Below are 143,240 nucleotides of genomic sequence, written 5' to 3'. Positions count from 1 at the left end.
ATTTGTAGTTCTAAACATATTTAGGGTGTTTTTTTAACTCACATTTTGCTTCTCCCATGACGTTATTCCTCTCTCCTACAGCGTCCATTACAATTACATGCAAATTGCAAATTAGGTAACGACCTCATCTAGAGACTTCTGGCGACTTTTAGGACAGCCAATAGGGACTTTCCTTACTGGGGAGTTGGCAACACTGCTCCCGACGACAGCGCACTACTTGGTCTCGTGCACAGAAAATTTAGATTTAAAAAGCCAGCGGATGGCAGCGTGGATAAAACCAAAGCTGTATGCACATTGTGCAGCAAAGAATTTGCATGCCATCGCAGCACATGGAGCCTGCTGTATCATCTGAATGCTAAGCATGTCGCAGCAGCGGCCAACATGCAAGCCTCACATACAGCTAGAGTGGAAGAGGACGTCACTCCGACTACTTCAAGGACCCTCGCCCAGTCCAACAAAAGTTGCACTAATCAATGTGTATTGGTTTATTTGTCCTGGTTAAATTCCTCCTTCCTTGCTGAAAAAATGAACAGTGTTTTGTTGCTTAATCTTATGTATCAATCAATCAATCAATCAATTTATTTTTGTATAGCCCAGTATCACAACAACAGTTGCCTCAGAGGGCTTCAAGATGTTACATTTGTCGGTAAAAGTAAAAACAGTGAATAAGCATAATGGTAATATGTCAATATTTACAGTAACGAGACAGAACGAAGCAACCACCGCCTTCGACCCTCACATCCGGCAAGAAAAAACTCCAAAAACCCAGTGGGAAAAGAAGAAATCTTGGGGAGAACCACAGTATGGAGGGATCCCTCTCCCAGGGACGGACAGCTTTGGCAACAGCTAGCATGAGACAATAAGAAGTAAAGCCTAGGACAATGTTGAGGACAGTTCGTTGGACGGTCCAGCACAAGAACCACGGATCCCAGCAGTAGAACCGAAGCCAGTCCACGGGCAGGACCGACAGGGGTGTCCTCCCGGTCCGGACGGAGCTTGTTCATAGGCCTTCGTAATAGTGGAGTCAGCAACTGAAACTGGAGAAGACTCCCCCTCGAAGGGGGGGACAGCAGGTGAAAAGCAATGAACGGACTAAAGGGAATAACATTCAGACATTAGAGGACAGGGCTCAGTGCACCGTACTTCCCACAGCATTCTAGCTCCTGGGGCAGCTTTGTGGACACTTAACTGTTTAAACTAGTATTTAGTTAGTATAGTTTAGTTTAGTTTAATTTAGTTTGGTTTAGTTTAATTTTGTTTAGTGTAATTTGGTTTGATTTAGTTTAATTTAGTTTAGTTTAGTTTAGTTTAGTTTAGTTTGGTTTGGTTTAGTTTGGTTTAGTTTGGTTTACTGTAGTTTGGTTTACTGTAGTTTGGTTTGGTTTACTTTAGTTTGGTTTGTTTTAGTTTAGTTTAGTTTAGTTTAGTTTGGTTTACTGTAGTTTGGTTTGGTTTGTTTTAGTTTAGTTTAGTTTAGTTTAGTTTAGTTTAGTTTGGTTTGGTTTGTTTTAGTTTAGTTTAGTTTAGTTTAGTTTAGTTTAGTTTAGTTTAGAATCCCTAGCTGACCTGATCATAGGCTGCATCGAAGAGAAACGTCTTGAGCCTAACCTTAAATGTGGAGACTGTGTCTGCCTCTTTGACACCACTTGGAAGCTGGTTCCATAAAAATGGTGCCTGATAGCTAAAGGCTCTTCCACCTAGTGTCCATTTAGAGACTCTAGGAGTCACCAGTAACCCTGCATTTTGAGAGCGAAGTGCTCTGATTGGTTGATAAGGCGTTAAAGCATCTTGGAGATAGGTTGGAGCCATCCCATTTAGGATTTTGTAAGTGAGGAGAAGGATTTTAAATCTAACTCTAAACTCGACTGGAAGCCAGTGAAGAGATTTTAGAACGGGAGTAATGTGTTCACGTCTTCTAGTTCCAGTTAATAATCTGGCGGCTGCATTTTGAACCAACTGAAAGTTTTTTAATACACTTTTTGGGCAGGCTGCGAGAAGGGAGTTGCAGTAGTCCAATCTCGCAGAAACAAATGCATGGATGAGTTTTTCTGCATCGCTTCTAGGTAGAATGTTTCTTATTTTAGCTATGTTGCGCAAGTGGAAATATGCTGTTTTACAAGCCAGGTTGATGTGTGCTTTAAATGAGATATCCTGATCAAATAAGACCCCGAGGTTCCTCACAGTAGAGGAGGAGGATACACTGACGTTATCTAAGGTAATAATCTGTTTGGATAGACACTCTCTCAGTTTATGGGGGCCTAGTATAATGACCTCTGTTTTGCCAGGATTCAGACGGAGATAGTTCGTAGTCATCCAGGTTTTAATTTCTCTGATACAGTCACTGAGTCTGTCTATTTGATTAGTTTGATCAGGTTTCATAGATAAATACAGTTGTGTGTCATCTGCATAGCAATGAAAATTGATATCGTGACATCTAATTATGTTCCCTAAAGGAAGCATATATAACAGAAATAAAATTGGCCCGAGCACTGACCCTTGAGGAACCCCATAACTGACCTGGGAGCACGGTGAGGACTGTTGGTTAACGTGAACAAATTGGTACCTATTAGATAAATAGGATTTGAACCAGCAGAGGGCTTTTCCTCTGATGCCAACCTCACATTCTAACCTCTGCAGGAGAATATTGTGGTCGATTGTATCAAAAGCTGCACTGAGGTCTAGGAGAACCAGGATTGAGACTAGACCTGCGTCAGCCGCCAATAGCAAGTCATTAGTGACTTTAACTAACGCAGTCTCAGTGCTGTGATAAGCTCTATATCCTGACTGAAATTTCTCAAATAAACTATTGTCCTGTAGGTGGCGGTAAAGCTGTTTAACCACAACTTTTTCCAGGACTTTTGAAATAAAAGGCAGATTTGATATCGGTCTGTAGTTAGCTAGAATATCAGGATCGAGATTAGGTTTTTTCAGCAGTGGTTTGATTACTGCGAATTTAAATGACTGTGGCACATAGCCATTTTCTAGAGAGGTATTTATTATAGTTATGATCGTATTTAATATAACTGGAAGGATATCTTTGAAAAGCTTAGTTGGAATTGGATCTAGGAGACAGGTTGAGGTTTTAGAAGACATCACAATTGAAGTAATCTCAGCCCCATTTACTAATGAGAAACTATCTAGTATTTCAGGTATTTCAGGTGGAGGCAGTGGCTGGATTCCCTGAGCTTGATCTGAGGAAAGCGCTTCACTGATTTTACCTCTAATGGTTATGATTTTATCATTAAAGAATTTAAGAAAGTCATGGCAGTTTAAAGATTCTGGGATTACTGGTTCCACTATATTGATTCACTATACCAAAATCCATTAGAAAAAGAAAGGTTCTCACTGATCTCGGGTCAAATATCGATATGCGATTAATTGAGATTAATTAATTACAAAGGCCCTAATTAATTAGATTAATTTTTTTAATCGAGTCCCACCCCTAATTATTTTATATTGATTCTCATGAGTCAATCTACAACCCGCGACCCGACCCGCAAGCTATTTTTCCCACCCAGATCCGAACCAGAGAAAAAAAAAAGCTTTTAAAAACCACCCGCAAATCAGCTGTTTTTGCGGGTACCCGACCCAGTGCAGGACTCTGCTGTATGTCCACAAGCATTGATGCTTTGTGGAAAAACTACCAGTTATAACTGGACAACTCCAGTTATAGACGCTATGCACATGCAAAAGACACTTCAAAAAAGAGGCTTCAAAACTTTTGTCACTTCAATCGAAAAAAAAGGTGTTTGAATGTCAAAACAAATTCGAAACACTCCAAATTTTTTATTTTTTTTTGCTTTGATTGAAGTTATCTTTCATTGAGTAATAAAGAAACAAATGTCCTACCCATAATATCTCTCAAATCCAAAAATGGGACTTCAATCAAAAAATGTATTTTCAACCAAAAAAAAAAAAAAAAAAAATCTATCAAAGAAAAACATGTTTATATGCAATTGTTGGGGCTATCAAATTTTTGGGGGGGTTTGAACAAGTTTTTCTCTTTGATTCAAAGCGGTTTTTTTTTTTTTTTTTTGAAGTTTTTTCTGATTGAAAACATGTTTTGCGATTGGAGCAACTTTTTTTCGAAAAATAAAGAAACAAATTTACCTCAACTTCAACTGATATGATTTTTTGTTTTTTGTTTTTTTTTTAATTGATGAAATAGCCCCAAAACATAGAACTGGGAAACTTACAGCAATTGTTTTATTGGAGTTCTGTCCGTCGTGCGTCTGGATTTGCGTTTGTTTTACTTTTCTCCGTCATTTTGAATAATTGTGACTCCCCGTATGTGTGTGTGAACGTGTGTCTCGTGCTGTTTTGCTGAGATGGGCTCCTTCTCACATTGATTCTTCATTTATTTACATATTCAATACCGATCAATCATGACAACGAGTAATTTTAGTGCAGGGGCCATTTCTGAGTTGATTATTCTGATAAATCATGGAAAAAAAGTAGTATGAAACTAACTTACGTACACGTTACTAAAGCAGATTTATCTTGCTTCTTAATAGGATAATACAATTTAATCAGATCTCAAAGTCAGCCATTTTTTGGTTTAAGTCATTGACACTTATTCTCTTAATACATTACTTTATTGATATATATATTGTACATTTTTCGTTGCAATTTCAGTTTATTCCATATGCTGCAGTATTAACTGTAAGTGTGCATAGTGTAATGATTTACAGAAGATGGATGAATTAATTTCATCTTTCAATCCACAGACTCTCCACACAGCTTTGAGAACAACCTTATGTTTGAAGAAGTCTCCAAAAAAAACAAGTCTGTTCTAACACTGCCTGTGAAAGTAATGGACAAAAAGGAATCATGAAAACATTCCACCCGGGCCCAATTGGACTCTCTGCACAGTGTCAACCCCAGCTTCAACAAACCAAGTCAAAGTAAATCCACCACTCCCTGAAGTGCCATCTGCTCTCACGCCATTTTTTAAATACATGAATAAAACCACAAAGTGTCATTCTCCAAAGCCCTTAAAATGTGTAAACAATCCTATTCAGGGTGTGCCTGAGTTTCGTTTTGGTGCTGGTGGCTTGAGTCCAACTTCAGATTGGCTGTTTGATGAAGTCTTACCAGAGATAACATTCCTTGATGATTCAAGTGACTTGGGTTCACCCTGCAACAGATCCCTGTGTGCGACCAGCAACGCCTCTCATTCTGTGATTGTCACTGCAGTCAAAACCCCTTCAGAAAAGAGTCCCGAAGCCCCTCCTGAATTATCCAAACGTGAGGAGAGACTGTCCTGGCTAGATGCTAAGAACTTTCCAGAAATTACCCTCCTTGATGATACACATGGAAATCAGTCACCACCAGCAGCACAAATGCTTCCCAACAATTGTAACCAGGATGTTAAAGTAAATGACTCTATGTCAAAGATCCAACAAACAGATCCACAACCTGGTCAGTCAGCCGTCAGTCAGAGTGAGAAGTCGTCACGTTTGAGTGTCCATACCTGTTTGGTAGAACTTACCTGTTTGGTAGAACTTTCAGTGTTTCCGTTGACAATGTGATGTCTGATCCTGTGGAGCTTCAGTGGGGAGTGCCACAGGGATCTGTTCTTGGACCTATTTTGTTCTTGCTGTATATCCTCCCTCTTGGCAAGCTGATTCAGCAGTTCAGTGACATGTCCTACCACCTGTACGCCGATGACCTGCAGCTGTACTGCTCCTTTAAGTCATCTGAGCCAGAAAAACTTAAGTCGCTGATGAGATGTCTGGCCAAAATTAAAGAGTGGCTCAGTGAAAACAGTCTGCAGCTGAATTCAGACAAAACGGAGACTCTGATTGTTGCCCCAGACAGCGCCATGTCTGCCATAAAACACCATCTTGGTGACCTGAACTGTTCAGTTAAAGGCAGCCTAAGAAATCTGGGTGTTATTTTTGACGAAGGAATGTCCTTGGAACACCACACCAATCAGCTTGTGAAAAACTGCTTTTTCCAAATTCGGAATATAGCTAAACTTCGCAAAATGGTGTCCTTCAAAGAGTTGGAGTTGATTATACATGCATTTGTCTCATCTCGCCTCGACTATTGTAACAGCCTGTTCACCTGTCTCAACAAAAAGAACTGGCGCGCCTTCAAGTTGTCCAGAATTCCGCTGCACGGCTCCTGACCCGCACTCGTAGGAGAGCCCATATAAGTCCTATTCTCAAGGACCTGCACTGGCTCCCTGTTTCATTCAGGATAAATTTTAAAATCTTGGTTTTGACGTTTCGGGCTCTACACGGGCAGGCACCGGACTACATCAGGGGCCTGATCCAGCCCTATGTTTCCACTCGCTGCTTGAGGTCCTCCAACCAAAACTTGTTAATGGTTCCCCGCACATGTTTCAAAACTCGAGGGGATAGATCATTTAAGGCAGTGGCACCGCGTCTTTGGAATGAGCTTCCCTGCTCGCTCAGGTCTCTGGACAATGTTGATTCTTTTAAAAAGCAGCTAAAGACCTTTTTCTTTGAACAAGCCTTTTAGCCTGTATGGTACTGTTTTTTATCTTGTATATCTATTTGTTTTCTGGCCTGCATGGTACTGTTTTACCTTGCATATTTGTTATTTTAGTGATTGTTTTTTGTATTTTCTATTATGTACATATTATTTTTATGTGAAGCACTTTGTGACCCTGGTCTGGGAAAAGTGCTATACAAATAAAGCTTACTTACTTACTTACAGTCAGATGGGTATGTGAAGGACAACACAACGAAAACATCCTTGGTCCACAATCCAGATGTTACCATGGGCAGTGTTTTGGAAAACAGCAAATCTCCACTGGAGCAAAGACGGAAAATTTTTGACAAAATTCAGACTTCATCATTGGAAAATACATCATGTTTCCAACCAGCAAACAGAACGTACAATTTAAGCTGTGGAAACATGTCTGCTCTGGATGCACAGTTGTCTACCTCAGATATGAAGTGTAACCCAAACACCACCAAGACGCCACCGAGCCCGAGGACAGATAAATCCTGAAATGAAGAGCGATGCTGCGGATCAGACAAGTTCAGTCTCCACTGAAACGTCCCTCATTAAGAATCTCATGTGCTCTGCTGTTAGGGAAAGTGTTTCAAGTGATGTGCCACACAGCTCTACAGTTTGCCGATCTCAGAAATCCAGTGGAAATCCTGCTGTGGAGGAACCTGTTGAGCTCCAAAACACTGTTAAGTGTGGGAAACTATCTACACAGAACGTCTCAGTAAGTCTGTCGGACTCAAGCTCAACTGACCGCCATCAAGAGACGATGGACAAGCACTCTCCTCAAGTCTGTAATGTAACCACGAGCCTTAAAGAAGGCCCTTCTGAAGTACAGCCTCCAGAGGAGTCTGGGAGTAATGGGACAGGATCTGCCACAAATCCTACTGATGATGTCGACAAGCGTGAAGTTGATCCGGTTTTAGACACGTCGCCAGCAGCTGCTCGACGTGAAAGTGAAGATCACTCCAAATCTGGACTAGCTATAATTGATTACTCCGCCACCCCATTCAAACATCAAAGCTTAATTACAGAGACCAACAAAGCTCACATGTTCAATCTTGATGAGACTTTAGACTTAAAGGGGAAGTCTCTGGTCACTTCAACAGCAAAAGTAAACTGTAAAGTGTTGAGCGGAATTCCCCAGCATGAGGAGGGCAGGAACCCAGCAGCACAGAAAAAGCTGCTTGGGGAAGATCCCGTCAAACTCGCTGCTCAGGCGGCGCCTCAAGCTCTGCCAAACCTCACCGGTGACCATAAAGCATTGTTGAAGCAGCAAACCAACGTTGCAAAATCACGGCTCCCTCCTCCAAAGCTTGCATCAGAGTTGTTGAAGAAGAGAGCAGCCTCCGCTCTCCCAGGACGTTTCCAGCTGGTGACCTCTGGCCCGCCCATAACAAGGCAAAGACTCCAAGCAGAGACTTCCAGAAATGCAGCTGCTTCCGACGCACCAAAGAGGGTATTGCCTGAATTTACTCTGTTTCTATATGTGTTTCTGTGGCTTTTATGAAATCTCATTACTTTTTTGTTGAATTGGTTGATTAGATCACATCCATCTTGCCTTGAATTTGGTGTTTTGTATGTGAAACCCAAAAAAGCACACATAAATAACATTTTGTTACTGTGTTTTTAAAGACCATGGGAACGTCAGGCTCCTACAATTTACGCGTCACAACAACAGGTATGCCTTTTTATGTTTTTGTTTACATTGCATGGATGCGCTCTGAATGCTAAATGTCAACATGAGATCAGTGGGTCCATACTGTTCCCCCCCCCCCCCCCCCCCCCCCCCCCCCCCGATGTTCTTGTCAGGATTAAAACTCCCAGGCTCGGGTTTGCCGAGGCCAAAACAGGCACAACCTTCAGGCATGGAGAGAATGACCTCAAATCTTAAAAAGCCTTCAGCCAGGGGCAGTGCACAAGCTCCTGAGAAACTTGAACCTGCAGGTAAATCATGCTATTACCAGACTGTATGACTCCACTGTCTGCTGTGCTATCAGCTACAGTTAGTGTTATTTACAGTGTTATTTGTATTTTTTTTTTAATTTCCTTTTCCAAAGCATTCCAAATATACAGCCTGTTTGACTCATAATGTGCTTTAGGTGTACTAACATTCATTCTGGTCTTTGTAGTGATGCCATCGACTGCTGCTGGATCATCAGCTGCTTCTGATGCTGCCAGCAGAGCCAGGGCCCTGAAAGCGGCTATAAAAAGTCAAAAAGCCGTGACTACCAAATCCCAGGCTCAAGGTAAGTTGGCTTCGAGCCAAGATGCCATTATTGAGCTTCATGAGGCAGGTTCATCTGCAACCCCATCACGTAAGACGTCTGTGATGAAAAGTGGATTTCCTCCCATTCAATACCAGGAGACATACACCTTTTGTGGTGTTTGCATTGTTGAGTAGTTTTGTAACTTATACTGCCACAATATAAATCAGCATATCCCACAATCCAACCAGGTTTTATGTAACGGTTTCTGTCCATGTGTGCTTTCAGCTGCATCTCCTATGCCAAAGGCTTTACAATCAAAGAAGCGTCCATTGCCGAGAAATGAAGCCGTGTCATCATCAAAGAAGTCAAAAATTGCTAAATATTGAGTTGTTGATGAAAAAGATAATGCCAACTCCCAAGGGTTTAAATTGGTCAAGTTTACAAAGAGAATCATTTTGAGACTTAATGCTAATGCTAGTTATGTGAATGTTTAACTAGGGTTGGGAAATTAGAGTTTTCTTTAACACACACTCTCAATGTAATATCTCTCTTTTTCTCCTCAGATGCTGTTGTTTCATCACGCAATCCTGAGTCCTCGGCAGCTCGTCAGACCGGCGGTTGCAATGACCAAACATGCGGTGTGTTCCTACTCTTATCACAGAAGTTTTAAATAAATTGTCTTGTTGTGAACCTCAGTCTGTCCTGCCAACTTATTTTTCCACATGATTTCAGATGCAGCAGTGCCAGCAGGTGCTGCTGGGCCGTCATCTGGTTGTGATGCTGCCACCACTGCCCTGAAACCGCCGGCAAAGATTGAAAAAGCCCTGCCGACTAAATCCCTGGCTCACGGTGTCAACATCAGGATGAGCTGTTTGGTCTCATGAGACAATCTGACATTAGGGCTGGGACGACGCGTCGACGTAATCGATGACGTCGACGCAAACAATACGTCGACGCAAAAACTGCACGTCGATGCGTCGTCTCAGATTCAAAAAAATGGCGGCGGTATCGAGTAGCAGCAAGTTGGGGGAGAAGAAAAGATCCCGTAATAGATGTGGATAATGTTGGAGCTCCTCTCCCCAGCAGAGAAGCACTTTGAGTCAGCCTCGGCTGTCACGGCGCCTGGGTGCCTGACTTCCAGGGGCCGAGTTGGGGCCGATTGGGTAAACGGCCCGGAGCTGCTCCGCGGCGGCGACGGGAGATCTCCAGCAGCCGTGGCCTGCTTCACGCGCCTCCGTGCTTATGCGGTGGGTCCCCGCGCGCTCCGCGGCCGGCACGGAGCGCGTTTCCGCCCGGGAGCGGAGATCCGGAGCTGCCGCGCCGCGGCTTGCTCCACCGAGGCGCGTGAAGCAGGCCGCGGCTTCCACGGTCCGAGTGGAGCTGCCCCACGGAGGCTGACGGGAGAGCTCCGGATCTCCGCTCCAGGGCGGAGACGCGCTCCGTGCCGGCCGCGGAGCGCGCGGGGACCCGCCGCATAAACACGGAGGCGGAGAGGAGCTCCGCGACGGATTTAAAATCGTTCGATTAATCGATGCATCGAAGAACTATTTCCTGGATTAATCGATTACAAAAATAATCGTTTAACCCAGCCCTAATCAAGTCATCTCCATGCCATGTTTATGCTCTGACCGTGTATCACACCAGGTGAATCTAATCAACCCTGCTCCTCAGCTTGTCTGTGGTACATGGTGAGGGCAAAAACATAGCATGGAGATGACTTGATCAGGCTCCAATCTCCCACCTCTGTTAATTACTCAATCAAAGATATAACTTCAATCAAAAAAAAAAAAAATTCAATCAAAGCACAAAAAGAAAAATGTTCGGAGTGTTTCGACTTCATTTTGACATTCAAACATTTTTTTTCCAATCTTAGTGAGAAAAGTTTTGAAGCCTTTTTTTTTTCAAGCGTGTTTTTTTAAGCCTGTTTATTGATTGAATCATTTTGACACAAACGTCCCGCTGTGAGCGGATGCTTCTCCATTGGTCAAACATGTTTGAGTGAAAGGTGTCCACACCAATGACGAATCTCTCCAGAAGAAGCTGGAAGCTTGCTACTTGTGTGTGCGGGGAAGTCAGTTTCTATTTCGGGGTCTAGTGGAGCTCCGACGCCGCATTGCTGCCTCCGACTTCGGTGCTGGATACCACAAACTACTTGGCTTATGGTGTCAGCGCCTATGGCAAACCGTTTTAACATTTAATGCCCAGACTGGTATGGCAAGGCGTTTTAACATTTAATGCCCAGACTGGATATTCGCGAAAGATATCTGTAATTCAGTTCTTCCTAGTCGAAAAGAACGATAGAGATATCAACAACTCTATTTCTCCTATCCGTAATTATCATTTCAGATATCCACAAATACATTCTTCCTAGGAGAAATGATGTCACTTTTGCCATTCATGTGTATGGGTTACGTCATTTCACCTATCCATAATTCAATTGTAGATATCTGCAATATGAGTTACGGATATCTGCAATTGAATTACGGATAGGCGAAATTCCAGTTGCAGATATCTACAACTGAATTACGGATAGTCAAAATTTCAATTCCAGATATCTCCAACCCCTCCTCAGTTACAGATATCTACATGTTTCTTTGTGGATATCCATAACTCAGTTTTGACTAGGCGGAATTCGTTGTAGATATCTTAAATTAAAGTAACGCCTAGTCAAAATAATGTTGTCGATATCTCAAATGGGAATTACGGATAGGCAAAACTTGATTTTAGATATCTAAAATTATGTTAGAGATATCTTTAATTAATTTTGATAGAGATATCTAAAACATGGAGATATCTGTAACTACAATTCAGCCTAGGCGAAATGTTATTAAAGATATCTTGAATGACAGTTTTGACTAGACAAAATGACATTGCAGATAGCCATAATGTCGTGCAGTTACTCCTCCCACTTTCAGGGTTGAAAGTGGTGAAATGCTGATTTGAACCGAATGTGTAGCGTGGCACGAGGCGAAGTTGCACTCCACTACACATTTAATTTGAATTTCTTTTGTTTTGGTTCTGCAAAGAGCAAAAATATGTATTTCAACACCACAGTTGATACATTCAGGGCTTCCGTGTGTGTTCCCGTTTTTGGAGTGTAATCACGTGAGACTATCCCTGTACCCGAACACACCGTGTAGCGAACGTGCCATCTACCGGTCAGAAATAGACACTGTTTTATATAACAACAGTTCTTAATCCACTAATGGCTCTAAATGTCACAAATGCGCCCCACAGAGAAACCTCGGTTTCCCACGGCCGGTACATTTCTGTAAATGAGCATTCGTAGCTCATCCAAGGAGGCTATAAGCGCATTTTTTGTGTCCGGCGACAGCAAATGTTCAATTCGTTCTGCATTACTTTGACAGCTTTGGACAGCACGATGCTCTCGCTCCCCGCAAATGCCCTGACTGAGGGCTCGTTCTACTCCGTGGCATTTTTGTACAACATTGTTTAATACTGCCGCCATGGAAAAGCTTCATTTGCCATAAGCTTCCTGTTTTTTCTGGCGGGGTTGGAAAGTTACGCATTTCTGGATATCCAAAATAGAGCAACGTCATTCCGACACGTCATAGTGACGTTTAAGATATCTTTAACTTACATTTCGCCTAGTGGAAACTCAATTATGGATATCTGTAATTGTCATTTAGGATATGTGATGCGTTTCATGACGTTTGTGACGTCATTGGAGATATCTAAATCTCAGTTTCGACTAGGCGACACTGAAATTTAGATATCTCTATCAGTCCTTTCGGATAGTCAAAACTACATTATAGATATCTTTAATGAAAATTCCGGATATCCAAAATTCATTACGCCTAGTCAGAATGGAGTTGTGGATATCCGCAGTCTTCGTTCCGGATAGTGCAATCTAGGCATTAAATGTTAAAACGGCTTGCCCGTGTGAGCAGTTCCGAAATTATAAATCTCTGGAAGCTCACAGACACTTCACGAATGGCTGGGTGCAGGATCTGTCCGTGTAGTCTGCTCCATGTGAGCTGCGTTGGTCTGCACCATGCACCGGTGCACGGGGACTCTGGATCTGCAGTCATTGTTTCTCCCTCTAATGTTGTTTTACTTATGTCAGACACATTTACCACAACACATCATGTGACAATGACGTGCTTCATTGATGTTAGCTGCCATGCATATCGTTCTGACTGTTGTTTTTTCATACATCATTGTGTTGCTGCTGCTGAGTGTGTGAAAAACAATAAATTCCAGTAAAAAGAAAATGTCTCACTTGTCATTTCAGTACTTTCTCCCATATTGACCATTTCAAGAAGTAATTTGTAATGAGGAGCGCAGTTAATTATCAAAACCAACAGTAGTTACTTACGTGCTAACAAAAAGCAATAACTCAACAAGACAAGATTCTATATTCCTGACAGGTATTTCCAGTGACCCTTTCAACACGAATCCTCAAATGTGCCATTTTCCTGGTTTCCTCCACATCTCTGGCTGCTAACTGACAGCAGCCTTTTGTAAATGCTGGGAGTTTGACCTCCGCACACATCACAACAACAACAACAACTCACAGAGGTCACATTCAGTCTGTGTGGCATCCTGACTGGTGGTGTGTGTGTGTGTCATCTTCTGTGACCGGCTGACTGTTGTCTTCCTCAGCATCAGGTGTCACGGCCTCACTCTGGTGACTTTGTCCAGGCTCCGAGGTCCCCTCCTCGGTCTGCAGCTCTCCAATCTCTGCATTCCGGTGGAGTCCCGTCTCTGGTGCTTGCGGTGACACTTTCTGTAGCTGCTCCCACCTACGTCACCTTGCAAACCGTGCTGCATTGGTCGGTGTGACTGATGTGTGTCCAGATGTAGGGAAGGTGTCCAGTCTGGATCAGTCTCCATCATTTCATAGGTTGCTTGACCTGCAAACACATGTTAGGTTTAATTGAGAAAGCTAGTAAATACTGGATTCTTGCATGACATTGCACATAGTTACAAGGACTGTAAATACAGACGGATGCAGATGGATTTGTTGTTGTGCTGATTGTTTCTCAGGCTGTAACATCATCTGACATATTTTGCTGCTGAAGCTGCTGACTGTGTTCTCCTCTAGGATGTGTTATAAATTTAGTTTGATCACTTATAGCAAACAAATCAATGACTGTATGTTTGTTTTCAAAAGGAGATCAGATCTGATGTGTTGTGTGTTGCAGTGTGTGTGTATCTGTCTGTGAGGACAGAACTGACAAGACGTGTCCTCTTTTGGACAGCAGGTCTGGCTGGATCTTTAAGGTCACTCCCTCCGTAACGTTTAAATTTAAGATGAAGAAATAAAATAAACCGTTTTAGCATGAAGTGATCATCCCATCTCGACTGCCCTCCTCCTCTGACCGGAGTTTATAAGTGAAGTTGGCTCGCAGCTGCTGAGGCTCGCCGGCAGCTGCAAACTAGCTTCACCGCTAACGTAACTTCGTTCACAGAGAAACCGCATTTTCAGTAGCATCGCTGAAAAACTAATAAACTCACTTACTTGCCTTTATGAAAATGGCGAGAGCAAACAGGCATGTTGTCAGATATGGAGTTGAAAGTGATGCTCTTCTTTCATGTCACTGCTGCGACCCGCCATCCGACGCCTCCTCCTCAGTCTGCTCTCCATAATTTCTTTTCCACTTGGGAAACTGGAAAAAAAACGTAGATTGGGACAAGGTACCTTTTGTTAGTTTGATTTCCTGTTAAATTGACATCATCAGTTTCCAATAAACAGGTCATTTTTTCGTTTTTTCGTTTTTGGGCAAAAACGAAAAAAGGAGAATTCAACTCGTTTTCTCGTTTTTCCGTTCTGACTGACAAAACGGATTTTCCACTGTTTTCATTTTTGACAGGTAGGCGGGGCTTAACACTTCTCGCTCCTGATTGGCTCATGTTTGCACCGTGCTCTTCAGAGTAAAGGTCTGTCTTAAAACGCTGTATGACTGTCTGACTGACGCTCCAGCCTCCTGTCAGTACTGCAGATATCATAGTAGTTGCATTAGTGTTAAACACACAAGCTCACTCTGTGCTGTGCTGCTCTTTTGTCCTGATTGTTAGACGCTAAACTGCATTTTTTTTACACCCGACTTCAGGAAAGTAGTTAAAAAAATGACCAGCAGGAGTCGCCCTACGTGGATCTCCTCATCACTCCGTGTTCCGTGCTCAATATCTTAATCAATAGAAATGTGGATAGATACACTAAAAATAAAAAAAGATTGTTGTTATATTTTTATTTTCATGTTTCACCACATAAATATCATTAAACCAGTACAAAATCTGTCTCAATACATATTTCAAACAGAACTTCTAGTAGAATTCTTCATTTCCACAGATATGAACACGAAACTGGAGCCATCAGAATCACAATATTCGTTTTTGTGGTTGTACAGTGTACAATGAGATTGGAGAATTTCTTCTTACCAGTGCAGGTGTAACTTTCACTACTTTGCGCTGCTTGATGCGTAGGAAGCAAATCCAAGGGACAGGCAGGATGGAGCTCCAAGACAGTTTATTCTGTAATACATGGGATACAGACCAACAGCTGAGCAGGCTGATCTCTGTTCGCTCCAGTTCAGACACCGGAAAAACTGCACAGATAAGCTGCGCAGCGTTACAGTCACACAGTTCCGGTGAGACTTTCAAAATAAAATACAATAAGAACACGGTGAGACTTTCAAAATAAAATACAATAAGAGCAAAGTGTCTGTATCCCAAATTTAACATGAATTTAAACATATTTACACTGTTACATACACCCCCCCTAAATTCTGTTAAACTTTGGGCGAATACTGAGCAGTAACAAACAACAAAGACAAAAAGAGTCCATCAAAAGGGAAACCAGAGCACTGACGTACAGCAAAGTCAATCATAAAATTCTCCCACAGGAGTGCAAAAGGACAGGGTGGTACCAGACCCCACACTTAATACAGACTTAAAGAAGATGCCATTTACACCTCCTCAACATCCAAATCTGCTCCATATACAAATCCAAAGTGCATCAAAACACAGAATAACACATAAAATACCAAAATAGCTCAGTCAAGTTCAACCCAGAATAAGGAAAGGTGACAAAAGGAAAAAGAAAAAGAAAAAGAAAAAAAAAAAAAAACATTCAGGCCATCTACACCCCAAAAATGTTCTTAAGGAATGTAGCAACTGAACCCGAATCAGGTAAGGCATCCCCAACTGTTTGTGTAGACATCTCAGCAATTAACCTAACAGGTGGTCTGACAAGTCTACCAAATCTAGTAGTGACTGCATCAGTATGTCCTGTATGCAAAGCCTGAGGTTGTGTGCAAACCACAGCATCATCATCCACATGCCTACTGTCTACTGTGGGAGGCAACTGAGATGCACTAGCTGAGACAGGTAAATGAGGTGCAAGAACAGGGTCCAAAGAAGAGGTAGGGACTGTGCCGACTGCTGCTAGGTCATGGGCTAGAGCTAACTTTGCTGGGTCTGAGTCAAGGGCAGGCACTGACACATTTGTTTCTGGATCAGGAACTTGGGCCGATATAACTGGTTCAGAGTTAGAGGCAGGCTCTGTGCTTTCTGGGACAGGGACAGCAACGACTGGGTCCGGTATTGATCCAGAATCTTCCTGTCTGGGAGCACTTACAATATCATCATCAGGAAAAGAACCAACTCCCGCATCAACAGAGGAATCCTCATTCACATCACTCATGCCAACAGGGATTGTTATTTCAGGAGTGTGCATGAGCCAGTCCCTGGTCCAAACATTGCGATCATCATCCTCCACCAAAACTGCGTCCCGATGACTCCCACATGCCGTGTCACTCAGGTCCGATCCATGTAGAGAGACTTCATCCATATCAAGGGTAAGGAAATCAACAGGGAGAAGGAGGTTCCTGTGCACAACTCTCTCTCTGCCGGTTTGAACATCCTTAATCCGGTACACATTTATCTCAGGCCGCACTGACACAACATCATAGGGGGCTGAATCCCATTTGTCAGCGAGCTTTCTCTTGCCTCTCTCACCACGATTGGCCAGCAGCACCCGATCGCCCACAGTCAATGGAGAGCCCTTGACTTTCCGGTTGTAGAGTCTGGCATGACGAGCCTGTTCCTGGAGGCTGTGCTTTCTAGCGAGTTGCGAGGCTTCACACAGGTCTTGCTTCAGGCGAGTGACAAACTCATGGTGACTGACAACTTTATCATCTTGGAGTACATGCTGGAACATGATGTCAACGGGAAGACGCGGAACCCGTCCAAACATGAGGAAAAATGGGGCAAACCCAGTGGTCTCGTGCACTGTACAGTTGTAGCTGAAGGTCAATGTCTGTAGCATCTGCGGCCACCTGGCTTTTGCTGTTGGTGGAAGTACTCTCAACATGTTTCCAAGGGTCCTGTTGAAGCGTTCCGCAACACCATTACCCATTGGGTGATACGGGGTGGTGTGCGACTTCTCCACCCCAGCCATGTCCAGAAGGTCTCTCATCAGTCTACTTTCAAAGTTGGCGCCTTGGTCTGAATGGATCCTCTTTGGAAAGCCATACACACAGAAGAAATCGTCCCACAACCGACGAGCAACATGTTTTGCAGACTGACTTCGACAGGGGAAAGCATGTGCCATTTTTGAAAAATGGTCCGTAACGACCAAGACATCAACTGTTTTGTTGGCACCTAGTTCAGCAGTCCAGAAATCTATGCAAACCAGTTCCATTGGTTCAGAAGTCTGAATATTTTCAAGGGGTGCACGGGCTTCAGGTTCGGGTGTTTTGCCAACAATACATCTCTCACAACGACGAACGTGGTTCACAATGTCTCTTTCCATTCCAACCCAGAAGAATCTTTCTCTGGCAAGAGAGAGTGTCCGTGCATGACCTTGATGGCCAGCGTTGTCATGGAGGCCCAGCAGGATTTGGTGTCTGAGGTTATCGGGCACAATAAACTGGAGCACCTTCTTGTTGAGCCTGTTGACTCTAGCCACCCTGTACAGAATTCCATTTTGCACCCTCAACTTTCCCAAATGTCTGAGGAGTTTCTTGACGCAGTCTGGCTCAGATGTTGCTTCCTGTCTGGTAGGTCTCTTATGCCGTCACACAAAGAACAAGGCTCTGCTTATGGTCGGGTCTTGCTCCTGAAGACTCAAAAGCCGGCTTTGAGGAATAACAGTAGAGGGATCTTCCGCAGGCAACTGTGGCAACGGTGGACCAGCAAGTGGAAGACTGGCTGGTACACCATCACCATGGGCACTCAGCACAGCTGACACCTCCTCAGGGCTGATGGAGCCTATAGCATGATGAGGACTCACCCCAACAGCAGGGTTCTCTGCCTCTTGAACAGTCATACAGTTGTTTGTGAGCCGAAAAGCATCCTGCACTGTACCTCTGACAATACCATTGACTTCATCCAACAGTGCGGTGTAAGGCTCTTTCATCAGACGATGACTCACACATGACTTCACAAAGGGTTCACGGCTCAAAGTATCAGCTACTGTGTTCTTTACTCCCGGGACATACTTGAGATCAAAGTTGTATGCTGCAAGCTTGGCCACCCACCGTTGTTCACAGGCATCCAGACGAGGCTTAGTGAGGATGTAGGACAGGGGGTTGTTATCTGTCCATGCGGTGAAATTTCTCCCTTTCAACCAATGGCTGAATTTGTCACAGATAGCCCATTTAAGCGCTAGGAATTCCAACCTGTGTGCAGGGTAATTCAATTGAGATCGGGACAGCGTCTTGCTGGCAAAGGCAACGGGGCGCGCCACAGTCTCACCTGGTGGTATTTGGGATAAGACGGCCCCAATGCCATCAAAGGAAGCATCGACTGCCAGAATGAAGGGCTCGTTGAAGTCGGGATGGGCCAGAATGACACCACTAGCCAGGTCACTCTTCAGGGTTTGAAAGGAGGCTTGACATGCAGCTGTCCAGTCTGATGGTGCAAGAACTGGGGTAGCTGAAGACTTTTTCTTGGGCTTCCTGCCCCTCACAGCCTTACATTGTACTTGCCGACCTGAGAGGAGCCTGAACAGGGGTTTTGCTTTGGCGGAGCAGTCAGCGATGAAATGTTGATAATAGAATACCATTCCCAGAAAAGATTTGATCTTCCTCCAGGAAGGTGTGATACCATCACTCTCCATCAGATCAGTCTCACTGACATCCATAATGGCCCGCACTTTGTCAGGGTCTTTCCTCACTCCGTCCTCGGAGATGACGTGGCCCAGAAACTTAACTGTTCTCCTCAACAGATGGCATTTTTTGGGGGCAAGCTTGAGCTTATGTTTCTGCAGGCGAGAGAACACCATCTCCAGACGCTGAAGGGCCAGTTGCTCACTGGGAGCAAAAACCATCAGGTCGTCCAAATAACAGAGCAAGCTGCTAAAGTTCTCATCCCCAAAGATCGACAACATCATCCTCATGAATGTAGCAGGACTGTTTGACAAGCCCTGAGGCATTCTGTTGTATTCGTGGAGCCCGAAAGGCGAGGAAAAGGCTGTGTACTTCTTGTGCTCCTCGAAGAGTGGCACATTATAAAAGCCGGAGGTCAAGTCCATGGTTGAAAAGAAGACATTGCCTCCAAGCGCAGCGAGGGCGTCCGCCTGGTGAGGGAGTGGATGGGCGTCTTTCACGGTCTTTGCATTGAGCCACCTAAAGTCAGTACAGATGCGCAAACTGCCATCTTTCTTCCACACCAAGACCAGAGGTGATGCATACTCACTGTACGACTTCCTTATAATGCCTTTTTCCTCCATCTCGTTGAGAGCAGTTCTTAGTTTCTCATACTGACTTGGGGGTACTCGGCGGTAGGGCAGGCGAAATGGTTTCTCATCCAGCAGGTGTATTTTATGGACAAAGCCCTCAGCCTCTCCACAGTCCATCCTGTCCCTTGAGAAAACAGCTTCATACTTCTCAACAAGTTGCAGAAGTCTGTCCTTCCACTGGTTGGAGACTTCGCAGGCACCAAGATCCAAGTCTTGCAACCCAAGCCGTTTCAGAGCACCTTCCATCTGCTCAGGGGACCTCGCAGCAGCAGAGTCATGCGGGACACTTTGTGTGTTCACCTGGACCTCATCAGGTGGAGACAACTCCTCTACTGTAACACATGGGAAGACGTCCGCAATCTTGCAGTTCCTCTTCAGAGTCACCGCCACATTGCTTGGGTTAATCAGTTTCAGGGGCACCCATCTGTCTCCCCACAGAGGTGAGACAACACGCCCGACCAGCACGTTTCTGGGTCTTGATCTTGACTGTGTTGGCTCAACAATAACAGTGCTGCCAGCCGATGCAGGTGCAGAGGCAGGGAGTTTGCCCCAGATGAGGTGTTCACACAAAGGTTCAAGTATCACACTCTGTCTCAGCTTGACTGTGCCGATCCTGTCAGGCACCGTTCCACCCTTCCATTTCACAGTGTTTGAGAGCATGGACAGGAACTGGAAGGTGTCATCATCATCAACATCAACTGGCGCGGCCAAAAGTTTCCAGTAGCTCTCAGAGCTTTTCATTAAATGCAACAGTTTCTTGATTGCGTTGCTACCAACAATCATGTCCTCCTTCTGCCCCGGAATGATGAGCGTTGGAATGAGCAGCCTGAAACCATAGATAGTTACCTCCAGGTCATAGACTGCAGTAGGTGTGACTTGGTGGCCACCAGCACCGACCACAATGATGTCAATAGCTGGGCTAGTCCTAATGTTTGGGTTGTGCTTTAGAACTCGCTCAGCAGCAGCCACACTCAAGGAACATGCCATGGAGCCACTGTCAATCATAGCTTCCAGCTCAACATCATCGGCAGCAAAAACATCAGTATAAAACAAACTGTCAACCTTCTCAATTTTGTGCATTGACTGAAAAACAACAGTTTTTTCTGAGGGGGCAAGAGAACAGAGAGAGCCATACAAAGACTCAAGGTCATCAGTATCAAGGCTGGGAGGTGCACTTCCGGAATCCACACTGCCCTCCCCAAAGAGTGGATCCATTAGTTTTCCGGCTGCTGGCGAGGTCCAGACCTCGAGCGGTTGGGACAGGCACGTCTCGAATGACTTGGTGAATGACACTGGAAGCATAGCTTTTGGTCACGACAGTGAGTGAAAGCGGAGTGAGTAGCATCATGACAGACTGAGCAGGGCATTTCATGCAGACCACTTATCTTGGGGAGTCGTGGGCCAGACTGTCTGTTAGGACCAGACGCTATCGGCCTCTCGAGAAGCACTTTCTCCAACATGCTGATGAGACGCTCTAGGGTCGCTGAGTCTGGGTTCTGTGGCTGTCGTGAGCCAGGTTCTGCAGGAGTTGCAGCAGGTGGAACAGCAACATGGGAAACATTCACCGACACCTTCTCTTTGAGGGAATTGTTCACAACAGAAGACCTGCCAGAATGGTACTCACTCAAAATGTCTTGAACCTCACAAGCAGTCCACTTATCGATTGTCTTAGAGCGAAAAGTCACTGCAAGCTCAGCAGAGGGGCAGTTTCTAATGAACATGCGCGTGACCTCAGTACTGGGACAGTCCAGCGTTTTACCCTGCTCTTTCAGGCGCTCAGTGGCAAGATCCACAGCACGATTCAGTCTGAGCCAGTAGTCAAACGCATCCTCACCTTTGTCAGGCAGAGTGGTGTGAAAATCTGCAAGTGGAAGCGGTGAACATGTGGCAGAGTCAAAGTGCTTCCTTAGGAGGCCGTATACAGCTTCAGGGTTGCGAGAGATATCAATTTCACTGTTTCTGGTCCCAAACCTAACGACGTCCCTGGCCTTGCCTCTGAGATGAACAATGATTTCCTCCGCCTGTTCCTCGGGTCTCAAGCACCCTTTCTTAATAAAGTTCCTCATGAGGTCTTCCCACTCACGCACCGAGACAGGGTCAGAGCCGTCACCTCTAAAGCAAGGAGGATCCTTAAGCTTTCTGTGAGGCACACACTGGGCATGGGAGGCATTAACGGCATGACAAGTGGACAAGTCATCATTAGCTGGCGAAGAAGTAGGGGCAGTCACAGGAGTACTAGCAGATGGGCTAAGGTGAGTAATGATGCTCTGTGCTACCTGCTGACCCACTTGTTGTATCACATCACCTAACTGACTAGCAATGTCTGCAGTAATGGGAGCAGGGCTAGTAGTAAGGGGGCTGGCGTCCTGAGAAACACCCACAGAGCTGCTTAAAGGACGGGCTACAGCCTCATTAACCACGGGAAAGCCTAATGAGGGCGAGGAACTCCCCACTGTATTACCACGCCCCCGAACAGGACTATCAAACCGTAAGGTCAAAGGTGTCTGTAGAACCCCTCTCCCCCTACCAACCCCAAATGGAGTTTCAGATCCCATTCGAGAATAACTCATTCTGAATATTCAGTGAAAACTGTACAATACCAAAAAAAATCAGCTGAAAATACCACAAAAGCAGGTGCAAATACCACAAAAATACACTGCAACACAGAAAATCAGTAAAACAGTCCAAAAAAAAAAAAGGTCTTCCCTAAGCAAAAAGGCAGTTGGTTCTGAGCAATATAATAAACAGAGACCGGAAATCACACTCTCAGTACTCCAGTGGTAACATCAGTCCAACACATCTACCTGCACCCATGCAGCGAAATGGAACAGCAGCAGCAAAGCAGTCCCGGATCGGCTGAAGAACCTCAGGCTTGAGGAGTCGACGGGTCACGGCACCAATGTAACTTTCACTACTTTGCGCTGCTTGATGCGTAGGAAGCAAATCCAAGGGACAGGCAGGATGGAGCTCCAAGACAGTTTATTCTGGAATACATGGGATACAGACCAACAGCTGAGCAGGCTGATCTCTGTTCGCTCCAGTTCAGACACCGGAAAAACTGCACAGATAAGCTGCGCAGCGTTACAGTCACACAGTTCCGGTGAGACTTTCAAAATAAAATACAATAAGAACACGGTGAGACTTTCAAAATAAAATACAATAAGAGCAAAGTGTCTGTATCCCAAATTTAACATGAATTTAAACATATTTACACTGTTACACAGGCACAACAAATATAACAGTACTACATTTCCCTTGTTCCGGACCATAATAATATCTGGGATGAGTCAGTATTAGTCCTCTTAATGTGCTTGAAAATGGTCAGTATCCATTCTGATGGTCGTCTCATGTCAGCAGTGTGAACCCATGCTCTCAGATTGTTGTCATACTGGTGGTGTGGGTTGGTGGTATGGATTTATGTAGATGGAGTCTTTCTAAAGTGAAAGACTCAATCCCAAACTCTCCCCCTACCAATTTGCATGTGTTTATTTATCTTTTGCATATTTCTAATCACATGAACGTTCAATAAATTAATAAATTCTATCTTTTATCCAGAGGTGGGGCAAGGGTCCTTGGGGGCTCTAAGCAAGACATTCATCGGGCCCCAACCCCATCCATGCACACCGAAAAAAAAGATTTTTTGCACACAATTTGCACCTAGCGGGGCCCCCTAAAAGCCGGGGCCCCAGGCAAATGCCTGGTTTGCCTGTTGGCACGCCCCGCCTCTGCTTTTATCTCACTCCTTTGGAGTGTCAGTTGCCTGCAAAAAGAGTTTAAGCTCTAACAGGAGTTATGGAGTTTGTCTAAATGTAGAAATTGCCATGTGCAAAGTCTGAAACTTTGATATATAACTAATCAGGATATTTCCAGTAGTGACAACAAAGACAGGAAGCTGCAGTGGTTGTTTGACACTGAGGAGCACGACCAGTCTAAAGTTTGGACACACTTTCTCGTTCAATGTTTTTTTCTTTTCTTAATTTTCATGACATGATAGGAGTTCAGTGTAGGTATCAAAGCTATGAATGAATACACATGGAGTGTGAAATAAGACAAAGCATGTTTTATATTTTCCTTTTCTCAAAGTTTGCACCATTTGCTTTGTTGACAGCACTGCAAACAACCGGCCTTTTCTTAGTTTCAACTTGGTTAAAAGAGACAATTTGACCTGGTGAGGATTTGAGGAGCTGCTCATCCAGGTTGGGTTCATGGTTGGTTTTGGTCTTTGGCCACATGGGGTCTCTGATTTATTAATTTCTAAGCAAAAATACTGGTAATCTGGGTTAACATGATTGTATATTCTAAAACCTCTATGGCATATATCAGTAAAACTGGACTGCTGGCTGTCCCCTCCCCTCCCTCATATCGACTGTACCTGGTGCCTCAGCAGAACTCAGGACTTCATCAAGGACAGATTACATTCAGTTCTCAGCTTGTTGATCTCTTGCCCTTTGAGAGGCTTTACAGATGCATTAAAGTGAAGACAGACTGCAAAACTGCTTCTTTCCAAGAGCCATCGCCATCCTAAACTCTCCCATGAAACAACTGCTCAACAATATAATGCAGCTCTGTCTCTGCTGCTGTTCACTAAGTCATATCCACTCATTTCCTGCAATACAGTCACACTAAAGTGTGCAATTCACCTTTTTACATTGTTATTCAAAATTCTTTCACACCTAAAAAAAGAATTAATCCTTTGTGACATTTATGTTGTATATTTTTTGTAATATTTGCTGTGCCTGCAAGGAGAAATTCTCCAATCTCATTGTACACTGAAAGACCATTCTTACTGTAATGGCTCCAGTTTCAGAGTTCATGTCATATGTGGAAATGAATTATGATGCTTCTCTGTCAGAAGTACTGTTTGAAATATGTATGGAAGCGAGCTGTTGTCCTGGTTTTATGATATTTACATGGTAAAAACATGAAATATGACAATAAACTGTGTTACTCCACTGATCACAAATGAAGGCTACAGTCCAGTGAGGCTGGATTAATTAGAAATAACCACAGGAGATGTTTTTATTTTTCAGCATATCAGCATATCTATTGATTATTAAGATATCAAGTTTATACATTCGGTGTGATGAGGAGATCAATACAGGGCGACCCCTGCTGGTCATTTTTTTTAACTAATTTCATGAAGTCGTGAATCGAAAAAAATTCAGTTTTTTTGTCCGACAATTAGAACCAAAGAGCAGTGAAGCACAGAGTAATCATGTGTGCGTAGTAGTATTATTACTGCTATAAGATATTTACAGTCCTGACTAGGAGTGTAACGGTATTTGTATTCGTCCCGTACCGTCACGGTACGGGGGTCACGGTTCGGCACACACAATCACAGGACGAATACACTAGTGAGTAAAAAAAAAATAAAAAAATTCCAACCTTAGATGGCGGTAATGAGCCTAAAAGCTGCCGGCAACCACCATTATCACAGAAGAAGAAGCAGTAGAACAAGCAGGTCCAAACATGAACAAACAAAGAAGAAAGTACAAGCAGAATGAGAGCTGCAGCGTGTGGCGGAGCGGATTAAACGGGAGAGTATTTGTTCCGCGTGCGTTCCCTCATACGGAGTGACGTGTGACGTGCCAGTAAACGGGAAGCAGCACAGTCAAAAAACCAGCAGAGAACGCCACGGTGGTGGAAAAACACTTTTTTAATACAAACCCCCGACATAAAAAACATTGGAGAGGCGAGATGGAACCAAATCGCGCAACAGCCAGTTGTATAAAGAGCTCTATAGCAGAATACGAGCGATCGCCGGCTGGTGTTATGGATTAACTGGTTCCCGTGTTAACGAATGACAGCGGAGGTCTGTGTAAACACATGCTGATGACAGCAGTTGTTAAAGTAAGACTCACAAAAGACTTTAAACGTATACACTCACTGTAACTGTCGATAACCGACGTTCGCCAGAACGACTAGATATTTCAGTCATTATTGGTCACAAGTTAACACGGGCACCAGTTAATTCGAAACATCGGCATGCGGCGCAGAGCTCACACCGAGACGTGCTGCTCCGCACGGCGGTGCTGCGGTCAGGGGAGCAGCCGCTCCTTCAGCAGCATATCATGGAGATTTTGGGACATTATTTGAGCAGATATCAGCAGATAAAAACTCTGTGCTTGGCGCTGAGGACTGCTGCTGCAGAGAGGAAGACCTGCAAGTTCCTCGTGAGACTTTGTGCGCATGGATGCTTTGTATGCTGTACATGAATACACTCGCGTTTAATACTATTGTTTACAATCGGATTGAAAAAACACCATGCAAACTGGGCCAATAATGTGTCGCATGGGAAAGCTTGGGAAAAATGTTCTGGTACATTTGTGAGCTTTTTTTACTTTTTCCCCACTGTACCGAAAAACGTACCGAACCGTGACCCTTACACCGAGGTACGTACCGTACCGTGGCTTTTGTGTACTGTTACACCCCTAGTACCTTGTCCAGATTGTCGTCTGTCCTGCTCCCATTCCATCGACGTGACCGATTGTGGCCGCCTTTCACGCAACAGGATCTTCCCGTTTTGAAGAAATAATGCCGCACTCAGAAACGTGAATCACAGAAAGTAGCTGCAAGCGAGACCTGCACAATCCCACAATGCAACAGCGTGACGACAGCTGCAAAGGACCGCAATAGAAACTACTTCTTCTTCTTTGTTGTTTAACGGCGGATGGCACCATTTTAACAGGCGCGAAACAGAAACTGACTTCCCCGCACACACAAGCAGCTAGCTTCCAGCTTCTTCTGGAAGAGATTCGTCATTGGTGTGGACACCTGTCACTCAAACATGCCCGACCAATGGAGAAGCATCCGCCCACTGCGGGACGTTTGTGTCAATTAAGATTCAATCAAAAAACAGGCTTAAAAAAAAGAGGCTCCAAAAAAGAGGCTCCAAAAGTTTTGTCACTTCAATCGAAAAAATGGTGTTTGAATGTCAAAACAAAGTCGAAACACTCCAAACATTTTTTTTTGTGCTTTGAATTTTTTTTTTTTTGATTGAAGTTATATCTTTCATTGAGTAATAAAGAAACAAATGTGCTACCCATAATATGGCTCAAATCCAAAAATCAATCAAATTCTTGGGGGGTTTGAACAAGTTTTTTTCTCTGATTGAAAGCATTTTTTTTTTTTTAATTGAGTTGAAGTTTTTTCTGATTGAAAACATGCTTTGCGATTGGAGCAACTTTTTTTCGATTGAAAAATAAACAAATTTACCTCAACCCCAACTGATCTGACAAGCTTTGTTTTTTGTTTGTTTTTTGTTTTTTTATTGATGAAATAGCCCCAAAACATAGAACTGAAAAACTTACAGCAATTGTTTTATTGTCGTGCGTCTGGATTTGCGTTTGTTTTACTTTTCTCCGTCATTTTGAATAATTGTGACTCCCCGTATGTGTGTGTGAATGTGTGTCTCGTGCTGTTTGGCTGAGATGGGCTCCTTCTCACATTGATTCTTCATTTATTTACATATTCAATACTAATCTATCACGACAACGAATAATTTTAGTGCAGGGGGCATTTCTGAGTTGATTATTCTGATAAATCCTGGAAAAAAAGTAGTATGAAACTAACTTACGTACACGTTACTAAAGCAGATTTATCTTGCTTCTTAATAGAATAATACAATTTAATCAGATCTCAAAGTCAGCCATTTTTTGCTTTAAGTCATTGACACTTATTCTGTTAATACATTACTTTATTGATATATACATTGTACATTTTCCTTTGCAATTTCAGTTTATTCCATATGCTGCAGTATTAACTGTAAGTGTGCATAGTATAATGATTTACAGAAGATGGATGAATTAATTTCATCTTTCAATCCACAGGCTCTCCACACAGCTTTGAGAACAACCTTATGTTTGAAGAAGTCTCCAAAAAAAAAAAAAAAAAGCCTGTTCTAACACTGCCTGTGAAAGTAATGGACAAAAAGGAATTTCTAACCAATCATGGCCAACCAAACTGTGGAAACCTCATGTGCTGAGGAAGATGACCATCATGAAAACATTCCACCCGGGCCCAATTGGACTCTCTGCAGTGTCAACCCCAGCTTCAACAAACCAAGTCAAAGTAAATCCACCACTCCCTGAAGTGCCATCTGCTCTCACGCCATTTTTTAAATACATGAATAAAACCACAAAGTGTCATTCTCCAAAGCCCTTAAAATGTGTAAACAATCCTATTCAGCGTGTGCCTGAGTTTCGTTTTGGTGCTGGTGGCTTGAGTCCAACTTCAGATTGGCTGTTTGATGAAGTCTTACCAGAGATAACATTCCTTGATGATTCAAGTGACTTGGGTTCACCCTGCAACAGATCCCTGTGTGCGACCAGCAACGCCTCTCATTCTGTGATTGTCACTGCAGTCAAAACCCCTTCAGAAAAGAGTCCCGAAGCCCCTCCTGAATTATCCAAACGTGAAGAGAGACTGTCCTGGCTAGATGCTAAGAACTTTCCAGAAATTACCCTCCTTGATGATACACATGGAAATCAGTCACCACCAGCAGCACAAATGCTTCCCAACAATTGTAACCAGGATGTTAAAGTAAATGACTCTATGTCAAAGATCCAACAAACAGACCCACAACCTGGTCAGTCAGCCGTCAGTCAGAGTGAGAAGTCGTCACGTTTGAGTGTCCAGTCAGATGGGTATGTGGAGGACAACACAACGAAAACACCCTTGGTCCACAATCCAGATGTTACCATGGGCAGTGTTTTGGAAAACAGCAAATCTCCACTGGAGCAAAGACGGAAAATTTTTGACAAAATTCAGACTTCATCATTGGAAAACACATCATGTTTCCAACCAGCAAACAGAACGTACAATTTAAGCTGTGGAAACATGTCTGCTCTGGATGCACAGTTGTCTACCTCAGATATGAAGTGTAACCCAAACACCACCAAGACGCCACCGAGCCCGAGGACAGATAAATCCTGAAATGAAGAGCGATGCTGCGGATCAGACAAGTTCAGTCCCCACTGAAACGTCCCTCATTAAGAATCTCATGTGCTCTGCTGTTAGGGAAAGTGTTTCAAGTGATGTGCCACACAGCTCTACAGTTTGCCGATCTCCTCAGAAATCCAGTGGAAATCCTGCTGTGGAGGAACCTGTTGAGCTCCAAAACACTGTTAAGTGTGGGAAACTATCTACACAGAACGTCTCAGTAAGTCTGTCGGACTCAAGCTCAACTGACCGCCATCAAGAGACGATGGACAAGCACTATCCTCAAGTCTGTAATGTAACCACGAGCCTTAAAGAAGGCCCTTCTGAAGTACAGCCTCCAGAGGAGTCTGGGAGTAATGGGACAGGATCTGCCACAAATCCTACTGATGATGTCGACAAGCGTGAAGTTGATCTAAATTTTAGACACGTCGCCAGCAGCTGCTCGACGTGAAAGTGAAGATCACTCCAAATCTGGACTAGCTATAATTGATTACTCCGCCACCCCATTCAAACATCAAAGCTTAATTACAGAGACCAACAAAGCTCACATGTTCAATCTTGATGAGACTTTAGACTTAAAGGGGAAGTCTCTGGTCACTTCAACAGCAAAAGTAAACTGTAAAGTGTTGAGCGGAATTCCCCAGCATGAGGAGGGCAGGAACCCAGCAGCACAGAAAAAGCTGCTTGGGGAAGATCCCGTCAAACCCGCTGCTCAGGCGGCGCCTCAAGCTCTGCCAAACCTCACCGGTGACCATAAAGCATTGTTGAAGCAGCAAACCAACGTTGCAAAATCACGGCTCCCTCCTCCAAAGCTTGCATCAGAGTTGTTGAAGAAGAGAGCAGCCTCCGCTCTCCCAGGACGTTTCCAGCTGGTGACCTCTGGCCCGCCCATAACAAGGCAAAGACTTAAAACTCCCAGGCTGGGGTTTGCCGAGGCCACAACAGGCACAACCTTCAGGCATGGAGAGAATGACCTCAAATCTTAAAAAGCCTTCAGCCAGGGGCAGTGCACAAGCTCCTGAGAAACTTGAACCTGCAGGTAAATCGTGCTTTGATTTGATTTGATTTGATTTATTTGGATCCCCATTAGCATGGCAATGCCAAAGCTATTCTTCCTGGGGTCCATACAACATCTTCACAATGTGTCAAAGCAGCCACATTATCTACAAAACAATCCATATACAAATTCCAAAAACACAAACAAATACATAACACAACAACAAACAAACAATACAAGACCGCTCCTTGGTCAGTAGAGATACACAACATTCACATATCATATCTATGTAGATCCACACATATTATGCACATTGGTCACACAAAAACTCAAATCTCTTTTGCCCTTCCATCTTACACCTAACCACCCTTGAAGCAAAAACCCTGATGTAACAATTAAAATTCAAATCAGATTTGACAGTCACCCATTCATTGACTGTTTATGCCAGGAACCATTTCTGTTGCAAAGGTGCAATTTTAAGTAATATTTGTAATTCCAGTTGACCCATATTAAGTCTCTATTATACACAGATGTTTTTTGACCAACTTCTTGAAAATTATTTTGCTGTTTTCTTGTGCAATATTTTCTGGTAGTTTATTCCATTCTTGCATAGCTCTATACATAACCATTCGTTTAACTGTATTTGTTTTTGATTTAGGTAATGTAAAATTTCCTCTGGTAGCATGTCTGGTTGCATAGCTATGTCTAGCTGAACTAAAATATACATTTTTATCCAAGATTGATGGTTTTTTTGTGATTAAAATGTTTCTAAAGAAAACCAGTAACGAATACAATAATCTTTCCTTTACCAGTAACCAGTCCAAACACTTGTGCATAGCTATGATATTTGTTCTGTAACCACAATGCAAAGCTATTCTTGCTGCTCTATTTTGTACAATTTGCAACTTTTTTATATTTTCTTGTGACGTACTAGACCAAATTACTGGACAGTAGTCCAGAACTGATAATACTAGAGATTGCAAGACTAGTTTAATTACACTTAGTGACATGAAAGCTGCACACCTTTTCACAACAGAAACAGCACTTCCCATCCTGGATACCATCTTATCAATATGTCTCGTCCATGATAATCTATTATCTAACACAACACCAAATAATTTTGTTTCTTGTACTTGTTTTACAGGCACATTATTTATAAAAAGATTCAATTCAGGCTGTTCTTGTAAAGTATATGTTGTACCAAATATAATACTGTTTGTCTTCAATACATTAAGTACCAGCTTATTTTTCCTTATCCATTCCACCACAGATAGCACTTCCTGCTGTAGGGACGTATTTAGCTCTGAGCATTTAGGTGCCGACAACCAAATTGTAGAGTCATCTGCATACATTGATACAGTAGCCTTATCTAGTACTAGTGGTAAATCATTTGTATAGATTGTATATAATAACGGCCCCAAACAGCTCCCTTGAGGCACTCCACAGCTGACCTCCCTCTCATCAGAGTAACTGCCATTGAAAAAAACCTGTTGTTTTCTATTTGTTAAATAACTTTCCAACCATAATTGTACAGTTACATTGAGATATTTGTTCCCAAGTCCCAGGTGAATTGTGTGCAGATACTGCCCCCTGGTGACCGGACTTGATTTAGGTTTTCGTTTTTGTTGGGGGTTTTTTCTACATGAAGCACAGTCACAACACAGCATCATGGAAAGACAATTTCATCGGCGGTTTAGCCTGAAAGGATCTTTGTCCGTAAGTTATTGCATGTGATGCTGTTGTTATAATGTTTCACTAAGTGATGTTAAGTTTTATTTGTCATTAGTTAAAGAGATGTTTGGATAAGTGGAGAGTTAGCATGTATGTTAGCTACTAGCATGTGTGACTGTCCGGTACATTATAGCAGATATATTTTCCACTGGCTGTAAACACAGAAATGCTGTTCTGTAAGGTCAAACCAATGTGATGCTTGAGATGTGTGCAATTTGAGCTGATTCATGTTGTTTGAATCATTTATTATGTGTACGTTGATGTATTTTTTCTTGTGTTTATTTTTTCCAGTTTTACATAAAAGATGAGAGCACCTCAACCGCTTGCAGTCTTTTTGTTAGCTATCTGTCTAACACAGTCAAGCACGACTGTGTGAGGACAGAATAATAATATTGATGACTGTGAAAACCCATAACATTCTAACTTTTTAATCAATATTTCATGGTCAATAATATCAAAAGCAGCTGTAAAGTCCAGCATAACTGCTCCTACTAATTTCTTTTGTTCTATATCCATTAACCAATCATCTGCCATCTGAGCTAGGGCAGTCGCTGTGGAGTGGCCTTTCCTGTATGCATGTTGGTAATCCGTGGTTAAATTATTTAAGGAAAAATAAGTTCTAATTTGCTCACAGACCACAGTCTCCATTATTTTACTTAACACAGGCAGTAGACTTATAGGACGACTATTAGGTCCAGAAAATGACTGTTTTGCATTCTTTGGCAGTGGTGTTATTTTTGCCTTTTTCCATTCTTGAGGACACAACATTTCTATCAAACTTTGGTTAATAATATGACAGATGGACCGGGGCAATCAAATCAGCCACCATTTTTAGAAGTCTACCGTCCAATCCATCAATACCTGGTGGCTTATCTTTACAATTTCTCAACATATTTTCTATATAACTAATATTTACAGTATCAAAGTTAAATTTGCAATTTTTCCCTAACATTATTTTATCTCTTATTAATGAATATGATGATTCATTAGCTATGTCTTGAAAGCTATTTCTTAAATTATTTATTTTTTTTAATAAAATAATTATTTAGGTAACTTGCTATCTCGGTTGGTTTGGTGAGAAAATATCCTTCTGTCTATTACCAGACTGTATGACTCCCACTGTCTGCTGTACTATCAGCTACAGTTTGTCATTTTAAACTACTTTATTAGTGTTATTTGTATTTTTTTTTAATTTCCTTTTCCAAAGCGTTCCAAATATACAGCCTGTTTGACTCATAATGTGCTTTAGGTGTACTAACATTCATTCTGGTCTTTGTAGTGATGCCATCGACTGCTGCTGGATCATCAGCTGCTTCTGATGCTGCCAGCAGAGCCAGGGCCCTGAAAGCGGCTATAAAAAGTCAAAAAGCCGTGACTACCAAATCCCAGGCTCAAGGTAAGTTGGCTTCGAGCCAAGATGCCGTTATTGAGCTTTATGAGGCAGGTTTATCTGCAACCCCATCACGTAAGACGTCTGTGATGAAAAGTGGATTTCCTCCCATTCAATACCAGGAGACATACACCTTTTGTGGTGTTTGCATTGTTGAGTAGTTTTGTAACTTATACTGCCACAATATAAATCAGCATATCCCACAATCCAACCAGGTTTTATGTAACGGTTTCTGTCCATGTGTGCTTTCAGCTGCATCTCCTATGCCAAAGGCTTTACAATCAAAGAAGCGTCCATTGCTGAGAAATGAAGCCGTGTCGTCATCAAAGAAGTCAAAACTTGGTAAATATTGAGTTTTTGATGAAAAAGATAATGCCAACTCCCAAGGGTTTAAATTGGTCAAGTTTACACAGAGAATCATTTTGAGACTTAATGCTAATGTTAGTTATGTGAATGTTTAACTAGGGTTGGGAAATTAGAGTTTTCTTTAACACACACTCTCAATGTAATATCTCTCTTTTTCTCCTCAGATGCTGTTGTTTCATCACGCAATCCTGAGTCCTCGGCAGCTCGTCAGACCGGCGGTTGCAATGACCAAACATGCGGTGTGTTCCTACTCTTATCACAGAAGTTTTAAATAAATTGTCTTGTTGTGAACCTCAGTCTGTCCTGCCAACTTATTTTTCCACATGATTTCAGATGCAGCAGTGCCAGCAGGTGCTGCTGGGCCGTCATCTGGTTGTGATCCTGCCACCACTGCCCTGAAACCACCGGCAAAGATTGAAAAGGCCCTGCTGACGAAATCCCAGACTCACGGTGAGTCAACGTCAGGATGAGCTGTTTGGTCTCATGAGACAATCTGACATTAGGGCTGGGACGACACGTCGACGTAATCGATGACGTCGACGCAAAAAATATGTCGACGCAAAAACTGCACGTCGATGCGTCGTCTCAGATTCAAAAAAATGGCGGCGGCATCGAGTAGCAGCAAGTTGGGGGAGAAGAAAAGATCCCGTAATAGATGTGGATAATGTTGGAGCTCCTCTCCCCAGCAGAGAAGCACTTTGAGTCAGCCTCGGCTGTCACGGCGCCTGGGTGCCTGACTTCCAGGGGCCGAGTTGGGGCCGATTGGGTAAACGGCCCGGAGCTGCTCCGCGGCGGCGACGGGAGATCTCCAGCAGCCGCGGCCTGCTTCACGCGCCTCCGTGTTTATGCGGCGGGTCCCCGCGCGCTCCGCGGCCGGCACGGAGCGCGTTTCCGCCTGGGAGCGGAGATCCGGAGCTGCCGCGCCGCGGCTTGCTCCACGGAGGCGCGTGAAGCAGGCCGCGGCTTCCACGGTCCGAGTGGAGCTGCCCCACGGAGGCTGACGGGAGAGCTCCGGATCTCCGCTCCAGGGCGGAGACGCGCTCCGGGGACCCGCCGCATAAACACGGAGGCGGAGAGGAGCTCCGCGACGGATTTAAAAATTAATCGTTAGATTAATCGATGCATCGAAGAACTATTTCCTGGATTAATCAATTACAAAAATAATTGTTTAACCCAGCCCTAATCAAGTCATCTCCATGCCATGTTTATGCTCTGACTGTGTATCACACCAGGTGAATCTAATCAACCCTGCTCCTCAGCTTGTCTGTGGTACATGGTGAGGGCAAAAACATAGCATGGAGATGACTTGATCAGGCTCCAATCTCCCACCTCTGTTAATTACTCAATCAAAGATATAATTTCAATCAAAAAAAAAAATTATTCAAAGCACAAAAAAAAATGTTAGGAGTGTTTCGACTTCATTTTGACATACAAACACATTTTTTTTCCAATCTTAGTGAGAAAAGTTTTGAAGCCTTTTTTTTTTTCAAGCGTGTTTTTTAAGCCTGTTTATTGATTGAATCATTTTGACACAAACGTCCCGCAGTGGGCGGATGCTTCTCCATTGGTCGAGCATGTTTGAGTGAAAGGTGTCCACACCAATGACGAATCTCTCCAGAAGAAGCTGGAAGCTTGCTACTGGTGTGTGCGGGGAAGTCAGTTTCAATTTCGGGGTCTAGTGGAGCTCCGACGCCGCATTGCTGCCTCCGACTGCGTCCTGAAAGGATCTTTGTCCGTAAGTTATTGCATGTGATGCTGTTGTTATAATGTTTCACTAAGTGATGTTAAGTTTTATTTGTCATTAGTTAAAGAGATGTTTGGATAAGTGGAGAGTTAGCATGTATGTTAGCTACTAGCATGTGTGACTGTCCGGTACATTATAGCAGATATATTTTCCACTGGCTGTAAACACAGAAATGCTGTTCTGTAAGGTCAAACCAATGTGATGCTTGAGATGTGTGCAATTTGAGCTGATTCATGTTGTTTGAATCATTTATTATGTGTACGTTGATGTATTTTTTCTTGTGTTTATTTTTTCCAGTTTTACATAAAAGATGAGAGCACCTCAACCGCTTGCAGTCTTTTTTGTTAGCTATCTGTCTAACACAGTCAAGCACGACTGTGTGAGGACAGAATAGTAAAAGGACAGCTTCACACCGGGCTAAGACCAGATCTACTGTCGACTACACGCTGTGAACAAGACGAGGACAGCATGGAGCAACACGGTGAAATCAACCAAGCAAGTAAAGACTTCGAGGTCAGGTCTGAAATCACAGGCTCCAAGTCTTCTGGGAGATCAAGTAGATCCTCAGCTAGTGCAGCAGCTACCAAAGCAAAGGCCAAAGCAGAAGCTGCCCTGGTAGAAGCCAAGTATGCAGCGAAAGAAGCTAAAATGATGAAAGAAAAGGCCCGCATTGAGGCGGAAAATCAAAAAATGTTAGCTGAAGCAGCACAGCGCAAAGCTGAGTTGGAGGCGAATCTGTATGTCTTAAAATTAGAGAAGAATGCCACAGCAGCTTCAGCAGAAGCAGCAGTTTATGAGGCTGCAGCAACAATGGCATCAAATCCTCTCGATGGCGAACAGCTGTGTCCAGAGGATCGCATTCAACGCACCAGTGTGCAAGCCCACTATGTGACATCAAACGCTCAGCAGTCAGCTCCGGTCTCACAGGAACCTCCCGCCATACCCATAAAAGCAGAACGAGTGCAACCAGACCCCATTAATTGGTATCCACTTCCTGACAAACGGATCCATTCATCACAGCTCTTTGACCAAGGTGAGGAAACGCCAGGCACACAAATTGGAGACAACTCACCTTATGTTCCTCACCCAATGTCTCACACTTCAAGTCTTCGAGATTACGCGTGCGAAGCAGCACAAATGACTGATCTCACCAAATACCTTGTCAGGAGGGAAATGGTAAGCTCTGGGCTTCTGAAATTTGATGATCGTCCAGAAAACTACTGGGCTTGGAAGACTTCTTTCCAAGACACCACGAGAGAACTCAACTTAACAGCCCGAGAGGAACTCGACCTGCTAATCAAGTGGCTCGGCTCAGACTCAGCTCCACAAGCCATGCGCATCAGGTCAGCTCATGTCCACAATCCAGCATCAGGGGTCGCTATGATTTGGCAAAGGCTAGATGAAACATATGGCTCCCCCGAGATTATTGAAAATGCTTTGCTGCATAAACTTGAGACTTTTCCAAAACTGTCTAACAAAGACAACCAACGTCTCCGAGAACTGGGAGATATTTTGATGGAGATACAGTCAGCTAAATCAGGGGGACAATTACCGGGTTTAGCCTACCTTGACACAGCGAGGGGTGTTAATCCTATCATAGAAAAGCTTCCTTATGGGTTACAAGAACGCTGGATTACACAAGGATCCAAGTACAAAGAGGAACATAATGTTTCCTTTCCACCCTTTAGCTACTTTGTAAGTTTCATATGTAGCCAGGCAAAAACTCGCAACGATCCAAGCTTTGTGTTCTCCACACCAAGCATTATGACTCACACAAAGTCAGAAAAACCTGTGAGGCCCAACAACTACAAAACTGTCTCAGTGAGGAAAACTGAAGTAGCAGTTACACCTTCAAGTGCAAGTGGGGCATCAGAAAAGAAATCAAATGAGCCAGCGGAGCAGTGTCCCATACACAATAAGCCACACCCCTTAGCTAAGTGTCGTGGGTTTCGAGTAAAGCACTTAGACGAAAGGAAAGCTTATCTAAAAGAGAACGCCATCTGTTTTCGCTGTTGTGCATCCACCCAGCACTTAGCTAAAGACTGCAAAGTTGCTGTCAAGTGCAAAGAGTGTAATAGTGAAAGGCACATTTCGGCTCTACACCCTGGACCCGCTCCTTGGTCTACAGAGGTGCAAGTGACACAGCCAGAGCATGGCGGGGAGCAAGACAAAGGCTCAGCTCCTGAAGTCACTTCAAAATGTACAGAAATCTGTGACAAATCACTTGGGCTCAGATCATGTTCAAAAATCTCCCTTGTGAATGTGTACCCCGCAAACTGCCCCAGCAAAGCTCAAAAAATGTATGTGGTTTTAGATGATCAAAGCAATCGATCTCTTGCCAAGTCAGCCTTCTTTGATCTATTTGGCATCAGTGCAACCCCCTCCACCTATACTCTTAAGACCTGTGCAGGCATACAAGAGGCAACAGGAAGGAAAGCACAGAATTTTGTTGTCTCATCCCTTGATGGAAAGACACATGTTGCACTCCCACCTCTTTTGGAATGCAATACAATTCCAGATGATCGTTCAGAAATACCCACACCTGACATTGTGCAGCATTTTCCTCACTTAACTCCGGTTGAGGATAAAATACCACCCATTGAACCAGACACGCCCATACTTCTCTTATTGGGGCGGGACGTCCTAAGTGTACACAAGGTACGTGAACAGTACAACGGCCCTCTCAACACACCGTATGCCCAGCGACTGGATTTGGGCTGGGTCATTGTAGGTGAAGTGTGCCTTGGAGGGGTACACAAACAAACAAAAGTGAATGTTTACAAAACAAATGTTCTCAGCAATGGTCGTACTTCATTCCTTGAACCTTGTCCTGGGGCAATCCATGTGAAGGAGAAATTCAGTGCTCCAATGCAGGAACCTTTTGACCACGCATTCCATGACAAACGAACAACTCCACTCAAACGAACAGACAAGTTGGGGCTTACAGTATTTCAGAGAAACCCTGATGATGACAAAGTTGCTTTGTCTGTTGAGGACAAAATGTTTCTTGAGATCATGGACCGAGAGGTTTACATGGACAATGATAACCACTGGGTGGCGCCTCTTCCATTCCGTACACCACGTACTCTGCTTCCTAACAACAGAGAGCAGGCTCTGAAGCGCCTTAATGTTCTGTTACGGACTCTGGAGAAAAAGAAAGACATGAAAGAACAATTCATTGAATTCATGCAGAAAATTTTTGACAATGATCAAGCAGAAAAGGCACCACCACTCAAACCAGGTGAAGAATGTTGGTACTTACCAACATTTGGAGTGTACCATCCCCAGAAACCTGACAAGATACGAGTTGTGTTTGACTCAAGCGCCTCATTTGATGGCATATCCCTCAATGACGTTCTACTTAAGGGACCTGACTTAAACAATACACTGCTCGGAGTCCTACTGCGCTTCAGAAGAGAACAAGTTGCAGTTGCAGTAGATGTTGAGCAGATGTTCTACTGCTTCAGAGTCAAAGAAAGCCACAGAAATTATCTGAGATTTTTGTGGTTCCAGGATAATGACCTAAACAAAGAAATCGCTGAATTTCGGATGAAAGTGCCAGTTTTTGGGAACAGCCCTTCCCCAGCCATTGCGATCTATGGTCTCAGACAGGCTGCAATACTTGGAGAAGAAGAGCATGGTTCCAACGCAAAACAGTTCGTCTTCCGCAATTTCTATGTGGATGATGGACTAGCCTCCGTGTCAAGTGAAAGTGAAGCCATCGAACTCTTGATAGGAGCAAGAAACATGATGGCAGAGTCAAATGTGAGGCTTCACAAGATAGCCTCAAATGCCAGCCGAGTGATGAACGCATTTCCACCTGAAGACAGAGCTGCAGATCTCAAAGATTTGGACCTGGATGTGGACCCTCTGCCTCTTCAACGGAGCCTTGGGGTGAGTTGGAACTTAACCAATGATTGCTTCACATTCAGAGTGGCTAAAGAAAGTAAACCTTTCACACGCAGAGGAATACTTTCTGTTGTCAATAGCCTCTATGATCCCCTTGGATTTGCAGCCCCAGTCACAATTCAGGGAAAAGCGTTGTACAGAGAGCTAACTGCAGAACAGCAGGATTGGGATGAACCTCTACCAGCAGACAGGGAAGCAGAATGGGGAAAGTGGACTGACTCACTTACTGCTCTTGAACATCTCCAAATCCACAGACCCTTTGTTCCAGTTTCATTGTCACACACTCAGAGGAGGGAGTTGTGCATCTTCTCAGATGCTTCAACGATGGCAATAGCAGCTGTAGCATACCTTAGGGTCATTGACAGTGACAACCAATGCCATGTTGGGTTTATCATGGGTAAGGCTAAGCTAGCCCCATCTTCTGCCCACACCATCCCACGCTTAGAATTATGTGCAGCTGTATTAGCAGTGGAACTGGCTCAAGTGATTGTCAATGAAACTGACATTGAGTTACATGAGGTCAACTTCTACACAGACAGCCGAATAGTTCTAGGCTACATTCACAATACTACACGCAGGTTCTACGTGTACGTAGCAAACAGAGTTGCTCAGATTCACAAATCCACCAAACCAGACCAGTGGCATCATGTCACTACAGACCAGAATCCTGCAGACTATGGGACTAGACCTGTTTTGGCAACCCACCTGCAACATACCACCTGGCTCTCTGGCCCACAGTTCCTGACACAGATGGATTCTGATCAAAGAGAGTCAGCACAAGAGACTTTTGACCTTGTGGACTTGTCGACGGACGTTGAAGTCAGACCCCAGGTGACTTCCTTGACAACAAAAATAGAGGAAGCAGAGCTTGGATCTCACAGGTTTACACGTTTCTCAAGCTGGACGTCGCTGGTAAAAGCGATGAGAACTCTCATTCATGTCGCAAAGTCATTCTCTAAAACGACAAAAACATGCAAAGGTTGGCATAGATGCAATCTTACAGATACGGCAGAAATCTCACAAGCAAAAACAGCAATCATCCAGTGTATGCAAACAGACGCTTACAAAGAGGAAATTGAAAGCCTTAAAAAGGGAAAAGGGATTCCCTCCCGCAGTCCTCTTGAAAAACTTGACCCTTTCATTGATAGTGAGGGTTTGTTAAGGGTTGGAGGACGTTTGCAGTTGGCAGATGTATCAGATGAAGAGAAACACCCCTTGATAATCCCAGCTACTCATCATGTGGCCGTTCTTTTAGTTCGACATTACCACTCCCAAGTAGCTCATCAAGGCCGACAGTTTACTGAGGGTGCTCTGCGCACAGCAGGACTATGGATTGTTGGGAGCAAGAGACTAATTTCCAGCATACTCCACAAATGTGTCACGTGCAGGAAACTTAGAGGACGCCACGAAGAACAAAAAATGGCCAGCTTGCCAGCCGACCGTCTTGCAGTTGACCCGCCATTCACTCATGTAGGCCTAGATGTTTTTGGGCCATGGAATGTCACATCCCGTCGCACAAGGGCAAACAGTGCTGACAGTAAAAGGTGGGCTGTATTGTTTACCTGTCTGAGCACCAGGGCCGTGCACATAGAAGTCATAGAGTCACTGTCAACTTCAAGTTTCATTAATGCTTTGCGTCGATTCCTGGCAATTCGAGGACCTGTCAAACACCTACGTTCAGACCAAGGGACAAACTTCATTGGGGCTTGTAAGGAATTACAACTCCACATCAATGATCCAGAGATCAAGAACTACTTACAGGATCAAAGCTGTACCTGGACATTCAATGCCCCACATTCATCTCACATGGGAGGAGTGTGGGAAAGAATGATTGGACTCGTCCGACACATCCTCGATGGCTTGTTATTGAAAACCTCAACTACCCGTCTCACTCATGAGGTATTGGTCACCCTTATGGCTGAGGTTATGGCTATCATGAATGCCAGGCCCTTAGTCCCTGTTTCAACTGATTCTGAAGTACCTGAAGTTCTCTCACCTGCAATGCTTCTAACGCAGAAGGCAAGTGCTGTGCCAGCACCACCTGGAGACTTTGAACTCAAGGACCTCTGCAAAGCACAATGGCGGCAAGTTCAGGGTCTTGCAGATTGTTTTTGGAAAAGATGGAGGCAAGAGTATCTTGCAACATTGCAGACAAGACGAAAGTGGAAGGGGGAGAAACCGAGTGTTAAACAGGGAGATATATTCTTTTGAAGGACAATCAAGTGAAACGCAATGAGTGGCCTATGGGTATTGTTGTCAAAACTATTCCCAGTGATGATGATCGAGTAAGGAAGGTTGAGATCAAGCTTGTGAAACATGGTATTGCTAAAACGTACCTTAGGCCTGTTACTGATGTAATAGTGCTTTTTTCTGTGACTGATAAAAATGTGTGAAAATGTGTAAATAGAGTGGTATATGTATTCATATACCAGGCGGGGAGTGTACAGTTACATTGAGATATTTGTTCCCAAGTCCCAGGTGAATTGTGTGCAGATACTGCCCCCTGGTGACCGGACTTGATTTAGGTTTTCGTTTTTGTTGGGGGTTTTTTCTACATGAAGCACAGTCACAACACAGCATCATGGAAAGACAATTTCATCGGCGGTTTAGCCTGAAAGGATCTTTGTCCGTAAGTTATTGCATGTGATGCTGTTGTTATAATGTTTCACTAAGTGATGTTAAGTTTTATTTGTCATTAGTTAAAGAGATGTTTGGATAAGTGGAGAGTTAGCATGTATGTTAGCTACTAGCATGTGTGACTGTCCGGTACATTATAGCAGATATATTTTCCACTGGCTGTAAACACAGAAATGCTGTTCTGTAAGGTCAAACCAATGTGATGCTTGAGATGTGTGCAATTTGAGCTGATTCATGTTGTTTGAATCATTTATTATGTGTACGTTGATGTATTTTTTCTTGTGTTTATTTTTTCCAGTTTTACATAAAAGATGAGAGCACCTCAACCGCTTGCAGTCTTTTTTGTTAGCTATCTGTCTAACACAGTCAAGCACGACTGTGTGAGGACAGAATAATAATATTGATGACTGTGAAAACCCATAACATTCTAACTTTTTAATCAATATTTCATGGTCAATAATATCAAAAGCAGCTGTAAAGTCCAGCATAACTGCTCCTACTAATTTCTTTTGTTCTATATCCATTAACCAATCATCTGCCATCTGAGCTAGGGCAGTCGCTGTGGAGTGGCCTTTCCTGTATGCATGTTGGTAATCCGTGGTTAAATTATTTAAGGAAAAATAAGTTCTAATTTGCTCACAGACCACAGTCTCCATTATTTTACTTAACACAGGCAGTAGACTTATAGGACGACTATTAGGTCCAGAAAATGACTGTTTTGCATTCTTTGGCAGTGGTGTTATTTTTGCCTTTTTCCATTCTTGAGGACACAACATTTCTATCAAACTTTGGTTAATAATATGACAGATGGACCGGGGCAATCAAATCAGCCACCATTTTTAGAAGTCTACCGTCCAATCCATCAATACCTGGTGGCTTATCTTTACAATTTCTCAACATATTTTCTATATAACTAATATTTACAGTATCAAAGTTAAATTTGCAATTTTTCCCTAACATTATTTTATCTCTTATTAATGAATATGATGATTCATTAGCTATGTCTTGAAAGCTATTTCTTAAATTATTTATTTTTTTTAATAAAATAATTATTTAGGTAACTTGCTATCTCGGTTGGTTTGGTGAGAAAATATCCTTCTGTCTATTACCAGACTGTATGACTCCCACTGTCTGCTGTACTATCAGCTACAGTTTGTCATTTTAAACTACTTTATTAGTGTTATTTGTATTTTTTTTTAATTTCCTTTTCCAAAGCGTTCCAAATATACAGCCTGTTTGACTCATAATGTGCTTTAGGTGTACTAACATTCATTCTGGTCTTTGTAGTGATGCCATCGACTGCTGCTGGATCATCAGCTGCTTCTGATGCTGCCAGCAGAGCCAGGGCCCTGAAAGCGGCTATAAAAAGTCAAAAAGCCGTGACTACCAAATCCCAGGCTCAAGGTAAGTTGGCTTCGAGCCAAGATGCCGTTATTGAGCTTTATGAGGCAGGTTTATCTGCAACCCCATCACGTAAGACGTCTGTGATGAAAAGTGGATTTCCTCCCATTCAATACCAGGAGACATACACCTTTTGTGGTGTTTGCATTGTTGAGTAGTTTTGTAACTTATACTGCCACAATATAAATCAGCATATCCCACAATCCAACCAGGTTTTATGTAACGGTTTCTGTCCATGTGTGCTTTCAGCTGCATCTCCTATGCCAAAGGCTTTACAATCAAAGAAGCGTCCATTGCTGAGAAATGAAGCCGTGTCGTCATCAAAGAAGTCAAAACTTGGTAAATATTGAGTTTTTGATGAAAAAGATAATGCCAACTCCCAAGGGTTTAAATTGGTCAAGTTTACACAGAGAATCATTTTGAGACTTAATGCTAATGTTAGTTATGTGAATGTTTAACTAGGGTTGGGAAATTAGAGTTTTCTTTAACACACACTCTCAATGTAATATCTCTCTTTTTCTCCTCAGATGCTGTTGTTTCATCACGCAATCCTGAGTCCTCGGCAGCTCGTCAGACCGGCGGTTGCAATGACCAAACATGCGGTGTGTTCCTACTCTTATCACAGAAGTTTTAAATAAATTGTCTTGTTGTGAACCTCAGTCTGTCCTGCCAACTTATTTTTCCACATGATTTCAGATGCAGCAGTGCCAGCAGGTGCTGCTGGGCCGTCATCTGGTTGTGATCCTGCCACCACTGCCCTGAAACCACCGGCAAAGATTGAAAAGGCCCTGCTGACGAAATCCCAGACTCACGGTGAGTCAACGTCAGGATGAGCTGTTTGGTCTCATGAGACAATCTGACATTAGGGCTGGGACGACACGTCGACGTAATCGATGACGTCGACGCAAAAAATATGTCGACGCAAAAACTGCACGTCGATGCGTCGTCTCAGATTCAAAAAAATGGCGGCGGCATCGAGTAGCAGCAAGTTGGGGGAGAAGAAAAGATCCCGTAATAGATGTGGATAATGTTGGAGCTCCTCTCCCCAGCAGAGAAGCACTTTGAGTCAGCCTCGGCTGTCACGGCGCCTGGGTGCCTGACTTCCAGGGGCCGAGTTGGGGCCGATTGGGTAAACGGCCCGGAGCTGCTCCGCGGCGGCGACGGGAGATCTCCAGCAGCCGCGGCCTGCTTCACGCGCCTCCGTGCTTATGCGGCGGGTCCCCGCGCGCTCCGCGGCCGGCACGGAGCGCGTTTCCGCCCGGGAGCGGAGATCCGGAGCTGCCGCGCCGCGGCTTGCTCCACGGAGGCGCGTGAAGCAGGCCGCGGCTTCCACAGTCCGAGTGGAGCTGCCCCACGGAGGCTGACGGGAGAGCTCCGGATCTCCGCTCCAGGGCGGAGACGCGCTCCGTGCCGGCCGCGTAGCGCGCGGGGACCCGCCGCATAAACACGGAGGCGGAGAGGAGCTCCGCGACGGATTTAAAAATTAATCGTTAGATTAATCGATGCATCGAAGAACTATTTCCTGGATTAATCAATTACAAAAATAATTGTTTAACCCAGCCCTAATCAAGTCATCTCCATGCCATGTTTATGCTCTGACTGTGTATCACACCAGGTGAATCTAATCAACCCTGCTCCTCAGCTTGTCTGTGGTACATGGTGAGGGCAAAAACATAGCATGGAGATGACTTGATCAGGCTCCAATCTCCCACCTCTGTTAATTACTCAATCAAAGATATAATTTCAATCAAAAAAAAAAATTATTCAAAGCACAAAAAAAAATGTTAGGAGTGTTTCGACTTCATTTTGACATACAAACACATTTTTTTTCCAATCTTAGTGAGAAAAGTTTTGAAGCCTTTTTTTTTTTCAAGCGTGTTTTTTAAGCCTGTTTATTGATTGAATCATTTTGACACAAACGTCCCGCAGTGGGCGGATGCTTCTCCATTGGTCGAGCATGTTTGAGTGAAAGGTGTCCACACCAATGACGAATCTCTCCAGAAGAAGCTGGAAGCTTGCTACTGGTGTGTGCGGGGAAGTCAGTTTCAATTTCGGGGTCTAGTGGAGCTCCGACGCCGCATTGCTGCCTCCGACTTCGGCGCTGGATACCACAAACTACTTGGCTTATGGTGTCAGCGCCTATGGCAAGGCGTTTTAACATTTAATGCCCAGACTGGATATTCGCGAAAGATATCTGTAATTCAGTTCTTCCTAGTCGAAAAGAACGATAGAGATATCAACAACTCTATTTCTCCTATCCGTAATTATCATTTCAGATATCCACAAATACATTCTTCCTAGGAGAAATGATGTCACTTTTGCCATTCATGTGTATGGGTTACGTCATTTCACCTATCCATAATTCAGTTGTAGATATCTGCAATATGAGTTACGGATATCTGCAATTGAATTACGGATAGGCGAAATTCCAGTTGCAGATATCTACAACTGAATTACGGATAGTCAAAATTTCAATTCCAGATATCTCCAACCCCTCCTCAGTTACAGATATCTACATGTTTCTTTATGGATATCCATAACTCAGTTTTGACTAGGCGGAATTCGTTGTAGATATCCTTAAATTAAAGTAACGCCTAGTCAAAATAATGTTGTCGATATCTCAAATGGGAATTACGGATAGGCAAAACTTGATTGTAGATATCTAAAATTATGTTAGAGATATCTTTAATTAATTTTGATAGAGATATAAAACATGGAGATATCTGTAACTACAATTCCGCCTAGGCGAAATGTTATTAAAGATATCTTGAATGACCGTTTTGACTAGACAAAATGACGTTGCAGATAGCCATAATGTCGTGCAATTACTCCTCCCACTTTCAGGCGGAAAGCGGTGAAATGCTGATTTGAACCGCCTCGTGCCACGCTACGGCGAAGTTGCACTCCACTGCACATTTAATTTGAATTTCTTTTATTTTGGTTCTGTAAAGAGCAAAAATATGTATTTTAACACCACAGTTGATACATTCAGGGCTTCCGTGTGTGTTCCCGTTTTCGGAGTGTAATCACGTGAGACTATCCCTGTACCCGAACACACCGTGTAGCGAATGCGCCATCTACTGGTCAGAGTTAGACACTGCTTTATATAACAACAGTTCTTAATCCACTAATGGCTCTAAATGCCACAAATGCGCCCCACAGAGAAACCTCGGTTTCCCACGGCCGGTACATTTCTGTAAATGAGCATTCGTAGCTCATCCAAGGAGGCTATAAGCGCATTTTTTGTGTCCGGCGACAGCAAATGTTCAATTCGTTCTGCATTACTTTGACAGCTTTGGACAGCACGATGCTCTCGCTCCCCGCAAATGCCCTGACTGAGGGCTCGTTCTACTCCGTGGCATTTTTGTACAACATTGTTTAATACTGCCGCCATGGAAAAGCTTCATTTGCCATAAGCTTCCTGTTTTTTCTGGCGGGGTTGGAAAGTTACGCATTTCTGGATATCCAAAATAGAGCAACGTCATTCCGACACGTCATAGTGACGTTTAAGATATCTTTAACTTACATTTCGCCTAGTGGAAACTCAATTATGGATATCTGTAATTGTCATTTAGGATATGTGATGCGTTTCATGACGTTTGTGACGTCATTGGAGATATCTAAATCTCAGTTTCGACTAGGCGAAACTGAAATTTAGATACCTCTATCAGTCCTTTCGGATAGTCAAAACTACATTATAGATATCTTTAATGAAAATTCCGGATATCCAAAATTCATTACGCCTAGTCAGAATGGAGTTGTGGATATCCGCAGTCTTAGTTCCGGATAGTGCAATCTAGGCATTAAATGTTAAAACGGCTTGCCCGTGTGAGCAGTTCCGAAATTATAAATCTCTGGAAGCTCACGGACACTTCACGAATGGCTGGGTGCAGGATCTGTCCGTGTAGTCTGGTCCATGTGAGCTGCGTTGGTCTGCACCATGCACCGATGCACGGGGACTGTGGATCTGCAGTCATTGTTTCTCCCTCTGATGTTGTTTTACTTATGTCAGACACATTTACCACAACACATCATGTGACAATGACGTGCTTCATTGATGTTAGCTGCCATGCATATCGTTCTCACTGTTGTTTTTTCATACATCATTGTGTTGCTGCTGCTGAGTGTGTGAAATACAATAAATTCCAGTAAAAAGAAAATGTCTCACTTGTCATTTCAGTACTTTCTCCCATATTGACCATTTCAAGAAGTAATTTGTAATGAGGAGCGCAGTTAATTATCAAAACCAACAGTAGTTACTTACGTGCTAACAAAAAGCAATAACTCAACAAGACAAGATTCTATATTCCTGACAGGTATTTCCAGTGACCCTTTCAACACGAATCCTCAAATGTGCCATTTTCCTGGTTTCCTCCACATCTCTGGCTGCTAACTGACAGCAGCCTTTTGTAAATGCTGGGAGTTTGACCTCCGCACACATCACAACAACAACAACAACTCACAGAGGTCACATTCAGTCTGTGTGGCATCCTGACTGGTGTTGTGTGTGTGTGTGTGTGTCATCTTCTGTGACCGGCTGACTGTTGTCTTCCTCAGCATCAGGTGTCACGGCCTCACTCTGGTGACTTTGTCCAGGCTCCGAGGTCCCCTCCTCGGTCTGCAGCTCTCCAATCTCTGCATTCCGGTGGACTCCCGTCTCTGGTGCTTGCGGTGACACTTTCTGTAGCTGCTCCCACCTACGTCACCTTGCAAACCGTGCTGCATTGGTCGGTGTGACTGATGTGTGTCCAGATGTAGGGAAGGTGTCCAGTCTGGATCAGTCTCCATCATTTCATAGGTTGCTTGACCTGCAAACACATGTTAGGTTTAATTGAGAAAGCTAGTAAATACTGGATTCTTGCATGACATTGCACGTAGTTACAAGGACTGCAAATACAGACGGATGCAGATGGATTTGTTGTTGTGCTGATTGTTTCTCAGGCTGTAACATCATCTGACATATTTTGCTGCTGAAGCTGCTGACTGTGTTCTCCTCTAGGATGTGTTATAAATTTAGTTTGATCACTTATAGCAAACAAATCAATGACTGTATGTTTGTTTTCAAAAGGAGATCAGATCTGATGTGTTGTGTGTTGCGGTGTACCAGGCAGTGTGTGTTGATCTGTCTGTGAGGACAGAACTGACAAGACGTGTCCTCTTTTGGACAGCAGGTCTGACTGGATCTTTAAGGTCACTCCCTCCGTAACGTTTAAATTTAAGATGAAGAAATAAAATAAACCGTTTTAGCATGAAGTGACCATCCCATCTCGACTGCCCTCCTCCTCTGACCGGAGTTTATAAGTGAAGTTGGCTCGCAGCTGCTGAGGCTCGCCGGCAGCTGCAAACTAGCTTCACCGCTAACGTAACTTCGTTCACAGAGAAACCGCATTTTCAGTAGCATCGCTGAAAAACTAATAAACTCACTTACTTGCCTTTATGAAAATGGCGAGAAACAGGTATGTTGTCAGATATGGAGTTTAAAGTGATGCTCTTCTTTCATGTCACTGCTGCGACCCGCCATCCGACGCCTCTTCCTCAGTCTGCTCTCCGTAACTTCTTTTCCACTTGGGAAACTGGAAAAAAACGTAGATTGTCGTCTGTCCTGCTCCCATTCCATCGACGTGACCGATTGTGGCCGCCTTTCACGCAACAGGATCTTCCCGTTTTGAAGAAATAATGCCGCACTCAGAAACGTGAATCACAGAAAGTAGCTGCAAGCGAGACCTGCACAATCCCACAATGCAACAGCGTGACGACAGCTGCAAAGGACCGCAATAGAAACTACTTCTTCTTCTTTGTTGTTTAACGGCGGATGGCACCATTTTAACAGGCGCGAAACAGAAACTGACTTCCCCGCACACACAAGCAGCTAGCTTCCAGCTTCTTCTGGAAGAGATTCGTCATTGGTGTGGACACCTGTCACTCAAACATGCCCGACCAATGGAGAAGCATCCGCCCACTGCGGGACGTTTGTGTCAATTAAGATTCAATCAAAAAACAGGCTTAAAAAAAAGAGGCTCCAAAAAAGAGGCTCCAAAAGTTTTGTCACTTCAATCGAAAAAATGGTGTTTGAATGTCAAAACAAAGTCGAAACACTCCAAACATTTTTTTTTGTGCTTTGATTTTTTTTTTTTTGATTGAAGTTATATCTTTCATTGAGTAATAAAGAAACAAATGTGCTACCCATAATATGGCTCAAATCCAAAAATCAATCAAATTCTTGGGGGGTTTGAACAAGTTTTTTTCTCTGATTGAAAGCATTTTTTTTTTTTTATTGAGTTGAAGTTTTTTCTGATTGAAAACATGTTTTGCGATTGGAGCAACTTTTTTTCGATTGAAAAATAAACAAATTTACCTCAACCCCAACTGATCTGACAAGCTTTGTTTTTTGTTTGTTTTTGTTTTTTTTTTTTATTGACGAAATAGCCCCAAAACATAGAACTGAAAAACTTACAGCAATTGTTTTATTGTCATGCGTCTGGATTTGCGTTTGTTTTACTTTTCTCCATCATTTTGAATAATTGTGACTCCCCGTATGTGTGTGTGAATGTGTGTCTCGTGCTGTTTGGCTGAGATGGGCTCCTTCTCACATTGATTCTTCATTTATTTACATATTCAATACCGATCAATCACGACAACGAGTAATTTTAGTGCAGGGGGCATTTCTGAGTTGATTATTCTGATAAATCGTGGAAAAAAAGTAGTATGAAACTAACTTACGTACATGTTACTAAAGCAGATTTATCTTGCTTCTTAATAGGATAATACAATTTAATCAGATCTCAAAGTCAGCCATTTTTTGGTTAAAGTCATTGACACTTATTCTCTTAATACATTACTTTATTGATATATACAGTACATTGTACATTTTTCTTTGCAATTTCAGTTTATTCCATATGCTGTAGTATTAACTGTAAGTGTGCATAGTATAATGATTTACAGAAGATGGATGAATTAATTTCATCTTTCAATCCACAGGCTCTCCACACAGCTTTGAGAACAACCTTATGTTTGAAGAAGTCTCCAAAAAAAAAAGAAAAAGCCTGTTCTAACACTGCCTGTGAAAGTAATGGACAAAAAGGAATTTCTAACCAATCATGGCCAACCAAACTGTGGAAACCTCATGTGCTGAGGAAGATGACCATCATGAAAACATTCCACCCGGGCCCAATTGGACTCTCTGCACAGTGTCAACCCCAGCTTCAACAAACCAAGTCAAAGTAAATCCACCACTCCCTGAAGTGCCATCTGCTCTCACGCCATTTTTTAAATACATGAATAAAACCACAAAGTGTCATTCTCCAAAGCCCTTAAAATGTGTAAACAATCCTATTCAGGGTGTGCCTGAGTTTCATTTTGGTGCTGGTGGCTTGAGTCCAACTTCAGATTGGCTGTTTGATGAAGTCTTACCAGAGATAACATTCCTTGATGATTCAAGTGACTTGGGTTCACCCTGCAACAGATCCCTGTGTGCGACCAGCAACGCCTCTCATTCTGTGATTGTCACTGCAGTCAAAACCCCTTCAGAAAAGAGTCCCGAAGCCCCTCCTGAATTATCCAAACGTGAAGAGAGACTGTCCTGGCTAGATGCTAAGAACTTTCCAGAAATTACCCTCCTTGATGATACACATGGAAATCAGTCACCACCAGCAGCACAAATGCTTCCCAACAATTGTAACCAGGATGTTAAAGTAAATGGGCTCTAAATTGACGGCGCAACTTGGCGATGATCAGCGGCGGAGGCAGCGCATTCCTATTTTCGACAGGCGCAGAAGAGGGTGTCTGGCAGGTCCGCTGCACTTGCGCCGAGATGGGCGTGGCGGCGCACCAGGGGGAGGGGTCGACAGAATCAGCTGGGCGCAGTGATAGTTTCGTGCAGAAGGTGTGAGCAGGCTGGGGAGCGGAGGATCTAATGACACTGACAGCTTGTCAGTGTCATGAAAGATACACACAATCACTCATGAACCACATAATTGTTTTTATTATCTTCTTTAGCACTAGAACATCCAAGACAATCTGACAGACCATTTGGGTTTTTAGAATTCAAATAAATCTGTTAAAAATAATTCCCCTGTCCTCTAATTCTTTGACTTTTCCTAAATATGTGTCTTGTATGTTTTTCTGAAGCAAATAAGGTCCTAACAATAACACAGATAATATTACAAAGCATTTATACCTCCAAAGGCCAACAGTGGTCTGTGAGACTTATTATTTATTTATTTATTATTATTATTATTATTATTATTATTATTATTATTATTATTATTATTATTATTATTAGACTGATTAAAATGATGCACTTCACGGGGCTTTTTTTTCTTCTGTGATTGATTTGTTTTGGTTCATGCGCGCATCTGAACAGGGGGCTAGCTCTGACAGCAGACAATCAGACAGATGACCAAAAATATCAAGCAAATCCCAAAAGAAAGATAGTAAAAACAGGCATAAATAAGAGATATAAGGTGGAAGAAGCTTTAGCAATGATACAGGAGGTCAGTGAGGGGGAATCGGATGGCGGAGACGTGTCGGACATCAGCGAGCTTGACTGGAGTGAAGAGGAGGAATGTTCTGAATCAGAGTCAGAACAGTCGCGGGACAAACAGCGAAACAAATATAATGCTGCTGCCCCAAAAATACCCGACCGACCTCCAGCTGCTGTACAGTCCAGCGTAGAACCTGCAGTGGCGCATGGAAGCGCTCACGCGTCACCTCCAGGTAGAGAATTACTGTAGGCTGCTGTCAGTTTACAACTAAATAATAATAACATAAAATGGTGTAAAATTATTATTATTATTATTATTATTATTATTTAAACTAATGTAATAAATCTGAGCACAACAGTGAACACGGTATTGACAGCAGGGGCACTGCAGCGTCTCCAGATGTGCCAGTTACAGATTCAGGTAAAATATTATATCCTCCATTAAAGTACAGCAAACCATGTATTTTTCGTTTCCAAAAATTAATTTTAGAACGAACATATTTTCTGAATAAATACCTTTGTCCTGTTGAGCCTGCAGTCCCAGAATAAAATGAGCAGGGTGAGGACGGGTCGGTGTGGGAAGGTGTCCGTCCTGGTGCGCAACCGGGGAGACTTATTTTACTAATTTTAATATGTTCTTGATTATTATTGACAGTTAATAATACAACTATTTTGTGTGTGTTGGCGTGTGTGTGCGTGTGTATCAGGGAAACGAGTGCGCGGAGTGTGAATGAGAGGTACGCTGCGCAAATGCGCACTGTAAAAAGTTCAATACATTTTAAAACCTGATTTTAGGCATTAATAAAGCAGATATGAGGCAGACGTTTTGCTGATCCACTTGATTTAATATTTTGTTTCTTTACCTTAATTTCTAATGCATTAGATTACAGAAAAGCAACCTGTTGGTGTGCTCCTGCGCAAAAACACTGCATATGACAGCCTGGCTGACCATAGTGGCCTTTGGAGGGGGGTAAGAATGCTGGCAACACGTGAAGCAGAGTGGAGGACGGAGCAGATAGCAGATGTCGCCACCATTCTCTCATAAATGATTATCCTTCGTCTGGGATGGCCGGAATGCCATGTGTGTGATAGGAATTACAGGGAATCATTTCAGAGGACATCGATCTGATGACAACTGAACCAGCAGTCCTAAGTAGACTCACCCAGCTCCGCTGAGTGATTGGCACCTGTAATTCTTTGTGCTTTCCCAAATGTATCTTTAAGAGTTATGATGCACACAAATAAAAACAGATTTTCCCTTTCCCTACAAAGTCTGTATGTAGCCGCTAAATGCAGGGTGTCTGCATTTTTATTTCATTTGTCTGGCTCCCCAAGCTCTACAAGAGATTATTTATTTCAAAATGCAGTCATATACATTGTTGCTTCACTATGGTTTAGTATTGAGGCCAGGAAATAAAATGTATTTCATCATGTTAATGTAGCAGTGTCCTTCTTTGAAAAAAAGGAGAGGTGTTCATTTGATTGGTCAAATTGCGCTCAGCTGGGTTAAACCCACTTTCTCTCCTCTCTCTTGTGCCACCTGCGCCGGTGGGCGGGATGGAGGCGTGACTGCGCCTGGTTCACGAAATTGGGACAATTTTCTGGACACGCCCCGTTGACTTTATCCGCCGACGGCGCACTCTGCCCTCCGCTGACAGCGGGCGGATTCGGCGCAGTCAGCGAAGTTAGAGCCCAATGACTCTATGTCAAAGATCCAACAAACAGATCCACAACCTGGTCAGTCAGCCGTCAGTCAGAGTGAGAAGTCGTCACGTTTGAGTGTCCAGTCAGATGGGTATGTGGAGGACAACACAACGAAAACATCCTTGGTCCACAATCCAGATGTTACCATGGGCAGTGTTTTGGAAAACAGCAAATCTCCACTGGAGCAAAGACGGAAAATTTTTGACAAAATTCAGACTTCATCATTGGAAAATACATCATGTTTCCAACCAGCAAACAGAACGTACAATTTAAGCTGTGGAAACATGTCTGCTCTGGATGCACAGTTGTCTACCTCAGATATGAAGTGTAACCCAAACACCACCAAGACGCCACCGAGCCCGAGGACAGCTGGTGCTGCAAATGTCACATTTACACGTTCGCAACCATTAAATGTCACATTTATACGTTCGCAACCATTAAATGTCACATTTACACGTTTGCAGCCATTAAATGTCACATTTATACGTTCGCAACCATTAAATGTCACAATTACACTTTCGCACCCATTAAATCGGAGTGTCGACTGTGTTAAGCAGTACCGCTCCAATGTCTCCTCCTCACAATCACACGATTGATTTACCACAACCTGATGTGATAATTCCTGAAATGAAGAGCGATGCTGCGGATCAGACAAGTTCAGTCCCCACTGAAACGTCCCTCATTAAGAATCCCATGTGCTCTGCTATTAGGGAAAGTGTTTCAAGTGATGTGCCACACAGCTCTACAGTTTGCCGATCTCCTCTGAACTCCAGTGGCTGTGACCCAGTGACTCATAATGCGCTTTAAGGTGTACTAACATTCATTCTGGTCTTTGTAGTGATGCCATCGACTGCTGCTGGATCATCAGCTGCTTCTGATGCTGCCAGCAGAGCCAGGGCCCTGAAAGCGGCTATAAAAAGTCAAAAAGCCGTGACTACCAAATCCCAGGCTTGAGGCAAGTTGGCTTCGAGACAAGATGCCTTTATTGAGCTTTATGAGGCAGGTTGTGGATTTCCTCCCATTCAATACCAGGAGACATACACCTTTTGTGGCGTTTGCATTGTTGAGTAGTTTTGTAACTTAAACTGCCACAATATAAATCAGCATATCCCACAATCCACCAAGGTTTTATGTAATGGTTTCTGTCCATGTGTGTGTTCAGCTGCAACTTCTGTGCCAAAGGCTTTACAATCAAAGAGGCGTCGATTGCCAAGAAATGAAGCTGTGTCATCATCAAAGAAGCCAAAAATTGGTAAATATTGAGTTGTTGATGAAAAAGAAAATCCCAACTCCCAACGGTTTAAATTGGTCAAGTTTACACAGAGAATCATTTTGAGACTTAATGCTAATGCTAGTTATGTGAATGTTTAACTAGGATTTTTTTTCAGGTTGGGAAAGTGGAGTTTTCTTAAACACACACTCTCAATGTAATATCTCTCTTTTTCTCCTCAGATGCTGTCGTTTCATCACGCAATCCTGAGTCCTCGGCGGCTCGTCAGACCGGCGGTTGCAATGACCAAACATGCGGTGTGTTCCTACTCTTATCACAGAAGTTTTAAATAAATTGTCTTGTTGTGAACCTCAGTCTGTCCTGTCAACTTATTTTTCCACTTGATTTCAGATGCAGCAGTGCCAGCAGGTGCTGCTGGGCCGTCATCTGGTTGTGATGCTGCCACCACTGCCCTGAAACCGCCGGCAAAGATTGAAAAAGCCCTGCCGGCTAAATCCCAGGCTCACGGTGAGTCAACGTCAGGATGAGCTGTTTGGTCTCATGAGATGATCTGACATACAGCCGTTCTCAGACTGAGAGAATACATCCAGAGGTCACAGGCATCTGTTTGATGTGTTTTGGTTTTTCTTTTACTGAGGTCCCTGAAGCCGTTTTGACTCATCCATGCATGGCTTCCAGAGAAAAAGTAACTGTACAGTTTTACTTGTTTTGGCAAATGTTTGGTCTACAAGTGTCAAAGACATGTTTGGCATTCTGACTACTTGGTAAGATGAAGGGTGGTAAGCTTTAATTTCTGATCTGTCAAGGAAAAATCTTGGAGGCTAAATTATTAAAATACAAGTGGGAGAATGTTCAGAGATGACCAATGAAGGAATTTCAGCAGTTTGTAACAACGGGTTTTATTCTGACAGAATGGTACCAAAGTTCAACATGACAACCTTTTCATTCCCTTACAGGACAGCAAAAAAACGAAGGTTATCTCTTCCCCGCTGTAACTCAAATCCATCCATACGCTTTGCCATTTTATCCAACACAAGGTGATTTTTTCCAAACAAGTAAATCCAGACAGACTCCACCTTGTTGAGAAAGACCCTTTGAGGACCAGATGTTCTGACCTGGATGAATTGGGATCAATCCCATGCCCTCACTTGATAAGTGGCACTTTTACCCCAAAGCTGCGTTATGCCGGTGCATAGTGTCTACTTGACACTTTATAGTAACGTAGTGATATCCTGAATTAAGGAGGGAAAAGTCATCTTGTATTGACGTGGTGAAATTCAGAATGTGAAATTAATTTCTTGACCTTTTTTGCTCCACATGTTGATAAGTCTGTATTTTGTCTAGGTTGTGCCAACTGTACTCTGCTGGAAAAGCAAAACAAAGTGATGGCCGAAGAAAACAAAGTGATGGCAGAAGAAATAAAGAGGCTGAACAAAGGTATGGATCACTGCTGCGGCTTTGAACATGACTGCTGTTATGTTGGTGTGTCGAATGAGTTGTTCTGGTCTATAGTGATTGCATGCATGTGTCTCGGGCTGGTTTGGCTGCAACCACATTCAAAAGAAGCTGAACTTTGCAACATCAGACCTTACAAGTTGTTGAATATTTGCGTCTGGCTCATACTAAGTGCTGTTTTTTTTCCCCCCTCAGAGCTGCTGAAATTACAGAAAAGAAAATAAAACAAATGGATTCCAATGTTACTCTAAGTTGTTTTTTTTTGTTTTTTTTTATCAAGAATGTATTTAATAAAGACAATTTCAGTCCCGAAAGATGTGCACAGTTGCTTTACTTTATAAAGTCTTGCTTTACCAGTTTTGCTTCATGTTTTGTGCATTAATCCTTACCAAGATACATTTTTTCTCCCATTCGAATAACAATAGAGACCTTCGGCCACCATGCCCTCCGGGCTGAGTCCCTAATAATAAATAATGAATTTCCAATCATAATTCCCTACACTCAGTCATTGCCATGGTTTGTAATTGTTTACTTTGTGGGGATCACGTGGGCAGAATTCCCCATACAGACTTAGGGGCGGGGTTTAGTGTAAAGGATTATATAGAAATGTTATGAAGTAATGTAACTGTCTCCATCGTGATCTCATTCAGTCTTTGTAAAAAAATGTTTTCTGTTAATGTTTCTGTCGTGGTTACTGTATTGATAACTGATGCTGCTCAAAGTAGTACAACCAAAATGTAAAAATATGTAGAGAACGTGCTCTTGAGAAATGTTTCCATTATTTGCCCATCATACTGAGATGACAGAGGCCACAGCGATGGATGTGTCTGTCACCTGACATTTTATTAATTTTCGTCAAACTCCTCAGTTTCACATTTTCATCAGATCGAGACCTCAAAGAATCATTGATCATCATGGGTGTTTGTCTGTTCTTTTCACTTTGTTTTGGGATTTCAATGACCATTGCTGGCCCTAACTGAAGGCAAAAGAATGCATTGTACCGAGTGTTGCGATTTCCATCGTTCCAGGCAGGCCAGCGGCTCACCAGAGCCGGTCGGGGGAGAAAATGGTATCAGTGACCTCAACCTTGATGGCTGATGGGGACAGCAGGTATATAAAACAATAACACCAGAACAACACCAGAACGTGACGCTGAAGATGTGGCCACACATTGAGCAACTGTTCAAACTTAATCCGACCAAAACAAGACAAGACATTTATGATGTCCGTGCTCATCTGATGGAGTGCTGACTACTGCACGACCTTCTGTTTTTATCTCAAAGACAGCATGAAATTGACAGGCGGCAGTGTAACGTGACCCTCGTGACTATTCATCAATTCATCCATCCATCCATCCATCAGCTGCATGCACTTATCCTTTAAAGGACCTTCGGAAAGGGGGTCCTGGTATGTTTACCAGCTGACACTGGACACAGAGTGGGCCGGACCCCTGACACATCAATCTCTGTAAGGGCTGTAATCTCTCTGTAGGGGCTGCTTAAAGCAACAAGCACAATAAAACCACGTGACTCGTCACTTCGCTGTCACCTTTATTGAGATTTAATTTTTTAATATGATGAAATTTGATTTCATCTTGAAAAATCACAATCAAATATAATAACTGTAAAACCACCCATGGTGACATTTGACGCTGTGATGTGAGTCTATAGATTAATCATCCATGTTTCTGCGGAGATTTCCTGATGCCTTGAACACATACTTTCTCACATGACATCTGACTTTAAGTCCCGCGCCCTCGAGGCCGTTTCCACGCCGCTAAACGAGGCGGCTCCGCTTGATGAGCACGCCAACGCCTTCGGGGCCTTGCGATGACAGCGCGTAAAGACGCTGCCGCTAATGGAAATGCCAGTGTCAGCTCTGAGAACAGAGCACCTCCGAGACGGAGGGATTGAGGCCGACAGGTGAGTCCCCCAGCGGGGAGGCCCACGTGTGGAGCGCCGCAGACAGACGGCCGTCCTGATCCGAGGTGTATTTTCAAGCTGCACGTGTTTTTTGTTTCACTCATGTATAGTGCCATGTGATTGTGTGTATAAACGTTGAAAGGATTTAGTACGCGGCTCCCAAAAGACAAATGAGAGTAACAATAAGAAGTCCACTCTTGTTTTCATTTACCGGCTCTTCTCCTTCAAGTGTTAGTGTTTCATGTTTCATGTCAGATTCGTGTTAAGTCTTTTGTTTTCGGCACTTCATTGCGCTTTTCACAAAGAGATCAAAGGTTTAGCTATGGTGACCCTCCACCGACGCAGTCACAGGGCACACAAGCAGTCACAATGCAAAGTAATAAAAACACAGTTTAGCCATAGAAATATACAACAAGACTTATTTTTGATAAACTGCTGCGGTTTATGAGGTGTGCATCCGAGTCCACCGGTTTGGTGTCTGCGATCGGAACAGCACCGTCATCCGAATCACACCTGGTTGAAATGGTAAGAAGAACGGCAGCTTAAAGGAGCTCAGATGTTCGCTTTGTGCTGTCCTCTGTGTGTCAGGATGTGTCGGGCCACAAAAAAACTGCACCCACTGGGGAAGTTTAAAGCTTTTCAATCCAGCTTGAGAAGTTGAGACTCATTATAGACTGATTGTTTTTAGTTACTGCTGTTTCTAATATTATCACAGAGGATTGCAGTGTTGGCAGACACAACGCCTGAGACTGGAGCCATGAGGCATCATTTGACAGATATATAATGTTTAAACTGCTTTTCTTTGAATTCCAAAACCTTGATCTTATTCAGGATTAGTAAAGCAGTGTTTGACTTTAATAACTGTGATAACGTAAAACAAATAGAATCATCATATAAAGTATTTACTAGACTAATTTTACTGATTCAGTCATCTCAAAGGGAAATTGGTTTGCATGTAGAACCAGAAGTGAATAAAACCTTGTAGAGGTTCAAACAGAGAGCCAAGCGGAAACTCTATCTCTCTATCTACTATTTCCCTCTTTGTGCAGTGGTGCGGGGTCATGAAGCGCTTGAATCCTCTCACAGCTCGTCACGGTGGCGCCCTCTTGTGGTGGAGAGATGCTAAATCTTCCCCAATATTATCTGAGCCCCTCAAGCCCAAATTTGTGATAAGAATATTCTTGCTGTGGCTCTAATCTACACACACACAAACTAACGAGACACCAATGGGCCTTTCAAGGATGTCTTCAATACCAGAGAGAAGGTTTACAGTACCTGGAGGAAACCTGGGAGAACATGCAAACCACATACAGAAAGTGCTCACAACTATACGAATTGCCCTTCATGCATATTTTCTGGTTTTTGTTTTTGTTGTTTATTTGGTTTTTTTTGTTTGCTTTTTTTCAAAATCTGCTGCCATTAGTGTCTGTGCTGTGCTCCTTTGTTATGAGTGGTGTTCGTGTTTTTTCCTCATCGTAAATTACAGTGACGGGCGTTCTCTTCCGGGTAGGGGAACGTGAGCCACATATTTGACTTGACACACATATTTTATGGCAGATGCCCCCTCTGATACAGTCCTCAGAGGGATTCAAACCTGCTGTCGTTAACCTCTAGGCCAGCCTCATTGTGCATAATGCTAACCTGTCCTTTTCAGTATTTTTTATCTTTTGTTTTCTACACCGAGGACAGAGAACTGTATTTCATTCCTTTGAGTCCAGATTGCGTGACTGATGAAGCTGAATATGTTTTTTTTCCTTCATGTGACAGATTACTATGAATTTCACTTTTTTTCATGCACCAATGGAGAACATAAAAGTATCCATTATTATAGTTAATCACAGTTATTCTGTGTTTACTTTTAACTTCTTTGCTTTTGTACATGTAAAAGAAGTTGTTATATTTTTCAAATCTCAACACGTTTTGGTGCAAAGCCATGAATGACAAAGACTCACGTACATGCAGCACTGCACAAATACGACGCTCTTTTTCTCTTTTATTGTCAACTGTTGGCTTCACATGTTCTATCACTGCACAAATTCCTGTATTCACAAATCCAGCACGTTTATAAATCGCACATGTCTAATTTTATGCAATATGACAGAATATGACGGGAGTCGCCTGTTCGGTCGCGGCCTGTGACGTTAATATCGATTCCTGTACCAATTTATAAATGAACTTCACTTAAATAGCCTGTTGTACCATTTTAGCCTTCTCAACACCGCCACATTCACATCAATCACACACGCACACGCACACACACACAAACACACACACACCAATGCATGTTGCCATGTTAGGCATCTGGACAAGCAGGACCGAATTAGGATTCAGTGCCTTGCCCAAGGACACTTCGACACATGGCCAGGTCAGAATGGAGGAAGCACATGCAAGTGACTGAATGTGGTTAACCCTTTATACGGACTCATTGAAATATCCAGAGAACTGAAAGACTTGGCTATAGCTACAGAATATTAAGACCTACTTTTTTACATTTGTGACTTTGTAGTTTGTTTAAAAACACACATGCACACACACATACACACACACATTCAAGTAAATTCACTCTATCTAAACTACTGAAGTATGTCGCCTACAATTAACAACTTATTCATACAATTAATTCACTTTTTACCCTGAAGTCCTGAAATGTTCATTAATATGGCATTGTGTCGGTCTGCCTGTGTGTGTGTGTGTGTGTGTGTGTGTGTGTGTGTGTGTGTGTGTGTGTGTGTGTGTGTGTCCTTGCTTTCGCTATACATAACTGAGTAATACAAAACTTTCCCAAGAGCTTCTTTAATTGTGAATATTGTGTAGTCTAGAAGAAAATATTGTCATGAAACATGTTACTGTTTCTGAAAACAAAGGCACAGCCTGTTTCTAAAATACACATGGTGAGCGATGGGTTCTACAGTGGGACTTGCTATAGGATGCTGCTTATGTAACAGAACGGCCCGGAGTCCGACGGTCGTCATCAATCGGAAATGTTTATCATGTTTCTCCGGTTGCCAAGGCTATACGGCGAGCCTCGTCGACGAGTGGAGACAAGACGTAATCGCTCCACAGTAAATCACGCTGACACACCTTTCTACACATGACATGTTTCAAGGGAGTGACCTCTGTTCCCTCCCTTCAAATGTTCCCGCAAGTCCGCACTGTATCGATCTAACGTCACCATTTCTGTTGAAGTTCTCTATAAAAGGACAGAGTAGAAAACAAGGTTAAAAGCAGTATACCTAAATAACAACGCTCTCAAAATCTGAGCCCTAATATTCAAATTGGCAGAAGTGTATGTGTTCGGTTCCCTGGGGAGGGGGCAGAGCTCAGCATCCTGACAGCCTGGGAGATGAAGCTGTTCAGCCGTCTGCATGAGCAGGCGGGAGGCTTCGGGCAAGGTGGGAGTTGATGAGCTCTCTGTCGGGGGGGGGGGGGGGGGGGGGGGGGGGGGGGGGGGGGGTCACCAATGATCTTGCTGGCTGTCTTAACTATTCTTAGCAGAGTTTTCTGGTGAGAAGCAGGTCAGCTTCCATGCCACACCACCGTGTGATGCAGCCGGTGAGGAGGCTCTCAATGGTGCTTTGGTGGAAGGAGTGCATGATGGGGGGGTGGGACTTGTCCTTTCCTCAGCTGAGACGACCACATATTTTGTTGCTGTACAGTTGTTTGGCACCTCTGATTTCACGGGACAGGCTGGCTCTAGCTGTTGCTAACCCCGCAGTGTCACCGGTCCCAAAGTCTGAGTCCTGAGCCCTCGGGAGCTCGCACACCTCTCCTGTCAGCCATGGCTTCTGGTGAACCCACACACAGGATGGTTTTGCATTGGCTGATCATTCTTTGACACTTCTTTGACAGATTAGTTATTGAATACAGCTATAGATAGCTACTGCTTTAAATAGAAGGTGAGTAACTTTGCTAGTTACTCAAGATTAGCAATTAAATGCACTTATAGTTACGAGTTGCAGTTTTAAAAAGAAAGTGAGTAAACTTGAACAGAGTTAAAGTGACTAATCACTGTGTTAAATACCAGTTAAACAATTTTGCTGGTTACTTAAGTAAGATTAGTAATTGAATAAAGATATAGTTACTAATTACTGATGTAAATTGGAGGTGAGTCATTTTAATAGTTTTTGAAGATTAACTATTGAATGCAGATATAGTAATTGATTACTGAATGAAGTTGCAGGTGAATAATTTTACTGATTTGTGGAGAGAATTCAACCAGCTATGAGTAGGTGAGGAATTTTACTAGTCACTGAGAACTAGTGATTACATACAATTTAAATTACTAGTTACTCCTTGAAAAAGTAGTGCAGCTACATAAATACTCACCAAACATTAGAGATGGAATGCAACTCTAGTTACTAGTTGCTGCATTGAAGTGTAGTGGAGTAACTTTTCAAGTTTGTGAAGTTTATTGACTGAATTTCCAGTTACTGTTTAAAAAGAAGCAGGCGAGTTACCTAACAAGTTCTTGAAAGTTACAAATCAGTGTGTTTGTTGAGCAGGCCTGTCGTCCTTGCAGGGTTTGGACCTTGGGTGGGGCTGCCGGGTCCAGGTGTGGGTGGGGCTCGGTGAGTGGATGAACTCTGGACCTCCTCAGCGCTGAGCCACGCCCCTGCAGAGTTAAAGTGTGCAGCTTGTGCAAATATTCCCACTGTGTGTGTGTGTGTGTGTTGCCGGTTGTAAAGCCGTGCTTTGTCACTGTCGTGAGTGATTGCGCAGTCACGCGTCCCCTCCCACCCGGCAGCTGCGCCCTGTATAAATGAACGATCCGCGGCTGCGCCGCGGGGATCCGCCGCGGGGGGCTTTCTGGAGCGCTTTAATCTGCCTTTTGGTTTCTCTTTCTCTCACTCTGATCTTCTGCGGGCGAGAGGAGCATCAGGTAAGGGGCAATGTCACGTGCACGCCGCGTGTATAACGTGTCTCTGATCGTGCAAAAATGAGGTTTTCTGTCCAGTTTGTGCGTCCGGCGGCGACACAAACATGTAAAAAATGCACCGAGCGCAGCTGTTTCCTCATCCCTGTTTAGTGACAGCTATTCTCCCAGAGGTTTCAGAAGGCTCGTTACACGGTGCTCATAGATTACCCACACACACACTTTGTTGTTTGTAACAACAAAGTGTTGTAAACAGACAAATCAATTACAAATAACATTAATCAATACAGAGACATTCACAACCCAAGGGGAAAAAAACAACAACAAAACACCCCGTGCCCACAATGGATGCAACATGATTTAATTATTCATTTGATATTTGTTTATATGCTGTTAGGTATTTACATCCCTCATCTCTGACTATGGCAGCCGTGCTTTCAGAATTTCAGTCTTTAAATATGATGAGTAACTACTCATTTATTTTTGTTTTCGTAAATCCAGGACTATTTAAGTTTTTAACAGTGCTCATAAATGAACTGATTCTAGCATTTTAATAAAGTAATGAAATTACCATTTGAACTGCAATCAAGGAGTGACTAATGGAGTAAATCATGCATTCTATGTAAGTATAGCTGTATTCAATTACTATTACAAGTACAGTTATTTAACTACTATTCAAAGAATCATCAGTAACTAGTAAGGTTACACCTAATTTTTTTAACCAACAAGTAACTATAGCTGTTTGTAAGTTCAAGAGATTACTCACTGGTGAAGTTACTTTTGTACTTTTCAAAACAGCAGCTATTGTTAATATAATCAGGCAGTGATTCACTTGTCGTTCATTTTCACCAGCATTTAAAGCCCTAACTAGGAACAAACTATTTAATTAACTAGTACTTTTCAGTAAGTATTTGAAGCTGTAACTAGCAGCTGTGATTTAATCATGTATTCATCACCAGGAACTAGTAAAGTGCTGTTTAAAAGCAATAACTTGTGGTTGTAACTGGATTCCAGTATCAGTTGCCAGTGAGATAACAAACAGCAACCTCTAATCAAGCGAAGAGTGCTAGACTGAGGTAATCTCTCCTTCTGTATTGTGTTTAGCTTGCAGCTTTGCTTTGTTTTTTGGAGTTTTGGTTGGGAAAAAAAGGAGGCCGATCAGAGGGGAGGCTTCATCCCAACATGTTTTTTAATCCTTTGATTTCCTGATAGGACTGCAAATGAAGGATTTTGTGTTTTGCTGCATGTTACAGGATATCCGCACCTCATCCAGCATGGCCTCCATCAGCGCCTCAAACACATGTTTCTCCTTGGAGCTGCTCCGCACTCTGAGCCAGGCAAAGCCCTCCGGGAATATCTTTGTCTCTCCGCTGAGCATCAGCTCGGCCCTGGCCATGGTCTACCTGGGAGCCAAAGGGGACACGGCGGCTCAGATGGCACAGGTCAGCAGTTTGTTCTGGATTACAGCATCCTGGCGCAATAGAAGCCCTCAGAAATGCCGTCAGTCTGGCACTGAAAGGCGTGTCCAAGGAGAGGCAGAGAGCGTGTGTACTCAGGACTGTACTTTGACCTCCATAAAGGCACCTGGAACAAGTTCAACACTGTTTGCTAAATAAGGGAACATTGTAAAAAGAAAAAAAAAACTGTCAGGTTGACAGTACTTCCAGTTTATGAATATCCAGTATCTATCTTTTTTTTGGTAGTCATCTGATTTTTACTATTGCAGATTTTATTACAGCTTTACAGTTCACCTTCATGAATTAAATCTTTATCATATAACTGGTTTGCTTACTAAGTTTTTGCCTTCTGGATGGTTTGGATGGTAGGTGCCCAGAACTGCTCAACAGACATCTATCTGCACAGTGGTATTACAGGAAATGTACATTAATATAGAGTGCTCAGTTTTACCTCCTGATCCTGCTTTTATTCTGTTGTTGGTTGTTGTGCTTGAAAAGCCGCTTGTTTGTCATTGAAACCTGGAGGCGGCCATCTTGTTTGTTTTGTTACTTAGTATAATGTGAACGCTATAAACCTGTGCATATACAGTTACTGTCCTTAAATCTGGTAATTTTCCATTCACTGTTTGAATAAAGTGTGTCGTAATGTCACACAGGCCCTGTCGTTCAGTTCTGGAGAAGCCATCCATGAAGACTTCCAGACACTGAATGCTGCCATCAACTCCTCGTCTGCATCCTACATCCTGAAACTCGCCAACCGTCTGTACGGAGAAACCTCTTCCCGCTTCCTCACGGTGATTCCTGCGCACATCTTCTCATCAGTAACCGCTTTAGTAGAATTACGCCCGTAAACGGCCGCGTTGTGTCCTCTGCAGGAGTTCCTGGATGCCACCCAGAAGTACTACCGGGCCGACCTGAAGGCCGTGGACTTCATCGGGGCTGCAGAGCAGTGCAGACTGGAAATCAACGACTGGGTCGAGCAGCAGACAGAAAGTTAGAGGACACCGTTTAAAGTCGTCACAGCCAGACATTTGCTGACAGCAGCCTCACTGGGAATATTGCTTTGTTTATCCTGTTTCAGGTAAGATAAAAGACCTCCTGAAGTCTGGGACCGTCAGTTCCATGACAAGACTGGCGCTGGTCAACGCCATCTACTTCAAAGGAACCTGGTTGAACCTCTTCCCTGCACAAAACACCAAGGAGATGCCGTTTAAAGTCAAGCAGGTTTGAACTGATGCGCACTCAGAGGCTGAGCCGCTGGTCCCAGAAGACCACTGTGCTCCACCAGCCCTGCTGCTACTGCGCGCTTTGTCTTTTCCTCTGTGTCAGGACGCCGCCGTGCCGGTGCAGATGATGTACCAGAAGAACAAGCTGCCCTACAACTACATCCCCGACCACGGACTGCAGATCCTGGAGCTTCCTTACGAGGAGGAGGAGCTCAGCATGATCATCCTGCTGCCCGAGGAGGCCGCCGACGGCTCGGACCCCCTGCTGAAGGTACACTGCCAAACACACACACTAACCTCCACACAAACAGGAAGGATGCACTCATGGCTCACTCTACATTTTCCTTTTTTTTTTGTTTGTTTGTTTGTTAGTGTCTCTGCAGCTAAGAATGTATTTTAGGCCACTTGACTCATTAGACAGTTTCTTTTTTTTTTTTTTTTTTTTTTTTTTTTTTTTTTTTTTTTTTTTTTTTTTTTTTTTTTTTTTTTTTTTTTTTATTATTAATCCAATTTCAAACACACAACAGTTACTCAGAACACAAAAGGGGGATACACATACACATAGTCTAAACAAAAAGTACAAATTAGCACTGCAATATGTCAGCCAGCATAAGACAGAAACAAAACAGTCAGCGTGAGGGGAATCCCTTAAGCAAGTAAGATGATTTCGATGGGCCTATAAATGTCAAATACAGGTTCCAGGTGGAATAAAAAGCATCAGATGAGGAAGTGAACATACAAGTAATGAATTCACTAGGAATACATTCCATTACAAGATTGTGCCAAGTTCTCTTGGTAGGAGCCGAGTCTTTGATCCAAAAACACAAAATATTTTTCCTGGCAGCAAAAGTCAACAAATTAAACAGTCGTTTGTGCTGCTTAGAATGAATACGAGGGTCCGGAAGGCCGAGTAGAAGATGTTTGGGATCCAGGGGTATTATGGTATTAAATATAAAAGACAAGTCTTTCACCACACCAGACCAATAATTCTGCATTTTGACACAGGACCACACGCAATGGAAATAGTCACCAACCTCAGATTTGCATTTCCAACACAGCGGAGAAAAATTTGAGTCCATCTTATGTTTAAGAACAGGTGTTATGTGTATACGATGCAAGATCCTAAATTGAATTGACTTAGTTCGATTACAGATGGATATTTTGGAAGCTTTTTCCCAAACATCATACCAAACCTCTGGATCAATTAATATTCCCATATCCTTTTCCCAATCTAGTTTTACAGACATGGAGACTGGGAGAGTAGTAGAGACTATCGTTTTATAAAATATTGAAATTGACTTCTTACCACTGTGGGAGCAGAGTAAGTTTTCCACCACAGATAAGTCATTTATTAATTTTGTGCCACTGGTGATAAAATGTCTGAGTTGTAAATATCTAAAAAAATCTGTTTTCTGAAGGCCAAATTTTTGCTGTAGCTGAACAAATGGTAACACTTCTTGATTTACAAACAGGTCACCTAGTTTTGTGACCCCCTTGTTTACCCAAAGTTTAAATCCGTCATCTTTACAGCCGGGAAGGAAGTCAGGATTATCTACAATTGGAACCAGAGAGGACGTAATATTACTGCGACCTTCCAACTTACAAATCATTTTCCAAGCTTTAACAGTATTTATGGAAATTGGGTTGGAACACAGTTCTTTAACTGATTGTTTTACAAAAAGAAGGTTCCAGAGAGGGCAGGTGCACTGAGCGGATTCAATATCTAACCACACTGAAGTGGCATCATTCTTACACCAGTGCATGATCGTGCATAAATGTACAGCGAGCTGGTAATGTCTGAAGTTGGGCACATCAAGGCCCCCATCAGAACCAGGTCTTTGGAGTTTAGACAGTTTCAGCCTTGGTTTTCTCTTGCTCCAGATAAAAGAACTCAGCCATCCCTCAAGCAACTTAATAACCTTATTTGTCAGTAAAAGTGGTATCATCCGGATAGGATACAGTAATCTCGGTAGAATAAACATTTTCACCAGAGAGACCCTGCCCAGCCAAGACAAAGGCAGAGTTCCCCACCGATCTAAATCTGCTTTTATGGCATCCAGAAGAGGCGGATAATTGGCTTTATACAAAAGTTCAAAAGAAGGGGTTATAGAAATACCTAGATAAACAAATCCTGAAGGAGACCAGCGGAAAGGAAATGCAGAAGGTAATGTAGGAACAGATACTAAGGACCCAAGTGGCATAGCCTCTGACTTGGAGAAGTTAATTCTATAGCCAGAAAATTCACTAAACAAAGAAATAACACGAGTGAGAGTCAAAATGGACGATTGAGGATCGGACAGAAAAATTAGCACATCGTCCGCATAAAGAGAAATTTTGTGTTCTTTATCATTCACGGATATGCCAGTTATTGATTTGTTCTGTCTAATTACTTGGGCTAGTGGCTCAATAGCCAGATCAAAGAGCAGAGGACTCAAAGGGTCGCCCTGCCGGTTGCCTCTGAAGAGGGAAAAACAATCAGATTTAAAACCATTCGTAATGACAGATGCAGTGGGAGAGTTGTAGAGAATTTGAATCCACTTAAGAAAAGTATCACCGAAACCAAATCTAGAAAGAACAAAAAATAAATAGGTCCATTCCACGCGGTCAAAAGCTTTTTCTGCGTCGAGAGAAACTACTAAGGCTGGATCGTTGGAGCCATGAAGAAGTTGAATAATATTAAGTAGTCGTCGCACATTATCACTCGAGTTTCGGCCCTTAATAAAACCAGTCTGATCATTGTGAATAACATCAGGGAGTACTTTTTCTAACCGTAAGGCAAGTATTTTAGAAAGTAATTTTTGATCTGAATTGAGTAGAGATATTGGTCTATAAGAGGTACACTTTTCTGGGTCTTTTCCTTTTTTAAGAATAACAGAAATATTAGCTTCCCTCAGAGAGGGAGGAAGTACACCTAGAGTAAATGAATGGTCTAGCATGGCTAGAACGGAGTCTATGACTGTCTCCCCAAAAGTTTTATAAAATTCAGATCCAAATCCATCTGGTCCTGGTGCCTTTCCTGATGGCATGGATTTCAATGCAAAAAGGGCCTCCTCTCTGGTAATTGGGGCATCCAGCCTCTGTCTCTGGACATCTGTGATGCGTGGAAGTGTGATCTCTGAAAAGAAAGTGTGCATAAGATCTAAGGCATTGTGAGGTTGCTCTGATTTGTACAAGTTTGAATAAAAAGCTGCAAATTCGGCATTAATGGATTTTGTATCGAGAAGCCTGGAGCCATCTGAGCCAGTAATAGAAACAATAGTTTGGGCAGCATATCGCCTTTTAACCAGATTTGCAAGATATTTTCCAGGTTTGTCTCCTGATTCATAGAGTTTTTGCTGAGCAAATTTCAAAGAGTATTCTGCTTGTTCTATAAGTAGTGTATTCAGAGCTGTTTTAGAAGCTGAAATTTCAGTGAGTAATTCAGGATCATTTGTGGATATGTATCTCTTCTCCAAATCAGCAAGGCCACACTGAAGATCATTAATATATTCTCTTCTCTGACGCCTCCTGGATGCCACATAGGAGATAATCAGGCCCCTGCTGTAGGCCTTACAAGTCTCCCAAAGAATCGAGGGATTTCCTGCCGGTGATGAATTAATGGACAAAAACATTTTCAATTCAGAGGTTAAATAAGAAATAAAACGGTCATCCTTAAGAAGAAAGGTGGGCAATCTCCAAAATTTAGATAGAGCACAGTTACTGGTAAAATTATAGACCATAAAGACTGGAGCATGATCAGAAAGTATAATGTTGCCAATTGAGCATGATAGAACTTGAGAAATATTAGTTGAGGGGACAAAAAAGTAGTCCAGTCTGGAGTAACTTTTATGGGGAGCAGAGAAAAATGTGAACTCCAAGTTTGTGGGATGAAAACATCTCCAAACGTCAATGTAACCTATATCTTTGCACAAAGAAGAGAGCATTTTGGCTTGTTTGGAGACAAAAAAGTTTTTATGAGCTGGGAGTCTATCAATAGAGGGGTCAAGAATACAATTAAAATCGCCCCCTACAAAAAAATGGTCTGAGGTTAAATTGGCAAAATCTGAAAAAACCTTTGAAATAAAGTCAGGAGAATACCCAGGAGGGCAATATAGATTTAAAAATGAAACAGTCTGACCAAAAAGTGTCCCTGAAACCCTAACAAAACGTCCTAAAGGATCTTTAAAATAATCTGTAGCTATGAAAGGGATTTTTTTATTAACTAAAATAGCCACCCCCCTGGCATAAGATGAGTATGAAGAAGCAAAAACTTGACCAGCCCACCCCTTACAAAGTTTGGAGAAGTCCTTGCTCATAGTATGAGTTTCCTGAAGGAATGCAACAGAAATCTCCTCCCTCTTCAAAAAGGAATAAATCGCTGCTCTTTTGGCAGATTTTTGTAAACCTCTCACGTTCCACGAACATATTTTAATTTTCACATTAGAACCAACCATAAACAACAGTCAGTAGAAGTATAGGCGCTGACATAGATAAAATATGCAAATAAATGTGGACCAAAAATGTATTCAAGAAATGGATGAAAAGAATAAGCAATATCCCCTATCTGAGCAACAAAGAACAAGTGTGAAAACCACATAACATTAGAACAAAAACGTAACAGAGCAAAGAAAATAAAAGGGTCATTCCCTAAAAAAGAAGGGACACCATTCTCATATCCTACTGTTATCAAACAGTGTATAACTGTACAACTAAACAATTTGCATTTGCACCACTTGGCTTAATCAATGAAGATATTTTTAGTCAATCAAAATGCAACATAATAACCACGGGCATAAAAAACGGAGGCATGTACCGGTACTTTTATGAGTCAGTCATGGAGTTCAAGAAGGCTTCGACCTCCTCCGGACAACTGCACCTCTTCTTAACACCGTCGTGGGAGATTTGCAGAGTAGCTGGGTAATACAGTCCGTAGGTTATTCCTCGGTCCCGTAGTTTGCGTTTAACGGCATCAAACGCCTTGCGTTTCTTCGCCAAATCCGCGGAGAAGTCATTAAAGAAAAAAAGTCGGGATCCGTTGAAAACCAGAGCGTTATTATTGCCGGCCCGGCGAGCCGCCTCCATTACTCGTTGTTTATCCTGGAAAGCGTGGAAGCGTAAGAGCAGCGGCCGGGGTTTGTTGCCCACGGGTGATTTTGGTCCAGGGATCCGATGCGCTCTCTCCAGCGGGATGCGCCCAGTATCCGCTGGTAGCTTTAAAAACTGCGGCAGCCACGACTCAAAAAACGTCACTCGTCTCAGTTCCTTCAGCTAGTCCCAAGATGCGAATATTCAAACGCCTGCTGTAGTTTTCAGCCATATCCGCCTTTTCCGACAAGACACCGACCTGCTTCTCGAGTTGTCCGATTCTTGTTTCATACGCCAGAATGGAGTCTTCGGAGGCTACCATCCGAGCCTCCGCCTGGTCAAGACGTGAGTTGGCGGACTTAATATCCTCCGCATTCTGGCGCACAGTTTCGGTCAGAGGTCCGAGCTTCTCGTCAATAACTTTAGTGATGTTAGCGGTCATTAGCTCAAACGCCTTGGCCATAGCAGGATCGAGGTCCGCCGTAGCATCATTAGCATCGGGGCTAGCGGGCCTATCGCCATCTTGGTGCGAGTCACCGTCAGCCGAAGGTGCGCCGTTTTTGTCCTTTACCCTCCGAGGTTTCCCCATACTGTCAAAAGATTGTGGCCAAAATGTTTCTAGGGACATAGCCCGTGTTGTCCACCTAAATATCAGAGAATAACTCAGGAGATTGTCAGGATATTAGAAGAAATAAAGCCAAGTGGCACGGAGCCTCTACCTAAACGCTGTTTTCACTTCGCCGCCATCACGTGACCCCCATTAGACAGTTTCTAATACTGTTGAGGATAGATATACACTTGTGTGAACATAGTTCGCTTCATTTTTCTTGTTTTCAAGATGTACTCTTTGGCCCACAGCAGAGAAAAACAGTCATCAAGCCTTTTCTCAGTTTTTCTTCATGTATGGATAAATATTCATGTGTACAAATGTGTGCGGCACATCTTAGCAGGGTTTTTCTGCTTTGAGCTAGTGAGAAAAAAAATTAGATTGATGTAAGCACATTTTTGAATATATACTGTCTTGTCCAATTTACAATAGTCTATATTTTAAAGGTAAGTGAATCTCTGACAGTCCATGAAAGCTCAGATTTACATAGAAAACTGCTCAATTTTAGAGTTACTAGGAGTTGTTACAGGATTTAACTCTGTAGGTAAAAAAAAAAAAAAAAAAATCACAGAAATCACTGCTCAAACTGCAGCCTCACATTATTCACAGCAGTCTCAATCTACAGGCAATTAAAATTATTTTCTCACCAGTTTAATTGGACGTATATCTTGTATTTTATAGTTTTAATTTATCCCTGTTACGCTGACAATAAGTTTGCTTTTAATTTTATGTATTTTAAAGAAATAAATGATAGTTTAACTCTCCACTTAATGCTTTTTGTCATGAAGTTATTAAAAGATGATTCTGGGGATGAGGCATCCACCCGACCCTCAGTGTAGCACTCCGTCAGCCTCGCCTCCGTCAAACCTGTGCTGTAGGTGAAACGTTGGAGAAGAACCTTGATAGAATCTGCTGAATGTGTTCCAGCTGGAGAGTGAGCTGACGCAGGAGAGGCTGGACGAGTGGACCAACAGGGACAACATGGACGTCCACTCGGAGGTCCTGGTTCACCTGCCAAGGTTCAAGCTGGAGGAGGACTACGAGCTGAACGAGCCTCTGGCCAAGCTGGGCATGACGGATGTGTTCAGCGCGGCCAAGGCCGACCTGTCCGGCATGAACGGCGAAGGGGGACTCTTCCTGTCCACGGTGGCCCACAAGGCTTTTGTGGAGGTGAACGAGAAGGGCACGGAGGCGGCGGCCGCCACGGCGGGCATCGTGTCCTTCTGCATGCTGAGGGAGGAGCACTTCACTGCGGATCACCCCTTCCTCTTCTTCATCAGGCACAACAAGACCAAGACTATCCTCTTCCTGGGCAAGCTCTCTTCTCCTCAGTAGACGGAAACAGTGGAAGGAGATGAAATGATGATAGCACTGAAATATTAAAAATGTCAATAAAAAATGCAAAACACTGAAAATGAACCTGTCTTTTTTTGTGAAACTTAGCTGAATAATCAACTGTTCTGTCTGTTTTACACTGCAAATTCTGATTAAACTGCAGTACGTTATATCTTACTTTTAAATTAAATCAGTGTGATCTCAAATGTTCAAACAATTGAAATAAAACTGCAATTCATGAATCATTTCAGATGGTTTCATCTTTTAGTACACGTGTGCACTACAAGGTGGTGTATTGAGTAATTCAAAGCAACAGGAAAACTATAGCTGATTGAATGAATTACTGCAGCAAATAAGAGAGAACACTTTACTCTTAATGCTTTCAAAGATGATATTATGTGTTTTCCTTGTATTGATTGTAAAAAAAAAAATTGGGAAGGCAAATAATGCTTTGATTCAAATTCTGTTTTCTGTATATAAACATAAAAAACAGGCACTGAATAATGTGTTGTCTTTAACTTTTAATGAGATCTTAATTTTGATCTTAAGTTTGTGTTCCAATTAAAACAGAAATCATTTCAGAATCACAATTTACATCTGGACCGTGTGAATCTGCAGTGCAGCTGCAAAACTAAACTAAACTGAAGTCAGCACTTGGAAACATACTCTTCAGCTGGGACACTCATCAGCAAAGCATGCAGATTGTTTACAGTATCTGATAAACTCTGGTTGACCCCTGTGTGCCCAAAAAAGCACCATTCACATCCGCAAGGGGGCAGCAATGACATTCTTTTTCTGCAGTGGGAAAAAAGGTGTGCAGCTTCTTTCCTGTCCATTACTTTTCCCATCAGCATCTCTTTCTGGGAATTTGAGTATTTAGAGGAAAAAGGATCTCAAATTGAAAAAAACAGTGCAGTTGCTACAGTTACCTCAGTAAATCTATACAAGATTTAATAATGAGTCCCAGTGCAAAACACCACGAAGTATCCTAAAACTAAAATGATTAGACTTCTTCTCTTAATTTTAGCAGTACAAATCTGAAAATAAATCTTTAATTTTCTCGAAAACAGTATTTTTCACAAATTTGATTCACAAGAGTCTGGCCACAGCAAATCCTGACTGGTTTAAACGCAAACAGGGAAATTTCCCTCTACTGGTGTGTGCATGTCATGAATAAAGTGGTTACATTTTCCATTTTCCATTTTTCAGTAACTATGTTTATTTATTGGTATACAATTAATTTTTGTCAAAGCATATATTGTGAAGTAAATAATAATCAATAATTAAACTAAAATTTACACTGCCTAATGCAGTAAATCGTTCCCAAAAATATGGCAGTTCTGTTTTAAAAAAATAAACAAGAGTCCATTTTTCAAGGCTGTGGAGCAGCGGTAGTGTGGTTGTATGTTATGTGTTTTATACAGCAAGTTTGAATGGAAGAAAAATCCACAAAAATTATAAAGACGTATTTCACTCAGTTTTCCATACGGGAATATACTGCACATACTTGTCAACATAAAAGTCGCAAATGGTGTAACAATATTCAAACAAATAACAGAACTTTTTACAACAAGTATGTTCGAGTGTTTTCTCTTTATTATTACGAGTTGTGATTGAAAAATAGAATTTATAAGCGTTTTCGAGGCAGTGAAATGCAACATCTCCGCGACACGCCTTTATTTTGAATGCGCGGCCAGGAAGTTCCGTTTAGAGGTTAGTTTGATGTTTGCCGGCTGCTGCTTGTGTTGACTGCTAGCAGGTGAGAAAACCCTTATTTATCTCATTAAACAGCTCCGAGTTATCCGTATTCCACATTTGCCGGTGTGTGGGTGACTGCGTGTATCCACTGAGACCTAGTTATGTTTGTGTTGTCTTGTTATGTCGGTTAAAAATGGATAGAACAGTAGTAATAGTGACAGCGGCTAGCAGCTAAGAGATAAACTTTGGCTAATGGTGGTAGCTCTGCAGGATGCTGCTTCCGTTTGAATGGAGGTATCTGAAAACCTACTCAGCGACTGTAATACATATTTTCAAGAAAGTTATATGGTGAATTGATACAGTGACGTGGCGTTGTCTTCAAACTAGACAAACAAGAACGTACAGCTAGAACACACCTACCTGTCACTGCGAACCATCAATACCCCAAGGCAAAAGCATGCAAGACAATGCTCCCAAAAATGCATCACAAAACTATCATCGATCCACCTCCAGCCTGCATCAACACTACTTCAGATCCACTTTCATCCTGTATCAGCACTACTATTGATCCACCTGCATCCTCCGTCACAAAACCATGATAACTTCCAGGATTAAATCTTTCATTGACATTGTAGTGAGGTGTTGGCATGGGTCATTTGAAATTGCATATATGTGGAGATTTTCACATTTGTGCATGGTAGCTGGTGCTAAAAAATGCTGAAGTTGTTTTTGATTAAAGTGAATGTAATTCTGAGATTCTATCCACTTACCTCAGGTTTAAACAACTCCTTTTTAATTCAATTTAATGTAGAATATTTGTCATTATAAGAGTCCAGTTGAGACACACTGCTCCAGTGTGCTACCTAACCTCCTAACCTTTGACCCTTGCTGTTTTTTTTTAATTGTCGGGGCAATCACAGGATGAAGGTGTTGGTGACCGGAGGGTCCGGCCTGGTGGGGAAAGCCATCCAGCATGTGGTCAGAGAAGAGAACGGAGCCAAGGAGGGAGAGGAGTGGATATTTCTCTCTTCTAAGGATGCCAACCTCATGTGAGATTGACATACATACGATTCCATTCCGAACAACACTCCATTCAGACACTTTGTTTTAACATTTCACGTCCTCCTGCATGTCCTCAGGGACATGGGGGAGACACGGGCAGTGTTCGAGAAACATCGACCCACCCACGTCATCCACCTGGCTGCTATGGTTGGGGGGCTTTTCAAGAACATGAAGTTCAACCTGGACTTTTGGGTGAGGAGGACTTCCTCTTTTGTTTGTTTTGCATTCACCAGATCTGTCATAATATTGTTTTTTATTGTGCATGTCCCCTCCAGAGAAACAACGTCTACATCAATGATAACGTGCTGCAGGCGGCGCACGAAGTGGGCACAGTCAAAGTGGTCTCCTGCTTATCCACCTGCATCTTCCCGGATAAAACCACCTATCCCATTGACGAGACCATGGTGAGTAACCCTCTGTGGTCTGGTTCATGCTGTCAGCATGTGTCACCATGCTTGTAAACATCAAAGTTTCCTCAACAGATCCATAATGGTCCCCCGCATGAGTCCAACTTCGGCTACGCCTATGCAAAGAGGATGATTGATGTCCATAACAGGTAGGTTCTGTTGAATTACACTGCTGCTTACTGAGGACATTTTCACAAATAAAAGATCAGTTTTCACTGTGTTGAAAGATCCTGATCAAGTGGTAACATGTCAGTACAGTTTGTTCTATTCTGACAGAAACATGACTGAAATTTGAAAGGGTGTGATCAGGTTGTGCCGGATCGAGTCCTCCTTGTTGAACTTGTTGGAATGTCTATATAATATATAGGTAGATGAGTAGATAGATAGAATTAGCAACATTGTAAGATAAATTGCATGAAGCAGTTTTAGACATGCATTAAATAATATATACAAAATAGCAAATATGGACTGGAGATATGATGAATCATAGAACCGTTGCAGTCAGGCTTTAATATTGCGCTTATAGACATGAAGTCTGTTTGTGTAGAGACTGCATGTTCTTCCTGTGTCTGTGTACTTTATCTATAACAGTATTGCATTTACTGAAGTAAAGTGTTCAATAAAAATCTTTAATATAGAGAAATACAGATATAGTCATAAAATATCGATAACATTTATTTCCAAAACAAACCCTTCTGAATGTTTGGGCGTCATTTCCAGGTGTCACCTTAACTCATCAAAAGTCAAAGTTTCATGGTAAAACGGGATGTTTGTGTCAACTGAGTTTTTGCAGACGTGTTCTGAGTGACGTTGCTGCTTTGCAGGGCTTACTTCCAGCAGTATGGACGCTGCTTCACAGCTGTGATCCCCACAAACGTGTTTGGCCCCCACGACAACTTCAGCATCGAGGACGGTCACGTGTTGCCGGGCCTCATACACAAAGCATACCTTGCACAAAGTAAGTCCCAACCTAACGTGTGTCTGCAAGAATTTGCAGATCCAACCTGTGGAGTCCCCCCCAGATGGTATCAGTCTTTCCTCTGGTAGCTCTATGGAGACTTGGCTGTATAATAATGTGCTCCTCTGTGTGTGTGCATGTTGTTTTGTTGGTCAGAGGAGGGGAAGCCCCTGACGGTGTGGGGCTCCGGCATTCCCAGACGGCAGTTCATTTACTCTCTGGATCTGGCCCGTCTCTTCCTTTGGGTCCTGAGAGAGTATTCAGAGGTCGAGCCAATCATTCTGTCCGGTGAGCGCTCACACTCAGTTTTCAGCTGTTCGCAGTGAAGCATAATAACACTGAGGCGTCTGTTGTTCCCAGTCGGGGAGGAAGATGAGGTGTCCATCAGAGAGGCAGCAGAGGCAGTCGTCGAAGGTTTGGGCTTCAAAGGAGAAGTAGTCGTATCCTTTTATTCACTCTCTGGTCTCAGACCTCTTTGAATCAAGGCAAAATGAACTTGCTACATGTTAAAGTTGATATTTGTGGTTGAAATAGAAAAAAAGTTAAGAGGAATTTATTAAATGATGACCTCAAATCAGTGTGTAAATTAATTATCAGGCTTTCAAAACATATCTGCAATAAAATCTCTGTTTTGATGGTAAATTACGGTTAAAAAAATTGCGCAATCACTGTTGCCAGAATTTTAATACGTACAGATTTCTGACAGCAATTTCAAAGCCAGCAGTTTCCCTGTACTCTTTTTCTAAAAAATAATGCAGTGCTGTCTGAAAAGTGTTATGTTCCTTCAGGTTATTTAAGAGCAATATCAATTACTAAAAATCTGTTATGTGACAGTAATTTGTGTGTTTTAAAGCTACATTTAAATACATTGTTACCCTCCTGAAACCATCATTCTTTTCTCTTTATGAAGGATGAGTTTGTTTGGCAAACTGAAATGACTGTTAACCTATCCACGCGGTCAATGGATCTGCCTTTCCTCTGACAAAAAGTTAGAGTTGCTACTCAATAAAGAGTGTTCACTGCAGGAAACAGGTCAGCAGGTGATTATAAATTGTGTAATGTTCGGTTTACCAACTTATTTCACTTCATCTTAAAAACTTGGTCATGTCAAGGCAATTTCAAAGAGAAAATTTCAGAGAAAAATTCAGCAAACAGTTGAGAAGAAAACGATTTAAAGAGGAAAAAACCTCAGAGGTAGAGTTACCTGCACCGTTGAGCACATCACACACTATAAGCTCAGAAGAGGAAGATCTTGTGCGACATGTCTTTTGTTGTCTTCAGGTGTGTGTGTCTCTTAATCTGTGAGAGTTTGCAGAGTTGTGCCGTGTGTGCCGCCTGCAGACAGTTAACAGAAAGCCTCGTTTCCACATTGTTGGTGCTAAATAAATAAACAGAGTAGAGTAGAGAGTTACTTTATTAATCCCAAACTGTGAACTCTGCTGTTGCAGCAGCATCAGTCCCGGTCCACACATCCTTCACGTTGTTTTGCTGGAGTTTGGCCTCCAGCTTCCTCCTGGAGCTGTTTTTGCAACCCCTCAGTTTCTCCCTGAGCTCGTGCTGCACTCCCTTCAGCTCCTCTCTGTCACCAGACCTGAAAGCCCTCTTCTTCTTGTTCAGTAGTGCTTTCAGGTCACAGGTAATCCACGGCTTGTTGTTGGGGAGGCAGCGAACAGTCCGGGTCGGCACGGTGGAGTTTTCACAGAACTTGATGTGTTCTGCGATGCAGTCTGTCACGTTGTTGATGTCCTCCCATGAGGCTCACACAGCACATTGCAGTCTGCTGTCTCGAAGCAGTCCTGTAGTGCCTCGGCAGCCCCCTGAGTCCACGTCCTCACCGCCCTGCTGTAAACAGAGGACATACTCAGGGGTCAGCAGGACTAGGTTGTGATCTGATCTGCCAAGGGGAGGAAGTGCTGAGGTGCTGTATGCATCCCTGGTGTTTGCATACAGTGGATCCAGAGTTTAATTTTCTCTGGTGGGGCAGTCTACATATTGGTGAAAGGTAGACAGTAGTTTGTCCAGTGAGACATGATTGAAGTCTCCAGTGACATATATATATATATATATATATATATATATATATATATATATATATATATATATATATATATATATATGTATGTATACACAAAAGCAGAGATGTATAATAATTGTTTATCTTTGATCGTGTTTAAGCTTCACCAATATTTTTACTTGTCTGAATGTATTCTGGTGGTTTCCTTGACCCGCCTGTCCAGTACGACACCAGTAAAGCAGATGGACAGTTCAAGAAGACGGCCAGCAATGCAAAGCTGCGCAAGTACCAGCCAGACTTCAAGTTCACGCCCTTCAAACAAGGTGAGGACAGATTTTTCAGTTTGGATGTGATGGGAATGAAAAATACAATGACAGCGTCAGATGCTTATCTGTCCTGATTCTTTATTTTTCCCCCTCATCTATAGCTTTAAAGGAAACCTGTACTTGGTTTGTGGACAACTATGACACTGCGCGCAAGTGAGGACTCCCTCAAGTGAGCCAGCATCCGGACTCTCAGTCGATCACTTTTTATTCTGTTGGATTTTGGGTCTTCGGTTGTGATTGAGGGTAAAAAAGAAAAGAACGGTTTATCTGCACAGAGAAAGGCGGCCGCCTTATCCTCACCGTTGTTCCTCACTGAGCAGAACAGTAACATGTCACTTTGAGTGCAGTCTGCAGCTCTGCGCCGTCGCCGTTTCTTTTTTTTCTTTCACACCTGTTTCACACCTATAGTTTCAGGAAATCTCCTCTCTAGACCAGGGCGGTGTGGTCTGCCACCTGTGTGCGTCCGTCGTTTGACTGTTTCAGTCTGGGAAATCAGCTTTAAGGTTCAGTAAGCATAAATCTCCTGCTGTTTGTGATGGTGTTACTTGAAATACCCTTCATTATTTAAGGGTGTACTTGTGGTGACTCGGTCTTGATTCACTTTATTATTCAAAAGGGTGAGGTTTGAGTTTGGGGCTTTCAGTGATTTTTTTTTTTACTTGTCACTGAGCAAAATAAATATTTTCTACCAATAATATTTGCCAGGGTTGCTGTTTTAATGCTGTCTGCGTGCGTACATATGCATGTTTACAAGGTCCTGTGAGGTCCTGTCTCCTCTGTGAAGTAGTTTTTGCCACTCTTTCACCATCAAGCCACATGGAAAAAAGCAAGGCAAGTTTTATTATAGCACCATTTAAACATAAAACAATTCACAGTGCTTTTCAGGGATACAAGGTGAATAACAAAGGCACAAAAGGAGGACAAATACTGTCAGAACTTTACCAGGATAAAGGTAGAATATATAAAATCTATTATTTAATGGAAAGACTGGGCAAGCCGTAATGTTTTAAGGCCTAAGATTCTACAATTCTGCAATTCTACAATTTCATTTAGCAGACGCTTTTGTCCAAAGCGACGTACAACACAAGCAAGAATATAGACATAAGAAAGAAAGAAACCATTAGTAAATGCATCAATTGCTTCAAGTGCGATTGGTCAAGATAAAAGATGAGAACGTCTCAGCGGGAAGTTTGTTCCCCATTTGACTCTGGGAATGCTTCATAAACCGGGTCTGTTCCCAACACTAAAAGTGCATACATTATGGGTGATTGTCTCAGAGAAAAACATACTGTCTGGCCCTTTGAAGTTCTATATGCTCTATATATTTTAAGTGCTTCTTTATACATGTCATCACAAACATGGAGTTCAGATTTTCTTAAGATTCATTAAGATTTATATCCTGGTTGGACTTCCAGGACATTAAGGAGGTTGATAGAGACATTTTTCAGTATTGACCTCAGTTTGGGCCACCAGACCCTCTTCTCTGAGGACAAAGTCCGTCTCCTCACACACCCCCACCATGTCACTGGCATTTGTGAAGGGTTTGCTGAGCCTGTTGGTGTCGGCCAACAGTTTCACTTCTGCTGCAGTCAGCCGAGATTGAGACTACATAAGAAAAAAAAAAAAAAAAAAATGACCAGAAAGCAAAATATCCTTCATCACAACCTTCAGATCTTTTTAAATTAGCCAAGTCTCATGCTGGGAAAGGCCAGTATTTTCAATTATTCCATAATGTACAGAAGTTGGATTATCACAATAAATATTAAAGTCATCCATAATAATTACAACACACGTTTGTGTTTATTCACTTACTTATTGCGAGAATTTTACTGTGACGGACGACGTGGAACCAAGATTCGGTGCAATTTTCCGGTCGGAAGCGTTAGGTGCAGCACAGAAGTGAGGGAGACGTGTAAACATCTGCCCGGAGTGAAGTAAATAGAAAGGCGCTTATTTCACCGGGTGAGTGACATGTCCATCCGAGAAGTGTTCCCGCTGCGTGCCCCGTGCCGCCGCCGTCTTGAAATAATGTCACAGTGTTTGTTAAAAATGTGCGGCGTGTCCGATTCACGGGTTGACACACGCCTCAATGTGCAGCACACCCGGTGCGCTCGATATGCCTCACGGCTGACGCCGAAGGCTGTCCCCGGGGTATGTTTTGAATGCACCGCCCGCCTGGGACAGCGATGCAGTTGAGGTGAAAAACGAACGCTCCGCCAGTTGTTTAGCGTGCCGCTCCGGGGGAAATATACACGTTTAAGAAGTTAAAACTTAAAATGCAGCGTTTTATACTCTGGTTGTTTTATTGACAAAGAGTAGGATTTGTGTAAATGAAGTAAGTCAGTAAGAGAAAGACAGGTGTATAAATAATATCCTTGTCTACAGCGTTCTGTCACTCCGTGCTACTTTATGGTCGCCCAACCAACACAACACACGTGCATTGTATTTCTAATCTAATCTCTCCGGATTATTTTCGAGGCATTCCGAGCCGCGTGCAGCCTCGGCGGAGGACGTCGCAGCAAGCCCCGGGCACGGTCTTCGTGTTTTATGGGGGTGTTAAGACCCAAAAGTGGAGGTACCGTCCGATACTGCCCCGACCGTGATGCTAGTAGCGCATTAACCGTCTAGCCACGTGAACAGCAACGCCAGGACGCTCGTGGGTTTCGAAGCTAACACAAACAATGGACGACAGCGGGATTAAGAAACAGAACTGGGACATAACAGAAACCGAGGTGTTCCTCGACATCCTCAAGAACCTGGACATGAAGAAGTGCCGCGACGGGAGGAAGGTGAGGAACCACAAAGTCTTCACTATGGCGTACAACAAGATGTTCGCGGCGGGCTACCACAGGACCGTGGACCAGCTGAAGTTTCGCTGGAAACTTCTCAAGAGCACGTACTATAAGGTCAAGCGGGACCCGAACTCCCCGGCCCTGAACAAGGTCAACGGCTGGTTCCGCTACGAGAAGGCCATGGTGGAGATTATGGACGCGGAGCAGTCGGTGGTGGAAGTCGAGGTGAACCACAGCAGGAACAACTCGGACGATGGCGAGACGTCGTCGCTGCACTGGACGCAGCCCTGCGAGGAGAGCACGTCCCGGAGCCCGGATGCTACGGTAGGCAGGCGGGCAGGCAGGCAGGCAGGCAGGCAGGCAGTGTGGTCCCCGCGTCGCGCTGGCTCTCTCTAATATTAATGTGCATGCTTTCATTGGATTGATCCGTCCGCGCGCCTGCGACTCGGAGGCGGAGATGCGGCATTGCACTGACTGCGATCAATTCCAAATAATGAAGAAGTGATGCGGTAACTGTACCCCTACTGAAAAACTTACCTTCCACTGCCATGCGAACACCTGGAATTACAAGAAATCAAACTATCGTGGATTTTTTTTCACTAACCACTAGCTGCATAAAATATACGTGGATTCCACAGAAAAAATAGCGAAAATGTGGCATGCATTAAAATTTAAACTCTAAATAGGGGTTAAGCCAGCTGTGTCAAACTCATTTTGTTTCAGGGAGAAACCAGAGGAGAACCTAGTGAAGTGACTGCACAATGATGCTCCAACGAAGAAAAAAAGGTCCCGTTAAACATAAATAAATCTGGATTGAATTTATGCATTCAACTGCAATATATTCGGAATACGTACAAATTGAATGCAATGCCAGTCTTAAAATTTGTATACTGGTGCCAGATATAGTGAAATGTCTCTTTCAAACCTGCTGCAAGTAAAACAGTAACTCAACCCTCTGTACAGTCATCTCACAGGCTGGACCGGACTCTGTGGTTGTGGCCCGGGTTTGGTCCACGAACCAATTGTTTGACAGAGCTGACCACAGTGACAGAAAACATTAAGGGGATGCTCCCTTTAGTCTCAGCTTTTGGTCCAAACATGTTTGCATTTTCTGCTCATTGCATTTTTCTGCTCAGTGGCCACAGTTACTGTGTGTTTTTTAATTCAGCATCAGTTTATTCTGCATGAAATAAATCAGAATTGCATTTTTGTCTTCTTTGTGTTTACATGGGGAAAATGAAGGATTAAATCCTCTTTAACGCTGGGGGTTGCAAAGCGTTCGGATTGGACAGGGGGTGACCGTGACATCCTCACATCTACTGGAGGAGCACAAAGCCCGGTGCCTGCGATTTTTCTCTTTCTTTGTTGATTAACTGTGATGCTTTAAAAATATCCGCATTGTTATGCGTCCATACACCTGCTCTTTTCATTTTATCCATTTCTTCTAAGGCTTCCGTTGAATAAATCGTCTCCGCATAGGTGGAATGCTTGCTGCAGGCTGCCATCTTGAAATATTGTGTAATTTTTGAGGGAACGAGCATGAACAGAATGACCGGAATAAAGTTAAGGTGGAATAGAAGGTTCAACATAATTCTGCTTTAGAATGAGAATAAACCAGGCACTTTATCCAGAATTAAGTTTAATTACAAATAATGATTTCATTCAGAATTAGGTGTTTACATGGTCATTTGAAAGTGGAATTATTAATATTTGGAATTAAAGAGGACTTAAAGGTCTCGTGTAAACCCATTGTGTTGGGTGGCTTATATCACCAGTTCCTCTGTAAAGTGATTTTGGGTGATTTGAATGATTGACCAATTTGTGTGCGTCACCCTTAAATGCCAGACACCACTTCAACTTTTGTGTTGTATGCAACAAATAGGAAAATGTAGCAACTTTCAAAACTAATATTTTAATGTAAAGAACTATAGAGGGCTTATCGAACTGCGTCACTCCCCGCTCTGCTGCACATGTCGGCAGCAGGAAGACCGGCGATCGTGTCTTGTGCTGTCAGTGACACAAACCGTTCAGATAAAAACAAAATACGCAAGTTTTATAGAAAACATCGACTCGCACCCCTTTATACATCTCCGCTATCACAGACTGGTAGCAGTATTACTACTAGTAGTAACACATAACACTAGTCCTGTCTGAATCTGCACCTCAGTGATTGAGGGTAGGATTGTCTTTTAATTGCCCATCTTTTTCTCCCTTTGTCCTGGTTGAATTTATGGCCTCACACTGTGCCATTTTAACGAGCTAGTGAATGTGAAGCAAAGTCAGGGGTGGGGGCAAGATCAGGTAAGAATGGATGTCTATCCACTGAAGTATGTTCCATTTCTTCTCCTCCTCCATCCACTCAGCTGCATCTAAAGCTCATGGGTCATTGAGACGAATCCCATTGACCAATGTTAATTTAGTAGCATAGTCTACCTCATCACTGGGTGATGAACTGTTGTAGAACATGGACAACATTGCTAGCTAACAGTGCAAGACAACCGTGGATAAACACAACAACTAGTCAGGGGGGCGGCTCTTCTGCAGTCAAGTTGCACGCACAGCTGCTGTGTTGGTAAACAAATAATCCCTGACAATCGATTAAAATATTTAATTGCAATTATTGGCATGTTGTCCATAGTTAGCTCTCGATTAATGGCAAATTGAATGCACATTCTTTTATCTACTCTAAAGGTACATTGAAAGGAAGATGTTCAAGTTCTTAATACTCTCATCAACATGGGAGTGGACATATATGCTTGTTTTATATAAATGCATATTTACCGTTGTTGCCACAATCCAGAACAATATCAAATATTGTCCAGAATAATCGCCACAATACCTCAAACATGCTGCAGGCTCAAAAACAGGCTGGAAGGGCATTTTGACCTGAATGGAACATTGTTTAGTAATAATCTGACCATGTAGTGTCCAAGCAACTATGTTTCCAGTTTTCCAAACATTTTTCAGCACAAACTGATTGAGCTCATGCATCAATAAGAGACTCCTGAACCAGCGAGTCATTTTGGTCAGTAATGGAAGAGAACTACCTGAAGCCTTCATAAAAGTGAATAATGGCACAGCCTCCTTATTCCTCTGTTCCTCATCCGACATGTTTTCACCACAGACATCAGACACGGAGACGCTTCATTCACGCTGCGGTGGCCGTCTTGTGGAGGGGCCACTCGCTGCCACGCAAGAGGTACTATGCCTGATTTTTCTTTTCCAAACTGCTTCTCCTTCTTTTGTTTTGGCGGGTCACAAACAGCTTTAAGGTGCTTTACCGCCACTACTGGCGTCAATAGGAATTTGAATTACCTCATTATTGTCGCGCTAATTTTGACAGTCCTAATAGTTACATAAACAATCTTATTTTTTTTCAGTATTGAATTTTAGGAAAATGTCTAAATCATGAATGTCCATATGTCACATAGCCCTATATCAGACATTCTAAAGCTACGTATGACAGTGGAGAGTTTCCATAACTGAGGATCTTTACTATCTGTACAACAATCAAGGGAATTTTCAAAGAGCTAACTGGCACCAGTGGCTAAGCTAAGCTGTTAGCTGACTGATGCCAGCTGAAGCTGTTGGCTTAGTGATATGCCCACAAAGTCTCTCACAGAAGTTTCAGGTTCTGATCTTTAGCTTTGCGGCAAGCAGTCCTCAGCGCCTAGCAGTGTGTTTTTTTTTTTTTTTTTCTGCTATACATCTGCTTGAATAATGTTCAGACATCGCCATGATACGCTGCTCAAGGAGCGAGCGCCCCCCCGGCTGGAGCACCGCCCCGCCGAGCAGCACATCCCGGTGTATGCATCACGGCTCTACTCCGCCTGCTCATGTTTCAAATTAACTGGTTTCCATGTTAACTTGTGACCAACAGATGTTGAAATACTGACTGAAACTTGTCATTTTAGTGAACATCAGTTTATCTACAGTTACAGTGCATTTATAAGTTTAGTGTCTTTTGTGAGTCTTATTCATTTACTGTTACCAGCATGTGTTTACAGAAATCCGTCACTCATTAACATGGGAACCAGTTAATCCAAAACACCGGGTGGCGGTCCGCTGGTAGTCTACCGCGGAGCTCTTTGAACAACTCGCTGTTGAGCGATTTGCATCTATCTGGCCTCTCCAGTGTTTGTTCTCCCGGGCCTTTTATTGAACAATATTTATGATCCAGCATTGTTTCTTCTGCTTGTTTTTGACATTCCTGCTTCCCGTTTACTGCGTACGAGGGAAGACATGCGTGAAACGAGTAATCTGCCCATGCAACCTGCTCCTCTGTCAGGCGCTGTTTATATGAGGCACGGAGCGGATTATCGATCTGCGTAGACTGCCTCGCACAATCGGATCCGAAATATAATCCGCTCCAAGTGAAGCGGCGTTTATGACACATTTTCAATCCGCTTCTCCTTACAATCCCATTATAAGGAGGAGTTTTGGGCCCGTGTAAACGTGCCTGGTGTCGCTGGCTGCCTGCCTCTCCTACAGCAATACCGCTGTGCTTCACATCAGCGACTCTTCAGCTCCACCTACCAGAGTGGAGGTGTGGAAGTACTATTGTATTTACTGTGTGTCTAAAATATGAAGCATTTTCTTGGAAAAAAAATCTATATAAGGAGCTGATGAATTGATATACAGGGTGGCTGAATATTGCAATATATTGCTTTATTGATATTTTGTCACAGTCCTAGTGTTTTCATGGTTTGTTTTAAGCTACACAAGCAAAAAAAAAAAACATAAAGGGAACCATTTCCGCATTAATTAGCCATTGAGTCTTTAGCCTTGCATGTGGTCTAAATGTAAGTCACAAGTATAGTTAAACAAGCTTAACCTTATGTCACACGGGCACAGCTCCAGTGGAAAATACTTATAAATATATTTAATAGGATGGCTTTTGCGCATAGATGAAAGACTTGCTCGTGTGTGTAACGCTTGTTTCTGTCTGAATAGCTCACAGTGAGCTTCACATGTTTTCTTTTGGCTTACTTTCTTGACTTTGGGCTTGCACCTTTCCCCACAATCCACTTTACCTAGTGGTGCAACCTCTTCTGTGCTCTTTTATTTTGAAGAATTTGGGTGGCTTTGTACCCTCAGCGCTCGACGTGAAACACAGGATGCTACTCTTGACTTTGTCTCTGTTTCCATTCGTCCTCAGAATAACGTTCAGGCTCAGAGTATGCTTCAGGTCAAAATGGAGCCACAGCTGAAGGTTGGCTTCATCGGTGCAGGAAACATGGCGTTTGGCATCGCGAAGGGCATCTTATCTGGTGAGTCTTACAAAACAATGGTTGACAGAGAGTGTGAGAGCAACAGTTTCAGACATCGAAGTGATGATTTTTTTTTTTATTATTATCATTAAAGGAGATTTTATACCAGGAAACATCAAAGTTAGTGCACCATCATCCAGAAACCTGGACAAATTCGAGGTACTATCCTTCACGCCATCTTATTTTTCTTCTCAGTTCAGTGGTTCATTCTACAAGGCTGTGACCATTATTTTTGACACTCATAGTATTTTCCTCTGCTTGCTTTTCAGGAGTTGGGGATTGCTGTAACTCACTCCAACGTTGAGGTGGTCTGTTGGTCCGACGTGGTCTTTATCGCCGTCAAGCCTCACCTGATCTACGTCGTTCTCAATGAGATCTCACGATACGTCACCGACAGACACATCGTCGTGTCTGTAGCAGCGGGAGTGACGCTGGCAGCATTAGAGCAGGTGAGAGCCACAGGCGGCTGCTCCTGGCCTGTCTGGGTGCACCGGTCCCGAGATGGCGCGTTGTGTGATTCTGAACCGTGCTACAGGCTAAAGGGTTTCTGGGATGACATATCGGTGATGCTACATGTTAATCATGATTAAATTAGCTGTGTCTCCAGCTGATAAATCGTACACCTTTGGGAATCCATTTGTAATAAACGTAAAATTGCTGGATGAGCACAAAAGTTGAGTACAGGTGTGTAGGTTGTAGCAAATTAAGCGAATTGGCCAAATTGTCTCCATTAATACCAAAGTGCTTATGTTTTGAATTTGCCCATAATTTGTTCTATCAGCCATTCCTGAGCTACTGATTTCTCTGATCCAAATATGACATTAGAATGAATTTAACTGACACATTTTGTTCCAGAAACATAATTCAGTAAAGACATTTGCTCATGGAAACATTGGTAGATGCATAAAAAAAGGTTATTTTTTTATAGCTTCCAACAAAATCATGATTGTGTTATTGCAGTTCATCACAGCTGAGCTGTTGGTATGAGTGTTTGGAGCATGTAAAGCCGCTGATGGGGTAGATAGCCTGTGTCTCGGAGTTTGGCTGAAGTCTGTTTCCTTCTGCAAGGTGTGGTTTATCATCATTGGGCGTCACATCTTCCACTGGGAAAATGTGGTTTACAGCTTTTTAGATGAGATATTTGTTTGTGCATCATTTTTATAAATTCCAAGCCAGAATTTTTTGTTTTGTTTTGTTTTGTTTTTTTGCATGTAGCCCACTTTCAGTATCTTTCAGGACCCACCAGGGGGCCTCAGCCCACACTTTGAGAGCCACTGCACTGAGCAGTAGATTTAATAGAAACTGATACTGTTCATGTTATGAACTGTAGTAAAACACAGGCACCTACAACCATATTGCATCTTTGAGTTTTCATACTCTTCTACTCATTCAGTCATGTTTTTTCCACTCTCACTCAATAAGTCACTCAAGGTAACTCATTAAATAATCGATGTACTGACTCGCTCACTATTTAACTCAAGCACTCACACACACGCACCCTCTCTGGAAGGGGTGGGTGTTGTAAATTTGGTTATCTGCTCTATTTTACCCACCCTGTTCATAAATATTACACACAGTTACACACAGCTACATCAGTGTAGCGTTATGATGATGATGATGGTGATGGCGTCCAGCGTCAGCCCCCAGGAAGCCCAGTCACCACCCGATGGAGTTGCTTAGCCATCCTGCGCTCTCAGCGCTTCCCTTGGGCCGTGGTCTTCACCTCCAGGCCAGACCAGTGAAGAGTCTGCAGAGTTTGCTTGTGCAGCGAAGTCTTCCTCAGCATCCGCTGTGCCAATGAATGCTTATGGTGCTGATTGCCTCTAACAGGGATTGTGACTACCGTAGGCCCACAAAGCAGAAATCAGTGTTCTCCCATTACGGAAAAAACACCTAATTAGCCCGATGGCAGCGTCTCCCGCTCCGTGGCTTCTGCAGTCAAGTTTATGCATATGAAACAGCTCCACTTCCGGGTTCACCCAGTCAAGCTAATATACACTATGGTGGCCAATAAGTGAACACAGACACAGAACTTCCTGTCTGTCACCCTTCAAAATAAAACAAAAATAAAATATAGCAAAACCCATTTTATACATTATACGTCATTCATCACCTCTTTCAGATGGTCAACACTTTTAATCAAACGAACATAAATTTCACTCATTTGCATAACTCATTCATTCTATAATATTCACTTATTCTTTACACTTGCTTGGGTTACATTTATCTGAAAGACAGCAGTGTTAAATTCCCCCATAAACCTCTGCTTTAAAAGAAAAATCAGTAATTTAAACCTCCAGAAAAAGCTTCTCCCTGATCTTTAGGTTTTCCCTCCTTCGTGAGGCTCATCCCACACTTAATCACTGGTTTGGTCACAATTAACAATCTTTATTCATGTCTCTGTATTTTACTTTTCAGCTGCTGCCGGACAGTTCGGTCATCATCCGGCTGATGCCAAACCTGCCGTGTGTGGTCCAGGAGGGGGCGCTCCTGTTCGCCAGGGGCTCCCACGCCAAGCAGGAGGACGCCAATCTGCTCCGCTCGCTGCTGCACCGATGTGGTCTGGTGGAAGAGGGACCCGAGGACTGGATAGACATCCACACGGGGCTGAGTGGCAGCGGAGTGGCATTTGTGAGTCTGCGGCTCTGACGGGAACAAACCAAAGCAAACGCACAACTCGTAACGACACAAGCAAGAGATTTCAACACGTCAAGCAAGAGTCCAGTTTACTGTCTTCCTGGTGAAATCCTCATAATGAAAACTAGAGATGTCCTGATCCGACCGCTGGTTATCGGATTGTGGCTGATCGGTTCGGTATCGGAAAATCCAGCCGATCACCTTGCCGATGTTTTTTTAATGTCAGCGGCCTTCTACTGAGCTCAGTCTGGAAACTGACCAATAGCGGCCACGCCGTAAGCAGCATTAGCAGTCGAGTTAGGGTGACCACCTGTCCCGTTCTGTCCGGTGTTTTCATTTCGTTCACGCCGCTGAGATCGCGTCCTGCCTCAGTGATGTTCGAGTATGAACGTATCGCCCAAAAAAGGCTGACTAGTTCTATGTTGGCTAAGCTAACAGCCAGTGGCTAAGCTAAGAGCTGTGTGACAGTCAGTTAGCGCATTCCAGACAGAACGGCACAGGTGGTCTCCCTAAATCCAGTGGGTAACATGTCGGCATCCTGAAAGCATCTTAAGATAGACGATAAAAATATTTACGCCGCTACAGTCTGAGGAGACAGGAGCACCGCAGCTTCATTTAACGGAGCTGATTTAATAAGTGGACCACAGATTACAAACAGATACATTGCTCTTTTCTTTACATGACAGCACAGAGTGGAATTGTGATCCCCGCCCTCCCGTGTGTGTGTCCTCTCTCTAGGTTTATCTGTTTGCAGAGGCTCTGGCTGAAGGCGCAGTCAAAATGGGCATGCCAAGCGCTCTGGCCAACACCATCGCCTCGCAGACTGTTCTGGTCAGATTCTCTAGAAGTTACTGCTGCATTCCAGAATCTCCCCCCCCCCCCCCTCCACCCGACACCTGTGTCTGAACTCTCGGCCTCGTCTTCCTCTTTGCAGGGTGCCGGGAGGCTGCTACGTGATTCCGGGAAGCACCCCGCCCAGCTCCGCTCGGAAGTGTGCACGCCAGGCGGGACCACCATCTTTGGGCTGCACTCGCTGGAGCAGGGTGGCGTGAGAGCGGCCACCATGAGTGCGGTGGAGTCCGCCACCAACAGGGCCAAGGAGCTCGGCCTGAAGTCCACTGCCATGAAATGATTTTTTGCTCCAGCGCTGCCTAACTTTGCCTTAATTTGGTAAACATGTAATGTAGTGTACAAAAATAGAATTGAAATGTGTCGAGGTATTTATTTGCTGTGTATTCCTTTCTTTTTTTTTCTAATAAATTACTGGTGTAAAATCTGGAATCCAGTTCCTTTTAAAAGAATAAACCTGTGCAATATAAACGAACTTACATATTCCAGATTGTGATTTCAACCACAGTTTCACACGTCCGATACCTGTAATTATTCCTGAAGTGTGAGAGGCAGCTGCTGAAGGGTGGACAACGTTATCTCAAGACATCAGTGCAGTATTTCTTCACATTCGGCATTCTTTTGTTTTTGTGGGGATTTTGAACTTGTTTGATGGTTTGTCGGTTTACAAGGTTCCTCAAGCTGTTGCTCTCCAGTTCCTGCCTGCTTTACCAGGTTGCCCACACTTGGCGCTCATCAGCAGATTGGGGCAGCCTGTCAAGTGCCTGAGAAATAGAAGCGGAGCACGAACCATCTGGTCTATTGTGAGATTTAGGAAAGGAAGGAGATCTGGGGGAAACGGGGATGTTGGAGGAGGGGACTGTTGATCAGGTTAACGGTGCTTCATGCTGATGTTTGGAAACAATGACTGGTGCTTTAGTGTTTTCAGCCGCGCGTGAGCATCCTGTTATAAACATGTGATTATTGATTATTTGAGTGTTTTTGGATAAGCAGTAAATAGTGATCTACGATTCCCCGACTCCTCTTCCTCCTCTTTCTCATGCTCTATGACCTTCCTCTTCTCTTGCCCTCCCTCTCCTTTTTTCCTCTCTTCCCTTTCTGCTCCTCCTAATCCTCCTTTCTCCTCTTCCTATCCTCCTTAGCATCTTCCTCTTCTCTCCCTCCTTATCCTCACCTTGCCTCATCCTGCTCCTCTTCTTCCTCCCCCTCTCTCCTCTTCTTCATCCTCTCCCCTCATCCTCCCGCTTCTCCTCTTTCTTCCCTCCTCCTCTTCATTCTCCTTTTCATATGGCCCCTTCCTCCTCCATCCTCCTCCTCCTCCCCATCCATCCATCCCCCCCCCCCCCCCCCCCCTCCTCCTCCTCCTCCCGCTCCTCCTCCTCCTCTTCCTCCTTCCCGTTGTCACTCACTGGAGAAACACGCGTTTTCTGGTGTAACACGCCGGCCCCGGTTCCTCACCGACAGCACTCCAAAACGCCGCAGTAAGTAACGTTAACGCCGGCTGAGAGCCGCCGCGGCCTCCCCGGCGCCCCCCTCGTGTCCCCGGGGTGAGCGCGGCCGGGTTTCCCGCGGGTCTCTGACAGCTAGCCCCGGCTAGCACGGCACGCAGCTAGCAGGCTGCTAGCCGCGGCTAGCTGACGCTCAACCCGGGGCGGCAGTCACGCCGGCCGGCTACCGGCTCCTCAGACCGCCCGCTCACGCTCGAATCCCCGGCCGAGAGGTGCTGGTTCACACCGCTGGGCTGAGGTTAAACCCGGGGAGCATTTTGAGGGTGATGGCCGTGGAGGCGCAGGGTGATGATGCTAATGTTAATGTTAGCAGGGCGCACCTTTTAAAGGATTGGCTCTCTTTTATTGTCCTTCATGCTTTTCTACATTCTTATACAGGTGTAAAAACAGAAAGTAAAATAGCAAGCCTCCCTTTAATCTTTTATCCTTATTTATTTTCCCTTTCGATGAGTGATTTGATAAAACATGTTGGAATTTAAAAAGCGGTTTCAGTGTTGTGGTCATTTAGGGGAAAAATACAGATTTTATTTAAATAAAAAAAAAAGTGAAATGAAGGATCTTGAAGGGGGTTTCCGTCCCCAGTGAACATCATTGCACCATTCCCATCACCCCGTTTCACCTTTTTGAATATGAGGAGCAACCACACAGGCATGGGTCAGATCAGTCAGAGCCGTCAATGGGTTACTTTTGGTCAAATCTCAGTTTTTCAAGTCTGTCAATGTTTATATTCAGGGACAATACCTGAAATTGAAGACGGCAGAATTCAGCAATCTGCATTTGCTTTGCATCAATGAATGGTTTTACATAAAGAGGCTTCACACATGTTCGTGCATTTACTTCGAAAAGGATTTTTCAGCTTTCATCGGTTTCGCTCTTTGATTATTTGGATACATTTTGATTTTGTAGTGCTACTTCTCCTCCTACCAAGCTGACTTTCAGTATCTGAAAGCTCTTTCATATTTCTGCACGTTTTCAGCAGTTGTGGGAAGTTCATCCCGCCATTGTGTGTTGCATGCTTGTGGATCCAGTCTGTAATGACACAGTCATACTGTATGAAGGTAGCCAGAAAGCCCTGTTTCTGCTGCTTTCTCAGAATTTTCTAGACGTCAACGTCAGGCAGCAGTCATATGATGGTAGTAAAAGTATAGTACCACCAAAAAGGTTCTCAAATTGTTTGAAATTTTATGATTTGATGCACTCCATGTACCCCAGAATTAAGGTTGTTTAAAAACCCTGGTTTTTACTGGGGCTGCACAGTATGCTACCCTGTTCTTGAGGATTCTAATGGCGATATGATTTGTGATAAGCAAGAGTAGATGATGTTAATGAGTTTAATGCCTTTCTGCTTTGTTGTTTCAAAATAACAGTGGTGTTTCTCTTTCCACTAATTTACATGAGCTGTGATTGGGTTTTCTCAATCATGTGAGAGTCTGTAGTTTCCACCACCAACGCTCCACAAAACAGTTTGTTGTTGGGATGCACCAATACTGGCATCAGGTCCAAAACTGCTTGTACTTATACTTGTACTCGTTACTGATCCCCCAGTACAACCTGGCAAGTACTACGTGACTTCATGTTTCAGCAACGTCGCCCAGAAGTAAGAAAGAGCATGTGTGATGATAGATGTCTGTGAAAATTCTTTGAAAAATTCTTTGATATTTTTGAAAAGGGCAAACATAAGGCAGACTGTAAACTACATTACACATGCAGGGCAGACCAATTATAGAGGTTTTTTTTCCCAAGGTACAGACATAAACAGTGATATAATACTCAAATCTCTGTTATTTTCAAACATCTGGTTTTTGTCTTGTTGATAAAGGTGACACTGAAAGTGTTCACATTTTCATTTCATTAGCATGAAAGTTGTTTCCTCATCACTCCAGATGTGGCTGTTCTTCAACTTTTTTTTTGCTGCACGTCATGTTTGATTGTCTTTTATCTTTTGCTCACAATTTTTTTTGTTTAACAAGTACATCAGGTGTAAATGAGCAAAATAAATCAGATAAATGTGTATGCATTGCGAGAAAGTGTGTTGATTCAGTTTCTGACATCGTAGAAAACAATACGCTGTTTATAAGAACACTTGCACTTGTGAGCACGCTTATTGAGTTGAGCATTTTTCAAAGGCCCATTCAAGTGTTTAACCAGAGGCTACAGAAACGACGCAGGGAGGGAAATGCCGAACACACATGGCCCGTTTGGGAATGCAGCTCATATCTTTACAGCCTGATATTTGTTTTGGCTGTGTTCATTCTGAACAGCAACAGTTGAATCTCATTTTTGTTTTTATTTTGAGTGTTGTTGCATTTAAACATCTGTTATCAAAACATTAAACGATTGGTACCAAGGAAGTTTTGAATACAGAGGGCGTGCAAGGTTACTGTGATAATAGCTTAAACGTTTACCATTGGTAGGACTGGCTGGTGATCTGTAGCCACATTTAAGTTTTGTATTATGATGCCATTGGGGTATACCATCAATATGTACACATATAAATACATCGATTGCACATGGAGAATAGGTTGGGATCCGGTTACTCAGACCACTTCTGGTGACTAGTCAGGGATTCACTGGGATCACATCAAACACTAGATTAAGTTAACAGTTAAGTTAACAGAAAGCAAGCCCACAATCACAGTGTTTCTCCACAGTTTGCCTGAGTGCCACTGCATGTTTTTCGCACATAAAGCCAATGCTGACACCTAGTCTTTATCTATATAAAGTTTCCCAACTCGGGCAGAATGAATAGACATTTGGCCACAGAGATGTTTCATTTCACTCTGCAGCAAGTTTTTCCAAACAGGATGTGTTTAAGGGCTGTGAGTCATCAGCTCTCTGGAAGTGGTTTGAGCCCTACACGGTGATTTTAGAACTACTCATTGGACGCTCTTAAGTATCTGTTGAGTTGACGAAAGCACTTTTAAGAACGGATACAGTAACACAATCTTTTCCAAGAGACCCAGTTTTGCAAAGCACATTTTTCGCATTCTACAAGAGTGTAGCGCCCGGAGACACAGATTGCCCAACACTCTATTCTGAAGCAAACAAAACAGCTATTTTAAAATTCCAGGAGGCCTTTTCATTATGCCTATGTGTTCTGTTCTTGTAATGATAGCCAGCAAGCCTCAACGTGTTAATTTTTTGCAAATCCATCATCTGGTCCAGAGCTACTCAACTCCAGGCCTTTTGGGCCGCAGTCCTGCATGCTTTAGACCTCTCCTGCTTCAGCACTCCTCAATCTAATGTTGGCGTCATCACCAGGCTGGTAAAAGAGCCTAATAACGAGACCGGTATTGCAAATGTGCTACAACTGGGAGAGACTTAAGCGATGCAGGACTGAGGCCCACGAGGCCCGGAGTTGAGCAGCCCTGACCTAGTCAGTCCAGGTAGCAATAGTATTAATACCATATTGGAAAATACGTGAAAAAGAAAGTCAGACCTTTGACAGAGATTTAAAAGAGCTGGACTGAAGACTAACAGAACAACATTGGTATTGCTTAAATTTTACTTATTGCAAGTTCAAGGTTTACTGAGACAGTTGTTTGAAACATATACAATAGACTTTGGTCTGGAAGGGCAGCTAATCAGGGAGGGCATTGCCGCATGAAGATGTTTACCATAAACTAGAGTTAAAGCAGAACTTGCAGTAAAATATGCACCAGACTTGTTTCTTTTAAGGACGCTGTGCTTTTTTTTTTTTTTTTTTTTTTACAAAAAAGCTGTGAAAAATGTATATTTCACTCTCCTTTACACAAGTGGCTGCCATACTGCAGCACTTGGCGTGATGTGCTGCGTCTCAACACCCAGTTAGTGGTTGCTAAATGTTTAGCTCTTTGGACAAAGTTAAGCAGTCTGTAAACGAACAGCATCTAGTGGATGCATCTTCCATGCAAGGTGGGAGGAATTAGGGGCTCAGTGTCCTGCCTAAGGACACTTCAACATGTGGATGGGGGGCAGTGGGAATCGAACCATCAAGCTCCCAAATGTGAGATGACCTCTCTTACAATTGAGCCACAGCTGCCCCGGTAGATGTATTTTAACACCGGAGTACTAGGCCTGTAATGAATAGGTGTACCGTCCACGTTTGTCATAGACATTAAAAATAGGGTAAAAAATATATCCTTTTAAAAATGGAATTGCAAAAGGATTGCTCTTCCTGGTCCAGAGATCTTCTTACATGTGACCAATAACTGTAAAACACTGGTTTATCTAATAACTACTAACATAACCCTGATATGTCTTTTTCATCTGTGTCTCAGACTTCCAATCACTCCCCCTAAGCTGTTTAAAGAAAATGCAAAAACAGCCTCGTTTGCACAGCGTGATGGCTTCATGTTACCTTGAACACACTCAGTGTAGTTTATTTTGAGTTAATCTCACGAGCACCACCCTGCTGCCAGAAATACTGCTGAACATCAAACCTCCAGCTAAAAATAGCCTCTAACAAATGCAGCATCAACGTATTCCTAAATGTTGGCACGAATAGATGTCAAAGCCCAACTACTGTGTACGTTTCTCTCTTAGTTGTATGAATATATGTGTCAGTTCTGAAAGGTTTTATGTCTGCAGTAAGTAGATTTTTGATTGTTTTAAACAAATACATGTGTGTGCGTCATCTTATCTTGTTGGCTGTCTATCACAGTTAATTGTATGATTGTGCCGATATGCCTAAACCCCTCTGGAAGCACTCAACCTCTGCAAACCATCCTCTGAGAACTAGAAGCTGATGCTTGATTGTCACACTGAAAACAGGAGTCACTGCAATTAACATCAGTAGCAGTTTTTCCAGAAAGTATGCATCATTTCAAGTATTGCTCATTCAAAGTGATGTTTTCTACACTGCAAAGGGACTAATTTGTTTGATTTACCTATTGAATAGCTTTCTGAAATGTGTGGTTGAGCACTTTTTTGAAGACTGGGAGGAAATTTAAACATTTCCGATTTAAGAGGGGTTGGAAAGTAAATGAAGGGAAGAAAACGAGGCTTTGGGATTAATCCAAAAGGCTCCTTGTTGTTTTCGGAAAATGTTGGAGCCATACATTTTAGCAAAATGAAAGTCTGTTGTTTTGGGGAAATATTAAAAGCATGGCATATCTCCAGTCATCATGAACTCAGATCATGAAAACAAAGTATTTTGTCATGTTGTGGACCTGTAACATTCGTTTTGCATATTTGTGTTGTTGCATATCTTGTGAAAGCAAAGGTTTTTTCCATGGTAGTGACTGTTAAATGTTTTTTTCACTGGCTTGCGGCTAACTGGATGAAAAGAACGTGTTGAGTGTTTGACTTTGACACTAGGTCGAGGTTAGCACTTTCAGTAAGAAAGGTGAGTTAAGACCTTGAATAAGATATTTTGATTATTAATGTCTAGCAGGAAATGCCTTCCCAAAGTTTTATCCAGATTTTACTTAGGCCCTGTATACATGGCAACTAAAACGAGTGAAAATGCGAAACTCCCATTGCATTTTGGGTGTCCATTTACACAATAATTGTGCTCTCTACTACTGAAAATACAGCCTTTTGAAATCGGCCTTCAAGGTGGAACTTTTCTGAAAAGCTCTGGCTCCTCCCCGGATAGACGGTGGTAGTGCTGCTGCTGCTCGTGGGTAAATATTCTTCTGCTCATGCATGAGCACAGGGACAGTAACAAACATGGCGGCCTCCAAGGTGGCACGATCAAAGCCCAGCTTTGTATTATATCGTGTATTGGTAGTTTTATTGTTGCATTTCACCTCTAATAGTATACAATTCGTCATCTGTCCATGTTACTGTGCCAAAGCATAAATGTTCTCTGAACATGTGTGTGGTGTCATTAAAAAAACAACCAACTTGTGGCCCTGGCATGCTATCTGCATCATTTTCAGCGTTGTTGCCGTTGCTGTGTATACAGAAAACGATTTCAGAATGTTGCCGTGTAAACAGGGTCTCAGTTGTGTGGTACAGTTGAGTAAAAGTGCGTTCCAGTTGTCCTGAGATTTTCAAGTTGAATTTGAAGGTTTCAGAAAGCTCCATTCTCCTTTGAGTGGAAACTTTGAAGTAGAACTCAAAGTTCTCAAACCATGAAGGCGCAATTCTGAGTTTCATCTCGGAAAGCCTGGAAGATTCGGTTAAGACAGTTTTGTGCAGTGTGACAAGTTACTGAAAGCTTTATTTTGTTTGTTTCATAGTGTAATACATTGTTTATATTATTCTTACGTAAGAACAGCTTTCCCTGAAACTGGTTTTTCCAAGGAAGTGATGTCAAGACATGTTAGGAGACAACTGTAACAAAGTTTTAATATCACTAAACTCCAAATAATGAATGACAAGGGAATGCATTTCCTGTGTTGTCACAAAATCCATTTGCGCATCAAAAAGCATGACTTGCTTGCGGGGCATTTTTGTGTTAGGGCCTGGGTATTTTGCATGTTTGAGCTTGTCGATGTGTATAAATTCAGTGTTTCTTGGTTTGCACATAATTCATCACACTTTCTAGGACGGTGCATGCCCTCGTTTGTGTGCCAAAGTTTGTGTCGTGTGATTCACTTTAATGGTTGTCTTTTTTTTTTTTTTTTTTTTTTTTTTTTTTTTTACATACTTTATGCTGTAGTAGCAATTCATGCAAGTAATGTAGTAACTGAAACCACATCTTATGGGCCCAAAAAAGTAAACTTTCCTACATACAGTTGATCACTGTATTGAATTTATTATTTTTTTTTTTTCTGATCCTGGAATCCCTGAAGTCCTGAATCTATTTATGCAACACAAGTGATTGCATTGCAAGGCTTACTATTATTTTGGTGGCCAGCACATTCATTAGATTCATGTGTGTTGAAGCAGGAGACTAAAAACCATGAAGGGTAAAGGGTCTGTCCAGGATTTACCCCTCTTCCCTTCCCTTGAGAATTATACTCAAGGAGTATCAAATGTCCTTTAGAAACCCCATCCCACATTCAGATATTCAACTTCAGGCTGCATTTAAAAAAGGAGGAAGCTGATGTAGAACCGTTGTGTTTGCCTGAGAGTTCTTTAGTCTCCAAGCAGCCAGTTGGACCCTGGAGCCAAATGTTGCCACATTTTTGACTGTATTTCTAAATGGAAGTTATTGCTAAAGGTCTTCCCCTATTAACTAATCTGTCAAAGTGACGGACAAGATTGTGTTTTCTTTTTTAATTCATTTAATAGAAGAAAATCTTACGTCACCATTGACACAATATGTGTAGTTAACACAGCCTCGGGACAGGAATCTAGTACAGGTTATGATGGAGGTGTTGCATGAACGTCACTTTTGACTGAACAGAAGCAGCGATAAGTGTGAAGTCTTATCCAAGTCGCCATACAGGGGATAGAACTGGTCCTGCGCTGCACATTACACAGCTGCTCCAGTAAACTCATTGGACTGGATGCTTGTTTTGAGTAAGACAGAAAGTGGCCTTACTATCTCAATCACAGTGACTGTATTCATTCACATCCTTGTCATGAGGTGAACTGTTGTTTAGTGTGAATTACATAATTAGTGTATATTTTATCATTCACAACAGAAAACGTGTTGAAACAGCATGGACAACTTTGTCTTTCTTGCATGCTGCTTGTGCTTCTCTGAGACTGACTTCTCAACTCAGTGTTGTTGTTCCGAGTCATAAATACTAACAAAGTAAAGTCTGCATGCAAAACTCATTGCATTGTTGTATTTAACCTAATCCGTAAAACCTTTTTTTCTCTCTAAATCGTCATGCCTTTCCGTAACTAATCCAAAAGCCTGTACCTGTTATTCTCTTTTTTTTTTTTTCTACAATGAATCAAAGACGATGTCTAAGAAGATCCCCCAGTGCACTGTCGAGGATCAGGCCGAGCTCAGTCAGCCTCCCAGCCCTTGCCAGGTGGATCAACCTGCAATGTCGGCATTTGGCGGCAGGAGCAAGGCTGAACAGAGAAACGGAGAGACAACATCCTCATCGCCGGAGAGCGGCAGCCTGAACGGCGACGGGAAGCGCGGCGGGAAAAGCCGCCGCCGCAAGAAACGGTCGTCTAACTCGGAGAGCCACGCAGAGGAAGACGCTGACAAGAGCAAGCAGGGCGAGAAACCGGAGAAGCGGACCAGCCAGCCCCCTGACCCTCACGCCGGGCTCATGGGTCTGCGGTCGGAGTGTGCCAACGTGTGGTTCGAACGGAGCGTCTACGAGCAAGCCGAGAGCCTCTACCAGCGCCGGCTGGTGAACTCTTCCAACGGGACCACCAAGTCCAACCGGCCGCCTCCGTCCTCAAGAAGACACTCAAACTCTCCGTCCCCTGCATGTCCGTCCTCACCCGGGCCGGCGTGTCACCACGGAGACCAGGTGGCCTGCCACCACGTGGTGGAGACGGTGTGGGTAAATAAGTCCACCTTTGATCAAGCAGAAGGTCGCTTCGTTGAAGGGTCCGCGCAGCCATCGGTTCCCAACTCTCTGGACTTCCCGGCCCCGCCGAACTGCTCCACTGCTCCCAGGACGCCTGACGAAGGGTACCAGTCTCTCGCCCCGACTCCGGCCACCCCTGTCATCCAACAAGCGACCATCGCGTCGACCGCCCGGCAATCGATCAACGGACTCCCCCGCATCCCGGTGGAGCTGCTCCGCGACGTGTGGCTAGAGAAGCCGCTTTATGACCGCGCCGAGGCAACCTTCTACCAGAATCTGTACGGTAACAATTCCTCCAAACGCCCCGGCTGCTCCTCCACCTCCAGAAGTAGCGACCACCCCCAAAGCCTCGTCGAGGAGGAGGAGGAGGAAGAGGAGGAGGAGGAGGAGGAGGAAATGGTAGCGGAGGAAAAACAGGCCGTTCCACAGGGTAAAGCTGAGGTCTTCCACGCCCTGCACCCGATCCAGGAGGAAGAGGAACCGGTCGAGGTCCCGGAGAAGGAGGAGGGCTCGGCATCAGGAGTTCAGTACTTCCTCCATCCGGAGAGCGAGCGGGTGTGGCTTGACAAGTGGCGCTACGATGCTGCGGAGAGCCGCTTCCATGCCTGTTGTGGGGATAAACCCGTTGCGGTGAAGAAGAGTCGGAGGCCTGAAGCCTCATCGATTGCCTCCACTGCCCCACCCAGGGACAAGTATGACAAAGCGGGAGATCGGAGCTGCTCCAGATGTTTCAGCTCATCCTTCTTTTTCGTTAGACCATCATGTGTTTCTTTTTGGGAGTGTGTGATTGTAATTTTCTCTTCACTTTTTTTTTTTTGGTATATTTTATTCCTTGACCTTGGTTCATTCTCTTCTTTTCCTTTGTGGTCTGATTTTTATTTTTCTGAATGACTGTTTGTGGGAACCATTTATTCAGTTTTGACAACTTCCCTTCAACTTTCTTGTTTTTTGATCCTTTGAATCTCTTTAGGAGGAATTTATTTTAAATAATACAGTAAGCCTTTTCATAATGAAAGCATGTTCAATATTTTTGACTAAATAAGAGTATTTAAGTATTATTTGTAGTAATCCAAATTTGCTTTCTTTTTCCCTGACCTCCTGTGTCCTTTTCATACATCCCTCTCTTCTCCTTCTTTGCTCTCACTTCTTCTAGAAAAATGAGCTCCGCAGACTTTTTGGCTCAAGAGAAGATCTGGTTCGACAAACCCCGCTATGACGATGCAGAAAGACGCTTCTATGAGCGCATGAACGGCTCGTCACAGGCCGCACAGGTGAACACAGTCACGCCAATGTTTGAAATACCACAGGGTTGGTTTAACTGACGTGTAACTCTTTCAACTGGCAGAAGATTTACAAGCCAGTCCCGGATACGTCAAGTGATGCTCGTGAACATGCTAGCTATCTGACCGGGCGGGACATCCAAGGTGAAAGAACGCTAACTTCTCCCTCTTTTTCGTTTTAGGACGTCGGAGCAAACTCCATCCTGCAAGACATTGCTCGAGCCCGGGAAAACATTCAGAAGTCTCTAGCAGGGGTAGGTGCTGTTGTGTGGGTTTTATCAACTGTTTTTAATGCATTTTTTCCTTCCTGTCAATAAGCATTTTAGCTGGAGTGGTGAAGGCTCCGTTTGCCATAATGTGTATATAATGAAGCGTGATGCAGTGAACTCCTATTTTCACTGAGTTTAAGACGTCCTCATCTCATTCTTCCCAGTTCTTCTGTTAGTATGCACTAACTCCTAGGTTGTTCGACACCAGAGGCAATCCCCGTTGTAATTCAATGCCAACCATTTTGCAACATAGCAGTGTATGTAAAACTGTCTTACTTTACTTTAATGTTTCAATTATAGACGGTTCTGAAGTTACAACACTTTACTGAAATCAGTTGTTGTTTTTTTTTTGTTATTTTCAAAGGTGACAAAACAACAGGGTTTGACTTGCAGGTTGTATTGGGGTGTGAGTCTGTTTCTCACAACACAACAGGATGAAGTAAAAACAAAGAACTGCACTGAAAATAGTTTATAAAGAAGTAAATTGATTGTAGATGTAAATGCTAGAACAGTCCTTCAAATGCATTTACAGCCTTTCCTTCTGTTATCTGCACTCTTTGGCACTTTGAAGCCAATAAACCTGTGTTCGCTTCTGCATGCCACCTTTAGAGTCCAAGAAACGTGTGACGAGTTGACGGCTGAAGCCGCGGGGTTTTGAAGTGGACGTTAAAATCGCTGTAGTTGTAGTTGAAGGTTTATAGTCATAGCCATTAGATTGGGAGATTCCTACTTGATTGGACTGAAGAGTTAAAACGTGGAATTTCTCCGAGCTGTTGAACAGCAGGCCGCCGTCTTTTCAGGCGCTCGTAGATTATGGGAATCTAATTCTGAAAGTCCAGACTACATGTATCTCATGGACTTGGCGCAGGCCGTGTAACCCATTCAGGGCTACTCTGTACCGGCAGGAGCACTGCTGTGAGCTGCCTGGTCTCTGAGTGTCCACGTTCATGCTGACGTAAGGATTTCCTGGTCTGCGTCATGGCGAATGATTGATTAGCAGCGCTGAGAGACGCTGACCCCATAGGTTAAAATCCTCTGTCGAAGATAAAAGCTGTGCCTATATTTGTGGAGCGGCTTGAAGAGAAGGATTTATGAGTTTGTAAATCACATCGTCTCACATCGAAATTGGACGTTAAATTTGAATAATCGCCCAGATCCGCTGAGGAATCATGCAAACACGGAAAAGTAGATGCTCTACGCCTTCACTCTTACAAAAGCCTCATTAGGTTTCCGTCACCATGTGCTTCACTCGGCACCATTCGTCCTTTTCCCCGGTATCTTTATTTTCTTCTTCCTTTTAATCCTTTCCTCCTGCCAGTTGAAGACTACGCTGTCTAACAGAGGCTCCGCTCAGCCTTCCCTAAGCCAACAGTGCCAGCTCGTAAGTGTCTCCGAGCCTCGTGTGACACAGGAAGCACTTCCGCCGGCGGGTCGTTCTCACTCCGTTTTGTGCACCTCAGCTTATAAACAACTGATTTTGTGTGTGCAGCGATACGGACTGTTTTTTTCCGCAAAGGGTCCGTCGGCAGGTTGGCTGTTTGTGCTTCAACTTTCTGCTGCCGCTGAGTCGGGATACTGACAGTGTGTGGTGTTGTGGATTTCCTTAACAGCTTGATTGAAAGGACTGATGTTCAGTTTTACTTCCTGACATCTCTCTTACTGCCATGCATTGACCTCCTCCTCCTCTTCCTCCTCCTCTTCCTCTCTGTGTTCGCTGTGCAGAACGCCGCCGGCCCTGCGAGCGGCGGCGCTGCGGGTGACCAAGGCGAACTGAGTTCTCGCATCAAGAGTCTGGAGCTGGAGAACCAGAGTTTACACAAAGGTGGGTTAATTTACTGTCCGCAGACACGCCTGAGGTTCAGCTGGTGACGCCTCCAGTGCTGAGGGTCAGCGGTTCGAACACACGCCTCGCCCTGTCTGAATTAGGGGCAACTTTTATCTAGCTTTCAAGAGCTGTGAAGTTACATTAAAAAAAAACTTTCATAATAAATGTATTAGAAGTAAAGTGTAAAGTAAAAACCTCACCGTAACCAATCATACTTTATTTAAAAGAAGCATTACAACATTTTGTGTTTCTTTTAACGACTGCTGTAGACTTCAACTTCAGAGCTCCATTTGTGACCAGACAACCAGATATCTGGTTCTGAAATTATCGTGACCGATATAATTTATGGCAGCATTTCGCAGGTGTTTCTGTATTTTGGAACGCAGCAGTGTCCATCCATGGCGTCCTGGACCAGTAGTTTGACTCTGATCTTCCTGCTGTCTCTTCAGTGGTGGAGGACTTGAGGGCGGCTCTTTCCAAACTGGAGTGTCGGGTTTCAGTTCTGGAAAAATCTCCAGCGGCTGCGTCTCCAGCTACGGCGCCTTCAGTCCCCTACACAAACGTGAGTTTTGTTTGTTACCGTGGTTTACTTGGTGGTAAATATTTTATTTGTGTGAGAATTAAAAGAAAATAATTAATCCGAATGAAGTCAGAGCAAAAAGAAAATTAAAACGTAAATAAATAACATTGAATGCAAACAACTGAAAAAGCTCCGCAACCTTCCCGAACAACAATATCTTTCCTTAAATGGCAAAATTGTCATCAAGTGATGACGTCTGGTAGGTTTACAGTCGTTGGAATAGATTGTAAATAACATGTTTTGCTGTGATACTTGTCAGTAAGAATATTTTATTTTCATGGAAGCAAATATAGAAATAGTTAACCCAGCACATTTTATTGAATGCCTACAATTAACATTTTCTCATTTTTTCACTATGCATGGTAATCTACAGGGCCAGCTTCCTCTGCCTCCAGATGCGTTTTGAGAAATATGAGGAAATGTTCAATAAGCTCATATTTTCAAACCATGTACAGAAGTGTCAGTCTCCTACCCTCACTTCAAATTTATGAAAGAGAGACGCTGTTGCAACCAGTAATGTTTTCATTTTGGTAATTTTAAATGTAATAAAGCCAATAACGTTGGAAAAATAATGTGTTTTTAACATTTAGTATATGTTTTATATTATTATATTATTGTTTAAAATCAATTGTAAATCTAATACCTGCAATCATAACACTTTATTTGCCAGAAATAAAAGTTGTATTGCTTCATTTGTATTCCTTTTTACAACATTAGTGTCTTTGTTACGTTCAGATTGGCCGGTATTGGTACATTATTAGTTGCTGCAGGGCAAAAGCAGCTTTTGTGATTATAAATGTTGAAGACTGGTTCGCCTTATGAAAATGTCCTTGTACCGGTTCAGGGCACAGCGGTCCAGCAGAAGACCAGCGCCCCAGTCCAAGACGATGATGATGAGGAGGAGGAAGACGACGACGAAGACTTTGATCTGTTTGGCAGCGACGAGGACGAAGAAGCCGAGAAACTGAAAGAGCAGAGGTTGAAAGAATATGCAGAAAAAAAGGCCAAGAAGCCCGCGCTCATCGCCAAGTCCTCCATCTTGCTGGACGTGAAACCCGTGAGTCCGGGTCCAGATCCATATCCCTCATCGTAGCTCCTTGGATTTTAAACCCCTCCTCTGCCCTGCAGTGGGACGACGAGACGGACATGGCGAAGCTGGAGGAGTGCGTGCGCTCGGTGCAGGCCGACGGCCTCTTGTGGGGGACGTCCAAACTCATCCCGGTGGGCTACGGCATCAAGAAGCTGCAGATCGCGTGCGTGGTGGAGGACGACAAGGTGGGGACAGACCTGCTGGAGGAGGAGATCGTCAAGTTTGAAGACTTTGTGAGTACCGCGCTGTTCAGCCGCCCCTCAACGGTTCATGTGGCTCTAAAGCATTTGTCTAGTGGTTCCATGAAGCAAAATTTCACCGGAGTTTGACTGAAGTGCTTTGTCGATCTGTTTCAGGTCCAAAGTGTCGACGTAGCGGCTTTCAACAAGATCTGACCCCGCTGCGTGCTTTTGCCGTCCTTCATTTCCGCCTTGTTTCTCTGCTGATTGTAGGGGTGTGACGGTTCCGACCCGGCGGTAAAACCTCGACTCGAGAATAAAGTGTCCATCCCAGACATTGGTTGAAGCCCCCCCTCCCTCTTTGAGGTGAACCGTTACACCCCTAACTGTGATTGTGTCAACGGTTAAGAAGAATAAAATCAAACTCTTGCACTGAAGCTGTGCTGTCCTCATGATTTCGGAAAAAAAACACCCACACTCTTTTTTAATATGTTTTGGATATTTATTAATGCCATTACAACCTTCGATAGATATTTTACATCAGTTCTTCCCGGTCATTTGTGAAGGGGAACAAAACAGTCACAGTGATGGCTTTTATACACCGAGCCAAGTGTGTAACTTATAACCATTAAAAACAAAAAATAAGTAGAAAAAAAATATGGCTGTATTAGATAGACCTCCAAACCGTAGGCACCGTGAATAACGATACAATAATTTACTATGAAAGAACAAGTCACTGAGGTGTTGCTACATGACCACTGATACAGAGAACACGTTCTACACATAACTCTTTGGGTTGGAGGCTGGTGCAGAAGGATCCAGCTCCATTGAAGGCTATGATTATCAGAGGACGACAGCTTTCCTGACGAATGAGCTAATTAGCACCACCGCGTCTCGTTCACCCGTTTTTGCCCTGTTGACCTGTTTGCCCAAGGGGTCCCGGTCACAGAAGACAGACATACAGAAAACATGCACGCAGCTAGTGTTACTTCACTAATAAATATCAAATATTAATACTTTGGTCTTATAACTCAGCAAATTAGCAGTTTCCTAGGAGAACCTCGTCACTTATAGACATTAGCAGGCACCCACAGCAGTCGAGATTGGCCTGAGCAGACCTAAATAAGTGCCACGTGACACGACTCCACTACCTCTAAGAAAGTGACTGGCAGCTGTAGCAGCAAGCTAAAGGCTTAATATACTGAAATAAATTACAACTGAAAACGTGGTCCCGTGTCTTTTAAAGCCGTCAGCGTGTCACCGTTACCGACACTGTTCCTACTCAAGTATCGGCCTCTTCTGGAATAACATTTCAGTCAGTTCAGTTCAGGTTCAGTTGCATATATTTATTGATCTGTCGTTCAGACGGCGGCGCCGAGCGAGTCCACGGCGCAGAGGGAGACCGTCGACCTGTTGCCGAGCCACACGGCGGGGTAGAGCGGCTGCCCGAAGCTGGCCTCCGCACGGTGCAGCAGGCGGACCTCCGAGGGCGTCACCGAGCAGAAGCAGAGCACGCCGGCGCTGTGGTCCAGGAAGACCCCGACCCTGCGGGGGGGCGGGCCGCCGGCGGAGACCTCCGTCGCCCGCTTGTTGTGACAGAAGGTCAAGGAGGACTGGGTGCACTGAAGACTCCAGGAGAAGGCGTTGTGTCCCAGCCTGCAGCCGTCAGACGATCCCTGAGGAAGACACGAGACCACCTCAAAAAGCTGCCTTCATCGGCGTCGGATATTGACGAATATGTCAAGAACAGAATTGGGCAGAAACTGCTTAAAAGCCTTCATCTTCCAGATCTCCAGAGCTTCGTCTCGCGAGCCAACAAGCCACTGCTTCATTACACCAACTCGAGCCGAAGGACTCACCTTCCTCCCGATGCTCTCGTAGGCCAGTCCCAGAGTCACCTGCCCGTCCCACTCCGCCTCCCAGTAGCAGCGGCCCTCCAGACCCTCACGGCACAGAGTCTGGACCCAGGTGTCGAACCGGTCCGGGTGATCGGGGTACGACTGGACCTCCCCCGTTCGCCTCGCCGTGCGGTTTCCTTCCACCAGGGAGAGCTCTTTGTGGGCGGTGAACGGGTCAAAAGACAGCTCGGCGAAATCTGCCACCAGAGGGAGGGCGGGGCGGAAAATCAATCCGGGCTGGGATCAGGACCGCCTGTCTCTTTGTTTTTTGAGTAAAAATACTGATTCTACTGAGGGTGGGCTTTTCAGAGAGACGTAACCTCTCCACTTTTCTCCATTTTGTTAAAGCTGTTCTTCTAAAACAGTCATGAAAAGTCAGTATATCAGTCATCTGTAGCCGTTACTGCTGGCTTTAGCCTTTTTACTATCTGCAAACCAAGGCAAGTTTCCCATAAAATATATTAAAATAATTAAAAAAAACAAATTTCCTTTTTAAATTCCCTCCAAGCCAGACCAGTTGTGATTTTTGAAGACAAGACAACTTCCAAGACAACTCACACTGCATCAGATCGTTTCGGTTGTTCAAAGTCAGGATGGATGCAGGATCGCAAGCCTCTGCTGAAAGTAAAGAAAGAAAGAGAGGGGGAAAAACTAATTTCAGTGACACAGGGGTGAACATTGTGTCATTGGTAATTCTCCCACTGGGAGAGAAAATACACTTAATAATGAGAGACAGACAATAAAAAGTAAGTCTAATTTTACCAGAAAGACAGGAGCTGTCGGACACAGCATTACATTGGTTGAAATCCTTTGTAAAGAAGCAGGAACTTCTGTGTGTCAACCATTGATTTTAAGTCTGAGCTCAACAAAATCCCATGTGGAGTTGCTCAAGGCTCCATCCTGGGCCCTTTTCTGTTTAACCCCTACATGCTCCCACTGGCTCAGATTTGTGTACTATCATAACTAGTAGTCTAGGTAATGTATGAATCTGTCTTCAGCAGACCTGACCACTGGAAAACTGCAGAGACTTTAGAATAGGTGTAATGTTTATGTTTTCAGAGCATCAGAGAAAGTGTTGCATCAGCAGATTAATTATAAAACTGTATTCTTACTGGAAATATTTGAACACTGTGCAAGTAATTGGTGAAAAATAGTTAACATGAGTTGGACTGAAGGATTATGAATCACATTTAAACACACTTTCTCCAACTATTCTGTGATTTCCATATTTCAAAGAACGATGGGAAGTGGCGTTACAATGCTCACTGGAATGTGGCTAGTTGGTTAGTGTCTCCACACTTATTTTTTCATCCTGTTCGGATAAATGACCGATTTGCTTCACACTTGTAATTTCACTGAAACACAGGAATTAAATTAGCCTTCACAACTTTGGCCACCTCACCAAGTTATTAATGTTACAAAAGTTTGGAAGGACTCTTACCCTTGAAAGCCGTGTCCATCTTTTGAAGAGTGACATTTTTAACTGTGGAGACAAGAAAGTGAGCCAAATAAGGGCTGAATGTAGTTAATGGTTAATACGACTGTTCTGGTGTCAGAAACGTTCCATGAGCGCCGTTCTCAAAGGAAAAGATGTAACAACCGCTTGTTAAACGCAACACTGAAAGTTTAAGTGGTTGTTCTCTGGAAGAAGCGATGCAAGAGGAAGTCTAGGCTGTTGGATGAAACGATACATCGACGGGCGTGCAGTGAACACAGCAGACCTGCAGAGGCGACACTGGGGAACAGGACTTCATACAGTTCCTGAATCCGCTCCTTCAGGTCTGCCAGGGCATTCCTGACTGGCCCAAAGGAGACATTTGGATTGGAAGTCCACGAGCTGCTGCTGTCCGGAGGAACGGCGAGTGACTGGCACGTCTACAACAGGACGAGAAGAAAAGCCAAACTCAATACGAGTCTGTCCCAAAGATCCAGACTGACTTAAAGCTGTGTGCACGTGTTTCCCGTCACCGCCGCGATGAGGTTCTGGTCCTGGACGTGCTTGAGTCTCTTCAGCTGGTCGTCTTTCCTCTTCAGCTCCGACATCTGTCGGGACAGGTGCTGCAGGTGGTTCTCAGCTCGAGTCATTTCGGCCTCCTGCTGGGCCAGGATCAGCTCCTTCACCTCGGCTTGTCGGTGCTGGAAGTAGTCCTGCAGCTCCGCGAAGATCTTGCAGCTGTCCCGCCCCGCGGCGTCGCCCAGGTTCTGAGGAAAAGTGCAGTCTTACTGTAGGACGGGGGTCTGCAGCCTTTCCCGACAGAGGAGCCCTTTCTAACACTCCACAGCAAATAAAACCATAAAAGATCACAAAGCTTAGAAAGTTGCTTGTGTAGTTTTGCTAAGTGTAGCCGTTTTCACTTTATCATCCATCTTTAGCAGCTTTAGGCTCTTCAGCCCACTTTAACAGATTCAGCTGGTCTGCTTGTTAAAGCCACTTTGACCTTTGACCATTTTTTGTAGTCGTTAGCAAATTTGAGTCATTTCACCATTTGACTTGTTTTTGTTCCATTCCCTTTCAGCTAATCCTTCATCTTTTTCACATTTTTTTTTTCAGAGCAATTTTTTGCAGGGTTTTAATTGTTAATTATTAATCATGCAGGAGAGTCTTTTCAGAAGATGAGACAGGTATGTGAGTAAAATTACAAATAAATACCAGGATGAAACTTGTGCTACATATGATTTTCAGTAAGTTTCAGAGAGCCAATTCAGAGGCAGGCTGCAGCTACTATATCAATAAACTCCTGTTTACTAGAGGAAGCGGGGTCTCTGATTATTTCTGAACTAAGTAGCATTGGCATTAACCTCCACCCACATGAGCTGTGATTAGTATTAGTAGAATAAACATTTTCTCTTCCTTTCCATGAGCCGTCTGCCTCTTTGTAGTTTATCTAGCGTCTTGCAGGGAAACTCAAAATCAAAAGCAGAAAGCGGCAACCTTGCTTCCCAAAAAAACAAAAACAAACAAAAAAAACCCCCAAATCCAGTCAAGTTTAGAAGTTTGTTTTTACTCACAAGGAAGGTTCGCATCATCTTTTTCAGCTGCTTAACTTCCAGCTCTTTCTCTTCAATTTGCTCTGCAATGTGTCTCCTTGTGTCCTTCACGAGCCTCTGAAATAGCAAAGATCATGCAGATTAGAACCAGATTTGGAAGTTTTCTTTCACTGGCCATGAAGAAATATCGTATGACTTTGTGGCACATTTCTATTGCCTGGAAAAAGGTCAACCGAACCAATAACATTGTTAGTTATGTTCAGTCATTTCTAATTCAACAGAATATACTCTCTTTTTACTGATGAGGGTTTAACTGAACTGTGTCTGCAGACATGCTTACCTGCACCCAAACATCTGTGTGCTATTAAACACACACACACACACACACACACACACACACACACACACACACACACACACACACACACACACACACACACACACTATCCTGGTGTGGAGTATTACAACAATTCAAAGACAAACTAAAAAAACAAAACAAAAAAACAACAAGCCAAAGGCCCCGTTTACATGGAAACGTTTCGTTTTTAATGTCTCTGCGCACCGCTGTCATGTAAATGTAAGCGGGGCCTATTCGTGGCTCCCCACCTGTGCGTCATTCTTCTCCGGTTGCACTGAGGACACGTCAAAAGTGGCGTGGTCAAAGCCGTGGCCCCCCGCGGGGCCCAGGACCTCGTGCATGGGTGGAGCGGACGGCTCACTGCTCAGGCTCATGGCTGTGAATTTGGACACCATCTCCGCCAGCAGGACGTTCTTGCACAGCTTGGGCCTGGGGCTGAAGGTGGCCCTGCACTGCGGACAGGCGGCCGCTCGCCGGTCCCAGTACTCCGTCAGGCAGCGCATGCAGAAGCTGTGGCCGCACGGGACGGTGACCGGGTCTCGAAGCTGGTCCAGGCAGAAGGCGCAGCTGAACGGGTTGCCGTCGGATGCCTCGGCCATGGCAGCTGAGCAGAGAAGGACGATGTCTGTGGTAAAAGCAAACAGCGACACAACATCTTCATCTGACACAGAAACATTTGTCAAAAAGAGACCCACTGTTGTGTTTCATTATTCAGTCGTGTATAATGTGAAACAGCCGGGAATTGATCCTATTAAAAGTGACAGGAGTCATTTACTTTGAGGCAGAAGGGAGCTCCAGGGTCAAACTTCTACAAGGAGTGAAACTGGTGTGAAATTACACTGCAGTGGCTGTTTGTACAACAAAAATTAAAAAATCTAAACTTAAACTTCAAACTGCCACTGATGCACTGGTTGCGGTTTACGCAGGCCACAGAAAGCATTGTCCAACAAAATTCCAGCAGGTTTTATTATGGTTTATTCTCTATGGTGATCACTTCCTGCTGCTTCTCTTGCGCTGGTAAAAAACCATAGCCCCTCCTCCCAGGTGCACTAGTCCTCTACCTGCAACCTCCCCAAATAACCTCCAAGTGCACGTGGTGCTAATTAACTCTACAAAATCAAGCCTAACAGAAAATAATGTGCCAATTACCCAAACCAAGCATGCACAATACACAACAAATCTAGACAAAATAAACAACAAAATAATTTAGGAAATATTCAGAAAATACTCAAAAACTAATAATTAGCTCCAACGTGCACTCTGAGTCTGGTTCTGCAGGTTTCTTCCTGTAGAATGAAGAATTTTCATTTCCCTGTTTCCACTGCTGCCTCAGATGAAATTGTAGGATTCAAGAGCATCTCAGAAAGGACAAACCAGTGAGTGTGTGTGTGTTTAAAGTCACTCACTCAGGAGTTGCTGTCTTTTGAATCACGGGTTACTTCTACGTTCACACATTTACATCCAGCGTCGCGACTGATCTGTGAGCTGTAATCCTTTGTCAAAGCGAGTTTACGGCCTAATTGATTCGGCGTGTCTGTTGTTCAGGCTTACCGATCAGAGCAGCAGCTGGAGGAACCGGAAGCAGGAGGGGCGGCGCAGTGTGTGCTGGACCATAGATATCTTGGTGCTGGAGCGACTCCTGCTGGTCAAACACCGAACCTGCAGGCTGCAGGCTTTCTGCGCTTCCTGATCAAAATCTAATTAACAATTTGCCATTAATAACAGAAAAAGAAACAGACACACAGGATGCTGAATGACTTTTCGTTACTCTGTGCTTGTTTATGTGAAATGACAATACATTTTAATCATGATAATAAAAGTTTGAGAACCACAGATCAGGTTAAAATGAAGCAAATCCTGCGATTATACATGGGCAGATAATTTCTGATATCAAAGGATCCTGCTACATAAATACCTATCTGAAAATGCTAGGTAACAGCGATTGATATACATGAATGGTGCCGATTACACACACACACACACACACGATATATATATATATATATATATATATATATATATATATATATATATATATATATATATATATATATATATGTGTGTGTGTGTGTGTGTGTGTGTGTGTGTGTGTGTGTGTGTGTGTGTGTGTGTGTGTATGTATGTATATAGACAGAAAAGGGCACAGTATTTCTTTTATCTAACAGCCTGAAGATGATCGATTGAAGATCCATATATTAAATAAATAAAGTTATATCAATCATTGCACAAATTTATATATTATGTGGAGAAGTATGAATACAGGCTAAAACTATATGTACATGCAGAAATTCTCCAGATCAATATCATTTGGCACAGGTAAATGGCAGGATTGACTTAAAGTTTTTGACAATTCAGTCCAATTCAATTCAATTCAATTCAACTGAGCTTTATTTATAAAGTACCAACTACAGCATAGTCATTTCTACAACACAATCTGAAGAAAGGCTGTTTCCCTTTGTTTTTATTGTTTTTTTGTTTTTTGTTTTTTTTTTTGTGGGAGACACTTTAATAATGCATAATGATTCTAAATTCCTAATTTATTAAATTAATACAAGCTTTAGTTAGACAGATCTTTACTTTTGTATGTTCAAAACGGCTTTGAAGCTTCATAGTTCATGCTTTGCAGCAAAAACAGTAAGAATTGCTAATGAGCTTTAAATAACATAGAAGAAATTTAAAATAACTCAACATTTTAAAACATTCAAAATGATTTTGGGTGAACACATGCTTATTTCAGAAATGTCTCTTATTTCATCTGGATGTGGAAAAAAATGAGTTGGACAAAGTCAAATAGGTTAATTGTCTGTATAATAAATTCAGGTTGACCAAATGTAATAGAATGTAATGTAAATAAAAGGCTTACAAAATCCATTTAAGTTCTACACTTCCTTTTTTTCTAAGCTGGAGTGACTTAATTTCCTAAATACAATATCAATCAGCAGTGTTGGACACATTTTAGTTCAGGGTTCACATACAGACAAATTCCATCTTGAGTGGGCCAGAGTGGTAAAGTAGTGCCAGAATAACCTTTACATTTAGGTTTTTCTTTGTTGTGGTGCAAAGTATGTGTTAAAACTGTCGATGTTCACAAAACTACAACTTAGAATGCCTGTTAGTACTGAAAATGACTACAATCTCAATAGAAAGACAATTTTAATTAAACTTGATGGTGCAAAATGCAGCGAAAGGTCTGCAAAACTTCTCCCACAGCTGTTGTATTCTGCATGTTTTAACAAACTCCCCCTGACAGCATTGAGGATAATGGTAGTTAGCAGGCTTTCATGGTAGCATCTCTGATATCTCAGCTCAGGTAAACCGCTCTTCAGGAATTTGTAAATAAATTAGAATAGATCAAAGGTTCCCTTGAAAGTCTTGCTTGGTGGTTTGACCAGATTGGAGCTTCTTCCAGGCCAGGTTTGGCCCTCGGGCCTCATGTTTGACACTACAGTCTTGCGCTCCATCAATGCCACCAGTCAAGCAGCCGGTCTGAAAACTTTTTTCTTACATTTCACTTGTTAAAAGGTCCCTTTAAACTATGTGCTCCAGTTCAGGGTGATTACATTCCCCCAATAATGAAATATACACAATTTGAACCCTTTTCGTGTGTGTGTGTGTGTGTGTGTGTGTGTGTGTGTGTGTGTGTGTGTGTGTGTGTGTGTGTGTGTGTGTGTGTGTGTGTGTGTGTGTGTGTGTGTTCTTGTATTTCTATCCTTGTCGGGGCCAAATGTCCCCACAAGGATAGCAAAACGTGGAACGACGTGCCTTGTGGGGACCTTTTTCCGGTCCTAAGTAGGAGAAACAGTGTTTTCTTGACCATGTTGTTGTTACTGAAAAAAGTAAAAGTGCAAAAACATTTCTTTAGGGTTAGGCTTTGTTGTGGTGTGGGTTAGGGTTAGGGTAAGGGTCAGGGTTAAGGGCTAGACATGAATGGGAGTCAATGGATGGTCCCCACAAGGATAGAAATACAAGACTGTGCGTGTGTGTGTGTGTGTGTGTGTGTGTGTGTGTGTGTGTGTTGACTCCAGTTACTGTAAAACACTGAGAACAGTCAGAAACCATGATGTGAAAATTCTCCCATCCTGGTCCATGTTTCTGGGTCACTGGGTCACACCAGCAGTGCTTGCAGCTGTCCACCAGAGAGAGCTATTCATCCAGATTTGATGTGGCGTGCTCAGGGAGAAAGATTCTTTAAGCAGTGCTCCATGAATTAAAATAAATGAGTCACCAGCAGGCTCTGCAGAGGCCGGACGACATCCTGTTCATCTGAATCAGATGTGTTGGACATTTAAAGCATTCAGGAAAGCGGGAAATGGCGAGAAGGTCTGAGAGCCTCTGATCTACAAGTCGAGTAAAACCCAATGGAAAGCACAGAAATGAAGAGGTGTAAATGTCAGCAGATGACCTTCTTTTGTCCCCATCAGTCTGAACACAGCTTTTCAAAAGCTCCCAGAACACAAACTTCAATCTGTTACGTATTGTAAAACGTAACGTTCTCTGTTAATTCCAGCGTCACATCAGAGTTGAGGTGATCTTGGTCTCGTTTTGAAATGATGGCGTTACTTTGCTAACTGAAGTTCTGCTTTTCCCTTTATGGAGGACAGAACAAAACAATGGAGGGTAACCAAAGAAAGACTTTGCCAGTGGGAAGAAGAAGAGGGTTAGAACGTGCCCTCATTTAGAAAGGAGATCGTTCTTTTTTATGTTGTGAGCTATTTTCTTTTAGCCTGCGGGTTTTTAGTTTTGGCTCTTGAACGAGGCAGTTTTGTGTTTCTGTATTCGCAGATCAGTGTCGGAAACATGTTGTTTAGACCCGACGGGACGGTTGTGAAGTCAAAAATGTAACTTTCTCGTTGCTACTGATTTATGCCCCGGCAGGGATCACAAAAACACAGTTAGGATAAATAATAAGTGCTGTTTTCTCCTGAATGGTGTCACTTGGGGGCGTTTCGGGTCACATTTGCTGCAGCATGAAGCAGTAAAAATGTCTGATTTTCACAAAAAGTGCTGGCAAGAAAAAGAAACAATACATATGTGCATTTTTGAATAAAAAAATAAATTAAAGTGAAAACAACATGATCAAACAGTACAACAAAATAAATATAAATTATAATAAATAGTAATAATAAAGATGCATTGTGCAAAAAAAAACAAAAAAAAAACAAAAACCTGGGAATTCCCTGTATTTGAACAGAATTAATTGTGTCTGTATCTTGTTTGATAAATTTCCACATTGGTTTGTACATCAAGCAAGGGACTACATGTGTGTAATGCTGAATTTAGATCGGTGGAACAGCTGACAAAAGGAAGCACTGCATGAAAGTTGCTGCAGGAGATGTTTGTCCCACAGAAAAAGTCAAAGTGTGAAACTTTAGCAGTAAAAAGACGTCTTTTAATGACTGAGGAGTCTCTCACAAGCTGCAGATGGACGGCATAAAACACAAAGAACATTGGTGGACCAGCGCTAGAAGCAGGCAGGTCCCTTTTAGACGTGTTCACTTTGGATTTCAGTGTGTGTAGGAGTGAAGCGTGAGTGTATGTCCCGATATTCAGTGTGTTTCAACGTTGTCCAAACCGTGCAGACATGAGTAAAATGTCACGTGTTACAACCCAACCTCTGGCCATTGCCAATTTGAGACAAATTCTGAAAGAATTTGAAAAAAATCCAGAAAGACTCTAACCACCAACTCACAACATAAGAGAGGATTTAATCAAACTGTGACCGGGTGGAAAAAGAAGAAAATCCTCGTACAGCAGAGCAACATGCTGTCAGGGCTGGAAACAAAGAGGAAACTTTGATAGGTTTGGAGGGCTGATCTCAGCGGGGTAAAGGAGGCAGCTGCCGAGACCACAAATACAACTGTAACTTTTGAAGAAGATTTGCTCAATAAAAGTTCAGAGACGCTGAGAGAGACCCCCTGCTCTCTGCTGATCACCAGTGGGGAAATGGTTGAGTTACAGAATCAAGGAGGAAGGACTAAGAAAACATGGCTGAACTAAAGTTAAAGAAAAAAAAAAGGACCACAGTGATGATTCAGAGCTGCTTAAGAAGAGGACACTGTCTGAATACAAAACACTTGCCCATGACTGTGTGACTGTAATTTCTCATCACTGGCGTTTGTGAATCACCGTCTGTATAAATGAGTACATTTGATTGATCATGTGCATGAAGCATGAAGAGGCTGCTAAGGCAGCAAGGTCCTTTCTCCATCAGTCGGAACCAGTTTACACTGTCACCAGTGGAAATCTAGGAGATAACATGAGTTAAATTAAAGTCACCATTGGATTTTTTTTTTTTTTTTTTTTTTTTTGTGGTCTTTAAATTGGGGTATTAACCACAGGATCCAGTGTACAAACCAGCCAAGACTGGAAACGGAGTCGAAGTGTATCACAAACTTCTACTTTGGGAGCATTTTCAAAAAGTTGCATTTTCAATGACTCCAGCTTCCACTGTTGTATAAATGGACACCAAAAGCTCAAGAAAGCACCCCCTCCATCATTTCTGTTTCCTGTAGTGCTGCACATGAATTAGGGATGGAAAAGAAAAAAGGTGGTACATTGTTAAATGGCCAATTCCTCGATATACAGTTACTGGATGGTTCTCCAGAAAAGAAGTGAGTGATTTGTGCACTTTGTAAAGCTGACTAGGTATCATTCAAAACAGCTGATCCATTGACTGAATGAGACAGCCAGGACCCAGTGGGTGCAAGCGGATTACTGAACCCCGGGCTCCTACCATGAGGAACCGACTCCCAGTTCTGCTTCAGTTCTCTGCTTTCTTTCATGTAATGTTTCATAACTACGTGTCGTCGACCATTGTTTCTCTCTACTCTCTGTTTATACATTAAATGTGTGTTGATACAAGAAACAAAGAATGTACCTGTCTGTCCTATTTCTTTTTCTTTCTGTCCCCTCACCCCAACCGGAATAGCAGAAAGCCGCCACCTGAGCCTGGTTCTGCAGGTTTCTTCCTGTTAAAAGGGAGTTTTTCCTTTCCACAGTCACTTATGCCTGCTCATGTGGATCTGTTGGGTTTTCTCTGTAAAAGCGTCTAGAGATGACTATGTTGTAATTGGCCCTTTATAAATAAAATTGAATTAAACTGAAGTATGACCACAGTAATTCATCTTTAACGTCTGTGACGGACTCAGGCGGACTGAAGCACAGACTCTACAGCAGTTTACCAGAGGTGGACCACTGTCCACTCGAGCTCAGAACGGAGGCTGCTGCTAGCTGGATGTGGGACTCAGGGACCTGATTCCAGTGGCTGCAGGGGGCACGTCTCACAATTTACCCACCAGGAAGACAATAATGTCCAGAATACAGGCTTTATACAACAGTGAAAGAGCAGTGAAAACTGGACAGCTGGAGAAAGCACCAGATGTGGCCTTCACAGGGAACCACTGAACCTCTTCTTCCGTCAGTCTCCTGATTCAGACACAGAGGATGACGCAGAATCCACTCCAGCTACACTAGAACACTTCAAATCAGAATCCACAAAAGTGGTCATAAAGAAAACAGCTCATACTCAGAACTTCAATTTATTGCAAGTAAATATCAATCAGCAGCTGCCACCACTGAGCCCTATGAAGGACATTTTTCATGGTGTGGACTCAAAAGAGAGCTGCTTTCTCCTCCAACAATGTGGACAGACTGGTGTGTCTCAGCATCCTGGATTAATCCTAAAGGTTCAGATTGGTTCAGTTCTAAAATATTAACATTTCAGTGGAAGATAGTGAATTTTCTGTCCATATGTATTGGTAAAACACTTTTTTTCTTCAAAAACCTCTCTCAGGTTATTTTCTGATGAATAGACTGGCTCTCCGTAAAGTGTCTAAAATTTAAAATTTGTGATTCAAATTCCACATTTTTGAGCGTTTCTCGATGTGAAACTGTTTACAATTAAAATAGATGTTACATTTATATTGAAAGATGTATAATAAATAATTTTTGTGTATTAAAATGATTATTTTGTGTGCTAATTATGAAATTTATATTAATTCCAGTCAACTTTGAAGCCAGCTCATACTGACTATGGGTGAAGGCAGGTTACACCATGGACAGACAATTTGTCATAGGGCAAATATAGAGAGACTGATAAACACATTCACTCACAGGGCATTTTGGAGTCAAAACCACAATTTTGTACTTACAGAGGAAACTGGAGTACCCTGAGAAAACCCGTACACAGACACACAGCGTGTAAACTCCAAACACAAAAGCCTTGAGTTCACACTCTGGGACATTTTTGATCGGACACAGAAGTGCTCCTATAGTGAAAAAACACAATAATTTTCCATCTCAGAAACCGTCAGTCTGCCCCAAGTTGTTTCTGTCTAATTTTTGGAATTAGAAAACGCTCAGATCTGTTTCACTGATATTAGTGGATCTCCTCTGTGGATGTACCTCAGCTGGTAAACTTTGAGAAATGGCGTGCTACGACCGACTTCCAGTAAAGTGGCCTCCTGGGTGGAAGTGTGTGGGTGTCCTGCTTTTAAAAGGAGCCTCCGGGCAGTGCTGTCTTGTTGCTGCTGTGGGTTGGTGAATTAAGTAAAAGTGACCAGGTGCGCTGCAAGTTCACATCTTGCCCACATGATATCTTTGTTTGTATTCTTTTGGGCACTGCAGTTGCTCCTTTTTTTTTTTTTTCTTTTTCTTAATAAAATAAAATACCAGAAAGGTCAGTTTAACATCTGCTTTTCTCTATGAGCAATACAAAAAGTGCTCTGTGCCTTCAGAAGGTTGTTTCACCGTAATGGATTTTTGTTCTTTGTGAGGCATTTGATTATTTTTACTCTAATCCTGAGGGATCGACATTTAATGGAAAAGTTTAAAAGTGCATTAGCCTAATTCAGGCTTAATATTTTGCCTTTTGTTTTTACAGAAAAAGGAAAACCTGTGACTTCCCTCCCACTGGGATCTCACCTCTAAGATGTTGATTTGCACTGGAAACAAATGACACAATTACATCTTTGCTGACAGGTTTCTGCGTTTTTTGCCTGAGGAAAAATAAGCTTTAAGGAGCTGAAACAGCAGTAAGACTCCTGTGAGATGTTTCACTGCACAAACAGACCTCCCCCTTTAAAAGCCTGTCTGTCTGACTGTGTCTGTCTGTCTGTCTGTCTGTAAATCCCACCACTCACGTTCTGTTTTAATAGGTACTCTTTGACAGTCTCCTCTCATAAAGGAGGGCCCTGTCTGGGAATTGAAAGCCTGCAATGCCCCCCCACCCCCCCCCCCACCTTGATGACAGATGGATGGATGGATGAATGAGGTAAAGACAGAGGAGCTTGTAAAGTCGAAGTACTCAGCATAACTTCTCATATTCTGTCTCTTTGGTCAGTCATGAGTGAACACAAAAACAAAAGTCCGACAAGACCAAATGCTCGGGGGTGTCAGAGATGGGGGGCAATTACTGTCTGAGACCGAATCAGCCGTAAGAGGAGGATGGAAGAATAAAGGGAAGAAAGGAAAACCTCAAGGGAAAAACACTCTTCTGGATCTGTAACTTTTTTTTTTTTCCATCATTGAGACTCCTACAGAAGCAGGTCATGTTCTGGGATAGCAGGAAGGTTAAAGTCCTTAATAGATTATTCAATCTTATAAGCTTCAGTCTTGACAGAGGTACCAGGCAAGGGTCTTTGCAATTTCTATTGAACTACTAGCAGCAGCCATCAGATGGAAAAATAACAGAAGGAATACAAACGACAAGTGTATGTCACAAAATGTACCTGTACACAGACGATCTATTATACTTCAAACTTTGCTTCCTGAAACAACAAAGTTGATAGACAAGCTCTATTCAATTTCAGAATACTCTATTGCCTATTAACTCAGTTCCTTCAAAGTTGCAATAATCAAAATGATAGTCTCGCCTAAAATTAATGACATTTTCTCAATGATCCCAACAAAACCAAACAAAATCTGTTTCAGCGCTCTTGATTATTGTGTGTCATAATTCCTATGGAAGAACAAACCATCTCTTATAAGTTTAAACACTCTCACGCCTACCACAGGACACCAAGGACCAAGGTGGCTTAGAACTACCAAATTCTTATAATGGATCTTTGGCTAAGCCCCACCCTTGAAGGCAAATGAACCAATAGCATTTAGCCACTCATACTCAGAAACTGGACATTCTCAGTATAAAACTCTGTAGAAAAGCACAACAGCTGGCCACACTCTTGTTGTTTTCTGGGGCATTTAAATCATTTAAAATGCAAAAATGTTCAAACAACGTGCATCCCTTTGTCGATTATTGGCTGAGCTGAGTTGTCAGAATCCCAGTCATAGTTAAGACATAATTTGGTAACACTTTACTTGAAGCACCCCTGTATAACACATTATAAGTGTATTATAGCACTGTATAACTATAGTTATAAACACTCATAAATGATCACAATGCTTTATAACATCAGGACCTAACCCTAACCCTAACCCTAATCCTATGCTGTATAGTGTATATATAATAATATATATATATTATAAATAATTATGATCATTTATGAGTGTTTATAAATATTTATAATGTGTTATAGCGGGTGCTTCAAGTAAAGTGTTACCCATAATTTTAATTAGAAAACTGACAGCGGAGAATACTGGGTTCAAATCTGGTTTAAATCAAATGTACGGTAGCTTCATATAACCCACAACCACAAGTAGCAACTCTATGATGAACAGTCGTCATGTAAGAAATCAAGAAGTGAAGCTCTCCCACCAATTGAAGAGGAGGTCCTTTATGGTGACGCCCTCAGTCAGTGTTTGTGAGAGAGGTTTTCCTCATGCGTATCCTGCCGTCACCCATAGTAAGCTGGGATTAGCTTCAGGATGGATCGATTTGAAGAGGCTGCAAAGGAATTCTGTGAATAGGAAAAATATCCTCTGCCTGTAGTAGAATTTTGTGTCGAGATCCCCTCAGGCATCTTGACTGATTTTTTTGCCTCCCAGGCACTGAAAACTTGAAGCTTTGGCTTTATAAACACAGAGCTCTGTTTCAGTGGACTGTCCCTGATCACTGTGCAGCGCTCTGTCCGGTGTGTGCTACAGCAGCTACAGTGTGCACAAGCAATCGATACGGTCGAACAGAAAATATTCCATTTTACAGTCAGAATGTAGTTACTGACAAACCTTGTGACCAACAGACAGAAAGTGAACTCTGACTGGTTGCAACTTCTTTGAATTCATGGCTGCCAACCGGGGTGGCAGTAGATCCACCCATGATATGAATCTGCTGTGACTGGTAATGAACTCAGACTGCTCAGTTTGAGTTTAGGCTGATTCTCATTCAGATGCTCATACAGCTACAATCTGACTCTCTTTCTCTCACTACTTTACTGGTGTGTATTTCAAGGATAAAAGAATTGACCCCTCCACAGAAATGGATCCCGAAGAACCTGGAGTTTTCTGAAGCCCAATGCAATACCTTGTCAGTCCCTCAGCACTCTAGAGGCATGTCTATAACTGTATATTGATGAAATAATGTGGACTCGAACACAAATATACTATGTATCCCATGTTACGTGTATAACAGCTCAGCCATTGCATATTCCTTTTTTTCTTGTCCCTTATGAATGTAGTACCGGTATGCAATTACATTTAGTTCCCTCATTTACATCAAACGCTATTTGTAAGTGAGTGACCTGCAGCACCTACATTTCCTCATAAATGTGATTACGTTTGAGGTAAGAGTTTATACAGCTCTTTTTTTGTTCTTTATCCAGATGGATCAGGAGTTAAAACCTGAAATTACAGACATAAAGGCTGAGGAAGACGTGGGGAATGATGACCTTACCATCTCTTCGACAGCATCCTTAACTCAGGACTCACCAACCCCAGGGTCCTTGCCCCTACTTGAATTCCAACATCATGCAAAAAGTCAGCAAAAGACTAGTATGCGGGAGGGAAGAGCTCAGTCTAGAGAGAGAGAAAATTGAGATCCTCAAACAAGTAGTAGAGATATACTCGGAAAACAGGCAGCCTGTGAGATGTGTCTCATATAAGATCCTGTTGAAAAAATTCAAGCGAGGCAGGGTTTACCAGGGTTTTGGATGATGCTCAAGATCACAGCATGTCCAAAGTCCAACAGCCTATTCTCAGAGTATGACATCCCAGCCAACACATACCTTGTCACAGCTCCCTGCACCAAACCAACAAACCATTGCACCTTGCCACATTTCTCTTGCGACTGCATCTCCACTAGGGTGACCATACGTCCTCTTTTACTCGGACATGTCCTCTTTTTACGTCCTGTCCGGGGCGTCCGGGCAGGTTTTTTAAATTCAAGGAAATGTCCGGGTTTTACTGTTTCTCATAGCACGTGAACGTAAATTGACCAGCGCTTTGCACAAAGTACTATGGTACTTTGTTGCGCGACGTCATTACCGAGAGGCGGTCTTGTGAGCCGATCTGTATGACGAAGCGGAGCAGACGGGGCTTCAGACAGCGGAGCGCTTCTTCTTCTTCTGTGGTGTTTAACGGCGGATGGCACCATTTCAACAGGCGCATTACCGCCTCCTATCGCTATAGAGTGGGATCAGAGAACAATCTAAAATCTATTTATTCACCCCGTTAATACAAGGTATGAGATCAATGCGTTCCGACTGTTTACGACACTATTTATGGAGAACTGATGAATTCCTTCTCTACTTGATTCGACAGCGGAGCACGAAAAATGCCTAAGCTGAAGAGCACCGTCTCAGATGAACCGCAAAAAAAATTTCCAACATACCGAGATGAAAAATAGAATGTAGAAGAGAAGCAGGATGAAGAAAACAAAGATTAAAAGTTCATATCTTTTTTATATCTTTTTTGCTTGTTAAGTTACTATTTTGGTGAGACTCTTATATTCTTCTATCTTATTACAGTTATTAAGAAATATATTGTTGAAGCTGGATTTTCTAACAGAAGAGTTCATATTTAGAACATTATTTAATATTTGTAAAGAGTCTAAGAGAGCCATTATTTTGTTACAAGTTTCATTTTATTTTGTTAAAGAAGTTAGTTTCGCATCATTGAAGCATAGTAAAGCATGATCATCAACCTCTGAGAAGCCTATCAGAATTTGTGTTTCGAGCACCCCCCCCCCCCCCCCCCCCCCCCCCCCCACCCCCCCCCCCCACCCCTCATCTTTTTGGAAGTTCAAAACATGGTCAAGCTAATCTCCACATCCAACTCCTGTAAGCTTTATGGTCCAGCTCATTGGACATGACGATCAGCAGGGTGAAGAGAATGTATGAGTTTTTTTGTTATTTGTATAACTTGTTCAAATCATCTTTTTTTTTTTTAATTGGACTTTCACAATTGCACTGTTCAGGAAGCAGAATGCACCACTTTGACACTTTATTTTGGAGGTTTGCATATAAGTTCTACAAATTGCATTTTTTGCACACTGTTATTTCAAAAAGCTTTGTGTATAACAGAAGCAAGAATAATAGCGTCAATAATGCATTTTTCTTAAAAAGGTCATTTAATCCTCATATCTTCTTGAAATACAATAAATAGCCATATATTTCCAACTGTGAGTAACATACAACAGAAAACAGCTATAAACAACAATGGCTTAGGTACATTACTGTTAAACCAAAACTCAAATGAAATATTTAAAGTCGGTGGTGCTGAAAGAAATTGATTTTTCAACAAAAAAAATTGACCTAACAATCAAAAACAACACACCCCAAAACTGTCGTGACTCAATTTTTTTCTTATCCCCAAAATTAACATTTTCTACTAAGTTACAGCATCTTCTCTTGCTGAGGCACGACACCTGCGGGTGAGGATAAGTGCTCTCTGAGTTTATCACGCTGCTCCTTGGCAGATCTGGTAGCATTCCGGCGTCTGCCAGCAAGCCACCGACTGACGGATGGAGTCACTTCTCCAGCTTCCAGGAATAATGCGGTGGTCTTCATTCTCTATGTCTACCAGAGCATGGGGGATGTAAATGCCAGTGGCCTGTACTCTCAGATAGTTGTGCAGGGACAGAGCAGCCAGGACAATCCAGGACAACGAGTCTGGTTCCAGAGGAACAACTGTAAGAAAGATTCTCCATCTGTTGGCAAGTACGCCAAAAGCGTTCTACATGTCTTGCTCTGGACTGCCTGTAGTTATAGACGCGCTGCTCATGGTCGAGATGTCTGAAGGGGTATGGTATGGCTTCATCAATCCTGTTTGAAGTGGGAAAGATTCGTCCACAACAAACATGAAAGGCATGACTACGTCTGTGCCTGGTAGACTTTGAGCTGACGGAACGTGTAAGAGGTTGCTTTCCATTGCTGCTTTCAGGTCAGAATGGGCATAAACACCTCCATCAGGTGCTCTGCCTTGTGTACCAACATGTGTGTAGATAAAACGATATTGGGCATCAACAACAGCCATAAGAACTACGGGGAAACTGAACTGAAAAGTCAGTTGAATTGTAATTGCACTGCATGCTTTTTATCTGAACTTGCTTTAATAAAAAAAAAGAAAGAAAAACAACTTTTTCATTTGACCATGGATCCCAACAAGGTCACCATTAATTTGTATTTTATGATTGAAATTTTTTTCAGAGAACTGGAGCACTCAGTGAAAACTCAGACAACCAAAGCAGTTGTGTTTTTTTTTTCTGCTCTACATTATTTTGATTTTGCTTAATATATCCCGTGGGACTTATTTTATTGAAAATAAAATGGTGGATGTCTCATCTTCCTCAGCATGACAGCTACCTTCCATCTGTAATGACGTTGCCTTCAAGCTGAGCATCCAAAGAACCTGAAGATGGTGTCAGTCGTGGCTGAGGTAACGGTTGCGATTGCTCCAAAATACTTTGATTCCCCCAGATGATCAGCGATGACAGATGCACCCTTCTCGACAAATGATTCACCATTCAGCATTATGAGAGACATGACCGCCCGTTCAGAGAGCAAACTTCTGAAAAAAGGCTTTTGAAAACCTTCTTGCAAAGACACTCTGTCTTCACCGGGATGGCTCTCAAACCTTAGACATGGACTTGGACCCACCCTTGATCGCTCATCTGCTTGCAGACGTGATCCAAGGTTTTGACATAGGTTCATATCTTATCCCTTCTAAACCCATAAATGACAATTGATCTGACCAGACCGTTCAAATAATTTCTATCCAGTCCCACTTTGGATTTTTTCGCCAGATGTTAAATGATGACTCGCGCACTCATGGAGATGACCGACAAATCGTTCTCCATCATAGCAGTCATCACCTTCACTGAACCGGGCCAGTTTTTGCAAATGGTTTTAAATATCTTTTCAAAAACACCCAATATATTCCCTGGATGGATCTTCACACCTCCTTCCTGAACTTGGACCCACAGTTGCTCACCAAGCAGTTTGCATGCGTCCAAGGTTTGGTCAGTGTAGGTGTAATCAGTGGCTGTTGCTCAGCGCTGTGACTTTTATGAAATTTCAGGAGACAGGTTTTTCTTTCTGAACTTCTTTTATCTGTACATTTAGACAGAGCACACATGAACTGCTGCACCCGCCTCAGCACGGCTCCTCTCACTAATAGATTCAAACAAAGGCAAGCAGTTACGGGAGGCTAATGCTAACTAGCGCTAGCTTAACAGTGACATTTTCCAGTGATTAACAGTTGTATTTGAAGAATAAACCTTAAAAAACTGAATCACCATGGGTTTTACACTAAACAGAAATACCTACAATGCTCAACATGGTACTTAAAATGCAATTAATAACTTAAAGGTGCCTTAAGGAGTTTGCACGTTTTATGCGAAACAGCGGCCCCTGCAGGCCTTGGGCGTAATGCAGCTTAATGAAAAACTCGTCCCTGTGGCTTGCGTGCACGGAAGAGGGGGACTCCGTCTTCGCTCGTTTAGAAGCGCTCAAGTAAGATTTAAGTTTCTTTTACCTGGTGGAGTCTGTGCTGGAGCTGTGGCAGTGCTAGAAGCCAGTCTGTTCTTACTTTCTGGAAGATCCTGCTCAGTTGTTGCTCACTAAGCATCTGGCGGAGTAATGGCGGACAAAATGAAACCTAACCAGCCGGAGCGTGCAATACGTCATTCCTTGCAAATGCTCCCCCAGAAAATGCTGGTGCCGGACCGGCACTGCAACTTTCAAGTGACAATTTAGTGCTGTTAGAGGTACTTGTAATGAATATGTCAGGATACATTGTACACATCATTAAAAATGTGTAACATATTTATGGTGGAAAATAAGTATTTTTAAGGTTGTAAAACTCCTTAATGCACCTTTAAAAAAAAATAGATTAGTGGCTCAAGCTGCAGCCTCTGATCATCCATGAGGGCTCTGACCAGAGTAGGCATGTGCAGAACACGTCACTGAGATGGCCAAGACACACACACACACACACACACACACACACACACACACACACACACACACACACACACACACACACACACACACACACACACACACACACACAAATACACAGACAGATTCAGCAGCAGCTGGCAGGCACAAGGTAAAATTTCCTCTCGAGTTTTCTAGTTACTGTTCGTCTTTTTCTGAGTGAGGAAAATATATGCCTGTGAGTATTGAAATTATTAGTGTTTGTCTTTTGCATTTTCTAAGTGAAATCTTGATCTGTTTATTTGTTCCAGCAAGTTCCGCAATTGCCACACAACCCACAAAACCCAACTGAGCAACACAATGACAACGGAACAAAAGGAGTACAAGTATGAGTATTTGCAATTAGTTACTTCCACCCCTTCCTGTATGCCAGTGTTTTTCAGAGAAGTCAGTGTAATCAGGACACTTCTAATCACTCCACATTCCCTTCATCATCTCACTGCAGTTCAGTTAAGAACACTTCACCAATGCTCATCCCTGGCTGAGGAGCAAGAGCAATGTGGGAAGATGCTGTTTTTTTTTCTTTGAAACTTCACAGTATATTAAAATGTCTACTGTTATTACAGCCTGGCACTCAGAGTCGGGTTCAGGTTTTGCAATAACAAAGAAAAGCATCCCAGTATTTGTTTTCTCTCTGCCCTTTGAAGGGTTCATCTCTGCAGCTCAGATACAAATAACTGTGATGTAAAAGACACCGTGTGGCCGCTCTTACCCTGCGTGAAGAGTCATGATTGGACTTTTTCAGGGGTCTTTAAGAACAGCTCTTCATGTGTGTGGGTTTGAAGTGGCTGGTGTGTTATGGCAGCACATGTTGGTGAATGCTGCAGTCAATATATACTGACTATAATTCATTGGTGAGAATAAACATTTCAGACCTCCACATTGTTATTCTTCCATGTTCCCAAGCTTACAGTCTTTATAGGATCCCAAAACACAACATACCTGCTTTAAAATGATGACTGAACTTTTCTAATTAATGTGTACAAAGTGATATAATGATACATATTAGATCTAGCATTTGCACCAGTTTTCATCCCTAGGAAGCTCCATGATCAATGCCAGGGTGCTTTTTTGCGATGAAACCAAGAGGGACAATGTTTTAAATACATGGGAAAGGAGGGCTCAAATGGTACAATAAAAATGGAAGGAAATCAGATTAAAGAGCAATGCATAGATGTAGGGTCAAAATAATGTCACTTCCTTTAAAATACAAAGCTGTATATCATCATTTTTTGTAAAAAAACAAAAAAACAAACAAAAAAAACAACAACACAGAAAGCCGACATAATAAATGCAATGATTTATAACAGAAAAAAATGACATGCAAGACCTTTTTGAAATAGTTCTTACTAAAACTTTATGTTTGAAAGTGACAGCCTTTTCATCCATTTAAAAAAAAAAAAATCATCACTTTGGGAAAGTCTTTGAAAAGCATACGTTTTATTTTGAGAAGGTCCAGGTGTGAATTTGAGTGTCTGGCTGTTTGTCCATATGTGTTGGCCCTGCAGTAGACTGGCTAACTGTCCAGGGTGGACCTTGTGTTCACCCATGATAAGCTGGGATTGACACCAACACCCTGCAACCCTGAAAAAGAGTAAGCGAGTTGGATGAAGGAGTGATAATAAGACAAGAAGCTTAATGTCTGGCGAAGATCCCCGACAGTCGCAGGTCTTTTGTCCTTCAAGGTTACGTAGGTACAGTCTCTACTGGGTCCGTTGTGTACCTTTCTCAGGTACCCAGCTTTTTCAGGAACCTTACATTCATTTTGAACAGCTCACATTTCTTTGGTGTCAGTTTTACACAATGTTCCTGATAAAGCTAGAGAATGATACGAGGGTGTACCCAAAAGAAACCGGAATTTGGTTATAATTTTTTATTTCTTATATTTCAAAATAAAACACCACCGTCGCCTTCAAAATAATCTCCATCCGCATTAATGCAGTGCTCCAGCCGTGTCTCCCACTTGATGAATGCGTAGTCAGACTCCTTACGTAATTGTGCCATTCAGGGCCGGCTGCGATTCTTCTGTCACCTCCTCCACATCTGCAAACCACTGTCCCTTCAGCTCCTTCTTCAACTTGGGGAACAAGAAAAAGTCACTCGAGGCTTCATCTGGTGAATAATGCGGATGGGGGAGGAGAGTCATCCCATTCTTCGCCAGAAACTGCGTGACGCGCAGCGCCGTGTCCGCTGGCGCTCTGTGGTGGTGGATCAACCGGGCTCCACTCCGCGGGCCGCTTCCTCCTCACATCTTCACGGAGCCGTCTGAGGACTTCCATGTAGTAGTCCTGATTTACAGTCTGACCTGGAGGGACAAACTCGCTGTGGACGATACCCTGGACAGTGGAGAAGCAGCTCAGCATTGTTTTCACGGCTGAGCGCACCTGACGCGCCGACATCTGGCCCTTTTTAAACCACCTGAACCACTCATGGACCTGATTCTTCCCCAGAGCGTCATCCTTGTAGGCTTGCTGCAACAAGCTGAGTGTTTCTGCTGCTGTTTTTCCCAGCAAAAAGCAGAATTTAATGTTTGCGCGCTGCTCTAGCAATGTCGCCATTTTGGAAAAATCACAGAGCGCAGCTATACTCTGTTACTATAAATAGCGCCTGACAGGCGTCAGTGTCACTCTGGGAGCTCGGACTTTTCACATATATGCACGAGGCTTACCTGTAGCACATCTGACGGCCAGAAGTCGAAACTCATTATTATTATTATTATTATTTTCTGACCAAATTCCGGTTTCTTTTGGGTACCCCCTCATATTGGCGTATTCCAGCGGTGCATTGAAGCTGCCACAGTGTACCAAGTCATCATCCATCCAGGTATGGGAGGCAAAGAGTGTCCCTCAAAACCTGAAAAACAGTGCTCCATGGTATGCTGCAACTTGGCAGATGCCGAGCTCAAGCCAACAGGAATGCTGACCCATTCACAGAGCCCCCAAGGTGTGAGGAGGGCTGCTAATGGATGGCTCTCTTCCTCTAAAAAGCCCTGACAGTAGACTTTGCCCTGGTCCAATACAGTCAACCCTGAGCACCAGCTAAATACGTCCAGCAAGTCCTGTATTCTTCTGCTCGGATGGCAGTCAGTCACTGATTTGCAGTTCAGTTCTCGGTAATCACACCAGAGGTGTCGGTGCCATCTTTCTTTCTAATACATACACCGGGCATGAATGAGGGGATCATGAAAGAGTTATCCAGCCGATGTTCAACAATTACTGCTGGTCCTTCACTTCTTTAAGAAGGGGGTTATTGACTGCCGAGTAAGTCTTCTGTACTGGACAAATATTGTGACGTGTAATGAGCATCTTTAAAGATGGAATACAGCCTATATTATCACAGCATTCTCTCAGCATGGTCTTAGTTACTTCCTGTTGAATCTCAGGAAGGTGGTTGAGGTCAGCTAGTGGGCAGGGCCGGCGATTAGGCTGGGCATCCGGGGCACTTGCCCAGGGCGCCGAGCCATAGGGGGCGCCTGAGGCCGTGAGGCGCACCGCCCAGGGTGCGCTGCTGTGACGGCCCGTTTGAGCAGCCCCCCCGAACCCGCTCGACAACTTTCGGCGACACTCAGCGGCCATTCCCCCCCCAACTACCATGGGGCGCTCGTGTTGGGCTTGCCCAGGGCGCCTGAGAAGCCCGCGCCGGCCCTGCTAGTGGGTCAAATACCTTTGACCTCTCCCCTGTGTTTTAGCATAATATCTATCTATCTATCTATCTATCTATCTATCTATCTATCTATCTATCCATCTATCTATCTATCTATCCTTTGTTTGCAGGGCGACTGCCCATACAATATTTCTTTTTCATACAATATTTCCTGACTTGAACAAATCGTCTAACACTGGGTTACAATAAAAGACAGTTGATAGATGACATGTAAAGCTAGTGGTTCACTGTCCAGAACCAATTGAATATGTTGGTTATTGAATGAAATTAGTACATTTATTTGATGACGGGATTGGAACACTGGGGGAGAGCTAGTCTGGGGCGGGTGGCCGCCCGTTTGGGTCAGTTCTCCTGGGTATGGTCATGGCCCTCTGCCTGAGTGGTTGGCTCTTTGGCTTTTGGTTCTGCCCGCTCTGGGCGCCCGGTTCCTGGTAAGGCTGGCACCTGCCGGTCTTGGCTCCCTGGGGCCCGGGTGCCATGGCTGATGGGGGTCCTGGCTGGGGCCTTCCTGTGCCCCCTGCTGGACCGGTGCTTTGACGTCTGCCTGGAGGGGTGGTTGGGATCTGGGCTCCAGGATGGTCGCTGGTTCTTCTTGTCCTGAGGGTCTCTCTGGCCTACTTCTGGTCTTCTCTGAGGTCAGAGGTCATATATGCATGATGACCATCACATTTCCATGATCATGCTGATCTTTAATCACTCTCCATATTCTGCATGGACTTGGTTTCCTTGTTTTCTTGTGGTGGGTTAGACTAACGGCGATCTGTATTAGGCCTCTCCTGATGCTCTGGTGTAATAAATGGATCCTCAGTTTGAACATCCCAGTTCACCACCAGCTCTGTTCTCCAACAACAGTCTGTAGGATGCCCTCTCATATCTTTATGAAGATGCAGTAACCGGTCGTCTGATGTGTGCTGATATTAACTGAAAGACTGTCGCATGTTGGCGCTCTCTTCCTTCTCTCCACTCTTTTAGTTGTTGTTGTTGTTCTGAAACAAAACAGCAGACCAACAAGACAACAATAGAGGGCTGGAAAGGCGAGTTTGGTGGAAATATTGGAGTGCCTCGTACCATACTGCAAACACTGACTTTGTGCACGTGTGAAAAGTAAAAAGGTGCATGCCAGTGTGCAGAAAATTATTTTGTTTGCATATATTTCCATCTTTACTGGTGACTGCTAGTTCACTTAGATAGTGAACTAGCAGTCATCACTACCTTTCCCTGTTTCCTTTTTAGGTTTGATAGAAAACAGAAACATTGTTCAGTTTTAGTGATCTTGAAATACATCAATAAATTAATGACTTCGTTTCTTTTAAAGATTATTCTTTTGATAGCAGATGCATAAAAGGGATTTAATTTCTTAGACTGTGTCATTCTTTAACTTTTGGTTTAAATGTTGCTTTGTGTGATTAAAACTTGAAAACTCTCTCAACATACAGACTTCTTGTTATTCATGATATACTTTATTAACTGAATGTCATTCAGATATGTTTATAATTACAACACAGCCAGTTCATGGAACTTATAATAGAAAAAAAAAAAAAAAGCAACAGAACATGAAGAATGGTGACAGTGGAAAGGCAAAACTGATTTTTAAGAAGGAACCTAGATCTAGACTCAAAGACAGGTTAGAAAGAAGCCAGAGGAAAAAACAGGATAGAGGAGAGACAGAGCTCACTGAACAAATAAAAAAGACATCAGACGGCAAGCTGATCAATAAGCCCGATGGCGGCAGGAGGCAAGATCACAGATGTTGAATTCCTGTCAGTGATCAACCCATTCCATTCAGTTTGACTGATATAGTGTCAATAACAGCATGGTCATCACAAAACACATCCACAGAAACACAACAGTTCCACAGAGGGCATGGTGGGAAAAACTCTTATTGAGCAGAGAGAAACCTGCAGAACCAGAGACAGAGGAGGAGACTTTCTGCAGAACCAGACTCAGAGGATTAGACTCACTAGAAATGCCTGCAGACAGGGCAGTGGAGTCCTGGTGAGAGGACCTTCGGGATTTCGCTCTCTCTGCAGAGCATGTACCACCACAGGGTCCACAGCAGAGCTGCCTCCCTCCTTAAAGATGCCTCCCCTCACCAGCATGAACGGTTTACACTGCTACTGGCAGGCTGGACGGACAGAAGCGTACTGCAGGACCGTCAGACTGAAAAACTCCTGAACAGCCGACTCACAGACTACCTCAGTAATGAAACACATCTGGCACACAAGTGGACACACAGTCCATGCTGTTTGTTTCTCTGATTTTAACTCTCACATCTTGGAACCTTTTGCATTAATTAGTTTGGTATTGTCTACAGTTCTTACCTATTTTTTGCACTACTGAAGTTTAGAGCAGTGGATCTGTTGGGTTTTCTCTGTAAAAGTGTCTAGAAATGACTATGTTTTAATTGGCCCTTTATAAATAAAGCTGAATTGAACTGAATTGAATTGAACTGAATTGAATTGAATTGAACTTAATTAAGTCTCCTGCCAGTCTAAACCTAGAGCAGCTTCACTAAAGAACCTGAACCAGCCCTATCTGGAAGCTCATTCTACTTTTACATAACTAAGGAGCCTCCAGTAAGCAGCACTTTGAGAGCCAAGCAGAGCTAACTGTGCTGACGCTCATGGAATTAAAATTAGGCCAGGTGGTGTACTTTAGAGTGCATTTGAATTTCTCATGAAATTAATTTTCTTCATGTACCACACATGCCTTTTAAACTACATAATCTGTGTACTTTTGGCAGTTTTTGAATAAATGGCCATTACTATACAATTGTTTTTATTTTTTCTCCCCTGAAGTAAGGCAATCCCTTCAAAATGTAATGATTCAAACTTATCCACAGGATTAAGGCATTTTGTTATGCACTGTAAATCATCCACTGACAGGTAAAACTATTTCTTTTTGAATTATTACTCACTGCAGGCCGAGGTATTAAATATTTGAAGGCAAGATGATTTGGGTGTAATTTAGGGATGCTACAGTGTAGTGACCGTGTGTGTAAGCAGGAATTAATGTCTGTGTTTGAACATCAATGAGTGCGTGCACCCAGTTTAATTCTCTGACCCATGGCCATGCACGTGCACAGAGGCCCATATACACTCACACATGCACTGCTTCAATTCATAAAGAACATCAGGGATTTTGCAGGATTTCAGAGGTTTCTCCTCCACAGTAAGTGACTCTCAAACAAAAGTGTAAAGAAGAGTCTGGCTTTTGGATTGGACCCAAGTGCACTGGATACGTTTTTTCTTGGTTTGCTTTGTGTTTTTGTGGTTCATGTTTAAAAATAAATCTTATTTTGGGTTACATTTTTCTTAATTTCTAGAACAACTAGTGCATTTAACATCTATTTTGCTATCAGTGTATTAAAAATATTTATATTTTTATTGGTGTTTTCTGTAGACATATAGGTACTATAGGTATTGTTGCAGAAACTGCCATTTAAGGGGTAAAATTTAAATAAAATTTGAATTAGAATTATCAGGAATATTCACTATGTATGCTGAGAAGTGAAGTTAATAAGCAAAAAACAAATTGAAAAAACACTTTAGACAATGGCAGTGCAATTTATTGACAAATTACCGCATAGAAAAAATAGTAAAGACCGACGCAAGTCACAAAAAAACCCCAGTTTCCTTATGTGGGGAGAAAAAACTAACTTTCTGCTTATTGTTTTTTCAACAGAAGGGAGATGTTAATTGTTAAAACTGGATTTTAAGTTGCTACAAATACTGAGAGTTCATTCATAAAATAGATAAAATATATTCTTATGTAACACATCTGATACAGTATTGATAAAAGTATTTAAATGCAATTTAAATGCAAATAAGTACAGTGTTGCTACTAATTCTGGACACTCCATGACTGAGATAAGATCCCGCAAAAGACAAATAAAACAAAACCAAAGTTTTTTATGTACTTCTTTCCCGCAAAGATGAGAGTTTTTAATGAGACTGGCATTTAATGGTGTATAAAGGCAGTTAATTTATTAACAGTTATGAATGACATTGTGATGCCATTTAAAAAAGAATCAAGAGAGAAAACACACTGAAGTATTGTTAAGACAGTGTGAGCATTTGTTTGTGTGCTTGGAACCCAGGTGGTGCACAAAACAATGTGGTCCAACATACGATGGTGTCTTGTTTTGAACGTTTTTATATTAAGAGAATTTACATTATATTCTAGATTTCACAGGAAGCCAGTGAAGAGAAACCGTTTTTGGAGAGATGCCCTGCTGTTGATTATCTCCAGCATTTGTTAAAGAGTTACTTGGACACTCTGATATTTCAACCTGGACACAACTTTATTTTCAATGTGACAGAATTTCCATATTTGTAATATTCATGCTATTATTGGGCTTCAGTGAATCTCGTTATTCCATCACCAGAGCTGGTCAAAGATTTGTGTAAAAAAATTTTTCTCTGAAGTGTTGTCAGCAGCTTTCTAGCCGTTTCAGATGGATCTAGAACTCGTTTAATTCCAGGCCACATATTTATACTTGGGAAACATTTTTTTTTTTTTTAGAAATAAACATCAGGATAGATATTAAAGAAGCTTATTCACTTTGAAAAAACAACATCCAGCGATCGCACACTTGGTAATTCCTCATGCACGGAGGCCTACTTTCCCCAACATATGCATCATGTTTGAATTATTTAATAGTGACAAGACTTGCAAGTCGTATCTGATTGGTAGCGTACGCCACAGACACAGAGGATAAATAAACCTCTTTAGCATGCCATCGACTCCCTTTTTTCCGATTCCGTCCTCTGTCGTGTTGCTAATTGGGCTTTAATTCATCGCAACAAGCCGAGATGCTGAGAGGAGGACGCGGATTTCTACGAATTAGGACGAACGAAGATGAATTAAACATCACACTGACTTTGGTTCCTGAATATCTGCCATTGCCGCTTCTGTGTTTGGATCTCCCCCCAAAAATGGACAATCTATCAAACAGTGGGCGGACAAACAAAGAGGGCGACTATGCCCAAGACTGACTGAAACTTAAAAGCCCCCACCAAAAAAAGAAAAAAAAAACGGGACAAAGACAACAGCGCCGTCAAAACAGGAAGCCTTCGAGCAGCGCTGAGAGAAGAGGAGGAGGAGGAGGAGGAGGTTGGCGGAGATGAAGGAAAGACATAAAACACAGGATATTCCCAGAATAAATGAAGACAGGCTTGTTCTACAGACAGGAGGGAAAGAAAACCCTCCATAAATCTTTAAGCAGACACCAGTCATTAAAGACAAAACAAGAAGGTCATGTTTACATCGATTTCCAGTTTTCTTTTAATAGGTTTACAATCATGGCATGAATTATTGCTTCTCCACTTGAAAAAAACAAAAAACAAACAAAAAAAAAAAAACAAAGGTACATTAGAAACGTACAAAAAAAAAAAAGTTAAATTGGTGATTCGGTTTGATTTCTCGATACATAATAAAAAGACAGAATTCGATTAATTTGAAAGAGTTTCATCAGTGAAAAGGTCCCGTCTGGGCGTCGCCGTCCACCCGCCTCTAAGCCTCTGTCAGAAAACACTTCATGTGCAGCCCTTCAGAGTCCTTCATTTGTCACAACTGCTGAAATTATTGTCACAAAAACAAAAGGAGATCCAGAAACAGGGAAAAACAAAGAAAAACAAAATAACAAACAGAATCAAATCGTGAAGCAGCTAAATAACAGAGTGACGTAACTAGATTCTACACCAGAAACAATCACTTTCCTTCATTTGTTAAAGAGAAAAAAAAAAATCATTCTACAACCAGCTTTCTCTTCATCGGTACAAAGAAATTAAACTGATGATTTCACTGAAAGGCGTCCGCTGTGTGTGATTTCACTGGATGAGGTGAGAATATTTTCATTGTCTCTCTGCTGAATGATCAGACAAGCAGCTCAAACTAAACTTCAGACTCAGATGAGCAGACAGACCGGGGGGAACAACGCCGTTTATTTGTTTCGAGAGTACAAAAACACAACTTACTGAGAAGTTTTCATGACAGCGAGTCACCTGGAGCAGTGGTTGTCAAAGAGAGGGAGCGCAGAGGGATGCTTTTTACCAGCATGCTACTTCTTGAAGTGAAATAATAAAACCAATCAGCCACGATTACACTTTACATGAGGCTGCAGGTGTGTGAAGGAGCCACTGTTGGAGTTGTGTTTTGTAATTTGTGTGAAATGATTTGATTTGAGGAAAGCGCCAGCTGGTTGTGGCGCGGCGGCCGCGGCTGCAGGTCAGACGAAGTCACCGAGACCCCAGACAAAGGCGTCTTTCTCAGTCTGAGTCCAGCTCCACATTCCTCCGATTCTGCCGGGTACGACCTCAGGGCCGCCACAGCTGGCTCCGGGTCCGCCCCTAAGCCTTCTGGGAAGTTTTCACTGTTTTCTAAGGTCAGAAATTCCCTCTAAGGACAGCAAGGTCATTTACGGAGTCCACCACATGGACTTTACAGAGAAAAAAAAAAGGTTATTTTCAGGCTGTGGGACTTGGATCTGCATGTCGAAGAGAGTCGGACCGGGTTTACACACTGCGCTGGAATATCGGTGTGTGTGTGAGACCCCCAGCTCCAGAGCTCGACCTCCACAGACTCAGTTTGGATCTGGTATGCTGGGAAAAGGCATCCGCTTGACCCTCAGAGTTTCACTGCAGCTGCACCTTTCCCCCCAAACATTTTGGCTTATACCACGGCAGTTCCCACAATTGCCTTAAACTTTGGTCTTTTCCACCTTTTCATGAGTAGATAAAGTGAAAATAAAGTAGAGAAAAACCTCCCACGCATGAATTATTGCTTCCCTTTTCCCGTCTGACAGCTCGCCAAAACAATGTGACAAAAACAACCTGTCTGACTGAGCTGCTAATTTCTTTCTTTGGTCTGTGGCTGAACGATCTGCTTGAATAAAACGCACCTCTTTCATCTCTTTCTGTTGACAGCTCATTATCTTGCCGCTTTTAAGCTTTAAAATCAACTTTTTGCCAGACCGCCCTCTAAATGCTGCCCGTCCGCCCGTCTGGCTGTCTTCACTTTCTTTTTTTTTTTTTTTAAAAGGAGAGTAACAAGAGTTCACTTTCAGTTCAGCCAGTCGTAGGAAGCTCGAGTTTGCCGGGAGAAAGCAACATAAAGACGCTCTTGGTGGTTTCTGGGAGGTTCAGACATTAAAAAACCTGACTGGTTCTGAGTTTAGTAATTGTGACAGGAAACCAATATTTTGGAGATGAGAAGGGTTAATCATCAGAAAAACTCAAAGAAGCAAGAAAATCTAGTTAAAGGTGATGTTACTGAAGTCAGAGCGAACCAATATTCAGTGGCTGAGAGCAATAAAATAGATATACATTGTTTTAAGATTTGATTTTGTGTCTTCACACTTCAAGAACTGTTTTTTTTCCTGTGGACTTTGAGGAAAAGATTTCACAACCAAAAATCATTCACATTACATAAACTGGTAAAATGGAAAGGATCTAATTTAAGATACTATGAAATAAGATAACTACACAAAAAAAATCTTATTTAAAAAAAAAAATCTAAAACAAATCTCCCACTAACATTTGAAATGTTTTCACAAACATAAATTTGTGGTTTACAATAATTAAACTCTAAAAATGCTATATTTAAACTGATGTTGAATGAAATGATTGTGGTGTATTTTAAAGGGCCGAAAAGCTGAATTCTAGTGTGAATTCGTATCGTAATTTGTTGTGTTGTTTACATTTCTAAAAAGACTTTGAAAACACAAATGACAAAAAAATGAAATATAGCAAATCCATTTAAACATGCTGTGTTTAAGATAAAATACAATTTCACAAAAAAAAAAAAAAAAAAAGCATTAAAATGATCTAAGAGATGAAAATAACTGACATGACGACTTCCGGTTGTTCTGTGTAGGTTTGAGTCTTGAAAACAAGAAGCTCAATCTGTGATGTTCACCACATTTAATCTAAATATCACTTTTAAAGAGATTTTATTGCAGTAATCAACTAGAAATAAATGAGAAATGCTATGGAATTTGTACCCATCATTTTCATATTTCAACGTTGTGGGAGCTATTCGTCATGAATGGGTCGTCTGGTAGTGAAGTTTTAAAAACTAAGGGATTTTCTCCATGGTCAAAGTTGAAGATTCCTCTCTGTCCTAAATGTGATCTGAGAAAGGACAAAAATAAACTTCCCAAAAAGTTGTTTGAAGACTAAAATCAAGAGAGCTCCATAACCAGCTAACAAACACGCATTGCTGATATTTAATGTAATATTAGGGTACACAGAGATGCAAATGCTAATTTTATTTTATTACAAACCTTCCTTCAGGATGCAATTTGTAGTATTACAAATTTTACATATGGCGCATCGACCAAAAGCTACTCGTTTTCCAACTTGAGTTTAGTCCTGCAGAACGATTTCTCACCAGAAGATGGTGTATTGAGTCAGTTTATAGAGGCAGCTAATGACATCCACTCTAAAGATTTATCATTACTCGTCTATGTGTCTACGGTACATGGTCTTCATTCAGTCTACATAATCTCTACCACTGTTACCATAACAAAGAAAAAGAGCCAAAACTGAGCCAGGCGACTCAACACTGCCACCCGATGCATGACAAAGAAAATATCTAAATTTCACACACCTCCGTCACCTGGAAGGATTTCACTTTGTCCTTGCACTTTTCAAATTTTGTGCTGTTTTTGAAAACAAGTTTGTGTTGTAGTATGGCTCCAAGTTCCTACTGAACCGCAGAGTGGAAAAGAGCAAGAAAATACATTTTTATGAGTCGAACAGCTTCCAGACTCTGCAGCCTGACTCAACCGAAAGTGAACTCCTCCTCAAACTTTTCCATCTCCAACATGCACTCAGTCCTTCCCACTCACTTCCTTCTTCTTCTCCTCTTGAGTCTGCATTCGGTTTTCAACTAATTTTCCATGCAAAGAAAAGAAAGACTCCGACTCTAAAAGTTTTTTTTGGTGAATGTGTAAATCATGTTTCTGTGTGACTGTGATTGTGGGTTCTAACTGGCTTTGTCGCAGCAGCTTTCATATGATTTATATCATGTAGCAAAAATGTCCCTTTAAATAGATTTTTTTTAAAAAAAAGTCACTGTATATAATATTTAACAGCATAATATTATAATACTGTAAAAAAAATCATTTTAAAATACTCACAACTGTTGATTTAAAACTTTCAGGAAATAGAAAAGAAACGTACAAAGTCTCTGCCAGGTTCACCACTAGACTAAATAAATGAGATATGAGTTCAGGCTGTTTAAGGATTACATTCATTGTTATATCATCTGGTTGTCATTGCATTCTGAAGAAGGGATGGTTCAACCATTTCCTTCTCTCGACAGTCAATATTTACCTAGTTCTAGTCACTGAAATGTCGCGTCTGACTGCTGGAGGGCCAGGTTTCTTGTAGGTTGGCGACCAGTTGGTAAACCTCCCCATGTCCCCTCATCTATGAGCTGCAGGCCGAATTGTGGCGAGTGATACTCCGATCTGTGGTCGAGACTGCCTTCGGTTGAATTACCTTCACGTACGCTGCTGGGATAGATTTTAAGAGAAAAAAGCTTGAATGCCGGCGAAGAGGAGTTTTCTTGGCGCTACTCAAACGACAGCAGGTCGGGATGAGGCTCTGTGTCTTCAGCGCCCACCGCTTTACTGCAGGGGGCGCCATTCCCCAGCAGGACCTCCTCGCCCAGGCTGATGCGGCAGGGCGTCTTCCCGGAGCAGGGGGTGGAGGCCAGCCGGGAGTCCGGCCCGGACGCCTTCTGCCACACGTCGCAGGGCTTGGCCCGGGTCTCCAGAGGAGGATCTTTGTTGATGAGATCCGGAACGGAGAGCTGGAGGCGGCGCTCGTCCGGACCCCCCTCCTCGCTCCCGTCCTTCACATCCTCCACCTCCTCCTCTCCACCTGCCACCACCTCCTCCACTCTGTTGGTCCCGGCTGTTTCCGAGTCGGCCGCAACCTCCGTAACGGCCGCCTCCGCCTCCCCCGCCTCCCCGTCATCCCTCGGCTCCTCCTCAGCAATGAGAGGCGTCTTCTCAGGGGAGGAGGGCAGGGAGGAGGCGTCTGCAGCATCCGGGGAGGAGACCACGGGGTCGGAGGAGATCATCATGTCTTGGGTCGTCTTCAGGGCTCGAGGGAGGCGCTTCTTACCCGACGGAGGCGGCGGGTCGAGGCGAGGGAAGGAGTCGAACGAGGAGATCCGACTGGGAGGGAGAAACGGGAGGACAGTTAGTCGACAGAAGGACGAGGAGAAGAAACTCACAAAGGAATAAGTTTCAATACAATAAACTTCAGTTTGGTGCTGCTGGTGTAGTTATGGGACAAATCTTCCATGGATGTTATCAACAGTTGGTGAGACTTTTTAAAGCAACACTAAGGAACTTTCAGTTTTCGTTGATTTTGGCGGCGCCACTGGACAAAAGCGGTAGTGTTTTGCCTGAAGGAATACTACAGTTCCCATGAGGACTAGCGCGTGGCGTCGTAAAATGCTGCCCCCGGTGGCGTGCTGTCGGACTGAACTCGCCTACATTTGTTTCCAGTGGCTGTGTGAAGGACGGATAGCGACGAGGTAATGAATCTAATGGTGGATAAACAATGTTATACCATGATGTGACGCATGCTGTAAAGCAGTCCGCACATTTGGAGTTTTTTAGTGTGCAGGGTTCCTACCACCCTCCTCACAGCTGCTTAGTCCAAGTGAAAGCAATACTGACGCCCTCAGGCCGTGACAGAGGGGTCATTCAACTAGTTGTAAGTCGATGTATCATCACAAAAGATATTAAAATGTTTTATTAAGGTTGAAAAGTTCCTTAGTGTCGCTTTAAAAGTGAGGTTTTCGAGGATCCAAGCAGATTCCTCAGCGTGCGCTAGATTTGGAGTCAGAAATACGTTTCAATTAGTCGTGCAGTAGATCACCTTTCTATAAATGACTTTCTGGCATGAGTCTTTTCATTTAATTATTTGTAAAAAGTGCCAAAGACAAAGACAATATGCTAAATGTTCAACCTGTTATTGTGTGTTTGTGTGTTGTCCATGCTATTGGACAGGGATTGGTTTAAGGTGATCCCTGGATCGATGCATGACACTGACTTGGTCAAACTAAATATGTAGCCCCCAGACGAGGCTGCAGACCTGCAGCCGGACCCAGAGCCCCTCGGCCAGGCCCTCTGGAACCAGGACGCCACCACGGCCCACTACCTCCATTCAGGGCGCCCCAGGAGGCCCCGGCTCATGTCAACACCCTGCAACCCATCACCTCAACCTTAAGTAAGGATCTAACATTCAGGGCTGGTGTCAGAACTCAACAAGACTCTAAAGCCCCGAGTGCGTTTCTCGATTAGGAAACATTTAGAAATAATTTATTGTTTGTTCACCTTGAGAGAAAATGTGGACATTTTTTCAAACAAACTGCACGAGGCTGCTGGGTGGAGCTGCGATTGGCACCGTTGCTTCATCAGCATGAAGACCTGGTTTTGCTTTGGGGCCTGTCAGTGGGGAGTTTTCACATTCTACCTTCACATGCGTGTCTTTCTTTTCTTCTATCATCACACCAGAAGTCGCGTCGCTTCGCCCTGAATATATTAAAATATATATGACACATTTTGACTGTTTTGTCTGGAGCAATGTTCGAAGAATTTCCCCAAGGATCAATAAAGTCTTTCTATTCTATTCTATTTTTTTAGTCATGTGCTTGATCGATTAAGGAATGCACCCTGCCTTCTTTACATGTTGAAAATTTCATCTTCTGGATCGTAGCAGAACCTCTCAGGGACTTGCATCATGACGTTTTTCTTTTTTTTTTAAATCAGTTTCTCTTCAGGTCTTGACCTTGATTTTCTTGAACTTTTCAAAACCTGACAATGTCTTGCTGAGCAGAGCTTCGTAAAAACAGAGCAGCCCAACAGACGCGTACTTCGCTAAATGACGGCCATTTAGAGGCGTCGTGCCACTTCAGCGTCACCAAGAGAAGAATGTAAATTGTCGGGCTTCAAGCTCGCACTCGCCCACAAATAAGGAAGAATGTGCCGAGTGATGAATGGCGGCTGCAAAGTACCGGCGAGAACTTCAATCTACTTCCCTTCTAATGGCGCCTCGCTGTGCGCTCTCAAAGTGTTTACAAAAGCACGCTAATTTCTCAAGCGGTGCACTGGAAGAGAGTGAGCGCGCTAACTGTGGCTCTGCCTGACCTTTTGTTGTGGCTGATATACAGACAGGTCAATAAGTGCTGCTCAAGTGTGTAGGGATGCAACACACACACACACACACACACACACACACACACACACACACACACACACACACACACACACACACACACACACACACACACACACACACACACACACACACACACACACACACACACACACACACACACACACTTCTCTTGGAAAGCACTTTGAGGTGGGTTTGCTTTTCTGCATATTCTCCATGTGCTGGCAGAAAACGCCGTTCCTGATCCAGATGCAGGAAAGCAGAGCATCTCAATGGCTAAATAATGAGCGGGAAGGTCAGGCACTGTTCATTGCCAGAGGGACAATTAGAAAACACCTTGAGTCTCGGCTCGAGACCACGTCACACTCCATCTCATGCATTCACAAATCAACAATGGAGACTCGGTCAGTCGGTGCGCCTGCAGAATCCTTCGCTCATCAGCGCTACATTCAACTCAATCTGTTCCCGGTCCGGTAAACGTAGACAAATGGGATCTGAAAGCAGCTGAAAAATGACTTCTGCTTGACTGATTTGCAGGTGGAGAGACAACAGATCGATGCCTCTGGAACAAATTCATCCATAAAGACACCCAGAAACAGCCTGTAATGAGTAAGTCAATACATACAGATAAATATGAGACATTCCAGAGGGTGAAGCCCTTGTTGGCCGAATCACCTGCTACATAAAATTAATATTTTCACATTTCTCAACTGAAGTTTGCATAACTGTGGCATTTTCTGAGTCAGAGGCCTCAAGAAGCCTTTCTCCAGCTGATCTCAGGGAAGAAAAGTTCATTATTGTTTTGAGAACT

The 143,240-nt window shown here is 43.0% G+C and overlaps 6 protein-coding genes and 1 long non-coding RNA gene across 16 annotated transcripts in view; 4 read left to right on the top strand and 3 right to left on the bottom strand.

The window, feature by feature from the left end:
- Positions 1–23,242: 23,242 nt before the first annotated feature.
- On the bottom strand, positions 23,243–47,981 carry LOC115381520 (uncharacterized). The gene is made up of 3 exons (XR_003930426.1): positions 47,971–47,981; positions 47,712–47,714; positions 23,243–23,312 (listed from the first exon to the last, which is right to left on the bottom strand). It is a non-coding gene; the product is annotated as an uncharacterized LOC115381520 (long non-coding RNA).
- A 14,021-nt stretch (positions 47,982–62,002) lies between these two features.
- Positions 62,003–71,936, top strand: serpinb1 (serpin peptidase inhibitor, clade B (ovalbumin), member 1). Its single transcript, XM_030082971.1, has 7 exons — positions 62,003–62,189; positions 63,437–63,625; positions 64,297–64,434; positions 64,516–64,633; positions 64,722–64,864; positions 64,970–65,137; positions 71,465–71,936. The coding sequence occupies exons 1-7, from the start codon at positions 62,070–62,072 to the stop codon at positions 71,870–71,872; spliced, it is 1,284 nt and encodes a 427-aa protein (XP_029938831.1). The 5' UTR covers positions 62,003–62,069; the 3' UTR covers positions 71,873–71,936.
- A 1,655-nt stretch (positions 71,937–73,591) lies between these two features.
- On the top strand, positions 73,592–79,028 carry LOC115381516 (GDP-L-fucose synthase). Its single transcript, XM_030082975.1, has 10 exons — positions 73,592–73,631; positions 74,491–74,619; positions 74,710–74,824; positions 74,908–75,036; positions 75,115–75,188; positions 75,864–75,997; positions 76,154–76,285; positions 76,358–76,437; positions 78,235–78,334; positions 78,439–79,028. Exons 2-10 carry the CDS (start codon positions 74,492–74,494, stop codon positions 78,492–78,494), a joined length of 948 nt encoding a protein of 315 aa, XP_029938835.1. The 5' UTR covers positions 73,592–73,631; position 74,491; the 3' UTR covers positions 78,495–79,028.
- A 1,173-nt stretch (positions 79,029–80,201) lies between these two features.
- Positions 80,202–90,334, top strand: pycr3 (pyrroline-5-carboxylate reductase 3). 6 transcript variants are annotated; one of them, XM_030082967.1, is made up of 8 exons: positions 80,220–80,299; positions 84,254–84,328; positions 86,288–86,399; positions 86,494–86,558; positions 86,669–86,848; positions 88,818–89,030; positions 89,775–89,867; positions 89,971–90,332. In XM_030082967.1, the coding sequence occupies exons 3-8, from the start codon at positions 86,309–86,311 to the stop codon at positions 90,166–90,168; spliced, it is 840 nt and encodes a 279-aa protein (XP_029938827.1). In that variant the 5' UTR covers positions 80,220–80,299; positions 84,254–84,328; positions 86,288–86,308; the 3' UTR covers positions 90,169–90,332. The 6 variants fall into 6 exon arrangements, with proteins under 6 accessions (XP_029938830.1, XP_029938827.1, XP_029938824.1 ...); XM_030082964.1 differs by lacking the exon at positions 80,220–80,299 and adding an exon at positions 80,334–81,453 and having other exon boundaries at positions 89,971–90,334; XM_030082968.1 differs by lacking the exon at positions 80,220–80,299 and adding an exon at positions 82,450–82,468.
- Positions 90,335–91,224: 890 nt separating this feature from the next.
- On the top strand, positions 91,225–105,422 carry eef1db (eukaryotic translation elongation factor 1 delta b (guanine nucleotide exchange protein)). Of its 3 annotated transcripts, XM_030082953.1 has the most exons (11): positions 91,250–91,366; positions 96,662–96,719; positions 99,178–100,460; positions 100,922–101,039; positions 101,231–101,302; positions 102,636–102,698; positions 103,040–103,139; positions 103,592–103,704; positions 104,567–104,779; positions 104,851–105,045; positions 105,169–105,422. In XM_030082953.1, the coding sequence occupies exons 3-11, from the start codon at positions 99,181–99,183 to the stop codon at positions 105,205–105,207; spliced, it is 2,193 nt and encodes a 730-aa protein (XP_029938813.1). In that variant the 5' UTR covers positions 91,250–91,366; positions 96,662–96,719; positions 99,178–99,180; the 3' UTR covers positions 105,208–105,422. The 3 variants fall into 3 exon arrangements, with proteins under 3 accessions (XP_029938815.1, XP_029938813.1, XP_029938814.1); XM_030082954.1 differs by lacking the exon at positions 102,636–102,698 and having other exon boundaries at positions 91,254–91,366; XM_030082955.1 differs by lacking the exons at positions 96,662–96,719; positions 99,178–100,460 and having other exon boundaries at positions 91,225–91,366.
- An 84-nt stretch (positions 105,423–105,506) lies between these two features.
- On the bottom strand, positions 105,507–111,776 carry LOC115381510 (E3 ubiquitin/ISG15 ligase TRIM25-like). Of its 3 annotated transcripts, none has more exons than XM_030082961.1 (9): positions 111,642–111,776; positions 110,484–110,860; positions 109,899–109,994; positions 108,858–109,091; positions 108,611–108,764; positions 108,331–108,372; positions 107,448–107,507; positions 106,851–107,086; positions 105,507–106,667 (listed from the first exon to the last, which is right to left on the bottom strand). In XM_030082961.1, exons 2-9 carry the CDS (start codon positions 110,832–110,834, stop codon positions 106,353–106,355), a joined length of 1,488 nt encoding a protein of 495 aa, XP_029938821.1. In that variant the 5' UTR covers positions 110,835–110,860; positions 111,642–111,776; the 3' UTR covers positions 105,507–106,352. The 3 variants fall into 3 exon arrangements, with proteins under 3 accessions (XP_029938821.1, XP_029938823.1, XP_029938822.1); XM_030082963.1 differs by having other exon boundaries at positions 107,448–107,504; XM_030082962.1 differs by having other exon boundaries at positions 110,484–110,839.
- Positions 111,777–137,266: 25,490 nt separating this feature from the next.
- c6h1orf226 (chromosome 6 C1orf226 homolog) overlaps positions 137,267–143,240 on the bottom strand; it is an 8,690-nt gene continuing 2,716 nt past the window's right edge. Inside the window, exon 4 of the mRNA XM_030082974.1 lies at positions 137,267–140,418. Within this exon, the coding sequence (XP_029938834.1) occupies positions 139,809–140,418 (610 nt within the window). The 3' untranslated portion in view covers positions 137,267–139,808. The remainder of the gene's footprint in view (positions 140,419–143,240) is intronic.

Source organism: Salarias fasciatus, chromosome 23 (genome assembly GCF_902148845.1).
Source record: "Salarias fasciatus chromosome 23, fSalaFa1.1, whole genome shotgun sequence".
Lineage (NCBI taxonomy): Eukaryota > Metazoa > Chordata > Actinopteri > Blenniiformes > Blenniidae > Salarias > Salarias fasciatus.
This window is presented reverse-complemented; position numbering and strand designations above follow the sequence as displayed.

Bases quoted from the DNA above. Each gene is read 5' to 3' on its own strand.
- serpinb1 (XM_030082971.1), top strand. From the start codon at position 62,070: ATGAACGATCCGCGGCTGCGCCGCGGGGATCCGCCGCGGGGGGCTTTC. The intron at 64,865-64,969 runs GTTTGAACTGAT...CCTCTGTGTCAG, and splicing joins TGCCGTTTAAAGTCAAGCAG to GACGCCGCCGTGCCGGTGCA. The intron at 65,138-71,464 runs GTACACTGCCAA...AATGTGTTCCAG, and splicing joins GCTCGGACCCCCTGCTGAAG to CTGGAGAGTGAGCTGACGCA.
- LOC115381516 (XM_030082975.1), top strand. From the start codon at position 74,492: ATGAAGGTGTTGGTGACCGGAGGGTCCGGCCTGGTGGGGAAAGCCATC. The intron at 74,825-74,907 runs GTGAGGAGGACT...TGTCCCCTCCAG, and splicing joins AGTTCAACCTGGACTTTTGG to AGAAACAACGTCTACATCAA. The intron at 75,189-75,863 runs GTAGGTTCTGTT...GCTGCTTTGCAG, and splicing joins ATGATTGATGTCCATAACAG to GGCTTACTTCCAGCAGTATG.
- pycr3 (XM_030082964.1), top strand. From the start codon at position 81,019: ATGGACGACAGCGGGATTAAGAAACAGAACTGGGACATAACAGAAACC. The intron at 86,400-86,493 runs GTGAGTCTTACA...TTATCATTAAAG, and splicing joins CGCGAAGGGCATCTTATCTG to GAGATTTTATACCAGGAAAC. The intron at 89,031-89,774 runs GTGAGTCTGCGG...TCCTCTCTCTAG, and splicing joins GTGGCAGCGGAGTGGCATTT to GTTTATCTGTTTGCAGAGGC.
- eef1db (XM_030082953.1), top strand. From the start codon at position 99,181: ATGTCTAAGAAGATCCCCCAGTGCACTGTCGAGGATCAGGCCGAGCTC. The intron at 103,705-104,566 runs GTGAGTTTTGTT...GTACCGGTTCAG, and splicing joins CTTCAGTCCCCTACACAAAC to GGCACAGCGGTCCAGCAGAA. The intron at 105,046-105,168 runs GTGAGTACCGCG...GATCTGTTTCAG, and splicing joins TCGTCAAGTTTGAAGACTTT to GTCCAAAGTGTCGACGTAGC.
- LOC115381510 (XM_030082961.1), bottom strand. From the start codon at position 110,834: ATGGCCGAGGCATCCGACGGCAACCCGTTCAGCTGCGCCTTCTGCCTG. The intron at 108,373-108,610 runs GTCTGCTGTGTT...TTGTCTCCACAG, and splicing joins CCCCAGTGTCGCCTCTGCAG to TTAAAAATGTCACTCTTCAA. The intron at 107,508-108,330 runs GTAAGAGTCCTT...CTTTACTTTCAG, and splicing joins GATGGACACGGCTTTCAAGG to CAGAGGCTTGCGATCCTGCA.